Source organism: Eretmochelys imbricata, chromosome 10 (assembly GCF_965152235.1).
Source record: "Eretmochelys imbricata isolate rEreImb1 chromosome 10, rEreImb1.hap1, whole genome shotgun sequence".
NCBI lineage: Eukaryota > Metazoa > Chordata > Testudines > Cheloniidae > Eretmochelys > Eretmochelys imbricata.
Window position 1 is genome coordinate 15344565 of NC_135581.1, and position 121896 is coordinate 15466460.

General features: G+C 39.8%; 1 protein-coding gene across 2 annotated transcripts; it reads left to right on the forward strand.

Annotated features, from left to right (window-relative positions):
* Positions 1-57426: 57426 nt before the first annotated feature.
* On the forward strand, positions 57427-121685 carry BAIAP2L1 (BAR/IMD domain containing adaptor protein 2 like 1). 2 transcript variants are annotated; one of them, XM_077828994.1, is made up of 15 exons: positions 57427-57563; positions 66989-67064; positions 80391-80477; positions 101581-101642; positions 101739-101810; positions 102277-102414; positions 105528-105680; positions 106241-106434; positions 106866-106875; positions 107164-107281; positions 108955-109162; positions 109517-109594; positions 110307-110472; positions 120402-120442; positions 121551-121685. In XM_077828994.1, the coding sequence occupies exons 1-15, from the start codon at positions 57513-57515 to the stop codon at positions 121624-121626; spliced, it is 1530 nt and encodes a 509-aa protein (XP_077685120.1). In that variant the 5' UTR covers positions 57427-57512; the 3' UTR covers positions 121627-121685. The 2 variants fall into 2 exon arrangements, with proteins under 2 accessions (XP_077685120.1, XP_077685119.1); XM_077828993.1 differs by lacking the exon at positions 106866-106875 and having other exon boundaries at positions 106241-106408.
* Positions 121686-121896: the final 211 nt, after the last annotated feature.

A 121896-nucleotide genomic window follows, 5' to 3' on the forward strand; every position in this document is an offset into this window, starting at 1 on the left:
TCACTTAAATACTGCTTGCTTACAAAATCAGACATAAAAATAGAAAAATGTCTCATCGTACTATTACTAAAAAATTGCTTACTTTCTCTTTTTACCATAAAACTATAAAACAAATTGATTGGAATATAAATATTATACTTACATGTCACTGGGATACTTGAGCCTGTTTTTCACTTGTGAGCATTGTCTGAAGTCTGAGCCCCAGGCGGCGGGACTGATGCATGTAACTTAGCTTCACAGGGCTCCCTGTGGAGTGTGGACCTGAACAAATGCCCTGCTTGCCACCTCCTAATGCTTGTCGTGCACTCGCAATGCCCCTAAAAACATCCTGTGACACCCCCCCCCAGGGGCTGAAACCCCCAGTTTGAGAAACACTGATCTAGATGAGTTGAGTACCCCCTGGAAGACCTCTGCATAGCACCAGGAGTACGCATATCCCTGGTTGAGAACCACTGCTCTACACCACTTGTCTCTCCCACTGGAAGTTCAAGGAGAATGGCTATAAAAAAAGGAGGTAGGGACAAGTACCCTTATGCACTGCAATCTATAACTGCAGCAACAGCCCTATGGGATCACTGCTAGTTGGTATAAATTATTACAGTTTCTAATTTGCAGCAGGAGTCCATCCCAGTACAGACCAACCCTAGAATCAGAAACTGTAAGGGTGTTATAAAACCACCTTTGCATCCCCCTCAAATACAGCTGATGTTCTGACCCATTGCCTGTAAATATGTAGGAGGGAAGTTGCTAAAAGACTAATCAACTGTGACTTCAAAGTGCTGCATGGCCCAAGTTTTCAAAGGCTGGCACAATAATAGATGCCAAGTTTTCTGCAGCTCCATGTGTGATATTTCTCACCAGCAAGAAAAAGTAATTGATCTTCCTCCTCCTCAGGAGACTCCCTGCTCAGCAGTAGGGTGTGGCAAGGCCCCAGGAGCCTATTCTCCACACACCTCAAGGGCAAGGGGTTGTTGGGGGAATTAGGGCAGCTGAGTGTTTTGGTGGTAGCCAATGGGGACCAAGGAATGGAAGGGAGTCATTTGGCCCAATGGATGGAATCCACAAAGGGACTTAGGCACTGTGATGCTCAGCATTGCAACACCTAACTTGTAGGTGCCTAGAAAATCACAGGAACAATATTGAAATCCAAAGGTAGGGGCTTAGGCTCCCTCTACAATGAATGGGGAGAGAGAGGCATCTTAAAAGGCAGTCCACTAAAGCCAGCACACTAGGTGGCTCCTCCCCTAAGCAAGCCAATGGGAGTTGCCAATGTGCTAAGCCCCACTCCTTTCTCAGAGATAGGCATCTAGCTTCTATTCCTGCCTCCCTGGCAGAGGGGGGAAAGATTCTGAACACAGGTCTCCCACCTCTCAGAAGAATGCTCTAGCCACTGGCTATGGGATATTCTAACAAGGGGTTCCTTCAGCCTCTCCTCTTCAAGCTGTTACACTCTGGATGAATAAAGAAAGAGTGATTGGCCCAGAGAGAGAGCGAGCGAGCGCACAAATATGTATGACTCTGTAGCCCTGTGGTTTGGAACCTGAAGGGCAGAAGCTCCTGGGTCAAGTCCCTCTATCCCAGTCATTCTTTCATTATTTATTCACAGTGGAACAGGAGAGACAGAGAGCCTGCCACAGGGGACAGTGGTGTTCCAATAGGGGTTGCCCCCTCTTCTGCAGTCGTGACATCTAGTCGTAAGGATTCCCAAAGCTACCCTTTCCTTCAGGGCAGCAAGGCCTAACAGCAATGCCCAAGGCACTAGCACCTAGTGTCAGCAACCCCCAGGCAGAGGCACCTAGTATAAGCAGTGCAAGGCAGTAATGCCTAGCATCAACAGTCCACCATAGTGCCTAATCCCAATAGTCTCCAGCCATAGCACCCAGGTGTAGGGAGGGGAAGGGAACCCAGGCCCATCCTACTCCACCAGGTTCCAACCCAGGGCCTTAGGAAACCCATCACCCCCCTGGAGGAGGGTTTAAGTCTCTATGTCTCCCAAAACATCCCCTGGGTCACCTCCTACCCTTACGCATGCCTCAGGCATCTCCTCAGCTAGCAGTGGCTCAGTGTCCCCTTTGGTCAACTGGTTCTCTGCAGCGCAGTTAAGGTCCCCAGCCTCAGCAGCTTGGAATCTCAGCAGTCCTTCCACAGGACCCCACAGCACATATCTGGTCTCCTCCTCAGCCAGCCCAGACTGAGTTGAGCAGCTTCCTTTTATATACTCCCTCCACCAGGAGCATGTCCAGCAAGGGCAAAGGGGTGTGGCCTCTTGGGCCCAAAGTAGCTGGTTAACCCCTGCCTGACCAGTGCAGGGTTGGTACACCCCATCACAGAGCCCCACATTAGAATATTCCATAGCTCAGTGTTTAGAGCACTTTCCTGACAGGTGGGAGACCCTTCTTCATATTCCGTCTCCCCCTTTGCCTGGGAGTGGGGAAAAGAATCTGGGTCTCCCACATCCCATGTGAGTAATCTAACTACTGGGCTAAAAGTTATAAGGTGGGTGGCAGCAGCAGCACCTCCTCTTCCAGCCAGCTTTTGAATGCAGCCCGGATGGGTAGGTGCACCCAGAGAGTGCTCACTGGATCAGGCCCCTAGGGCAACTTAGGCAGGTGAACACCTGTCTTCACCTTGTTAATGAATTGCTCTGGGCTTAGGTGGGATATAGACATCTAGATGCCTAGAGTGAGGCAGCAGTGCGCATGCACGGAGGCAAAAACTTAGGCACCAAGTGAGTTTAGACACCTCAGGGTTCAGCAGGAGTTTTGTGAATCACAGTGTGGGATTTAGATGTCTAAAAACAGGATTTAGGCACCTAAATCTGGGTTTAGGTGCCTAAGTAGCTTTGTGGATTTCAGTAACAAATAGCTCAACTTGGCCGGCCAGCCACACCTATCAAACAGAGGGCTTTTGCAGAATGCCTTGAAGGTCACTAAATTCAGGCTATTTCAACACAAAGGGGGTAGAAGTTCCAAAGTGCTGTGGCCCTCACAGAAAACACCCTGAGTAGTCCGTTCTCTTTCATAATAATGGGAGATCCAGCTCAAGCACCTCTGCTGACCATAGCTATTTAAATATGTCATAAGGAGAGAGAGCTGGTCTATCAGGTAGACACACCCCAGCCAATGATGGATTTAGAGTTAGTGGGGTCCTGTGCTCAGCTTCAGTTCTGGGGCTGGGCCCCTCCTTGGGACCCAGCCAAGAAGAACATTCTCTCTTATCTCCCCCATCACCCCCCACCCTAGTTTTTCATTCTTTTTTTCTTCACCCTCCTCCTATAAGTAATAGGAAGTAAATGAAAATAAAGTGAGGTTGTTTTTGATTGTTTTTGTAGTCTAACTTATTTTTCCACAGACCACTTGAAAATCACTGAGGGTCTCGGTGGACCACTTAATGATCTTTCCAAATATTGTTTGTACCGTTAGCTAACTATTGTAAAGCACTTTGGATAAGAGCACTTTATAAAAAAGAATACGTTAAAAAACATTGGGGTGCGGGGTCTGGCCACAACTTAGGGTGCAGGAGGGGGCTCAAGGCTGGTGATACAAGGTCTGGGAGGAAATCAAGGTGCAGGAACAGGCCGGGGGTTGGGGTGCAGGGTCTGGCCAGGAGTTAGGGTGCAGGAGGGGACTCGGGGCTGGGGCAGGGGGTTGGGGTGTGGAGTGCTAACCTGGGGCAGCTCCTGTTTGGTGCGAGGGGTGCAGGTGGGAATGTGGGGTGTGTGCACAAGAGTCAGGGAGGGCATGGGGCTGAGGGTCTGGGGGGGGCTGGGTGTGTGGGGGGGTGCAGGAGTCAGGGAGGGCAGGAGGTTGGGAGTGTGTGAGAGGGGTGCAGGAGTTATGGCTGGGGCTATGTGAGGGGGGTGCAGGAGTCAGGGAGGGCAGGCGGCTGAGGGGGACTGAGGGGGCGCAGGGTCTGGCTGGGGGTTGGGGTGCACTTACCTGGGGCAGCTCCCATTTGGTGCATAGTGGTGCAGGTGGGAAGGGGGGGTGCAAGAGCTCCCTTTTGGTGCTCAGGGTGGGGATGGGGATGTGGGGGGATGCAGGAGTCACGGCATGGAGTGTGGGGTGGTCTGGGTATGTGTGGGGGGTGCAGGAGTCAGGGTGGGCAGGCAGTGTGTGAGGAGGGTGCAGGAGTCAGGGCAGGGAGTTGGGGGTGTGGGCTGGGGTCGTGGGAGTGCTCCCAGCCCCTTGTCCTCAGCGGCTCATGGCAGAAGGTTGGGGGGGTACATGTAGGGGAAGTGCGGGGGCCCCGCCTTTGCTCCACCCTGCCCCCATTCCACCCCCTTCCCCAAGGCCCCACCCCCACCTCTTATCCGCCTCCTCCCCTGAGCGCACTGTGGCCCCACTCCTCCCCCTCCCTCACGGAGTGACCTGAGCACCGGCAAACACTTGGGGGAGGAGGTGGGGGAGGGGGGAGCTTGGCTGCCGGTAGGCAGGGAGCCTGCAGCAGGAGCCCCAGGAGCCAGCAGGACCAAGCTTCTGCCCCCGCAGCTGCCTGGCCCTGGGCCTCCTGTTGTTGGGGGGGCCCCGTGCCAGGGCACCCTGTGTTTTACTGTAAATCCACCTCTGACCCCAGGCCATTTAGCATTGTCTTATCTGTATATGTTCTTGCAGAAGACCAATATACTGTCTGTAGAATAAAGCTACCTGGGAAATCTCCAGAGGACTAGAAGAGTGTCAGCATTGTGCCAATATTTAAAAAAGGTAAATAGGATGACATGCGTAACTACAGGCCACCAAGCGTGACATTGATACCAAGCAAAATAATGGAATGGCTGATAAAGGATTATTAACAATAGGGTTAAGGGGTAAAAATATAATTAATATAAGCCAACAGGATTCCTGGACAATAGGTCTCGTCAAATGAACTTGATATTCTTTGACAAGGACACAAGTCTTGTAAAAAGTTAACTGTATTAATATAAAATTGGACTTGTGTGGTACTAAATCAAATGCTTTACACATTAAAAAACGACCTAAATCAACATGGCACATTTTAAATCCAGTAAAAGTTAGCTAACTGATAGATATTAAAACATAATCATTAATCATAGAATCATAGAATATCAGGGTTGGAAGGGACCTCAGGAGGTCATCTAGTCCAACCCCCTGCTCAAAGCAGGACCAATCCCCAATTAAATCATCCCAGCCAGGGCTTTGTCAAGCCTGACCTTAAAAACTTCTAAGGAAGGAGATTCCACCACCTCCCTAGGTAACGCATTCCAGTGTTTCACCACCCTCCTAGTGAAAAAGTTTTTCCTAATATCCAACCTAAACCTCCCCCACTGCAACTTGAGACCATTACTCCTTGTTCTGTCATCAGCTACCAGCGAGAACAGTCTAGAGCCATCCTCTTTGGCACCCCCTTTCAGGTAGTTGAAAGCAGCTATCAAATCCCCCCTCATTCTTCTCTTCCGCAGACTAAACAATCCCAGTTCTCTCAGCCTCTCCTCATAACTCATGTGTTCCAGTCCCCTAATCATTTTTGTTGCCCTCCGCTGGACTCTTTCCAATTTTTCCACATCCTTCTTGTAGTGTGGGCTGGACACAGTACTCCAGATGAGGCCTCACCAGTGTCGAATTGAGGGGGACGATCACATCCCTCGATCTGCTGGCAATGCTCCTACTTATACATCCCAAAATGCCATTGGCCTTCTTGGCAACAAGGGCACACTGTTGAATCATATCCAGCTTCTCATCCACTGTAACCCCTAGGTCCTTTTCTGCAGAACTGCTGCCTAGCCATTCGGTCCCTAGTCTGTAGCGGTGCATGGGATTCTTCTGTCCTAAGTGCAGGACTCTGCACTTGTCCTTGTTGAACCTCATCAGATTTCTTTTGGCCCAATCCTCCAATTTGTCTAGGTCCCTCTGTATCCTATCCCTACCCTCCAGCGTATCTACCTCTCCTCCCAGTTTAGTGTCATCTGCAAACTTGCTGAGGGTGCAATCCACACCATCCTCCAGATCTTTTATGAAGATATTGAACAAAACCGGCCCCAGGACCGACCCTTGGGGCACTCCACTTGATACCGGCTGCCAACTAGACATGGAGCCATTGATCACTACCCGTTGAGCCCGACAATCTAGCCAGCTTTCTATCCACCTTATAGTCCATTCATCCAGCCCATACTTCTTTAACTTGCTGGCAAGAATACTGTGGGAGACAGTGTCAAAAGCTTTGCTAAAGTCAAGCAACACCACGTCCACTGCTTTCCCTTCATCCACAGAACCAGTTAGCTCGTCACAGAAGGCAATTAGATTAGTCAGGCATGACTTGCTCTTGGTGAATCCATGTTGACTGTTCCTGATCACTTTCCTCTCCTCTCAGTGCTTCAGAATTGATTCCTTGAGGACCTGCTCCATGATTTTTCCAGGGACTGAGGTGAGGCTGACTGGCCTGTAGTTCCCAGGATCCTCCTTCTTCCCTTTCTTAAAGATGGGCACTACATTAGCCTTTTTCCAGTCGTCCGGGACTTTCCCCGATCGCCATGAGTTTTCAAAGATAATGACCAATGGCTCTGCAATCACATCCACCAACTCCTTTAGCACTCTCGGATGCAGCGCATCTGGCCCCATGGACTTGTGCACGTCCAGCTTTTCTAAATAGTCCCGAACCACTTCTTTCTCCACAGAGAGCTGGTCACCTCCTCCCCATGCTGTGCTGCCCAGTGCAGTAGTCCGGGAGCTGACCTTGTTCGTGAAGACAGAGGCAAAAAAAGCATTGAGTACATTAGCTTTTTCCACATCCTCGGTCACTAGGTTGCCTCCCTCATTTAGTAAGGGGCCCACACTTTCCTTGGCTTTCTTCTTGTTGCTAACATACCTGAAGAAACCCTTCTTGTTACTCTTAACATCTCTTGCTAGCTGCAACTCCAGGTGTGATTTGGCCTTCCTGATTTCACTCCTGCATGCCCGAGCAATATCTTTATACTCATCCCTGGTCATTTGTCCAATCTTCCACTTCTTGTAAGCTTCTTTTTTGTATTTAAGATCAGCAAGGATTTCACTGTTAAGCCAAGCTGGTCGCCTGCCATATTTACTATTCTTTCTACACATCGGGATGGTTTGTCCCTGTAACCTCAATAAGGATTCTTGAAAATACAGCCAGCTCTCCTGGATCCTTTCCCCCTCAAGTTATTCTCCCAGGGGATCTTGCCCATCAGTTCCCTGAGGAAGTCAAAGTCTGCTTTTCTGAAGTCCAGGGTCCGTATTCTGCTGCTTTCCTTTCTTCCTTGTGTCAGGATCCTGAACTCGACCATCTCATGGTCACTGTCTCCCAGGTTCCCATCCACTTTTGCTTCCCCTACTAATTCTTCCTGGTTTGTGAGCAGCAGGTCAAGAAGAGCTCTGCCTCTAGTTGGTTCCTCCAGCACTTGCACCAGGAAATTTTCCCCTACATTTTCCAAAAACTTCCTGGATTGTCTGTGCACTGCTGTATTGCTCTCCCAGCAGATATCAGGGTAATTGAAGTCTCCCATGAGAACGAGGGCGTGAGATCTAGTAACTTCTGCGAGTTGCCGGAAGAAAGCCTCGTCCACCTCATCCCGCTGGTCCGGTGGTCTACAGTAGACTCCCACCACGACATCACCCTTGTTGCTCACACTTCTAAACTTAATCCAGAGACTCTCAGGTTTTTCTGCAGTTTCATACTTGAGCTCTGAGCAGTCATACTGTTCTTACATACAGTGCAACTCCCCCACCTTTTCTGCCCTGCCTGTCCTTCCTGAACAGCTTATATCCATCCATGACAGTACTCCAGTCATGTGAGTTATCCCACCAAGTCTCTGTTATTCCAATCACATCACAATTCCTTGACTTTGCCAGGACTTTCAGTTCTCCCTGCTTGTTTCCCAGGCTTCGTGCATTTGTGTATAGGCACTTGAGATAACCCACTGATTAATGGGGGACTAGTGGTGTTGTTTATGATAGGATCCTGAAAAGATCAGTTCTCAGCCTTACAATGAGAGACTAAAAGTTCAGTCTACTTAGCTCATTGAAGAAAAACATTGAGTCAACCTGATCATGGTCTATCACCACCAACGCAAGAAGATATCTATCAGATCCCTAGATCTTTAATCTAGTAGAAATGAGCATAACAAGATCCAGTACCTAGAAGCTGAAAGATGCAAATTGTTAATAATGAGGGTGATTAATCATTGGAACAGATCATCAAAGCATGTGGCAAATTTTCCAGCATTCAGTCTTTAAATCAAGATCAAATGTCTTTCTAAAAAGTAACACTCAACCACTACTTCAACCACAAGTTATTGGGCTTACTACAGGATTTACTTGGTAGAACCTATGGCCTGGATTCTGCAGGCAGTCAGACTAGATGCTCATAATCAAAAATTTTACTGGCCTTAAAATTTACAAATTACAAAAAGTTCTACAGAAAAATCAAATTCTTTTTTCCCCCCACTGCTAATCTTACAATATTTTTGCATCAATAATAATGATACTGCTGTCAGTGCAGACACATTGTAAATTAGATAGTCTTTCTATCTGAATGTTTTTATACCTCCAACTTGGACATATGAAGAATATCAAAAAAACTTTACTACCCAGCTGCATACCTTTAAAACAATACCCTATGTAAATGAAAGCTTCTTCACTTTAATCAATTATGGTACTACAATGATCCTGCAAACATTTATTAATAACTTCATCTGCATCTAAAGAAGCAGTTTCCAACAACTCTCCAACAAAATTAAAAACCTTTAATAATGGACACTTGTAGGAACTAAGTCGATTTCAGCTTAATTAATTGTATTAAATTTTCCTGCAAGAATGTGTGTTGGACTGAGCTCATATATCAACTTATATGTAAACATTTCTGTTGGCCTTGTTGTCCAGATGGCTTCTTATATCATACAAATAAAAACTGTTTTAATTATCATAATGAAAAGCTACAGTGAGTCAAAGGATAAAGAAGAATAATGTTATTCATTAAACCCGTCCTGCTTAATTAGTTAATGTTTATACAGAGCTTTGAATAAGTAAAGCACAATATAAGTGCTAAATAGTATTATTATTAACCATTCTTCAGACTATCAAAAAGGACAATCTTGTTGAATTTGTATAAGCATGAAGCGAATGAGATGGTGTCATTTTCTGACTCAGACCCCAAGTAATTAGAAAGAAACAAAGACATGGAAACCAAGCAATTGCCATTTGCAAATGTAAATCCTGGGCTAGCTTGAAGGGTTAACAAAAATACCATTGAGTCATCCCTGAAGATGCAGGGTTGGGAGCATCCCCCACTCATCACACCTCATCAAGTCAACTCTCTGCTTTTATCCACATTTCATACTAGCATCTCTTTGGAATAGTGCTTCACAACAACTCTGTGTCACTACTTTCTTTCCTGGCCACCGGATATAATGTATGAAAGCCATGTAGTGAAGGAAGATTTGAAGGAAGGGTTAGGGAGATTTCTCAGACTGAAGTGGAGTCTCCCCTTCTCAGAATTCTGCTAATCCAGCCTTGACAGAAATGATTTATCACAAGGGCTCATAAAAATACTTCTGAAGAACAAATATTTGTCTTTGGAATGGAGATGTCTGATATTTTCAAAACATTTCCCCCTCTCTTCACCTCCTAACCAACTGCATACCACCCTCTCCTTTCTTATTCGAAATTGTAAAAACTGAACACTCGTATATGTAGTCCTGAATGGTATATCAAATATGAATATTTTCCACAAAGTACACAAACTTTGTTTGCCAAGCAGTGTGGCCTTCTCTCTCAGTTATGTTTATGAGATTGAAGTGTTCTCCAACTGGTTTTTGAACGTTATAATTCTTGACATCTGATTTGTGTCCATTTATTCTTTTATGTAGAGACTGTCCAGTTTGGCCAATGTACATGGCAGAGGGGCATTGCTGGCACATGATGGCATATATCACATTGGTAGATGTGCAGGTGAACGAGCCTCTGATAGTGTGGCTGATCTGATTAGGAACTATGATGGTGTCCCCTGAATAGATATGTGGACACAGTTGGCAACAGGCTTTGTTGCAAGGATAGGTTCCTGGGTTAGTGGTTCTGTTGTGTGGTGTGTGGTTGCTGGTGAGTATTTGCTTCAGGTTGCGGGGCTGTCTGTAAGCAAGGACTGGCCTGTCTCCCAAGATCTGTGAGAGTAATGGGTCGTCCTTCAGGATACGTTGTAGATCCTTGATGATGCATTGGAGAGGTTTTAGTTGGGGGCTGAAGGTGATGGCTAGTGGCGTTCTGTTATTTTCTTTGTTGGGCCTGTCCTGTAGTAGGTAACTTCTGGGTACTTTTCTGGCTCTGTCAATCTGTTTCTTCACTTCAGCAGGTGAGTACTGTAGTTGTAAGAACGCTTGATAGAGATCTTGTAGGTGTTTGTCTCTGTCTGAGGGGTTGGAGCAAATGCGGTTGTATCGTAGAGCTTGGCTGTAGACAATGGATCATGTGGTGTGGTCTGGATGAAAGCTGGAGGCATGTAGGTAGGAATAGCGGTCAGTAGGTTTCCGGTATAGGTGTTTATGTGACCATCGCTTATTAACACCGTAGTGTCCAGGAAGTGGATCTCTTGTGTGGACTGGTCCAGGCTGAGGTTGATGGTGGGATGGAAATTGTTGAAATCATGGTGGAATTCCTCAAGGCTTCTTTTCCATGGGTCCAGATGATGAAGATGTCATCAATATAGCTCAAGTAGAGTAGGGGCATTAGGGGACAAGAGCTGAGGAAACGTTGTTCTAAGTCAGCCATAAAAATGTTGGCATACTGTGGGGCCATGTGGGTACCCATGGCAGTACCACTGATTTGAAGGTATACATTGTCGCCAAATGTGAAATAGTTATGGGTGAGGACAAAGTCACAAAGTTCAGCCACCAGGTTTGCCGTGACATTATTTTAGATAGTTTAGTGTCCTTTTTCTTTTGTAGAGAAGCAAAGTGTGTGTTGTAAATGGCTTGTCCACACAACAGAACCACTAACCCAGAAACCTATCCTTGCAACAAAGCCCGTTGCCAACTGTGTCCACATATCTATTCAGGAGACACAATCATAGGGCCTAATCAGATCAGCCACACTATCAGAGGCTCATTCACCTGCACATCTACCAATGTGATATATGCCATCATGTGCCAGCAATGCCCCTCTGCCATGTACATTGGCCAAACTGGACAGTCTCTACGTAAAAGAAAAAATGGACACAAATCAGATGTCAAGAACTATAATGTTCAAAAACCAGTCTGAGAACACTTCAATCTCTTTGGTCACTCGATTACAGACCTAAAAGTGGCAATTCTTCAACAAAAAGACTTCAAAAACAGACTCCAACGAGAGACTGCTGAATTGGAATTAATTTGCAAACTGGATACAATTAACTTAGGCTTGAATAAAGACTGGGAGTGGATGGGTCATTACACAAAGTAAAGCTATTTCCCCATGTTTATTTCCCCCCTTCCCCCCGCTGTTCCTCAGATGTTCTTGTTAACTGCTGTAAATGGCCCACCTTGATTATCACTACAAAAGTCCCCCCCTCTCCCGCTCTCCTGCTGGTAATAGCTCACCTTACCTGATCACTCTCGTTACAGTGTGTATGGTAACACCCATTGTTTCATGTTCTCTGTGTATATAAATCTCCGCACTGTATTTTCCACTGAATGCATCCGATGAAGTGAGCTGTAGCTCACGAAAACTTATGCTCAAATAAATTTATTAGTCTCTAAGGTGCCAAAAGTCCTCCTTTTCTTTTTGTGGATACAGACTAACACGGCTGCTACTCTGAAACAAAGTCCCAAGGAATCACGTTCTGTGGGCACTCTCAGACAAGGACAGGTTATACGATTTTATGTTTGATAGAAAAGAACAAGGGTGCAGCTTTATTAAAACAAGCACATTGCATGGTTAGGAAGTCCTGGCAGCAAAGAGACTAAAAACATAAAGCATTGCATGAGAGCCCTGCCCTTGCCTCCTTGAAGGAAGAGAAGAGATGCTTCTGCCTCGAATAAATGCAACTCATCTTCATGAATCCCTTTAGGACTGGCCAATAACAGTCAGCCCTACAACAAGATCAGTCTTCATTAGCTGACTAAGGTCAGTTGAAGTCCTCCAGGCAGCTCTGGTAAAGCCTGTTGGCTTGTGAAGGGCCAAGTAGACCAACAGCACAATTTAATGCTACTTAGTTCTTTTGCTGCACTAATGTGCTTTATAGAAAAGGGTATTGTTATCCTCACATGTATATAGGAAAACTGAGGCACAGAGAAGTGACATGGCTTGCCCCAGATCTCACAGCAGAGACTAGAACCCAGGGCATCTGTTTGTCAGCTCAGTGCCCTCTCCAATGGATCACATTGCCTTCCAACATGTATAATAAAGTAACAACAAAGTGGATGGTGCTGTTCCATTATTCTGAACAGAGAATTTGTTAGTGTAATAGTTTTTATTATTAGAAGTTGTATAGAATTGGCAAGAGGTTTAATAATCCAGTGTATACAGTGAAATTACTGTACCTTATTCTTTACGTTGGTTACTGGTACTTCCTTCAATATTACAAAATGTTGCTCATTTACATACTACTCATTTCTCATTGTATGTATGTTCCTTCATTAACACAACATAACTTACTTCTGCAGAGCATCAAAATAAAATCAAAACCAAGAAATGTAGCTAATAAAAAGTCTCTGACAATTCAGCAAAAATTGAGCATTAAGAATTGATAGTAAAATTAATATAGAATAATTTTGTTCTGTAACAACAAAACTCTAATAACATTTTCTGCTTTCAAAAAATCAAATAATTAGAATGTGTTCAATTGATGATTTTGATGAATAAGGCAAAAATTAACAAATGAAAATATTAGTCTCTTGAATCAAAAACCAATCTATAGCACAATACAATATTAATCTCATGAAGAGACACTAAATTATACATTTTATTATCATGCACAAATCTATACTCCCATTTCCTCTCACACCCACATAAGATAAAGCAAGAGTAAATCTCCCTCTCTCTGCGCAGGGAGTTTCATAACAGTGTATTAAAGAGGTGATCATTTTACTCATACATTTTATAGTAATGTTTTCTTAACAACCAAAAGCACTTTCATTTAATATTAATGAGACAGATGTTTTGGCTGAGAGTAACAATGAAATTATCCAGCTTTTACGTTTTGCATTTACAGTACATGAGTTTTAATGATTTATAGGATTGCCAGTTCACTACAGCTGCAAGTGGTCAGTATTTTCTGGTTTTCAGAGTTGTGCTACTGTAGATCATTATGGGTATTAAGAGCCTTCAGAATGGAAACTGATCTTCCTGCACATACCTGCTATGCTGAACTACTTTTCCTTGCCCTTTATGTTTGTAAATTAATGGGATTCAGAAGTGAAGTAATCCCCTTTAATTCAAAACAGCGAAAACATGATGAAACATCATCCTAACTCTCAGGATTGAAATACCTAGACTGTGTAGGAAAAAAGTTCTCATTCCCATGGGGTCATTTTAGTCATTAAATCTTATTATGTGGATTAAAATACGTTATTGCAAAAAATAATTCTGTTTATAGGAATGACACATTTTCCACATTTTTCTCTACCTGTCCCTTTAAATCCACCATTTGGTGATAGTTGTGCTTTATAATAAGAGTACTAGCACTGAAAAATTCAAATCCACCACCATCTATTTGATACTTGCCCAAACTACCACTGATTATCAATGAGATACAAGCACACAAACAAAAGGTAAGGCACTCGTTGAATAAAGTGAATGTAATCTGAGTAGAAACCCAGAAATCAAGTTACTGACAGCAATTTCTTTAGAAACAAATGACTCAAACTGAACTTATAAATATGTGAAACAATCATATATAAACATGTTAAATCTGAACAAGAGAGAGGAAAAGAAATCTTGACAGTAAAATGGCTGCTTTTGTCAAAACACAAAGACTGAAAGCAAAAGAATGAGAATTCTTTACAGTTCTGGAAATTTTATAATATAATAGATGCTTTTCAATTGTGAGCATTTGTAATGTCCTTCCATAACACTAAAAGGACTTAGTAAGTGTTCTTCTTTCGATAACACTGGTATTAAGTTCACCAACTGCACAGTAACTAGAATGTAACGAATAGAAAATAACTGCATTATGGTTATACATGTCATTTGAAAGACTCACATTACAGTTTTTTACAAGAGCTAACATTTCCATGCAGGAGAGAAGAATTTAATGAATTGCAAAGCCATGTACTTGCAGTAAGTAACAGTACACCTTGGAGAATATTCTCATCTTGTTGCCTAGAAGGTTTGCATACAAAACAGTACTCATCTAAATGAGAATATACCTCTGCTTTTTCAAGCCAAAATTACAATTCACGGGGACTGAGTCTTCAATTTAAGTTGAGCTTCATGCACCATAGCTAGGGGAAGAGGCAATGTGTCAAAGGTGACCTTCCCCCTGTCCCAGTCTAACTCAAGCGCAACACAGAACAGCTTTAGGGATGCTCTAAATTGTGCTGACTGATAACCCCCAGGAGTTGAGGATCACCCAAGCACAGTAGCACTCCTGCCAAGTCCTCTTCAATACCCTTCTCTTGGCATGACTCTCTTTGCTGCTTCTATATTGCCTGAGGATTCCCTCTATCAGGGGAATCCCCAACCAGCTAGTTAAGCTAGCTTTCTACTAGCTTTGAACTACCAAAGTGTCTCAAAGCAGGCAGATAAGGAGAAGGGACAAAGATATGTCTCATACTATTTTATATGTAAGAAGCCAAATTCTGATCTCAGTTTCACTGGTGAAAGTTCAGAGAAACTCCATTGAAGTTAGGGCCTTAGGTCAGGGAACACGTCTTTGCTGTTCTGCACAACACGGAGCATTGCTGGTACTTAAATAAACCAACAGTAATAACATCACCCTGATGCATGGAATCCTCAGCTGTTATAAATCCATTGAAGTCAACTGAGTTATGCTGATTCACACTAGCTAAGGATTTGCCCCTATACCTTTATGTAATGAAAAGTCTCCCATTGATATTGATGGGACATTGATCAGACTCCATATGAACAAACAAAATATGCAGATTTATAAACAGCAAACAATTTTCCTTTCGGGCACATACTGTCTATTTATGTATGCTGCGTGGTGTCAAGACCACATAAGAAGCTAAACAAATAATAGCACTAATTGTTTTGTAAAATAATGCAAAAAATAAATGAATTTCTTAGAATGAGAAAAATCTCACAATCAAACTTGATTCCTATTTATTGTGCCAATAGAATCTGCATTTACAGTAGATAATAAATCCAAATCTAATATGAAGTTGTGAGAGTTGTATGAAAAAAGACAAGTGAAGAGAAACTTTGTAAGGAATATATGTGCCATATCTGAAAAGATCACACAAAGATTTTTGTTATAAGGATGATTCTTTGCAAGTGATCAGCAGGAACATGATGCAGAGCAAAATATATATGTTAAAGGCACTGAAAACTTGAGCATGCACCAGTATTGCCAACTTCAAGAGATCAAAAAAATAATGAGCTGGGCCCACAAAAGTCATGAGATTGACCCCCAAATCATGACTTTTAAAAAAGATTTTGTATTGTGTTTTTTAAGTCACTTTTTTAAGTTTTTCTCTCCATTTTTGGACTTTCCCTGCACATCCTCTCCACTGCTCCTTTTCTGGGATGGGCGTGGCAGGACCTTGAGGCCTCGAGCAGGGGGCCTTTGGGCCTAGTCCATTCCATCACACATATGAAATTAGCAACTGCAGGGATCACCGTATGTAAGGGAACTGAATCATCAAACTGGGGAGCTAGCCAATACACACAGAGAAATGGAAAGGCTAGACATTACAAATATGGGACTAAATGAGACATTCTGGAGAGGTCAAAATAACTTTGTCATAAGTCTTCCAAGCAGCAAAGAATACAGAGTTGTCAGTGGAGGTGGATATCAAAGTAGGAAAGGAATGGCAATTATAGCAGATAGATTCACTTGTTTGATCCTTCCAGCTACAGTTCTATCATCTGAACATGTAGCGACAATAGTGATAAAAGGACATCTAAAAGATATAATGATTATTCAAGTGTATGCCCCAACACTTGCAGATTATGATGAGGATCTCAAAAAATTCTATGAAAACATTGGAGAAGCAATGAAAATCAGTAGTGGAAAGAAAGATAGAGTCATAATTCTTATGGGAGACTGGAATGCAAAAGTAGGAAAGGAAAGAATATCTGTGGCAGTTGGCCCATTTGACCAGTGAAAGAAACAGAGGAGAAAGATTCACAGAGTATTTCAAGAGCCATGACTTCATTATCTGCAATACTTCTTCTGAACAAAAAGAAAATGCAATGCATACATGGGAGTAACCAGGAGGGATGTATAAAAACCAAATTTATTTTATCATGATCAACTGTAGGTACAGAAATACTGTTAAGAAGGTTAAGGCTACACCAAGTGTAGATTGTGGACCAAATCATAGATTGGTATTGATGAAACTAAGTATCAAACTGAAAAAGTTACAGAAAGCCAAACACTGTCTGGGATGGAACCTTGAAGCTCTCAGGAATCATGAGATACAAAGCCACTATCAAGACAAAGTGTTGCAGATCACTAATGGAAACAAAGACCAAGTAACTTGGGAACATCTGAAAGATGCTCTCAAAGAAGCTGCAGATAAACATGTAAGGAAGAAGTTATTAGCTAAGAAAAACCCATGGATAACAGATGAAATCATTGTTCTGATGGCCGAAAGAAGGAAAGTAAAAGCACTAAGATGGATCACAGTAAAAGAGAAATACCGAAGACGAAATAAAATTATAGAGAATAAATGCAGATTAGCAAAGTCTGAATGTCTGAATGAGAAATGCAAAGAAACTGAACAACTGGATAAAGAGAACAAACTAAGTGAGAACTATCAAAAGATAGGAGCCTTTAATTACAGAATAAAGGTGATCAGTACGACTCTAAAGGACAAAAATGGACAATATTTGACAGACCCTAAAGACATGAACAAGAGATGGTGAGAATATATCAAGGAACTATATGGTGATATAGGCCTGAAAAATCTCAACTAGAGCTCAGTCAAGTAAGCATGCCAATAATGGTTGAAATCATGGCAGCAATAAAAGAATTCTGAATGAAAAAGTACTAGGCGGTGATGGAATATTGGCTGAATTGTTAAAAAGTATCGGAGATGAAGGCTTGAAAGCCCTATCAGTGATAATGAAGAATATGTTTGAGTAAGGAGAATTGCCACAAGATTTTACAACCTCACTCTGTATCCAAATCCCAGAAAAAAAACGCTATAGGTTGTAAAGCAGGGGTGGGCAAACTACAGCCCAGGGGCTGCATCTGGCCCTCCAGACATTTTAATCCAGCCCTCGAACTCCCGCCAGGGAGCGGGTTGGGGGCTTGCCTTGTCCGCACAACTTCTGGAAGCAACGGCATGTCCCCACTCCATCTCCTACATACAGGGGCAGCCAGGGGGCTCCGCACACTGCCCCCACCCCAAGCGACAGAGCAGCACGCACTGCCTGGCCGCGCCTCCGCATAGGAGCAGGAGGGGAGACATGCTGGTGGTTCTGGGAGCTGATTTAAAGTAAGCACCACCTGGAGCCTGCACCCCTGACCCCCCTCCCATGCCTCAACCCCTGCCGCAGCCCTGATTCCCCTCCTGTCCTCCAAACCCCTCGGTCCCAGCCTGAAGCTCCCTCCTGCACCCCCAACCCCTGATCCCCAGCCCCACCCGAGAGCCCACACCCCCAGCCAGAGCCCTCACCCCCTCCCACACCCCAACCCCCAATTTTGTGAGCATTCATGCCCCACCATACAATTTCCATACCAAGATGTGGCCCTCGGGCCAAAAAGTTTGCCCACCCCTGTTGTAAAGACTACAGAACAAATCAGCCTAATATCACATGCCTGTAAGATACTTTTGCAAGTAGTTCAAAACTGAAAACAAGAAAAGATTGATAAGGAAATAAGCAAATAACAAAACAGCTTCAAATGTGGAAAGGGCACAATGAACACCATTATGAACTTGAAGTTCATATAAGAAAAATCATATGGGGAAAAAACACTATATACTTGTGTTTCACTGACTTCCAAAAAGCATTTGACACAATCTACCACTACAAATTGCTCAATATATTCAGATTTGTAGGGGTTGATGGATATGAACTGTGATGAAACAATTATACTGGAATCAGAAGACTATTATATTTGGTATAACATCACCAACTTATTCAACATTTATAGTGAGTGTTTGATTAAAATTAATTGAAGAACAGAAGAAGGTATAAAGATGAATGAAAAATAGGTGAACAACATTTGCTCTGCAGATGACGCAATGCTGTTGGCTGCTTCAGAAGAAGATCTGATGAAGTTAGTGTAGATTGTACATGAATATAGCAAAGAACATGGTCTAGAGTTGAATGTGAACAAGACAAAAACTATGGTGGTATGTAAGAATCCTGGGAAAATGTGCAAGATTGACAGCTGTACAGCAAGTGAGAAATTATTGCTACTTAGAATGCATCATTACATAAAATCGAAGATCCAACTTTGAAGTCAGCACCAGAATACTAAGTGTGAAAGAGGCATTCTGGAAGAATAAACATCTGATGAGAAGGGGTATAAATCTGCAGACTAAATTCCAACTCTTAAAAATTTATGTTTGATCTGTGTTAATTTACAGCTGTGAAACATGGACATTCAAACAATTGATAATAAAGAAACTACAATCCTTCAGATCAGGGCTTAAATTCTCTCACAGTATTTCCTGGAGCCTTGGGGTTTGGGGCTTCTGCCCCGCGGGTTTGAAAATATTTACCGGAGCTCCGCTCTGGACACTTCCGCCTGCATTTAAGCCTTGCTTCAAATTATGGTGTTATTGAAGAATTCTGAAAATGTCCTGGATAGTCTGTGTAAACAACTAAAAAGTATTGGTTATTACTGGAAATAAGCAAATGCTAGTTAGAGATCTTATGAAAAGAAAGATTCAATTTGCAGGGAACATTTTAAGAGGTTCAGAGGGCAATGCACATTTATGATCATTGGAAAGGAAAGTTGATAGAAGAACACGAGACAAAAAAAGAATATTGTGGATGGACAATATGGTATCCTGGGTGGATCAAAAGGACTATTCCTCCACAAAGAGATTAGCAGAGGTTTGTACAGAATGGGCTACCATGGTTGCAAACCTACAGTAATGTAAGATGACACTTAAGAAGCAGAAGAAGTAGTCCAAAGATGACTGTATGAATTCTTCCATTATCTCATGGGAAGTAGCTCTCCCAAACAGGATATGTAAGGAAAGGCATTTGTTAAGCTTGATATGTATTACATGCAAAAAACTACATTCAAAGAACACTACTAAGGTTAAGTCAAGCACTCAAAAACTAGGAATTGCTGGGATTAAGGTTGCCGGCACAACCTTAGTTCAGGCCCCTTGTCTATATGCATTATGATCCAGTCTTTAGCTACATGATCATATACTATTTTTTCCATAATACCCCTGGCTCATTTAATGAACAGGATGGATGGTGCTCAGCTAATGAGCAGCTATTCAATATTTTGTTTTTTCCTTATTGTTCAGTTCATGGCTCTGTGCCTTGTTTACATTACCCTATTCAACCCCAGCTCGGAAGACAGAATTATTATTTTCCTCCTGGGCTTTTTCTGTGGTGCTCATCAATATTGTATCTGAATTCTTCACAAATATTACATAATTTATTTTCAAAACGCTCCTGCAAGGTCAGCTGTTGGTATTATTATCCCCATTTTATAGATGGGGAGCTGAGGCCCAGAGATTAAGATCAAAAGAATCCACTAATTTTGGGTGCCCAATTTGAGACGCCTAGGACCTGATTTTTCAGAGTACTTACCATTATATAGTACTTTATATGTTCAAAGCACAGCTCCCAACCACTCCATCACCTGTGGTGACTAGAGGAAAAGACAGTCTTATAGTTTAGGCAGTGGAATGTCACCTTGGAAACTGGATTCTATCCCTGCCTGGGCCACAGAGTTTCAATGTGATGCTAGGGGTTGCTTAAACCAAATTTTCACGGGTGGCTGCTAACTGTGTGTTCCTCATTTTCTGGGTGCCCAAAATGAGATCCTTGGATCTGATTTGTAGAAGTGCTGAGCACTCACAGCTGCAACTGAAGTCAGTGTGGCTGTGCTTTTAGCATATAAAGTGCTATATAATGCTACCTGCTATAATGCTGAAAAATCAGTCCTTAGGTGTCTCAAACTGGGCACCCAAAATTAGTGTATATTTTTTACATTAATGTCTATGTTCCTCAGTTCCCCCATCTGTAAAATGGGAATAATAATATCATTTTATCTCAGAAGGGTGCTATGAAAATAAATTCATTAATGTTTGTGAAGCACTCAAATGAGCTCAGTGAATGCCATATAAATTCCCATGAGGAAATTAATAATTCAGTCTTGAGAGCAGGGTTTAAATAGAGTGCAGTAAATTAGGCATGGAGTCATGCATTGAATGGTGAGGATAAAATGAAATATTGAATAGCTGCCCATTTAATAAGCAATGTCCATTTTGTGCACTGAATGGGACAGGAGTCCTGAGGAAAAAACTGCAGGTAATCATGTAATTAAAGACTGCCGTAATGCATATGCACGGGGGGGATGAACCAAAGATGAAAGGCAACCTTAATTCTGATGCTTCCTACATTTTCAGTGCTTGACTTTGCAACCTTAGTATTCTTTTCATTTTATTTTTTGTATTTAATATTATACAGAGAGAGAGAAAGAGAGATCCCTTTGCCTATGCCTGTGGTTCTCAAACTTTTGTGCTGGTGACCCCTTTCACACAGAAAGCCTCTGAGTGCAACACCCCCTTATAAATTAAAAACACTTTTTATATATTTAACACCATTATAAATGCTGGAGGCAAAGCAGGGTTTGGAGTGGAAACTGACAGCTCGCGACCCCCATGTAAGAACCTTGTGACCCCCAGTTTGAGAACCCCCAGCCTATGCAATTATGTGGAGGCCCAATGACTTCAGCAGAGCCCCCATAGCAACAGTGGTTCAACCACATGAATCCAGGATCAGGGCCACAAATGAAAAAGACAACTATCACCTACATCGCATTTTCTCCTTTTAAACATTGTGACACTTAGAGATTTTCACATCACACGAATTTGATGTGTGCGATTTGTTAAGCAGGTGGTCTGCACCTCATAAGTAGTATATTTGTAACTTGATGAAGCAGTTGCCGTAGTAAATATAGATTGTTTTGTACCAAACAGCATATAAAACAAATGTGCAGAACTATATGGAATCATAGAATATCAGGGTTGGAAGGGACCTCAGGAGGTCATCTAGTCCAACCCCCTGCTCAAAGCAGGACCAATCCCCAATTTTTGCCCCAAATCCCTAAATGGCCCCCTCAAGGATTGAGCTCGCAACCCTGGGTTTAGCAGGCCTATGCTCAAACCACTGAGCTATCCCTCTCCTCAGCATAGGTATAACTGTGGGTAGATTTTTACATACATTCATATACTTTCTTAGGCGTTCAGTCTGCTGTAGTTACATAGTAACTAAAAGGTAACATTACTGGAAGTTTTTATTTAAGCACAGAAAATGTTTGAGACTACAGGTTGGTTCCTTATCCAATGAAATCATTACCAAAATTTCCATTGACTCCAATGGGAGCAGGATCAGCCAGATGAAATTCTACTTGATGAGCCTACATGAATCTACATGAAACATTTGTTGCTGAATAGCAATGCTGTACAACAGTAAAGTGTATGGGGGGTGGGAGACAAAAGTGTGTCTCAGTTCTGATGCTAATAGATTGAAGAAAGATCAGTCAGTCACCATTATACTAGTACCTAATGCTGCTGATTCATGGAGTGGCAATGGTGAGTGGTCTCAGATAAAGCTATACAGCATATCCCTCATGGTTGGAAGACAAACAATTGACTAAATCCATTAGAAAGGAGAAAATGTTTAAAATAGTGGTTCCCTAGAATGGAAGTGATGAATAAACTGTTCAGTGTTAACTCCATGTCAACGGAATGCCATTTTGAGGCAGTTTTTCCTGAGTGTTTTTCTTTGTGATTATACATACCAGAATATGTTTCCATCAGAAGACTTAAAATATAAATTCAATCTTTGTCTACCCTACAAAACCAATAAAGCCTGTGAGATTTAGAAGGGGGGAAAAGCCTCTGATAATAGCAATTCTATTAATTCACCTAGGTGAGGAATTCCACTCGTAGGAATACGCTGAATAACTTAATGTATACTCAGTAATTCTCCTTTTCATTTTTCATATGCCTGTAATCTGAATTGAAATGCCTTATGAAATGTAAAGTTTTAACTTTAATCCTATCCTTATATATTAATTTTCAAGGAGTAAGAAAAACATTAATTTCTTACAATAAAATATAATTTAATAATAAAATATAAAATAAAATATAAATTCAATCTTTGTCTACCCTACAAAACCAATAAAGCCTGTGAGATTTAGAAGGGGGAAAAAGCCTCTGATAATAGCAATTCTATTAATTCACCTAGGTGAGGAATTCCACTCGTAGGAATACGCTGAATAACTTAATGTATACTCAGTAATTCTCCTTTTCATTTTTCATATGCCTGTAATCTGAATTGAAATGCCTTATGAAATGTAAAGTTTTAACTTTAATCCTATCCTTATATATTAATTTTCAAGGAGTAAGAAAAACATTAATTTCTTACAATAAAATATAATTTATATAAAATATAAATATAAATGTAAAAAAGACAACAGAAATAAACAAAATTAAATGTATAAACAGTTTTTCGCAGGTTTATTAAAAAAATGCAGATCAGGGCCACAAAGGGAAAAAAAGTATTAAAACCCGTGGAAAAAATATACATTTATTTTTGCTTATTTTACATCCTTTTCTATGTACATTTCAGTTGTATTTTCATTATAAGAGATATGGAATTATATTTTCATGTAATTAAAAACATCTTTGGGTTTGTTTTTTTAGTATTGCAAAAAAAACCTAGAAAGTAAATATGGAATTAGGGTGGAACCCTAAACTTTACATTTTATAAGGCTTCTCTACAGCCCTTCCTTCAACAGTGCAGTGGAACATCAGTAGTTCTACTTCATCCAGAACTTTCAGTGCTAATGAAGAGGCAAGCTGCATTTGGTCCCATCTGCATAAGTGTCAGTCTGAATGACCTGTTTAGGCATCTCATTTTGAAATTGGGCCCACAATAAGACTTAAAAGGCATTTATTGTTAATACCCCTTCCCCCATCACTTATTTTTAAAACATGAGTCATCTGAGGAAAATAAATATCTCTGTAGAAGTAATTCTTACCAGCAAATACATTCAGAGTTTTGTAAATGGTTCAGTGATATCTATGTCAGTTTGTTTTCCCAAAACTAGAGACATTACTGTAAAAGGCATCAAGAAGATTGCAAGTTATTTTTAAGCTGCTTAAGTTTTGTAAGCAGCCTATAGGCTGTAGTAACGGAAATTGTTTAAACTAGTTAGAAGGCTTCTGAGACACTTGGGAAAATTGGAAATAAAGACCTTTTCTGTCAACATTACCATTCACAGATAAGAAATACAGTATTCCAGTTTCTCCCACCAGTTAATTAGCAATTAATTGCAAATTAGTTAAGGGGGAGGCTATCATCTGCCACTAAATTTTCAGTGATATGTTTTAAAGAATTGAAACTAATAACAATACTTTTCCTGAAAAGCTGAAAATCCACATATTTACTAGGCCCAAAAAACCCAGGATTTACATAATACAGCCACCAGTAGACTCTGGGGAAGTTCAGATCTGATCATGTCCTGTGCCTATCTCCAGTTCTTTTATCTGTTCTGCAGGTCTTTAGAATTGAAGTCTAAACCCTTCATTTCTGTGCTATGATTATAAACAACATGGTGGAGTGTTCACAAGAAGAGCTGTGGAGTAGACCACAATTACTAGATATTTTTATCATTGCTGTGATATGTTCAATAAGCACCAAGTTCCATAGGGTTGCTTGCAGCTCATTGCCAGATGCAGTACACAGTGTCCTGTATTGGTGTGTTTTTGTGGAAACAGAAGGGATGATACCAGATTCTAAGAAAGTCTAAATAGAGTTTCCACACATATTTTATAGGAAGAGATTAGGGTAATCACTTGCATGGCAGTACTGAAAACATTATAGCTGGACTTTTTATGCTGCACTTCCTATTTGCTTCTGAGTTAGTTCAAGGTATTCATATTAATTTACAAAGCCTTGTTTAATCTAGGTGCTGGCTAACTTGGAAACGACTTCTCTCCTTCCTACTTTGATCAGCCAAAGCATGACTGTTACACTCCAAATTTCAGACGTTGGGATGCAGGGAATAGGGTCGTTTTAAAGAGAAGAACCTCAGCAGTGGCACATTTTCCACTTACTGGTTCTACCAGAGTCTGAATTTGTTGATTTTCAGGGTCTGGTGCTATCCCCCTCTCTTCACTAAGGTTTTTTCCCCTAAAGTAGGTTTGGATTGGAGGTTACATGATTCCAAAGGAATGTAGCTTGATGTGACTGAATCCTCTTCTTGTGTATGTTAGAAATTAGATTGAGGATCATCTGTTCTAACTCCCAACTGTTGTTAGCGTATTATGAAATGTTGACATGTTTTTTATTATTTAAATCTATCCACAGCTTTGGGGAACAGGTGTTTCATTTTTATAAATAAATAAAATGTAGAAGCAAGAAACACTTTTTATTTTCAGACAATTTCTTCTAAAAAGATGAAAAGCCCAAAACTTTTATTTAAAAAAAAAACAAAATACTAAGAAGCCCTTTTATCCCCTTTAAAAAATAAGTGATTTTTAAAGGGGAGTTAACAGCTGATTTATCTTATGCCTCCTACATTCATCTGTTTGCCTTGATCATTACATTTTAAGGAAAAGCTGTTCCACTGTTTAATTTGTGGGTTGTTGGTTTTTTTTAGGCTCACTAGCTTTGTCAATCCATTTTATCTGTAAATCTTTCCATAAGGCTTTGCACCTTTCATTAGTTTTATTGCTTCTGCTATTCTTATCTGTGAAGTCTGTGGCAGAACAATGATCCTGCTTGTCTCATTTAAATTGTTGTACCATATGCTAGTATTATAGCTCAAAATTACTTATAAAGCTTTGCCTTCAAGATAAAGTCTGTCATATGTGTATGTCTGTGGCAGCAACTGCAACATGAGCTTCTGTCCTGTTAGGCAGTTAGAAGTATTCAGCCATAACCAAAAGAGTTGGTATAACTGGTGGCTCGCTCACAGACAGCCCCGCAACCTGAAGCAAATACTCACCAGCAACTACACACCACACAACAAAATCACTAACCCAGGAACCAAACCCTGCAACAAACCCCGGTGCCAACTCTATCCGCTTATCTATTCATCATAGGACCTCACCATCATAGGACCTAACCACATCAGCCACACCATCAGGGGCTCGTTCACCTGCACATCTACCAATGTGATATATGCCATCACATGCCAGCAGTGCCCCTCTGCCATGTACATTCGCCAAACCAGACTGTCTCTATGCAAAAGAATAAATGGACACAAATCTGACATCAGGAATTATAACATTCAAAAACCAGTAGGAGAACACTTCAATCTCCCTGGACACTCAATAACAGACTTAAAAGTGGCAATTCTTCAACAAAAAAACTTCAAAAACAGACTTCTATGAGAAACTGCAGAACTGGAATTAATTTGCAAACTAGACGCCATCAAATTAGGCCTGAATAAAGACTGGGAGTGGTTGGGTCCCCAGCAGGAGAGTGAATTTGTGTGGGGGGGTGGAGGGTGAGAAAACCTGGATTTGTGCTGGAAATGGCCTAACCTGTTGCTCACTTTAGATAAGCTATTACCAGCAGGACAGTGGGGTGGGAGGAGGTATTGTTTCATATTCTCTGTGTATATATAAAGTCTGCTGCAGTTTCCACGGTATGCATCTGATGAAGTGAGCTGTAGCTCACGAAAGCTCATGCTCAAATAAATTGGTTAGTCTCTAAGGTGCCACAAGGACTCCTTTTCTTTATATGAACTAATTTCCCCCTGCTGATACTCACACCTTCTTGTCAACTGAAATGGGCCACTTTGTTTACATTGGCTCATCAGCACTACAAAAGAGATTTCCACTCCTTCTTGTCAACTGTTGAGAATAGCCCACTTCCACCTTAATTGAACTGGCTCGTTAGCACTGACCCTCCCCCCAATTGGTAAGGCAACTCTCATCTTTCCATATGCTGTGTATTTAAACCTCCCTACTGTATGTTCCACTCCATGCATCTGATGACGTGGGTTTTAGCCAACGAAAGCTTATGTCCAAATAAATTTGTTAGTCTCTAACGTGTGTGACAAAGTTCCTCCTCTATCTACCTTGGTGAGTCCTGTGCTTATTGGTGGATTTTGCTCACCTCAGAGATTCACAGTAGCCCTCAGTTTGGCCACCTTCGTGGCTCAGATCTGACGTTCACTCAGATAATCTCATCACTGGCCAGCATGGGGAAACAAAGAGTAAGAACAATCCCTGCAGTTTCTGCTGATCCACCATGTGGGTCGGGGAACAGCTCAGAGACCTTCCCCTCTGGTGGAACCTCCTGTGTTGGGTCCAGAGTGGAGAGGTTTGGGGGGAACCTGGGTCTGCCCTCTACCCCGGATTCCAGCCCAGGGCCCTGTGGACTGCATCTGTCTAGAGCGCCATCTGGAACAGCTGTGCGACAGCTACAATTCCCTGGGCTACTTCCCCACGGCCTCCTCCCAACACTTTCTTTGTCCTCACCACAGGACCTTCCTCCTGATGTCTGTTAACGCTTGTACTCCTCAGTCCTCCAGCAGCATATTCTCTCACTCCCAGCTCCTTACACACACACACACACCTCACTAACTGGAGTGATAGCCTTTTTAAACCAGGTGTCCTGATTAGCCTTAATTAATTCTAGCAGCTTCCCAATAGACTACAGGTGTCCTAATTAGCCTGCCTGCTTTAATTAGTTCTAGAAGGTTCCTGGGTGTTCTGGAATAGTCCCTGTTATCTTACCCAGGGAAAAGGGACCTGCTTAACCTGGAACTAATATATCTACCTTCGAACACTCTCTTGTAGCCATCTGGCCTGAGCCTGTCACAGGTGCCATAAGGACTCCTCGTTGTTTTTGCTGATGCAGACTAACATGGCTACCACTCTGAAACCCGGTGGCTCCTAATTATTTCCCTCCGGAATCTTTTGCAACTCCATCACTGCCCACAAATGATACAGTCTAATACATCAGGCAAATTGAACAACTGGTATAAAATACCCATTTTGCCCCACCCCCTCCTTTCTGGTGCCCCAGATTACCTCCATGAGAAATTATTGCTAATTCTGAGTTGTGGTAAAAGGAAATAATGCATGATTCATAAAAGACACTTGTTCTGAAAATGGAAGCAAATAAGTAGGGTGGCATGACCCATAGCAGCACTTCACTTCTGGAAATATCTTTTTAATGATACCTGGAACTAAGTTAAAGAAAAAAACAACTTTTAATAGCTTTTATATTTAGAAGGCAAAAGTGCCCTGGCATCATTGTGAAGAGCACTCTCTTTAAAAACACAGTTTATTGTATTGTTTCACAGATCTTGGTTCTGTCCTTGAAATAAGAAATACACAGTGTTAGCAACATGTATTTTATCTCAAACATGTCAGTGATTTTACTGTCTATGAGCATGTTAAAAAATGATTCTTTAACTAGAGAGGAAGGATGGTTTCATGGCAACAGCAAAGGACCAAGAGTTAGACTGTTTGGATTCACTTCCTGGCTCTGCCACAAACTTTCTATGTCATTAGGCAAGTCACTTCACTTCTGCACCTCAGCTTTTCCATCTGTAAAGCTGAAGTAACACAATATGTAACTACCTCACAGTAGTGCTATGAGGCTTTATTCATTAAGGTACTCTTCTGTAACTTTTACTCACACAGAGTAGCACTTACACATGTAGTCCCATAAACTCCAATGGGAAAACTCTGGTAAATAAATGCTACTCGGTGTAAGGTCTGCAAAATAGGGCCATATAAGTACTTCTATTCTAACGAAAGTTATAGCAGCTACATTTCACCTTTGGAGAAAACTGAACTAAGAGTGCAATATCTGATAGGTGAGTTTGGCATAAACTGAAATTGTCCTCAATATGTATTCTTAATTGCCTATCTTAAAAAGGGAAAACATTGCAACTAAATTGCCCATGTTATCTTAAGGCCTGGCAACATGAAGAGTAAGTTCCCTTTCTATCTTATATTCAACAACATACTTTCAGTTCCTTTATTCTGGGCCTGGAGTTTCCAACATTTGGAAAACCTCAAGCTTAAAATAAAATATGTAACGTATAATAAGCACTCAAGACAGTCAGGACAGAAAAAGCACTTTTATTAACTGCATAAGCATTCAGCTCAGCCAGATACTGCTCAGACTTTTGGAAACATCACACTGGGCATGCTCAGAGGCTTAACAGAGATCTTAGCATAGTCACTCCCATACTAACATAACATCTCCTCTTCAGCTCAGTCAGTCCCATGCTTGTAACTTGATACCTACACCCTTATTCTTATAGTGTTCTGGCAAGTTTTTTTTAAGCGGGAAATAAACATTGCACAAGGTTAAGAAGTATGTGGAAAAAAGAATGGCACGAGTATGTGCTTCTAAACAGCAGCCAAAGAATATGCTTACTGAGTTGGCAACTTGACTTGATATAAGACACCCTGGAATTAGTTTGGATACAAACTGAGCTCCATTTCCCAGCCAATCACAGAAAAATAAGTTATGTAGTATGAAAGAGACTCCTTTTCTGCCTGTTCTGTATTGCTGTAATGGCTTGGCGTCAGGATAATCCATGCCATGTCTTACCACAACATTATCTTGTCTTCATTTAAAAGAAAAGGAAAGAGCAACATATGACTTTTGGGCTTTTTTTGGTAAATGTGTAATCCTTCTGACAGGTGTTGTCAGCAGCAACAGGGGCTGGGTTCAAATATCTCGGTGTTCCTCTTAAAATTAACAAACACTACTGGCTCAAGCCCCCACCCAGAAACCTGGAAAAAACAAAATACCTTCCCTGGGCACCTTTAATAGGCAATATTTCCCACTCACAAGCACTGACTCTCTGTATTAAACAAGGGGAAACTTTACTGGGGGACAACAGAACATAGTATCAGCTTGGGAAAACATAATAAATCAACAATATAGATACACAAACAATAAGTACAATTTCCACCCCAATGGTATCTTCGGCAGCAGTCCTTTAACTTAGTTCCCAGTCCACTAGCATGAACCTCTGAGAGACAAATGTCCCTGTAACTTGTCATTTCCCACCTTTGCTATTCCCCACTCACGGATTGATGTCAGTGGTTAGTGCAGTCCCAGAGTCCAGGAATACAGTCAGACCGGCCTGCCTCCAGCCCTTTGGGGAAGTGCTGCTGGTCTAGTCCTAAGGTGCCACCACCTAACCCTACTTTACTAATTTCAGTTTTCTTGGTGATGGGTATAAAGGCTCAACTCTGCTGTTGCCATTTGTAGCTTCAGTGAAGAGCCACCTCAGCTTCTGTGGACTGCAATGTGCAGGAGGTCAGACCAGATCATGATGGTCCCTTCTGGCCTTAAAGCCTACGAATCTATAAGTGCTGCTTTCACCACAAAGTCTCCTCTACACAAGGTTTACAGTGGTGGGTGAATCAATGGCATATCTGACTCCTGTGCCGAGTGCTTGCTACAAGGTAGGAACCTCCTCCTCCCTCATCCCTTCCCAATTCTGTCCCACTATACCACCAGTTCAGAGTTTTGCTTTAGTTCTGGTGGCTCCCCAAATGTTACCTGAAAGATTTCTGGGTAGAATGTTTATGCAGAGGAATCCCTCCCTGTAGCTGTTCTTTCCTCATTCATGAACAGGTGGTGGCAGAGAGCTTCTTTCCCTTTGAAACTTCTACCTGTCTGGAGTTCTAGGTAAACAGCTTATGAAGATGGTGTTGATTGCTCTTTCCCCTGTTCACCAACAGATGGTAGTAGCAAGCCCCCTACCCTCTAAAGCAGTGATACTGAGACCTCAGTGGTTCAGAAGCCAAATTAGTGATCAACATTCTTCAAAAGAGCCACAGTAGTGTGAATGTCAGTGGAAATATTTAGTTTTATATATTTAGTTAAATTACTTGCCCAGCAAATAAGTTAATAACTTAATGTAAGTTGATAACTTAGTTGGTTAATAACATAGTAAAATCATCCTGATTGGTTAATACTCACACAGTGTTTTAATATCATGTTCTGCAAAGAGCCACAGGACACACATTAAAGAGTCACTTGCAGCTTGAGAGCCACAGTCTTGAGTGTCACTGTTCCAAAGCTTCACGCCACAGGGCTTACATGTGTTTTCTGATATGAACACATTCCTTTCCTGCATAATCTGCTGTTTTGGCAAAGATCGCCTTTGGAGTTCATAAACAAAATCCAGATAATACTGCTTTTCTTCTGATTCCTGCCACAAGGGACATGAAGAGTTGGCATGAGAAGGTACAACTGGTGTAGTGTAGTGCAAAACATTGGGCATTAAGTGAGCAGTGTGCTCTCCTGTCTGACAGTGTTCCAGAACAAAAGACCCATCTTTATTTCTTTTCTACTTTCTCTTCTTATGCACTGTAGTATAATCTATTTATATGACATCCATATAATTGTTGAAATAAACCAACCTAATTAGGGTATTACCCTACAGTGTGTTTTCCCACAAAACTGGCTCCTTACATCTTAACTAAGGTGTGGACAAATTGTAAATTGTATAGGAGAAGGACAATTATATACAGAGAGTGTTTAATAATCCCCACTATTTGTATATAATCAGATATTTGAGTCTTCCATTTTAAGGCCCATCAGTATCTTGGGGGGGGAGGGGGCTCAGTTTTGTTATTCTTCATGCACATTCAGACCAAATATATCCTGTTGTTTCAAAAGAAGGAAGATCTTGTGCACTAAGTAAAACATCAGACAAATGAAATCCATAAAAAGAAATTCTCAAAGAATATATTGAGTGTTCCACAACAAATTTACAAATAAAATGTATGGTACAAATCACACAAAGACTCTTTTAAAAAATGTTTTGTAGGTCTACAGATGAGCCTGAATCAGACCTAGATCCAAACTTTGCCATTTGTGCCAGTCTCTAAAATAAGGCAAACCCAAATACCAACTTCGCACATCATCCAGTGTAGTAGTTTAGATTCAGGTAAGATTCCAGAACTGAAATTCAGTACTCAACCCTATCTTTGTTTTCTTATTTATGCTTTTCTGTGCGTCTCAGTGAAAGAATGTGTTGTGTCCATGAGTGAAGTTCTTACTGATATACAGTTAAATTAAAGAAATGATTTTGCCAAATCCTATGACCCTGTGCTTGGATCTCAAGTTTCCCAAAGATATCCTCCCATTTCTGTCTCCCAAGCAACCAATTAATAATTCTTCTCCACAAGCAGCTGTGCAAGGGGACAGAGAAGATCAGCTGAAGTTAACCTTTGTTTCCAGGGGAGCAGATAATACTCATGCACCCTGCCTCAAAGGGTATTGCACATTGTACACTAACCGGTATTTAAGCTTGACCTGGAAATATGTGAACAAAAATCTGACATGTGGTATGTATAGTTTTGAACATTAACTTTTTAAAAATAATTAAAAGTAATACTACATCTCATATTTTTAATACAAATCTCACAATATTTTATGGTTTTCTTAATGCTCCACCTCCAAGAGTTTTGGAATTACATGAGAATCAAACCTTTTTTTTCTTTAAGTTTGCCTTCATGGTTGCAATGAAAAGCTTGAAAATGTGATCACTTGTAATCTAAAGGCTAAAAAGACAGAGAGTAAATTAAAAGAACCGCACATAATTTTTCTTTTCATCCCATGATTTTGGAAGAACCGACTCTTGATTTTCAAACACTTGAGGCTGGTCATACTATACCTAGTACTTATTAGTAGTGATTTTAAGATGAAAAGCGCTATGGTACGCACTATATATTAGCACAATAACCATCACATGAGATGGTAAAACTGAGTTAGAAGTTAAATTGCTTGCCCAAGGCCAAAAGTGAGTTGGAATTAAAGAGTTCCTAAATTTGAAAAATGGTTACTTACCTATATAGTAACTGTTGTTCTAGGTGGCCCATGAACCCTTGTTCTCCTCATGCTCCCAGATGGGGGAACACAAGGTCATGTGTTGGGGGGGCGGGGGGTTAGCTCAGGTACTGGAGGCACTGCCTGGCGGTATACTCTGGGTTATGCTGCCCAGTGGCAAGGGTCTTTGGCTGCCTCGCCCAGCATCGAGAGCCGACGGCTAAATCACCCATTGCTGTATTGCCCAATGACGAGAGTCAATGGCCGTCTTTCCCAGCGGCTAACATCAATGGCCAGAGGTAGGGGAACCCCTTCTCCGCTGGGTTCCAACCCATGGCCCAATGAAACAATAATTCAAAATGTGCAGCCTACGGAGGTGGGCGCCCCATGCCTGCTCCCTGCGCCACTTCCACCCCAGCTTCTGTTCCTCTGTTGGTGTCACAGTTTTACTTCTGGGCTGTCCTGGAGACCTCTCTGTTCGTGCAAAGGGTCTTCCTCTCACAGTCACATCTCACTGTCCTTGACTTGTGCAACTGAAAGGCCTGGGATGGTTTGACAGCGAGACCTGGGCCATGACACATGGTGCCTTAGCGGCTTCTCAGCAGGAGCCTGCTCCATCCACCCTGACTGAGCTAAGCTGCTCCTTTTTGAGCTCAGCCTCCACTGTGAGCATGCCTAGTAGGGTTGGCTGGGCACACAGTTGCTCCTTAACCTTTCTTCACCAGTATGGGGTTTGTATACCCCATCACGGCATGTCTGCCACCTCCCTCTCTGTTCCTTCAGACTGCTGTATGTAATGTCTGAAGTAGCAGGGAAGGTGGGAGAGTCATGGAATGTGTATGTGCACAAGACATCTGGAAGAAAAAACAGTAAAGGTACAGCTAAGTCCTGCTTTTTTCTCCTTTGTGATTGTGTACATATACATTCCACTGCAAGTGACTCATCAGCAGTTTCCTTATTGATAGAGGGACTTCAGATCATCTGAAGGCATTGTAAAGGCTCACCTGAAAACTCAAAAACAGCAGGGATGCATGCGCTGCCCAGTGGTACTGCTGGTAAAAGTCTTCAACTTGAGTGTGTTGGGAACACATAGACCTGCTGTGGAAAAGATACATACGCAATCACTCAAAGGAGAATATTTTTTTAAAAATTCCTCACCTCTACACAACATTTAATAACAAAAGTTATCTCTAAATTTTTATGAATTCCTCTCTGTAATTGTGATCATTGTGATTTTGTATTGGTAATTTTTCTCCAGTCTATCACCTCTTCTTTCAGTGCAGCCACACCAACGGTCTTTCCTCTTTTATGCCTCTGTTTTTTGTATCTTAGTACTTAATAGTATCATTATTATTTTTCCTCACTTTGTCTGCTGTCCTGTGTCATCTATTGATGAATCAGGTCAGCAAGAGGGAAATGAATTTGCCATGGGCATTGATGGTGTGAATCCTTTTACGCCATCTTCCTTCTCTGCTGACAAATTGAAAAGCATTTTTTCCTTTGGAGTTCTGGGATTCAAGGATTTTACCCAAAAAAACAGCTTCTAAAAATCACACAGGAGTAATTCAGTGGTGGCTGCATTGTGTATAATTGTCTCACACTCAAAGATTTTTTTTAAATTATCTGGATAGCCCAAAGCCTGCTGAAATTACTGCAGGATAAACACTATTCAATCCTAAATGTGACTGCCCTTATAGTTATTATTTTGTAGTAACTCTATAGTACTCATCCCTATAGTATTTATATTTTATATTAGCAGGTTAGATTTATTGAAAATAAGAGGAAGACATGAATAGGGGTCATCAGGCCAAGAATGGCAAAGCTTTAAGTTTTTAAGCTTATGGGCTGTTTTCATATAAATAAATGGCAGGTAGAACACAACAATAGAGAAGTCCTATATCCCAGCAACTGCAAATGAGAAATCAAAGGGAATACATAAACAACTGTATGACTTTTTTTTTAACTAGCTTATATCATTTCATTATTTATGTTTGTCTGTGGTAGATTTTCAAATTCTTCAACTCTCCTCCATATTTAAGGATATTTTAAAACTTAGATCTATCCAAGTAACATTTAAATAATATTTCACCATATACTGTTTTGATTCATTCATGAACTCCTGCATATACTACTGGGAATTCTGCATGCAGTTTGAGGGTAGAAAATAACCTAGTCTAATTTATCTACTAGTTCATTTAAGCAAAAAAAAAAAATTAGTTCACAAAATGTCTTAAGTTGTAAATACCTACAGGTATAATGTATGAGTAAACATAAATCTACATTATATATAGATCTGTTTATAGTATGTTTGTAAAAAGCTAATATAATTCCATAGAAAAGAATTATGAATGTATTTTAAACTGCATTCTTGGACCTGTTTCTCAGAGGAGCTTTGCTATGTACTAGGAGAGTGCTCACACAAGACATAGGGTCAAATGTACAATTATACTAAGTTTGGAAAACATTCTTAGTGCAAATGAAAATAAGACCCTCCAACTAGTATTTTAGTAGATTCATGATATCACCCGCTATAAGTGAAGTTACATCAGGATTTTCGTTACGACACACAGCTTTCTGAAATTGTCAACCCATATTCTGCCAACCATTTTCAGCAGATTCCCTTTGGCCCCTTTGGCCTCTGCTTACATATGGTTGAACAATATGGCTCTTCATCATTTGGACTGAAATTTTCCATGCTTGATTTCAGTCTAGAGGTGAGTTTTTTAAACATTCACTGATACCTATTCAGTTGGTTTTGAATTATGTAAAATGAAGAATGAATGCTTTCCCATTACAAAGTACATTTGTAAAATGTTTTCTGCTCATTCAACTTTACAATTTGAAACTTTAAAGCTGGCAAATTTTTACAAGGCCCTTTCCTTGTTGGCAAAGAATAAAAAATATCTATGTCAGAAGTATTTATTGTCTTATTTTTGTGAATGCATGAAAGTAACTTTTCCTGAGGTTGGGAGCTCTGAAACGTTAGTATCGTACCCAGTTAGTATGATTGCTAATGCCCACAAAGAACTTTTTCAATGCAGAAACATTTTTGTAGAGAAAAAAATTTTTGATTCAGAAACAAAATGTGTACTGAAGCTTTATCTTTGAGGTAGTCAGTTTCCTGCATAACTTTAAGAGTTCTGAATGGACTTACAATGAGCTTTGTACATCTGCTCACACAACCTTAATATCTCTGGATTTTCTCTGCTTTTTTCCCCCTTGAAAAAAAAGTTACATTAGCATACAAAAATTATTTTTACACAGTTGTAAATTTACAAATATAGGCCCTAATCCTGCAAACTACTCCTTGTGGGTGGACCTTTGTGACTGCATTGGGTGGCATTGTTCCAGTGGGGTTCTCTCATTGGGAAAAGCCTGCATGATCACAACTGTGAATGCTCAAAAGTCAGTAAATGTAAAAAAATTAGACTGAACATGCAATTCGACAGTAACTTTTCCCCTTTGTGCTTATGCTTTATCACAGTCTTTAATTACATGATCACAGTACTATTTCTCAAATAATCCAATATAGTATCATGCAATTTTCCCTAGAACTAATTCAGAATCCAGCATGTACAAGTGATTTACATTTTCATTACCATGCACTTGTCTAACCTGAAGTTAATCTGACATTTTATTATCTAGTTCTATTACCCTCTCCTAGAGTTCCTCATAGTCGTTCCTAATTATGCCTAACCTAAATAATTTTGTGTCATGAAAAAATGTTGACGTCCTGCTATTCACCCCCTTCCAGATAGTTAACATAATGACATATCAGTCACAGTACAGAACTCTGAGTCACCCGACTCTTGACCTCTTTCTAAACGGAGAATTAGTCCTCTCTACTTCCAAAATCTTAATCAACTGTGAATCCATGACAGAAGTCTCACACTGACTCAGTGGCTACCTAGTTTCCTAATAGCTTTATATGGGGAACTTTATCAAAAGGTTTTTGAAAGTTTAAGTAAATTATACCAACCAGTTCCCCTTTATCCTCTAGTCTGTTAAACCTCTTAACAATTCTTAGAGGTTAAACAGACATGATTTACCTTTAGAGAAGCCATGCTGATTTGTCCGTCATTATTATACATATAGGTGCCTTTTTGTTATCTCTTATGGTTTTCTCAACTATTTTCCTGGTACTGAACAAAGGCTCACTGTTCTATAATTCCTGGGATCACATTATTATCTTTTTAAAAGATGACTACAAAGTTCTCCCCCCTTCAGCCCTTTGGTACAGTAGCAATTTTAATGATAAAATATATTTTTTGCTAGTTCAAGTACTTTGATAGCTCATTTCTTTAAAACTCCCCAAAAACACCAACTGCTTTTGGGGATTTATTGCAATTTAATTTCTTCACTTAGTTTCTCACTTCTTTTGTCTCAATCTCACTACCTGAAGAGTAACCCTCCGTGTAACTATTATTCTCTCTAGAGAAAGCAGATTGGGAAAGGGGGCATTTAACTCTTCTGCCATCGCTTTATCTTCTTTGATTGTGGACTTCCAACTCTCCTAAAGGTCTTCTGCTTCTTATGTGCATACAAAGATAATTTGTTAACAAATTGCTCTTAACTTCTTGTTAGCTCTCCTAATTTCCATTGGATATTTTATCAAAGTTTACAATCCATTCAGTTAGAAGTGCTTGGGCTGGATTTCCATTTTTTTAAAGGTACTTTTTGGTGTGAATAAGCTCTTCTACCATGCCATTTACCTTAATCTTTCCGACGTTTTGTTTCGGGGTGTTGGGGACACTGGGGCATGGCCACTAGGTAACTCGCGGGGATGGAAGACCACGAGTATCGATGAAGCCCCCTCGCACTAGGCCCAGGTATCCTTGGCCCCCCCCTCCTGCCTGGAGGCACACGCAGCAGCTCTGCGTACTAGGCCCCAGTGTCCTTAGCAGTTATGCTAAGAATCTGCAACAATATGTTGCAGAGTCAGACTGCCTGAAACTAAGCAAGGCCGAACAGGGCAGATATGGAAGAAAAATGCTGAATAAAGCAGCTTTATGTATGGTTTAACAAATGATACAGAGAACAAGGGAACGAGCTGGGAACTGGATTGGCTGGCTATATGGATACTTAGGGCAGCTTGCTATTGGATAAGTATGCTGGGAAAAAGGATGTATAAAAAAGCCTGTGTAACTTCCTGCTCTGCGTACAGGATTTGAGATTCTATTCTCCCTGTACCTTTTTGCAGCTGCAAATAAACTTTTCTGCTTCTCCACCCCGTTGTGATTATTGGGTGTAGCACTCCGGGTAGCGAACCAACTGCAGCTGTTGTTTAGCCTCTCGGCACTGGGTGCTGGCAACAGCAGTATGTATGCTTTCCAGTAAGGTAATAATCTCCATGATGCTTCCATAGGCCCAGATTGTGCCCCTGAAATCTGTGTCTTTCCACACACTGGTTTGCCCTGCCCTACATGAAAAGGGAGATCAGCTTCCTCTGTAGATTTTCTCCTGCTGTGGATCCCACAGATGGCCCTCTACAGCTCTCAGATCAGTACCAGGAGATGGGGTGGATACTGGACAGGCTATGGAGAAAAAGTGTTTGGGCAGAGATCAGGATTAGACTGAAGGGAGTACACATTGGCCCCCTCTAGCCCTGTTGAGAGCTGATTCCCTGGAATGGATAAGTCAGCCTATAGCTATATATTATTATCTTTACCAGTGAGTCCTCTGTCCCCTCCATTGTCCCAGCCACTGAATCAGAACTGCCAGGGAACTGGAAGGGAAGGGAGAGTGCCAGAGGCAATATGGAGGCATACAACTTATGCACAGGTGGCTGTGGGGTCTCATGAATCCCTGGTAATCTGCCAGGTTTTAGGGTGAGCCCTGTGGCCTTTTTCAGGAGGGAGAAGACCCCCTTAGTGCTCTATCCTCTTAGTGCAGAAGTCTCTGTGATAGGATCTTCATGAGGATTATTTCACCCCTCTTGATGGTTTAATGGGGGCAGGGAGTATGATCTAGGCCATTGTTTCTCAGATGTGGCCACTATGGCCTCATGCAGCCACCGTGGGGTTTCCTGCAACCACAACAGTCTCCTGAGCAGAGATGGGGGAGGGGCAAAGCAGCGGCTCCTCCCTGCAGAACTCAGGGGCTCTGGGGCAGGTTTAACCCCATTCCCCCAGTTTGGCCTTGGGGCTCTGGTGGCAGACTCCGGGCTTCAGCCCCCCACCCCCACCCCGGCTCCAGCCGTGGGGCTCTGGGCTTCAGCGATGCCAGCTTTACCCGGTGCTGTAATCAAGAGGCAAGGAGTGGGGTAAGCCTGGGGTGCGAGGCTATGGAAGGGAGCTCAGGACAATGAGGGGGGGAAGCAGCAGGGCCCAGGAGGCAGCGGGGACCAGGAGGACCAACATACAACTGTACATTATTTTTATTATTGAGTCTGCAAAAAAAACTTATATAAATAAATTACAGTGATTTGGATGTGCATATTTATTTGTTTTTCCTAAAGTTAATTAAGTATTTTAGGAAAATTTGTTAGAGCAGCCACCAGCAAGAGTTGGTGGCCGCACTCTGAGGCCACGAAAAATTTTGTTGTGAGAACCCCTAGGCCACGCATTTTAAGTTCTTACTTTTTTCCCTTCAAGTTGCCGCCAACTAAAATATCTATTTAAAATGTGTCTTTTAGTGCTTATGTAAGAAAATATGGACTGTCAACAATTCTGTTTCTTTAGTAAACTTAGAATTAATCAAAAAAAGGGAAACACTGTTCTGAAAATTTTCAACCATTTCATACCAGCTCTAAGTAAATAAAATTAGTGACTAAACTCTCCTTCTCTCTCTACCTGCAATAAGCCAAGAACCACAAATGTAATTCTGTACAAATTGTGATTCATGCTTGTCAAAACAAGTGTTACATGCAGTGTAGGAGAATGATATGTGTGTCTTAGGGTACCACACTGGCTAACGAGTAGAACCCACAAAGACCTATTCATGTGCTCAGCTTTACACATGGTGAGTAGCTCCAATGAAATAGAATGGATAAGTAGGGAATTAACTCCCTGCATATTGGTTGTGGGGAAGTCAGTAGGACTACTCACGGTGCAGAAAGTTAAGAACATGCATAGGTGTTGTCAGTGTCAGATCCTAAATGTGTTATGTCCCCCTCTAGTGGCTGATCTATATAACAGGTAATATCGCTCTCTGAATGGAGTAACTCCTTTAAGTTTCTGTTTTTGATGCTGAATGTTATAAATTCAGTCTCTGATGACAACCCATGGTGGGGTTGTTATATAAGCAACCAAAAAACTATAAGGCAAAGACACATATTTCAATTAATCAATTCCCTGCCACTGCAGTCTTCGGTGACCCTAAGTCCTTCCTTTTATCTGTCTGTGGCACATAATAGTTTTGTCTCTCTCAAATAAATCATTCATTTAGATATTTCATCTGACATGGGACTAAATTCTTCTTTTAGCCTACGCATGAAGGTCAACGGAGCTACAGATTTTATTTTTTTTATTATTATTATTTTTTTTGGTACAGCTACCATCTACTGACTGCAGAGGAAACTCCTTTATAAAGCTTCCGGATTCAGATCATACCATTATCTAATAATTGTACACAGGTGGGGGCTCTTTCACTCAATCAGGAGGCCTAGAAAAGTATCCAAATAGGTCTTTATGTTCATGTGTGGGAAAAAGACTGGATTAGTAGTGAGTTAACTACCTACACGCTGGTTGTGGTGCAGAACCTTTGCATCTTATCAAAGGAAGAATATACATTTCAGAATTTATAAAAAATAATGAACCATTAAATCATCTCTTCTGTACATAGGTAGCACATTTTAAAACATGTTTACTGAAGCTTCCAATAGCTATGGTGATACAAAATACCATTTTCCTAGACAAAATATGCCCCACAGAATAGGTAATATTCTTTCATGATGTGGCACAGATGCCTACACTCTGGTCAACAATAATGAAAATCATTAACCCAGCAAAAACCCATAAACATTACAGGAGCCTGTTTAGAAAGTGATTCATCCGGATATCAGGTTGACAGATGCTATATAAGCTATCTAGTATTATGTAATTAGAATATGTAAAAAAGAGAACTTGTATAGTTCTGCTCTGTGCTAAAGGTTATATTCTTAAATTCCTGATATCCAGTAACGGGAGCTGGATAAAATATTCACACTGAACTTCAGACCCACTTAAACTGAGTGTAGGGTTCTTCATGGTTGAGTAGATTTCTGAAGTTCAGCCCATTCTAGAGGAAGACTGGTAAAGCTGGCCTGAGGTTGTTCGCTCAGTTCAAAGCCAGCTTCCCTTGTGTCATCCAAGGTTGGAGGGGGTGCTTGGCCTTAATGTGAGGAAGGAGAGGTTTTCCATTGTCTTTCAAGCCTTTAAATCTCCAAGGGTGTGCTCATTTCCATTCCACCCCACCAACTTGTAGGTTCAGTTTGTAAACCCCTTCCCAAATCTAGCCCTGCTTAATCTAGCCCTGCTTAATTCACACAACCAGAGTAATAATAATACATATTCACACAGGTTGCTGCTTATAGAATAAAAAAAGTGCAATGATGAGAGCAAGAAGAAGACCTGAAGAAGCAGAGCAAGAAAATAATCATACAAATAAACATTTACAGTGGAAATAAACATATTGTACATATTCTTGTTACTATCTACTGCACACTTCATTTATTCTTAGGGTGACCAGACAGCAAATGTGAAAAATCGGGACGGGGGTGGGGGGTAATAGGAGTTTATATAAGAAAAAGACCCCAAAACTGGGACTGTCCCTATAAAATCGGGACATCTGGTCACCCTATTTATTCTTTATTTTTCTTGTGCTGCTTACACTTTGAATTGCTGCCTCTCATTGTTGGTCTGAACTTTGCATTTTGTCCCAAATCCTGCAAATGTATATGTATGTGCTTAAATTTACTACCTTAAATAGTCGGTAGTAAAGCTGAATGTGTATGTAAGTGTTTTCAGGATCTGAGCGTGACAGAACATACCCCTGTAGTCACACCCTGCACACTACTGTAATAATCTTTGTACAAAGTATGCCTTGTAAAGTATCTTTTGAAAACTCATAATTTGATGATCAGTATCTCCCTGATAAAGATTCCACTGTATGGTGTTATTAACACATGTTCGAAACTGAGGTTGGCAAACAGGTCTGTCCTAAACAAAGGAATATGTGCTCTGCTTAATTTGCATTTAAGCAGTAAACAGAGTCATCAAGCAGGAAGAGGAGACAAAGGAAGCTCAAAGAGGTGAGAAAACAGAAGCAGATAGATAACTTCTACATAGATAACTTCCACATAGATAACAGATGTCATATAAACTTGTACTATCCAGGAAAGGGCTGGGCAATACAGGACATTTATTTCTGGGGAGAAAATCTAAGAGTGGGAGTATATTGGGATCAACCTACAGTATAACCAAAGCTGGTAAGAGCCAAGGTATGGCTGGCTGGCTGCTGCACACACACAGACATAGCTGGGAGTGAGTGACTTGCATGCTAGAAGTTGTTTGTGAGCAGTCTGGTTGGAGGCTATAGCAGCAAAGCATTGTAAAGGCTACCCTTTATAATTAGGGCAGAGGTGACACAGCTGATCATTAGTCTGGATTGTACTTTGCCCATACTTTAAGTAGCCATCTGTGTCCTTGTATTTGCGCTGACTTTATAGCTACCCTCAACTGACTACTGCACTGAATTCACACTATGCTCCATCCATCTAATACTGGAATACAACCATAGCAATAAAAAGACTATGTCTGCAAGAATAAATAACTAAACAAAATATGTTAGTAGTCTTGGAATATTTTTTCCAGATTAAAGAAATACTTGTTTTAGAAATTTCAAAGATCTTATTACATTTTTCCCCTGTAAAAAAAAGAGGAAACAAAAACTATACTTAAATAATGTGAAGAGTAGGAGATAATGTAGTCTAGAGCTTGACACTCTACCACACTCTATCACTCTGCCTGATTTTGCATAAGTTCTGTGCAGGTATTCTCCTGAACACGTCCTGAGGAGCATTACATTAAGTATGTGCATAAGTCAAAGCGCCTCACAGTTAGATGGAGTGTAATCTGTCTATTGTTTTCATCTTGGGAAAGGGCTGGGAAATCATTCCTTTCGCCACTTTTTATTATTACAACATGAAATAGTTTATATGAAAATATTACCAACCTACAACAAGTATTGAAATACATTTTTCAATTTATGTTCAAATTATATCCATTGTTATTTCCTTTATTATACACTTAAAAATAAAGATTATCTTTTCTGGGTGCCAAAAGGTCCATTTATTTTACTTCTAGGTTAAATCAAAGGATTTCCTCTTTCTGAAGGAAAAGATATCCTTCATATAGGCCTTTATCTTTTATATTTTAGATCAATGTTGGCATATCAATTTTCTTCAGTACTAAAGCTACATTTGCACAATTCACCATGACCACAAATGTTAATTAACATTAGATTTCTCTAACCTAAAGCCCATTGTTTGCGTCAAGGTGAGAAATTTTTTGGGTGGGAAATGGACAGAATGACGCAAAAGCTACTTTAAAGATGAAAAAAGCTTATTAGTTTCTCACACTTTGTGTGGATCTGCTAAACTGATTCTAGCTTTGAAACTGAAGGAGTGTAGAATCTGTTCAAAATCTCTATTATATAGAGAACTGGTATAAGAGGAAGTGTGAATCAACAATGTGCTGTAGCTTAATCTATTTATCATTTTCCTCTTTGAGACAAAGCATAAAAATCCAGCTTGTCAGAATAGATATAAACATTATGTTAACTCGGTCACATTTTTAAATTTTTCTCTGACTCCCACCACCACAGTATATGAATGCCTCCTAACAATTAGAAAGATATAACAATCTCTCTCCCTTCCTTCCCAGTTAGCAGTAGTAAGATACATGATTTGTGTGTATTTTATGTTTTGGTTGGTTGTGTTCATAAAGGAAAGTTAATTCAAAGAGATAAGTTTTGCATTTAGGTCCTGATCCAGCCCTCGGTCTCCCTGCTTTTGTGGACAGTGTTGCAATTCCAGTTGGACACAGCTGTCACCATAGATTTTGATCATAGTTGGTGATCTCTCAGTCATGGCCAGTTCCAGGGAGAACTTTGAATATTAGGACAATGAGGACCCCAGAATCCTTTGACTTATTCTATTATAAATAGAAAAAATGTATTTATTTAAATAATATTAAGGTTGTGACTCAGATTCAAACTGATGCTTCAAAAACCATCTTCAGTACAAAGTTGTAGGCTTAAGAAAGGAGTCCCAGTTTTCTCTTTGAATTTCTTGGCATCAGAATAATCTTTTACTCTTATGTAGCACCTCTTATTAGAGGATATCAAAGCACTTCACATTTAATAATTAATGAACCTCGCAGCACCCAGCCAACTACGTAATAAATATTACTGTACCCATTTTTACATGGTTAAATTTAGGCACAGAGAGGTTAAGGAGCATATTTTCAAAATGTCACCATTAGGTTTTTGAGAAGTGGGAGGAAGGGACACAAAGAGGCATATGGGTCTGAAGAGGTGGGTACCACATAGGGTGACCAGATGTACCATTTTTATAGGGGCAGTCCTGTTTTTGGAGACTTTTTCTTATCTAGGCTCCTATTACCCCCCACCCCCTGTCCCGTTTTTTCACAGTTGCTATCTGGTCACCCCAGTACCACAATGCCATATGCCTCTGGGGCTTAGGTCTTTTGGCATCTTTTGGCATCTCATTCTCAAGCCGGTTCCTTCTGTTAGAGCAGGGGTTCTCAAACTTCATTGCATCGTGACCACCTTCTAACAATAAAAATTACTACATGACCCCAGGAGCGGGGACCGAAGCCTGAGCCTGCCAGAATCCCACCACCTTGGGGGGAGGGAGGGACAAAGCCAAAGCCCAAGCCCAAGAGATTCAGCCCCAGGCAGGGGGTCTGTAACCTGAGCCCTGTCAGCCTGGGCTGAAGCCCAAGGGCTTCGGCTTTGGTCCCCAGCAGTGGGCCTTTGGCCCAAGACCCCAGCAAGTCTAATGCCAGCCCTGGCGACCCCATTAAAATGAAGCCATGCCCCACTTTGGGGTCCCAACCCACAGTTTGAGAATCACTGTGTTAGAGGAAAGAAAAACAGTTTTCAGTCCCACAATAGCTGTCATATTCACATAGAATAGGAAAAGTGTATGAATTGCTTCACAACTGCTTGTACTTGGCTATTAGCTCATCTCCTTCTTTGCCAACAAGTGTACTTATGCTAGGTTGTCATAGCTACATCTTTCAATAAGTTTTTGCTCTGATACCTGGTCAGCCAATAATTTAAAGATCCTATCCTACTGCAGACACCTTATAAAAAGGCAGTACAATTTCTACAGAAAGGTGTGCATGCCACAACAGTGCTACTTCACTGACCAGGGTAATTATTAGTAATTTTATAAGGATAACACCTTCTCTCAACTACAGGGGCATGTTCAGAAACCTAGTGGACGTTGCAGCATCCCAGACAGTAGCATTAATACTGCATTGGTATCTTCTCTTCAGTGCAATTGCTCTTAATGGCAATGAAAATCAGAGCAGCCTGACTAAGAGGATTCTGAATCCTTATTTTGGGCTGATGAAAATTACGTTGTCATATATAGCTGCATCAAATGGAATATTTAAGCATTTTAACTTGGGCATTTTATGCTTTAGTGATTCATTTAATTATTTTCTCTAGAGTGCACGTATTTTATTCTCATGTTGATGCATGTGGAACTAGTTATATGAATAATCTGCAGGCATCAAAATGAGACTAGTACCATAAGAGCCTGACTTAAATAAATAAAAACAAGAGACAGCAGTGGGAAAGATGCCACCTCAGGCTTATTTCACCCCATTGTATGTATCATAGGTGTGTTAAGCATTGTGGAGACCTAACTGCCCTATTCTGCTGTTCATGCAGCTTGAAACGCACATTTTCACACAATTTAAGAAAAGTAAGAGCTACACAATGATGTGCTCTATTTTTGAATCTGGATTATCATGTATAATTGAATTTGAGTTATTCAGGTCATGTTACATTTCTGCAAGGTCACTGCAATCCCAGAAAAGAGGTGAAAATGATTTTGGAGGAGTCACAAGTTTTAGGAGGTGTTAATTTTGCAGAGGGAGGGTGCCCTCCAGTAGGTTGATCAAAAGAAACTCTCTACATTGGGGACATTACATTTTCACTCCCTCTGTTGGTCTTCTCACCAAGGGGAAGCCCTGGACCTTCATTTTTATATTCAGTGGATAAATATGGTAACACTTTGTTCCATTTACAGCATTCTCTGTTTTGAGTGTTGCTTTATTCTGTGAATGTTTTAGACAGAGTACCCACAATTTGTAGTTGGCTCTGTTAGTAAAATAATGTGAGAAGAGATGACTCTGAAACCAAAAATTTCACATCCAAACAACCCTGAACTCTGGGAAAATTCAGATCCAAATTCAAACCTGAATTTAGCAGCTCAGGCCCAACTCTTTCCTATAAGATGCTTTTTTACTTTTAGTTGCTAGGTAGCACTATAATAGTAATGATGTGAGCAGGGAACAATTCCTATGACTTTATGTCAGGTTTCAGAGTAGCAGCCGTGTTAGTCTGTATTCGCAAAAAGAACAGGAGTACTTGTGGCACCTTAGAGACTAACAAATTTATTTGAGCATAAGCTTTTGTGAGCTACAGCTCACTTCATCGGATGCGTGCCTGAATGCATCCAATGAAGTGAGCTGTAGCTCACAAAAGCTTATGCTCAAATAAATTTGTTAGTCTCTAAGGTGCCACAAGTACTCCTGTTCTTTTTAAGACTTTATGTATGATCTAAGCTGGAAAAATATGTACCTTGTTTGATGCTAATGGAAAATGACTTTACAGAAACATCCCATCTATCCACACAGTATACTCAACTGACTGATGTTCAGTAGGTAATGAAAATGTGGAATGTTCCATACCTGCCTGTTGACATTTCAGAATGAGTGGAGGCGAACATATATGTCAATTGATGTTCTCTGAATACTGTTCCATTAGTGTAGCAGAGAGTTCTGGATACTTGTTTTCCCTTAAAATAGCTTTTGATGTTATTGAAAGCTCAAGACAAATTAAAAGAATAAGGCACTCACTGAGTTTCCCTTGAATGTACAGAACAGCCCTGACTTTCATGTATAATGATATTTAAGCGAAAATCCACCATTATGGATGCTATGTTCTACCCCAGTTGTGGTGGATGATATGAATCTTATACAGTACATGTAAAAGAGTTTCAGTATTTATAGTATCATCCAGAAGATCCACATATAGGGTCTATTCCAAAGCCCATTGCAGTCTTCCTATTCACTTCAGTGAGCTTTGGGGATCAGAGCCCTAGTAAACTGCATGGAAGTCAACATACCTCCTGCAGTTGGATCCAAAAGCTGGATTTGAACATAGAGTTCCAGGGTGTCTAGTTATTTTGAATAGCCCTCTAAGCCATCCCTTTAACTGAAATGGTAGTATAGATCATTGTCTCTATATGGACAACACGGGAAAACAGTAAGTTGGGTCTCCTCAAAACACAGAGGGACAATTTCATCCACGATGTAACTCTCACGATTTCAGGTAAGTTATGCAAGGGAAGAATTCAGCTCCTAGGATTTACAGAAGTAATCTTCATTCTCTTCTGATAGGCTTGACCACAGTATCCTTCAGAGAGCTGATCAGTTTCAAAGGGAAAAGCAAAAAACATGGTGCACTAGGCCCAAATTTTTTTAGTAATGCTCCTGTAAATCCAAGGGAACTCAAAGTGACTTGAGTGGAATTGTTCCTGATTAGCACTGATGTAACTGAGAGCAGAATTAGCCCTAACACTTTGTGTTTCTTACTCTCCAACATTTTGTGTTAAGAGAGAAATAACAGGAACAAAAGATAAATATGGGACCTGGCTATCTGCTGTCCTCTGAAGACTGAAGCAAAACAAGTTTCAGTGTATTGTTTGCAGGGTGTAGAAACCTGTTCCATTGCTTTCCACATGCAGAAGGAGATCATAACATTTTCAGTAAGTAGCTTCACTGGGTATTGTGTAATGCAACAAGAACCTGGCTAGTAGAGCTCAACAACAAAATATGTTCTCAGAAAAAGCCTTTTGGGGTGTTCTGTCTGGGGCTTACCAAGGGTCCATCTGCTGTTTCTAAAACATTTCTGAATAAATCAGAAGCAAGTGGTAGCATCTGATCAGGATTTAAGGAATACGAAAAGAAAAAATGTACAGATCGTGTGGGATCATTGTGTACTCCATAGTCAAATTTGAGCCAGTTCTTATTTAAGTAGCCTTATTGTTTGATATAGTAGGTAAAAATCAGGTGAAGTTTTGACAGGGACTTCTCATAGACACTCAGAAAAGCCACGTTCATCTTGAGGGAGCACAGGATGGAAGTTATCCACCCAGATCCTGGTACCACTAAAACCCAGGGACAACCTTGCTCAGGAACACCTTTCCATGACTACAGTGTGCAGTCCTGGGGGGCCTGTGGAGTGGGTCACGTAATTACAGACTATCATAACATATATGGCCAAGGGAGACAAAGTAAAGTTGTATGATTGACCTTCATTCTGGCATTTGCTAACTTTTGGGTGCTTGTCTTTCCAACTTAAATGGTCTTTTTAAAGTAATACTTATTCACATCACAGGAGGGGGTGTTGTGATGATTAATTAGTTCATGTTTGAAAAGTGATAGTTAATGGTTAATATACAGAATAAGTCCTATTAAAAATTAAGGGTTAAATTCTGCCCTCGGTTATTGCCACTGACTTCAATGAGGTTGCAAGGATGTAGCAGTGGGCAGAGTGTAGCCTAAAAGTTCACCAAGAGCTAAAGCATTCACTTTTTTCACGGGGCCAAATCCTGTATCTTGATGAACATGTGTAGCCCCAGTTAAGGCAATGGGAACTGTTGCCTGAACATTGATGGCAAAATTTGGTCCAGAGTATTTTAACACTAAACACACTTGCAGAGTAGATGTTAAATCTATCTAGTCACTGGAATTCATACCTTGTACTGGTAGATATTTATCAGAACTCATTTTATATTTCCCTTTTGAAACACACATGTAACTCCCATAAATGTTAATGGGAGTAAGGTGAGTAAGTTAGGAGATTTATCAAAGTTGCTAAATGTACATTTAGGTTTAAAAATTTAGTGGGCACTGCCCAAACAAAATACCTATCATAATATAATATGTTCAGTCTAACCAGTGTTCATATATTATATTCTGTGTTATGAGATGTAATTTGTTTAGGCAGTGCCTGGGATAGCCTGGTGGGCTCCAGAGGGACCTGGATGCTCCACAGCATGCTCCACAGCCATTCCTGCTACTTTGTTCAGCCCCTTCTCTTGGCACAGAGGAGAGGTTCTTAGAAGAGCTGGAGCTGCAGCATCTCCCTGTAGGCTGTGGCCAAACCCTCTGGGTAACCACATCCTGTTGAGTTGGCCCCACTACCGAGGGGTTTGCATGCCCAAGGCACCTTGGGATCCCTCTTACTAAAGGCCGCAAAGCACTGGGCCCCAGTATTGGTCCTGAGCAGGCTTCACTTAGCTGTGCTGTCTGTGGAGCTGAAGCTCCCATGTCCCTACTCCAGGGTTCCTCTGGCTGGGGACACCGGTGCCAGTGTAGCTGTTTGAAGTGTGTGCACATCAGCATCCTATGTTCTGCCTGCATGTTTTCGGATGAGGGTAGTCCTTGCTTTTATCTCTTCACATGGCTTTTCTGAATGAACTTTAAAACTCAAACTTCTGTCCACCGAAGTACTTCGGATAGGGCTTATTTCAGACCCATTGATTGCAAAAAGTGACATTGAATGGTTCCTTGGAGGCTTTGTTATTGAAGTGAAACCAAGGTGATACATTTACTGTGAAATGTATTTGATAACGCCCCCCCCCCAAAAAAAAAAAAAAAAGATTTTACAGGATTTGCTACTTTTATAAGTAGAAAATGCTAAAACAAATACCTTGATATTCATTGTTTATTTGATACCACTTTAAAATAAGAGTTAAGATTAATAGAGCCCAAATGTATGTGGAGTCCTTTGAAGATAACTACAAGGTACTGTCTTTTCAGTGAGTATGTGTACAGTGCTTAGAATAATAGGGGAATCAATCCCTAATTGGAGCCTATAACATACTACATTTCAAAACAATTAATAAATTAATAATAATATCTCTAATTTAATAGCCAAACAGTTAGAAGTAGTAAGAGCAGCATAATGTGTATCCTACCTTTATCTGTAATACTCTACATTTTCCTTCAGGCAACAACAGTTAATCCCTTTGGAACAAAGAACATGTTGTTGGATAGATAATCCTCCATCTGATAGATTACAAAAGGGAAAAATGAATACATACTTACTCTAAATAGTATATTATTGGCATAGCCTATACGGCAGCATTCACAATGTCAATAGACTAGAAGTCTGGAAGGTCAAGTCCCTAACCAGAACTTGGACTTGCTTTCCAAGATTGACCTCCAGGGGAAAGTTAAAAATCCCAAGGCACTTTTTAGACACAAGTGATAACATCAGCATCCTAACAAGGTTTCCTCTCTCAAGGAAAAAAGTCCAAGGCTGTGTGTGAACAACATAATGGCTGCTCCATTTGCTTACTACAAGTATCTACCTTCTTATTTTGTAAAGCACTTTGAACATTATATAAAAATCGTATTTGGTTCTGTTATGTATAGCATGCTTGCCATCTAGTGGTTACAGCTGATAAAATAAAGGAAGCAAAAATCTATCCATCTATTGATAAGAAATCAGTGCTTGTATAAGGTATTGGTTTAACACTTCTGGAAAAGTAAGACTTTCAGTTACCAGCAGATCTGCTCAGGATCTGCAGTGCTAGTGGCAGCAGCCACCAGTTTGGCCTGTCAACGTTCCTCAATCCTGGGCAAGTTAAATAACTTGAAGTGTCTTGTGCAAGTGTAACAAATATCTCTTAGAGAAAAACTCACACTCAATGTTCAGGATAACACATTTCCAATCTGAAAAAAAAGATGATATAATGGAGAAATCAGTAGGTTACCATTCCTCTTTATATTGCCATAGTAATTTGCTATGGAAGACCACTAAGATATCAACAACACAGGTATCCAAAAACTGACTAAAAATATACCAAAGAGTCTTACCTAAACAAAAATGTAGCTTTCTAGGCTACAAAGTCATGACAGCATGTCCCCATTTAAAGGGTATGTGGGAAGAAGAAGCACTATTACCTGTGATTATAAAAAGCATTCTGCAGCTGCTTGAAATTTTCCTTTTCCCAAGAAGCCAATGAGACTACCTATATGCTTGAAGTTAAGCCTGTGTTTAAATGCTTTACTGGATCAGGGCCATGTTGCTCAACACCTTGCAGGCTTGAGCTGTAGGTCACAGTTAGACTGCCCCATGTTCCACTCACCATGAAAATCCCACTCATGGGAATGACATCAGGGGACGTATGGGGGCTAATTTTGCCCACATCTGTATCAGTTTAAAAATGGAGTAACTCCTCTGAACTAAGGTATAAAACTAATGTGAGAGTAGAATAAGACTCATTATGCTCAGTCAGTCCTACAAAAAGTGTATTTACTTTGTTCATTTAACAGCAGTTTGAACATAGTCAGTTTCATTGTTTCCCTGTACAGCCAGTAGAGGAGAAACTATCTGAAAAGATTCTTGTAAGCGTCAACAGAGGAGGAGAAAACCTTTTAAAGCTTTTCTTAAAATTCAAAATATAATGTTCAAAAGGGTGGAAAGAGAACTTTTTTTTTAAACTAGTCAATATTTAAAACAATGAGGTTGACAGAGTCCCTTTACATTCTAGATTGGAAAATGTTATTCTGATTGTAGACTTTGAATATCACTTCATATTACAAATTAAAGTGCTGTGTACATTTTTTCTTAATTAAGCTAATGCCTGCTAATGACCATAGGGAATGAAATAAGCCACAGCTGGCTCTACCATGCATATGCCACTACTGCTTAACAGCAATTTGTGTAATCACTAACAGTTGTATTTATCTGTGTAAAACACATGTTGAAGATTTAATGATGAGTGGAAATGAATAGATCACAATATGCTTAAATAGTTTTTAAAGGTATATTTGTTTGTCAATGACGTAGGGCATTTTCAGAAAACATAAGTATTAAATTCAATTAATTTTTAGGAATTCCATTATACATTTTATTTTTTCCTTAATAGGATACATTTTATTTTTTTCAATAGACATGAATTCTAAGACTTCCCCCTTTCACTTAAAAACCGTGACAAGCTGACAAATTCACAACAAAGCTTTCACAATTGCTGCTCAAGCTATACCTGTTCTTTGGATACAGTATTTCAGTAGCAAGTCTGTTCAAATTTACAGTTTCCATGGGAATTCTCTAAATGTATTTAAAATAATAAAAAGAGGGATTGGGCTTGTGAGCGGAGTGAATATCCCAGTTCATTTTGGTTCAGTCCTTTGGTCCCAATTCTACAGTTGGATCTGTGTGTGTGTCCTCTTTGCCCACACTGAACCAACCAGAGATTCTGGACCATACTTTGCATTCATCAAATATTAGGCACATTATGGAGGAGACTTCATTCAAACAAAATAAAATAATGTCTCTGAGATATCTTTCAGATAATGTAATTTAAAAAGAGGCTGAAGGTACAAGATTGAAATGAAGTGTTCTTTTGGTTAGTGATGCCACCTGTCCTCATCTCTAGAGTAGACAGGCACCTGCATTAGACATTGTTAGATTTTTAAGACAGTGAGGTGTAGCTTCTTTCCTTCTAATACCTCTGATGTTATAACTGTATAGTAAAAACATATTGTAAGTATATTCATGACATAACACAAAGATTCTGAATACTGCATTTCAGCAAAACAAATTTTTCAAAAAGTCTTCTGATTGTGGATGTCATCTTTTTCTGTTTCTAGGTGACACCTTGGGCCTGAGTTTCAAAATGGCTTAATTCCCCTAACTCAAAGTCAATAGGAGTCATGTGTACTCCAAACATCTAAAAATTAGACCCAAGATGTGTGTGGAGTTGCTAGATCAAAAACTGTAGCACCCAAAATCAGAGACCACTTTTGAAAAATGTTCCCTAAATCAGTGGCTCTCAACCTTTCTAGACAACTGTACCCCTTTCAGGAGTCTGATTTGTCTTGCTTAACCTCACTTAAAAACTACTTCCTTACAAAATCAGACATAAAAATACAGAAGTGTCACAGCACACTCTTACTGAAAAATTGCTTACTTTCTCATTTTTACCACATGTAATTATAAAATAAATCAATTGGAATATAAATATTGTATTTACATTTCACTGTATATAGAGCAGTATAACTATAGAGCAGTATAAACAAGTCATTGTGTGACATTTTAGTTTGTACTGACTTTCCTAGTGCTTTTTATATAGCCTCTTGTAAAACTAAGCAACTATCTACATGAGTTGGCATACCCCCCAGAAGACCTCTGCGTACTCCCAGGGGTATGTGTACTCCAGGTTGAGAACCACAACCCTAAATAAACAAAGATATGGGACAGAATGTTCAAAACAGTATGATGGATTTTGATATTTGTATATAGGCAACAGAGTACAAAGCAAAATGTAGACATTAAGAGCTTGAATCTGCAAGGCAATGAGCATTCTGCTTGATTTGGCAAAAACACTTAAGCACATGCCTAATTTTAAGTCCCATGGGACTACTCAGGTGCTTAAATTTAAGAGCATGCTTAAGTAACTTGCTGAAGGAGACTTATTTCACCAATTCTGATCTCACCCACTCAAGTTAAAATCAGGAGTAACCCAATTAGTCAATGGAGTTACAATGATGTAAAACCAGTATGAGATCAAAGACTCTATATCTCTATACAGAAGTTTGTACTATAATGAAACTTTGCTGTCAAGTTCAGCTGATACTGTTATTTCTATCAGGAGCCTTCCATGTGAATGTGGGACTTTCTGACCCAGCAATGTTCGGGAATTTGCAAATATGCAATTAGACCATACTTCCACATTTCAAGTACGGGTTTTTATGTTGTTTGCTAAAACACAATTATGGTAAACTAAATCTGAACAATACTACCATTTATTATGCAGGGCAGTAGATATTTAAAAATCTCAAATAACAGAACAAGAGGTATATTGTAACCTTTTCCAAATGCTGCACGTACAAATAATGTTAACTAGATTTGAAGTAGTAATATTCACCACCATGAAAAACAAAATTCCATAAAAGAAACAGAAAATATTTTTCCACATTTGCCATTTTTATTTGAATATCTAATGTCAAAATGTACACACCTTTTTTTCCCAATAAAAGGTAACATTTCAACATATTGATTCTGTAAATTACTATGCCTTCGACAAAGATTCCAAGACATTGGAGGAAACATTTTGTGTTTCTATCTTTGAAGTATAAGTCAGACTTGCAAAATTTAACTTTCAGTATATTTTATATTTTTATCTGTTTCAACTGTTTATTTTCATTCTTTCATTATGTTGTATAATTATTTGATGGATGAATACCAACATTGTTTTCCCCAATTAAAGGATTCTCCCTTGCCATCTACAATTCCCTTTGTGGCATTCCTTATCTTTAAAATGTTTTTGATCCTTTTTGACCTGTTCACCCTGCAATTTGATTTGCTAATACATTTAAGTCTTTAGTTACCTCCTTCTGTACATTTCTGAAATATTTAATAAAGAAAATACGTAAAATTTTGCACCTTCTCTTACTATAAATTCAAGTGCAAAAATATGTTATCTGAAGACTGGAGAAGCTAAAAATAGAGTACTGTCCATGTTGACGGAAGAAAATGAGAAAGATGGTCTTCAATAAAACCTTGAAAAAATTTACAACTTTTTAAAATGCAAAGGGATCTTTTAGAAGTACGCATATAAACATCTGAAGTTTGGGTGCAGCTCCCCAAAACTATCCCTTTATTCTCTGTGACATGCAGAGACATTTTTATCAGTGGACAACAATGCAACCTACTGATGAATGTTGAGGGTAAGCACAACAAGGACCACAAGAGAAGCCTTTCCAGAATTGATTGCTCTGGTCCTAGATAGCAATGCCTTCATCCTCCAGTGAATTTACTGAGGTCGTGCTGAGAATCATAAAATTTTAAAATCCCATACTGAATGTAAACATATATAAATAAATTAATGTTATTATTCTAATACTTCCAATCTAAATCCCTCCTACAGGGTTTTGTGGGGAGGGGGGGGTTGAACATAGTATTCTATACTTCATGCCTTAAGTTGTTGTGTAATGTGGCTGTATGTTATTGCTGTCTATCACCCTAAGGGTACATCTACACTGCAGCCCCAGCTGTGATTTGCAGCTAGATGTACTTTCGCTAGCTGTAATCTGCTACCTCGCTAAAAATAGACATTAGTTTGGGCTTCAACAAGGGCTTCAGAAGTCTGCTTGCTTGATCCCCCCTGGTATTTGCTCACTTGTGCAACCAATGCTGAAGCCCACACCTGCCCATCCTCACTTCTATTTTTAGCAAGCTGGCTAGATTACAGCTAGTATGGGTATATCTATATGACTTGAAAATCATATCTGCTGCTGGAATGTAGATGTAACCTAAAAGTGGTTGCACTTGAGTGGTACGTGAAACAAACCCTGCGAGCCAGATTCTCATTTGCACAAAAGGTTTCAAGTCCCCGTTACACTGCCAGAGTGGTATAAAGGGGCCTTAAGTGTAAATGAGAATCAGGACCTATGTGTACAGCTAATTTATATACCAGGGCTCTCTCCTGCTATGATGCTAATTAGGTACAGACTCACATTGACTGTAGAGAGCTTCCTGGAGCTCCCCAGTGTACCAGGATAGTGGAATCACTGGTACACACTTTTAGGGGATACAGCATATTTCCTCCCACGTACATACCAGTTCCAATGGCTGATGCAATATAAGGAAAGGGAACCATGATCTCTTCTCCGTCTCCTTTGCAGTGACTTGCACCCCCTGGCTGCTGTGTCAGGATGCAAGATGAGGGGTTTCTCTGCACCCTTTCATCCATGCACCTGCTTTGAACACCCCTGGAGCAGTTAGGCAGAATGTGGTTCTCCAGTTGCAAAGTATTTTGAAATCCAGCAGGCTGAAAGATGCTATAAAAAGGTATAGAAATAAATGGTCTGATTCTTCACCCTTATTCACACAGATTCACATAAATTAAAGGTTACTTTACTTGAACGTCTTGAATGTACTGCTTGTACCACTCAGTGTGAGTAAAGGTTGCAGAATTGGACCCAAAATTATTAAGAACAGTTAACAGGACAGTATTGTAAACTGTATGTTACAGAAATGCTATCAATACAATAAATTCCAGAGGCTTGAGAAGACTTTGCTTGGAAGGGTGGGAAATGCCCCATAAACCTTCCTCTGTTCCTGCCATGTTAGTTGTAGTCATGATGCTCTCACAGCTCACTCTTTCCCAGCAGGAAGAATTAAAGAATTAAAGGCATAAACACCTTGAGAACAATTTGTTTTACAACTCCTGAAAGCTAACAGTCTCCTCCCACATCAGAGTCCATTTGTCTTTCTGTTCTAAGTCCAAGTCTTGTTGTTTGCCTCTTGTGATCTCACCACAGCAACAAGGTGGCATGAAAAACTAGGAGACAATACCAGATGGGGAAGCCCAACATTTAAAGAGAGAGGTGTGTGTGTTTGTGTGGGGGGGAATTAACAAGTTTTCCTTAATTAAAACAAGCTGTTAAGCTTGAAGACAAACTCTTTCTAATTGAGAATATCATTTTCAGAAAGTCATTTGTAGGAAGAGAGGCTCGTAATGGGACTGAGTCTGCAGTCTAGACTATAGAAGGGTCAGAGCAAGTTTCAGGGACATGAAAATCACTCTTGAGACCAATGAGCCCCACCACCCCCAATTCATATGACCTCTAATATGCAAGAATCCTGAATACAAGTAGAACTGAGGAGTCTGCCATTGTGTTAATGTAATGATAAGAAGAAGGAAAAAGAGAACAATAGTGTCAGCTTTTCCACTGGTGTAAATTGGCATATCTTGTTTGACTTCAGTGGAGCTATGCTGATTGGAACCAGCTGACCAGAAATTCTAGAAATAGGAGTATTAAGTTATTCAGTCCAATTTCTTGCCAATGCTGCCTTGTTCCCTATTGTACATTTACTACAGTTTCATATAGTCTAGTTTTAAATGTCCAAGGTTATGGGGTTTATGTCACTTCTCTTTTGAGACAGTTTATATTGCTCTATCAGGAAGATTTTCCTGGTACTGCCCTAATCTTAATTTCATCTCAAACCTGCCAATTACTTTTTATGAGTCTAATATTCTTCTCCATCCTTGATGTTTACACACTGCAAATATTTGTAGACTGTTCTAAACCTTCTTCCCTCAAGTTAGCCCTCAAGAATAACCTCAGGGTGGAGAGTGAAGCTTAACTGTTTAAAGAAGAAATGTGCCTAAAGTGGATGCCAGTGTCTTAATCCCATTCACTAGGCAGAAAGCTTCCGCAATGAACCCCCAACCCTCTCACCCCTTTCTGTTTTGAAAAAGCTCCCTTTATTGCTGCCACTCCAGAGCCCTTTTCCTTAGCTATAGGTGGAGGAGGGTATCATGTACCATTGCAGTCTTTGCACAGCCCTAAACTTAACTCCGGTCTCAGGGACGTGCGGGGCGTGGTCCTGCTGGACTGGGTAAGGTACTGGACAGGGACTCAGGAGATCTGGGTTTGATGCCCAGCCTGAGTGACTATGAGCCAGCAACTCACTCTCGTTGTGCCTCAGTACCACGGGCAGGGGCTATAACCCTTCCCTACCGCCCAAGTGCTGTGAGGATAAGCCCATTAACCTTCCTGAGGTGCTCAATTACTGCAGCGACGCGGGTGAGTGGCCCTGCCGTGTCGTGTCCCCCCGAGGGGAGCTCGCCTGGCAGAGTTGTTCGTAGCCCTTCGCTGGCGTGGTGCCCGTCGTGCCCTGGGGCGACTTTCCCTTGTCTCACGGCACCATACAGCAGCTCAAAGCTCGCCCAGCACGAGGGGATAGGCTGCGGCTCAGGTGAGAGCGCGGAGCCGCCCACCCTACCCAACCCACCGCCGCTCCCGGAAGGCCCCGCCCCGCCAGCGGGCCCTGCCGCGTCAGACGGCCCCACCTCGCTGGCTCCGCCCCGGGAGCGCTGCCGGGCTGGGCTGGCTGGTTCTGCAAGTTTGACAGTTTGGGCGAAGGTGGCAGCGGAGCTGTCTCTGGCGGGACTTTTCTGGGGCGGCGGCCGGGCGGAGAGCGCTGCCCCCCCGGCCCGAGTGAGGGGCAGCGGAGCAGCTCCCTGAGGAGAAAGTTTTTCCCGCCGGCCCCCTCGGCCTCTCTGCCGGATTCTCCGGGGCCGCAGCCGTCCCCTTCCCCTTCTCTCCTGCCTGAGGCGCTGCCGCCGCGTCCGGGGGCACGATGTCTCGGGATCCCGGTGAGGTGAACAAGCTGACAGAGAGCACCTACAAGGTGAGTAGGGCCGGGCCGGGCCGCGGCGAAAGGGGGCGCTCAGGGAGTCAGCGACATAACCCAGTCCAAGGGGCAGTCCCCTCCCAGGGCAGCTGGGGCACCATCCCCTGCCTGGGCGCACAAGTACTCCCCTCCCTCAGGGGAGAGAGCAGCTGGGGCATCCCTGCCTGGGCACACACGTACTCCCCTCCCTCAGGGGAGAGAGCAGCTGGGGCATCCCTGCCTGGGCGCACACGTACTCCCCTCCCTCAGGGGAGAGGACAGCTGGCATAGTAAAGGTCACCCTTCAGAAACACATCAGTATAAAACTGACTGGTTCTCTATCAGGGGTACACTTACCCCTGGGGGTACGTAGAAGTCTTCCAGGGGGTACATCCACTCATCTAGATATTTGCCTAGCTTTACAACAGGCTACATAAAAAGCACTAGCAGAGTCAGTACAAACTAAAATTGCATACAGACAATGATGGGTTTATGGTGCTCTATATACTATACACTGAAATGTGAGTACAATATTTATATTCCAATCAATGTATTTTATAATTCTATGATAAAAATGACAAAGTAAGCAATTTTTCAATAAGAGTGTGCTGTGACACTTTTGTATTTTTATGTCTGGTTTTGTAAGCAAGTAGTTTTTAAGTGAAGTGAAACTTAGGGATACACAAGACAAATCAGACTCCTGAAAGGGGTACAGTAGTCTGGAAAGGTTGAAAGCCACTGATGTACAGCATACTTGCATTATTCTTCCTTTCTAAACAATATAGGAGAACTCAGCATACCCAGGATAATGATTATAGTCCTTTCGTATGCTACTCCCAAACTGTCAGGATCTTTTACCTTGATCAGGCTGCTACTAAGCAAGTTTTTTCCATGAGATGTTTACACATGCCACAATACACATGTTTACACATGCCACAAAAAGAAGAGTGTGGGGGGGAGGGAGGGAGTTTAAATAAAACAAAAAATTTCAAAAAACTTTTATAGTAACACTAAGGATATTTGTTTGACTCCTTGTAGTTTCACATGGAGAACAGTATAGCATTAATTAAAATATTTTGTGCCATAAGTGTTCACTTTTTTCAGCTAAGCTTATGACTCTTGCACTGTTTTGGGTTTTGCTTTTGTTATTAAATCTATGAAAACATTATGGTTGTGGGGTATACATACCCCAATATGACTACTGTTAACCCAGTTTATGGCAAGTGTGTTTATATGTATGCTTATACACATAACACTGTATTGCAATATGATCCACAATGCCTTAAAGCTCTTTTGCCGTAAAGAGTTTAAGATTTATTTTTTCTTTAGCAGAATCAATAACTTTAAGTGACCAGTAATTCATATAGCTCATTTTGATAATAGGGTATTTTACTGCTGGTGTTTTATGAATAGTGATTCTCACTCTGGGCTGAAGCCTAAAAATGTTTAAGCACTTGAGTAAAGTTATTGGCATGGGCCCCAGTCTGGCAATCGGATTCACACAGGTCCACACATGCGGTGATCCTGAGCCCCAGCCAGGCTACAAATCAGCAGAGGAGTCAGTCTTTGTGGATCTAATTTCATAAATGGGGCCATGCTTAATTGTAGGTCTGGATGCTGATTAGTTATGTATAAATTCATGTATGGGGTGTGAAATTTTTCTTTAAAAATTTTTTAAAATTTTACTTACATCATAAGTATATGCTAAAGCTTGTAATAAATCAACATCTGTAAGATACAAAATCCATTTTGTGAAAATGTGTACACACAACCATAAATGAGCCTCATGCAGAAGTATATGAACTATGAGTGACAGTCCAACTCTTAATTTTTAAAAAAAAATCACACATACCTGTGTATTGCTAGTTGCAGAACGTTTTATTTCTCTACATTAGCTGTACATACTTATTTTGAAACTCTCTTCTCCAAACTCAGCAACTACCTATATTAAAAGTCTCTATACTTAGAATTTCTGCATGTGTCTTTATTTAAACACACTGAATTTAATCATACTGAGTCAAATCCTGTAATCCTTACTCAGGAAAAACTCTTTAAAATCAGAATTTTGGCTGAGAGATGAGTGCAGTATTTGGCCCATAATCTTAGTTTTGCATACTATATTTTACCAGACAAAGTGCTCAGACTTGCAAAAAACACTTGTTAATCAAGTTACATGTGTGCATTTGCAGCTTTGAGCCCAAATGAAGGATTTCTAGGTTTCATACAAGATAATATATAATAATAATAATAAGACATTGTCAAGGTATGTTTTCATAAAACAGTTTTAAAAATTGACTGTTTATAATCCCTCAAACTGTTTCTGTAAGGTTATTTCCCCCCCCCCCCCCGGCTCCCCTGCCGCATTTGTTTTGTTACTCTCACACTTCAGGCTGATCCTACAACCTTTTATTCTTGCAATTAGTCCAGTTGTGTTGGAATCATGTTGTGTTTTCTGTTTGATCACTAGGGGCAGGAGTGCTGGAACATTTGTATAGTGGGGGTGCTGGGAGCCATTGAACTAAACTGTAAACTCTTTTTATGAGGGAAACCGCTTCAAGTCAGACAGGGGGTACTACCGGACCCCCCAGCACCCCTAGTTCCAGCACCTGTGACTAGAGGGCTTAAAAATACCAAATTTGGGCAAAATTACCATTGACTTTATTGGAAGGAAGATCAGGTTCTTTGTGTATAAATAAAAGCTCTCTCCTCTACACTCTATCTTGTCCTGTCTCTTACATAATCTCTAATGTTTGTGATATCACAGTTACCAATATGGGCCCTAAATCAGCAAACCCTTTACTCACACAAGTATGCCTATTGCTAATAGGATAATTTTCTTGAGTAAGTTTGCAGGAGGAAGCTCTGAAAGTTAATTATAATGTTACAAATGCTGGATTGTGACAGGATTACAGGAACTGAGGAATGGTAGGACATAGGGCTAGCAGGACCAGTTATCGGCTTTCATCCTTAAAAAAAAATCCTAGCTTGAAGGGGAACTGAAAGAGATTGGAAAAGAAAAGGAAAATTAAAGGTTCTCTTGCTTGTCTGTTTCCCACCTTGCCTCCCTTGTCGTGCATTAATAGTACTATCCATGCTATTGGATGCCCTTTAAATACATATTTATTCACTCTGTTTGAAGTTCTTACACATATTTACCCAAATAATCAGATTGGCTAAAAGAGGAGTTGACAAGGTAGACTGTAAATTCATGTTTCTTTGGGGTATTATTTGTGTGTTAATTTAGCAATATAAAAAGAAAAAGTGAACACCCCAAAACTAATCAATATTGTTATTACACCGCCACCCTAAAGCCACAAATCAACAAAAGCAAAGAATTTCAAAGTTAAGATTGACACTTAATCTTGCCCTCTTATTCTTTACATATTACATAGCTTTTGAGTATATGATACACTGGCACATGCAGGATGAAACTTGAGGGTGTGGAAGTTCGTGATTTAAAGGCAGTCACAACCTTCCTCAGAGCACACAACCCTAATAATTTACTGGAATGATGTTGTACCTATGAATCAGGAGGCTCTGCAGTGAGAGTAGATACTGTGTGACCCCAGGTAGACTGCTAGGCCATTCACTTGTTGGAAGGCCACTACAGTCAATGTGACTTCATGCTAGCAGCAATATAGAGAAAAGCTGCCCGTGAATCATCTGATTGCATACTATGCAAAATGATAACCAAGAAAGCATTGAATTAGAAAGTTATAATTCCATTTCTATGTTCTTGTGACTGCACAAGACACTCACGATGTGCTCTTGTGGCTTACGAGGTTTCCAGAACTCTTGATGGGGTGATAGTTCCTATAGTTCAATGGTGTTTATTATTAAGCCTTGATTTAAAACTGTATATAACTGTCCTAAACGCTATAGCAATAATTCTAATTCTTAGGCAGTTTTTAAAATATCCTGTTTACTTAGGGAAGTGTTAGGTTCTTCTGATAATGTATGGAATTACTAAATAATACTTTCTTGTAGACAGTCATGGTTTGTCATGTAAATATGTAATTATATATGCATAGTTAAGAATCTTGACAATAGTTACTTTAAATTCCTTTAAAAGAAAAAAGGACCAGTGACTAGATTATGGACTGCCTGCCATATTCATTTTAAAAACAAATTAAAATCAATTTAAGAACCTTAAATGTGTTTCATCAAAACAATTGTCTTGTACTACTGAAACCTAAAGTAAATTTGTTTTAAAAATGTGTTTAAAAAGGTAAAAGACACTCCCAGGTTGAGATCTGGAGTGCCAAGAGCCAAATTCCACCTAAATGTAAAATATGTATCTGTACTGACCACAATGGAGTTGTGCCTACTTAATGCTTCATTTGGACCTAGATTTCATCCTGGGTCACATGTTCATAACCTCCTGAAAAATAATTTATATTTGAAACATACTGATGGACAATCGCTTTAATGTGTTTCTCCTTTAAATGGTAAATGTTTGGCAAACTGACAATCAATCATAAGATCTCACCTGGTTTGAATAAACATTTGGATCTTAATTTTTTCACTTTGTTAATTTTGTTTTACACCACTGCAATTCTGTTAATTAGAGTGGAATTATACCAGTATAAAATGGGTTTAGGACTTGATTCTGTACCCATTGACATCAGTGGTAAAGCTCCCAATGGAACAGGTTGAGACTCTTAATGAAGATGAGAACAGGCCTAATTTTATTTGTTTTAGAGATGTAGTATGATCACGCAAAAAAAAAAAATGTTTTGAGCCCAGTACTCTATGATTTGTTTTATGTATGTTTATATATGACTCCTATTTGAGTCAATTAAAGAAATCTCAAGGGGATTTCCAAACATAAAATTGTTATATTAAAGGATTCTTCTAAATGTAATTTGCAGTTATTTTAAATATGAAATAGCACATGTAATCAGCCCAATATAAATATTTAATAACTACTAAGGTATGGCTCAGTCTTGCTATGACTGAATATCTAACACTGTAATAATGTGAATAGTAAGGTTTACTAAATATACAGCATGTGTGTTTGTGTATAATCTATCGATTTTTTTGTTGGTTAAAGTGTCAGCAGGATGTAAACCTGAAGCTACAGGGACTCTGGGTATTGTTTAGCTGTGTTGATACCTGCTGAGCTATTGTTTTGAATAGGTGCATTACAAAATAAAAAGCAAAGCTGAGCATTTACAGGAAAGAACTCCCACAATGGGTCTCATTTGTTTTGAAGGTTAAAACTGTTTATAATAGTAGCAGGAATTGAGGAGTGAGTGAGTGAGTGTTTTATATTACAGAGAGAGAGAACACGTGTGGAAATGCAAGGTTAGTTCCCTTTTAATTCTGGAGAGTCCTAAGCACATTCAACTCCCATTAACTTCAATAGGAGTTGAAGGCGCCCAGCAGTGGACTCTATTACAACTCCATATAATTGTTTCATGAATGACCACAATATATTTCTCTCAAACTCTTTCATGGCAGGTCGTTTTGCCTTTTTGCTGTACTTTGCATAAAAAGATGTTTCCTGATGGCTGTTTTGAATAGGTGTTTCCTCTTAATTTCCATTCATCGTAAAGCTCAGAGAGCTGTATGAGATGGTTATATGCCTGTTGTTCTCTTCTATATGGTTATATGCCTGTTGTTCTCTTCTAGTTAAGTATTTTTATGAATAGATAAGAGGCATTGTGGTACCAGAGCATAGGGCACTAGACTAGCACGTAGGAGACTAGGGCCTGGTCTACGCTGGGGGTGGGGATTGATCTAAGATACGCAACTTCAGCTATGAGAATAGCATAGTTGAAGTAGATGTATCTTAGATAGACTTAGAATCACTTACTTTGCGTCCTTGCAGCACAGGATTGACAGCCACGGCTCCCCCGTCGACTCCGCTTCCGCCTCTTGTAGTGGTGGAGTTCCGGAGTCGACGGCAGAGCGATCGGGGATCGATTTATCGCGTCTACGCTAGATGAGATAAATCAGTCCCCAATAGATTGAGCACTACCCGCCGATCCAGCAGACGTGGCCTACATGGGTTTTTTCACTTCATTTGTTTCCTTTCCCATCCTTTGTGCATGTTGCACGCTAACTGGCCCATGGAGCAAGCACTAAAAGATCTATAGTGCACATTAAGGTAGTACTGTTTGCATGTTAAATGCAGTCCCATTTCATTGGGGGATTTTTAGTGCATGCCAGAGGGTCCACATAAGCCAGTTAGTGTGTGATGCGGTGGTGCACATTAGAATTTACACTCCCGCTGGTGCCAACAAAGGCCACATCGAGACTACAAACATATTGATATAAATACGTTGCTCAGGAGTGTGAAAAATCCACACCCCGAGCGATGTAGTTATACTGACCTAACTCCTGGTCTAGACAGCACTGTGTCGACAGGAGAGCTTCTCCCGTCGACATAGCTACTGCCTCTCACGGAGGTTGGTTAACTGTAGTAACAGGAGAAGTGCTCCTGACAGCATAGTAGTGTCTTCACTAAAGCACTACAGTGGCACAGAATATCTTGGGCTGAAGGAAAATGCTGCTGTTCTCCTTCCACTTTTAGAAAAAGGAAAACAGAAGTGATGGTTGTACTTGAAACCAATTTTAACTCATTCTTCACTTTATAAATTGACTAGGTTTCATTGTTGATTGATGCTTTGTAAAAAAGGCTTCTTTTTTTTCTTTATGTTGTGTGAATAGCCTTAAGATGACAATCTGGGGGTTTTTTTCCCCACATATTTTACATTTTAAAATGTTCTTATCACATTCTCTTGGTCCATGCATATACTAAATAGACATACGTTTGCTAGTATATTACCAGTACAGCACACAAAAGATTAAGACTTTTTCATTGCCATCTGGTCTTTCTGTTAAACAGAAGGTGTTTATTTTGAACACCTTGATTTTCAAAGTAAATCTATTTGAATAACATCTAAAAAGATGCCAGTGCTTCAGGTCAAACTCCTTTATTCAATTACTATGCAAGTTCTCAAATATGTAATGATCCTTGTTTGTTTCTGGTGGTTTGTAATGTAGCACTGTGGGATTTGTAGATTTACTTTGCAGATTTCAGAGTTCATTAGAAGGTCTTTTTTTCTAGGTTCTCTCAGAACCCGTAATACTTATTTTTGTAAAAGCCTCTATTATTTTTGTATTTGATGTACCATATACGGAAATATGTCAGAAAATGGAAAGGTTGATTATATACAGAAAAGAATGGACTTGCAGAACAGATTTCAGTAACATATGTATAAATTGAAGTTAAAACAATTAATAGAATTTGTTGCCAGTATAAGATTCCCCCCCCCCCCCGGCCCCTGCTTCCAGCTTCTGGGTTTCCTATACAAGCCATCACAGAACAAAAAATCTGAAAAAGATGGGAGATTTTACATTGAAACTGCTTACATTTTAAAACTGTTCAATTTAAATTTGATAGTGCAGAACTAATACAATATAATTTTATATTTCTCTCCATTTCATTTTCCTTCACCTTTGATATTTGAATTCTAGCATTGCTTTGGCATAATAAGTGCTTGTAGAGTGCTTGAGGTAATTTGAAATTATAAACATTGCAAAATCTCAGTGATTCACAAAATAATTTAGCACTATATATATATATATATATATATATATATATATATTCCAAATAAAAGTATATATTGTGAAGATTAATTGCTCAGTATTTGTGGATATCAAGAGAAAAATCCTTTAAAAGGGGAATTGTATTTAATATACAAGGGGAAAACAGTCATAATATTGAAGCTACTTAGCTTAAAATGACCAGTAATATGATAAATGTAGCCAGTCCTGTGTTGTTTGCTCAGGCATAGTCCTGTTTACATCAGTGGAAGTTTAGCAAGAGTAAGGAATGCAAGATCAACCCACTCCTCTTTTTGCTTCTTTACCTTTTCTTTTTAAACATAAATGGGGTAATTATCTGAATTACAGCTAAACCACAACCACATAAATCCATAAGACTATCGTTCAAGCAACCTACCAAGTAGCTAAACACCGTACCCAACTTTTTCAAAAGTAATTAGTAATATTGCATGCATTTTATTACCCAATTTGAGACACTTTTAAAAGGGCCAGATTTTCCAAGGATGGATGTTCTGAAAATCAGGCCTCTTCAAGGTGTCTCAGCTCTTGAAACTGAAAAATCAGTGGCCACTTTTGAATATCTTGGTCTGAAGGAAAATGCTGCTGTCTCCTTCCACTTTTCGACAGAGGGGAGGCATTTCTAAAATTTGGAGTGTTTAAAACTGGATCTCAATGGATGGTTACTTTTTCTAAATTGAACCAATGCAGCTATTTTCCTGAATTGTGAATGACAGTTTCACAATCTCTGCCACTTCACCTGTTATAGAATTTGGTGGTTATGAAGGCAGACATGTAATGTGATTTTTGGATTTCTAGTCTTAGTTGCTCCAGCCAAGATAATTGTAACAATATTCAAAAGCAGCTGTAGTGGGAGTTTTTTTGTTTCATTTTGCATTGAAGGAAGCCAGTAATTCTCATTTTACTTTTCGGTGGAAGTACTAACGCTCAAATTGGGTTGACACCATACAATATATTGAGCTTTCAAATTGAATGTGTCAACTGGTCTTTCAAAATACCATGCTGCAACACACGCACGCACGCACAAAAAACAACCTTTCAGCAGGCCCATCACTATATTGTTATTGATTGGAAGGTGTTAAGTCATCCAAGTCACTTGTCTAGTCAGAAAACTCAAAAGTATTTTTTGTTTTTGAAGGAATATCCAAATTCTGAATAGTAGCCAGTATTTTTTCCTTGTCTTAAAATATTTAGGTAGTAGTGGAGAAAAGGGATTTCCCTTCTCTCCTATTTCTCCCTCTCTCCCTCATTAAAGAAGGATCTGTGTAAACTTTAGTCTTGAATATATGAGCACTCTTACCAAGGTTAGAGAAAAGGTCAGATTCTTCTCTGTTTTAAGTGAGCACAAATACATTGAAATTGGAAGTGTTACACTGCTTAGTCCAGAGGTTAATTTTGCACCGATATCCTAATCTAACATCCACAGTAGCAGATTTTCAATATCTGCCTTGCACCTGAAATTAAAATCTGGACCTGTATGTCTACATTGCAATTAAAAACCCACAACTGGCCTGCATCAGCTGTCTTGGGCTCACAGGGCCAGGGCGGTTGTTTCATTGCAGTGTAGCTGTTCAGGCTCTGGCTAACGCCCAAACTCTGCAACGCTCTTCTCTCTCAGGGTCCCAGAGTTTGGACTCCAGCCCAAGCCTGAATGTCTACACTGCAGTTGAATAGCCCCTAGCCCAAGTCCCACAAGCTCAATTCAGCTGACATGGGCCAGCCACAGGTTTTTATTTGCAATGTGGACAAGTGCTGGCTTATACTGTGGTGACTCAAATCAGCTTTTCTGTGTACTTATTGCCAGCACTGAGTTTTCTTTGTTATAATATGGCTTTTTTTCTGATCATCAGAATGTTATGGAACAGTTCAATCCTGGGCTACGGAATGTAATAAACCTGGGGAAAAATTATGAAAAAGCTGTTAATGGTAAGTCTTGCTCATTTTTAAATTCAATTATAAATTTAATAACTTTTTATTTAAATTTATATGATATTTCAAGATATTAGAAACTATATATAAGCCTAAATTCAATTTTGCATGTTAAAATAATAATTTCTATTAATTTTAGGTTTTGTATTTTTCTTTAAATCAGTGAAAATAAGATTTAGGCTGCAGTGTTTGCATCCCAAACATTTTACCATAGTACTACTGCATGAAAAATAAAGTGAAACAGACTAATCAATTTTCATTATCCAGGCTTAGTGGAAATGTAAAAATAATATCAAGGTTAAAAAAATTAGATGTTTTTTGATATTTTAAGTGTCTTTAGAAATACATGGAAAAACGACCTGTTCCTGCCAACTCTTATTCACATAAGTATTCATTTCCCATGCAAATAGCCCCATGAGTTCAGTGGAACTACTTGCATGAGTAAGGTTTGCAGGATTGGACTAGATTTTAAAAAATTAGACAGTGTCACTTTTAAAATCAGTTAAAATTGAAATAAGTGAATTAGTGTCCTCGGACCCTATCTCAAACTTTTTCTCAAGTGACATATATCCATTGACTTTAGTGGAACTATGTGTATAAGAATTGGTTTACAAGAGTGTTCTCTTGACCCTGCGAATTTGCTTAGAGGGACCCTTTGTGGTTTGCTCCACTTCTTTTACGTGGACCTATGGAACAATTTGATACCATATTAGAGAGCTGTGGACTCCCTCTATAATATGACCTGATTCAAGAGGCTGAAGGTGTCTATTGCTTGTCCTTTTCATTTGTCACAGTGCTAGACTTCATGAACATGTCAACTAATGCTTTATGTCGGTTATGCAGTTTCTTGAATAAAGGCTGTACCATATATGACAACAATATTTAAACATTTTGAAAAGGTTTTCGTACTTGCTATTTTGATTCATTGTGTACTGCTCACTAACACTTTGAAAATGCAGCTCAAACTCTTACTGCTGCCAAATTCTACCAGTATCCATTTTAACAAAATATCTGTTTGTAACAGTGGTATAAAATGTACCTGGTTTGTACAGCAGAACTGGAGAAGTACATTGCTGTTATGTACTGTGTACCAGGAAATGTGTTCTTAAGAGCAGATTGATGTACCAGGTCTTGTATGTATCCTCAATTTAATTTGAATGAATGTTTAATCACAACAGCTGATGAGCAACTAGCACATTATGGGAGCCAACAATAGAGATCTGATAATTGTTGTTTTATGTAAGCTATAAATGGTTTAAATGGAGCTGTAACAAGGAGTAAATATTCTGTTCCTACGCAGTAAAATGTATCATGACTTCTCACATAAATCAGAATTAAACGGACAAAGAGTAAAACTTTAAATCGACACACAATGTTTCATTAACGTTTTTGTGGGCACTGTGGGGTTACATAAGTCTCCCTTTCTTTTCTGAATTACAAGTTACCAGTCATTAAACAGGTGAAGAGATTATATAGTATGTTTTCCTCATTAAAAACAACCCAGCTGTACAAGCACAGAAAAACCTTACTTTTAAAAAGGAACATTAAATAATTTAGATCGCCTGTATTGCGATATAATTTAACAAAAGGCAAACTCCTGTTCACATACTCAGTCTGCTCCAAATCATTCAATCATATCTGGAGAAAGTGGTGGAGAAATTTTAAGTTATTGCTCGAAAACAGAATTGTGGCTTCCAGTCTGAGAATATTGGATTTAGATCAAGCACCATACTGATCTCTTGGACTTCTGTATCCTGTAGTCCAGTCAGTGAGGCTAATTTGGCAGCATCTATTCAGAAAGTTTGAATACTAAACCCTGTGAAAGATGGCCTAGAAAGGAGTGAGAGACTGCAGGGACCTGGACCACAGTGAGAAGTTTCTCATTTTCATGCAAGAAGCAGGAAGCTTTTGCCTCAGGGCTACTTCTGTAGCCCATGCCTTCAGGATGCTTGATGATCCAGTGCCTCACTAGTCCATGTGGTGAAAAGAAGTTGAATCTATAGCTGGTCAGAGCTTAGCACAGCTTGTAATGTGTCCAGTTGACTCAAATCTAGCCCTCAGGATAGTTTTGCTTTCATGGAAAGCCATAAATAAAGAGATTGGTAATGGGGCAAGAAAATTGGCTCAGACCCAGACTGTGAAAAGTACTGATCAATTCCATCAAGAGTTGGAAAGTAATGGGCATTACCTATCAAAAAATTAAGTTGTAGTGTAGGGGAGTGAGACCAGGAACTGAAGGGGATCCTGTAACCCCTTCAGGGCTTGGCTCAAGGACAACTAGCCAATGTAAGGACAACTTGATGTACTATGGGATAGGCAATGACCTCACTTTTAGCTAGGGTGCCATCCCTCCAGGATTGTCCTGGAGTATCCAGGAATTAAAGATTAATTAAATGTGATGTGATGAAACTTCCAGGAATACGTCCAACCAAAATTAGCAACCGTACCTTTTGGCAGTAAAATTATGATTGGCTGGCTGGCTCACTGCCCTGTGTCTTCTCCCTGGTGTCCCCAACAACAGTATTCTGAGGTCAAAGGAGATGGCCTGCTTGGATCGTACTTGGGGGATGAAAAGCTTACTACAACAAAAAGATAAAAGGAAGACGACTTTCTGTCTCCTTCAAAAACAAACTGCTCCTCAAACCATGTGCATCATTTCCACTTGTAAGAATATCTGACCAATTCTTGCCATTTCTTCTTAACCTCATGACATAAAAGTCTGATCCAGAAGCCCTGAAGGTGCAGCGAAATCAGATTTGTATGTTATAAACTACTTCTACATGTGTAAGCAGTTGTTCACTGCTAGCCCTTCTCCAGTCTGAATCTTGCTGCTTCAGTGTTCAATCCGTCAAAACTGGCCCTACCATTTAAATCAAATGCACATAGTAACATGGAAATCATTAACAGGAAATAATTGAAACCACTGTGACTTTATTATTATGCTTAATGTTTCCTGAAAAACCTGAACTCAGTTGTGTTGTTTCCAGCCAATATGCAATAAAAGTAATCAAAACATTGTCTTAAAATCAGGACAGTTAAAACTTTGTCACATCTTCTCAGAGAACAGGAGTTCTTTCTTGTACATTAGGTCAGTCCTTGTGTCTTACAGCAATGAAAGTTTTCCAGCTTCGCCTTTTAAATTTCTATAATGCCTGTTGCCTAACAAATGTGATCATGTCAAACATGCAGGATGCAGTTTGTTTTGGAGTTGTGAATTCACTGACCAAGAAAAGGTGAGAAATGTTAATTGACAGAATTTACTAAATATCAATAACAGCCCTCTAGCTGAATTGAAATGGTTTGAGTCCAGCTTTAGTGCACCGTAAGTACTGCAAACCTGGAAGAATTTATAGTATATGCTCACTTTCAGGTTGCTGTTGCATCCTGATATGCTTTGTCTTGGGAATCTACATTTTCCATAGCAAGTTGCAAAGGAGAGGAGTTTTCAAGGAGCTTGCCTTGTTTAGACTAGCAAATGAAGGGTCAGAGGGGATATGATTGCTCTTTATAAATACATAATAGGGGTAAAAATCAAGATAGGAGAAGACCTAATTAAGCTAAAGGACAATGACGGCACAAGAACACATGTAAAAACCAGCCATGAATAAATTTAGACCGGAAATTGGAAGAAAGATTTTAACTATCAGAGAAGTGAGGTTCTTGAACAGGCTTCTAATAGGACTGGTTTGGCAAACAAACTGATTAGTTTTAAAATGAAGCATGATAAGTTTGTGAACAGAATTATGTGATGGAGTTGCCTGCAATAGCAGGGGACTGGATTTGGGACTGGTAGGGACCTCCTGGCTCATCATATTCCTGTGTAGGAGAATTTACATATGAAGAAAGAAAGAGTCATTGTGGCATCTAGAGTCAATAATGGGACAATATTGTAATCACATAGATGTTCAAACAGGCCATCACTTGACACATTCTTCCATAGGATACCGTAGATTTGTAGAGTTTCCTGTTTTTAAAAAGGACCTAATTAGCAGCCAATAGCTGTTGGGTAACCTGTATGATATGAGTTGATAGTCTCAGTCTAGTTTCAAGTGAACCTTAGTTCTGACTAATTTCTGTGTGTTCATGAGTAAAATAAGATCTAAACACATATAGATATAGGTATTTTTTTGGAGACTGAAACTAATTCTTTATTTGACAAAATCCTTGATTGACAAATTGTACGCAGACAATACTTCATACAAATCTTCCTCAGATCTGTCCAAGGAAGTGGAAATATTAACTTGAAATGTTGGTAGATATTATGCTGTATGGCTAATTCAGGCATCTTACTTATTGGAGATAAGCTATTACCAGCAGGACAGTGGGGTGGGAGGAGGTATTGTTTCATATTCTCTGTGTATATATAAAGTCTGCTGCAGTTTCCACGGTATGCATCTGATGAAGTGAGCTGTAGCTCACGAAAGCTCATGCTCAAATAAATTGGTTAGTCTCTAAGGTGCCACAAGTACTCCTTTTCTTTTTGTCTCAGAAGTGTTAGTGTCACCAGTTGAAAATAAAGATGATAATGCCAAATCTGACTATCTAGCATTCCAACTCTAAGTAGCATAAATCTCCTTAACCTGAAAGATTAAGTTCTTGAAAGATTTTTCAAGTCCTATAATTTAAAGACTCCAGAATGCCTTACCAGTTAAAATGAAAAACATCAGTGGCATTATAGTTCTGGAACTATATTTGGTAACCTAATTATTATTCTGGCCATAGAGAATCCTTCAGACATTTTCTAAATGCTTAGTGACATTATATGAGCTGGAAGTATGTGATGATTGCAGGTTAATATTTGTAATATATTAATCTCTATGAGTACCAGTCCATGTGCTACAGAAAAATTAAGAGTAAAATATAAAGGTCTAGCAGATTGTTGTGACAGTCTGCACCCTTATGTTCATCCTTTCTACAAGAGGATGATAAATTTTGTACAAAGTATGCCTGCGGGGTATCATTTGAAAACGCAGTCTGCTGAACACCATTGTCCTGGTAAAATGTGACAACATTGTACGTAAAGTTATAAGATTCTAATGTATGATATTGCTGAGATATGTTCCATGTCTAGAAAAGCAGGCACAAACCAGTTCCTTAGAGACAATAGGCAAACTGATGCCTTGGCATAATCAGCATAACCAAATGGAATGTTAGCATAATCAAATGGACCGGCACCTGGTTAAGTGGACACACTGGCAGGAAGAAGGATGTGAGCAAGAAATTTACAGCTTGGCAATGGAACAGCTGGAAGTTCCCATCTCCCCAGATCTGCTGAACCCCAGCTGGAGACGATTATCAAAGAGGAGAAAAAGATATAAAAAATGAGGAACAGGGGCCCCAAATCACCTCTCACCTTCCTTTCTCTCTGCCCACGACATCCACAATGCCTGAAGGACAAGGAAAGGAGCCCTGGACTGGGGGATGGGTTGTGGCTGGAAAGCATCCCACCAGGAAGTCTGCAAATGAACATAGGTTGAGAGAGACTTTTGCTTTGAATTCATTTAACTTGTCAAGTATTGGTTTGTGTTTTACCTTTATTTCTTTGTACCCAATTTGGACTTTTATGTTTCATTACTTGTAATCACTTAATCTTTCTGTAGTTAAACTTTTTATTTAAACTAGTGTGTGTTTGCATTGAAGTGTTTGGGAAACTTAATTTGAGATAAGATTTATGGATAACGTTTTCTGTAAACGAAATGACGGACTTTATATGAGCTTGTATTGTTCAGAAGGAAAGAGCTGGACAGTACAAGATACACATTTCTGGGGGAAGTCTGGGATTGGGAATTTGCTGGTGTCACTCTGCAGTATAATTCAAGGGTGGCTGGCTGGCTGAAGCACTCTTGCAGCATACCTGGGGGTAGTTCACATGTTGGAGGCTGTGTGAGCAGGCTAGGAGTGGTTGCTCTCACAGTGAAACAGTGTAAAAGGCACCCCAGGTTGGAGAACTGAGGGGACACAGCTGTCCAACATTCCAGATTGTATCCTGGGGAATGGCACAACTACACTTGTCATTAATATTGGTAGTCAGTACTGTTGGAAGTTAAGGGTGCCATTGTATTGCCTGTTAATAGAACAATAACATTGATGTGATTTCATAATAGTCCATATGTAAAACAATGGTTTTCCGTGAAAATCCTACTTAGAGAACTGGTTGAAGAAAGTCCTCTGAGCACAAATTACAAGAGATTATTTGATGGTGTTTCATTATTTGTGTATTAAAAATGTGCAGAATTGTATCTATGGAACCTCCCTTCAAATGAGTAAAATGTTTAGGATGGATGGTTTGGTTCATTCAGCTACTCTTGATAAACACATTATTAGTTGGATGCTTCAGACGTACTGACTAGCAGTGAAATGGTAAACATTTTCCACTGGTAGTTTGTAATTCATGCTCACTTATCATAGGGCAATTACAGACCTCTCTTGGCACTGATTTAAATTATATGGGATTAGTTCTTTTAAGAAGAGTGCCTTGCTTTTACTGTCATCTGTTTTTTGGGAATCAACAGTATTGATTGTGCTATTCTGTCACAGCAATTTAGGTGTCTGGAATAATTCACATAATAACTTTCTGTTTAAGGTAACTGCGTTTTATTCTCCATTCCTAAATAGCAACTCTGGGTAGCCAGGTTTAGTTACAGGGAGGTTCTGTGAGGATAAGAGGGAGAAGTAATCTTTCCATGTGCCTGGTCACGCTTGTGATGCCACTTCACAGGGCATCACTGGCTGTTGAAAACACACAGCAGCAGATCTATCAGCCTTTCCCCAACACTGGCGCTCCAGGATTATAGCTTTCTTGTAGATTTCCCTAAAGCTTTCACAGCACATCTTCACTACATCTGGGAACTTCTGCAGCCATGGAGAGGGAGATGTTGGGGGGGGGGGGCAGAATTTGTTCCTAGAAGACCAGTTGTGTCATCTTCAAAGTATTGCACCACATTGTGAGTTGTCAGTAAGAAAAGCTATTATTGGTCACCTTGTTTACTGATTTAATTCATGCTGATCTTTTGTTTCCCTATGAATTTTATGTATTTCCAGCTGATACAGTGTTTGATTTTTTTGATAGGTGATGGTTAAACTTTTCTGTCGAACCTTAGGGTATGTCTACACTACGGAATAAGGTCGAATTTATAGAAGTCGGTTTTTTAGAAATCGGTTTTATATATTCGAGTGTGTGTGTCCCTACAGAAAATGCTTGAAGTGCATTAACTCGGCGGAGTGCTTCCACAGTACCGAGGCTAGAGTCGACTTCTGGAGCGTTGCACTGTGGATAGCTATCCCACAGTTCCCGCAGTCTCCGCTGCCCATTGGAATTCTGGGTTGAGATCCCAATGCCTGATGGGGCTAAAACATTGTCGCGGGTGGTTCTGAGTACATATCGTCAGGCCCCCCTTCCCTCCCTCCCTCCGTGAAAGCAAGGGCAGACAATCGTTTCGCACCTTTTTTCCTGAGTTACCTGTGCAGACGCCATACCACGGCAAGCATGGAGCCCGCTCAGGTAACCGTCACCATATGTCTCCTGGGTGCTGGCAGACGCAGTACGGCATTGCTACACAGTAGCAGCAACCCATTGCCTTCTGGCAGCAGACAGTGCAGTACGACTGGTAGCCGTTCTCATCGTGTCCGAGGTGCTCCTGGCCACGTCGGCTGGGAGCGCCTGGGCAGACATGGGCGCAGGGACTAAATTTGGAGTGACTTGACCAGGTCATTCTCTTTAGTCCTGCAGTCAGTCCTATTGAACCGTCTTATGGTGAGCAGGCAGGTGATACGGATTGCTAGCAGTTGTACTGTACCATCTTCTGCTGGGCAGGCAAGAGATGAGGATGGCTAGCAGTCGTATTGTACCATCTTCTGCCGAGCAGCCATGAGATGTGGATGGCATGCAGTCCTTCTGCACCGTCTGCTGCCAGCCAAAGTTGTAAAAGATAGATGGAGTGGATCAAAACAAGAAATAGACCAGATTTGTTTTGTACTCATTTGCTTCCCCCCCTCTCCTGTCTAGGGGACTCATTCCTCTAGGTCACACTGCAGTCACTCACAGAGAAGGTGCAGCGAGGTAAATCTAGCCATGTATCAATCAGAGGCCAGGCTAACCTCCTTGTTCCAATAAGAACAATAACTTGGGTGCACCATTTCTTATTGGAACCCTCCGTGAAGTCCTGCCTGAAATACTCCTTGATGTAAAGTCACCCCCTTTGTTGATTTTAGCTCCCTGAAGCCAACCCTGTAAGCCGTGTCATCAGTTGCCCCTCCCTCCGTCAGAGCAACGGCAGACAATCGTTCTGCACCTTTTTTCTGTGCGGATGCCATACCAAGGCAAGCATGGAGGCCGCTCAGCTCACTTTGCCAATTAGGAGCACATTAAACACCACACGCATTATCCAGCAGTATATGCGGCACCAGAACCTGACAGAGCAATACCAGGCGAGGAGGCGACGTCAGCACGGTCACGTGAGTGATCAGGACATGGACACAGATTTCTCTGAAAGCATGGGCTCTGCCAATGCATGCATCATGGTGCTAATGGGGCAGGTTCATGCTGTGGAATGCCGATTCTGGGCTTGGAAACAAGCACAGACTGGTGGGACCACATAGTGTTGCGGGTCTGGGATGATTCCCAGTGGCTGTGAAACTTTTGCATGTGTAAGGTCACTTTCATGGAACTTTGACTTGCTTTCCCCTGCCCTGAGGCGCATGAATACCAAGATGAGAGCAGCCCTCACAGTTGAGAAGCGAGTGGCGATAGCCCTGTGGAAGCTTGCAACACCAGACAGCTACTGGTCAGTTGGGAATCAATTTGGAGTGGGCAAATCTACTGTTGGGGCTGCTGTGATGCAAGTAGCCCACGCAATCAAAGATCTGCTGATATCAAGGGTAGTGACCCTGGGAAATGTGCAGGTCATAGTGGATGGCTTTGCTGCAATGGGATTCCCTAACTGTGGTGGGGCCATAGACGGAACCCATATCCTTATCTTGGCACTGGAGCACCAAGCCGCCGAGTACATAAACCGCAAAGGGTACTTTTCGATAGTGCTGCAAGCTCTGGTGGATCACAAGGGATGTTTCACCAACATCAACACGGGATGGCCGGGAAAGGTACATGACACTTGCATCTTCAGGAACTCTGGTCTGTTTCAAAAGCTGAAGGAAGGGACTTTCTTCCCAGACCAAAAAATAACTGTTGGGGATGTTGAAATGCCTATATGTATCCTTGGGGACCCAGCCTACCCCTTAATGCCATAGCTCATGAAGCTGTACACAGGCAGCCTGGACAGTAGGCAGGAGCTGTTCAACTACAGGTTGAGCAGAATAGTGGTAGAATGTGCATTTGGACGTTTAAAGGCATGCTGGCGCAGTTTACTGACTCACTTAGACCTCAGTGAAACCAATATTCCCACTGTTATTACTGCTTGCTGTGTGCTCCACAATATCTGTGAGAGTAAGGGGGAAGACGTTTATGGCGGGGTGGGAGGTTGAGGCAAATCGCCTGGCTGCTGGTTACATGCAGCCAGACACCAGGGCGGTTAGAAGAGCACGGTACGCATCGGAGAAGCTTTGAAAACCAGTTTCATGACTGGCCAGGCTACAGTGTGAAAGTTCTGTTTGTTTCTCCTTGATGAAACCCCCCGCCCTTTGGTTCACTCTACTTCCCTGTAAGCTAACCACCTGCCCCTCCTCCCTTCGATCACCGCTTGCAGAGGCAATAAAGTCATTGTTGCTTCACATTCATGCATTCTTTATTCATTCATCACTCAAATAGGGGGATGACTACCAAGGTAGCCCAGGAGGGGTGGTGGAGGAGGGAAGGAAAATGCCACACAGCACTTTAAATGTTTACAACTTTAAAATTTATTGAATGCCAGCCTTCTGTTTTTTGGGCAATCCTCTGTGGCGGAGTGGCTGGTTGGCCAGAGGCCCCCCCACAGTGTTCTTGGGCATCTGGGTGTGGAGGCTATGGAACTTGGGGAGGAGGGTGGTTGATTACACAGGGGCTGTAGTGGCAGTCTGTGCTCCAGCTGCCTTTGCTGCAGCTCAGCCATACACTGGAGCATACTGGTTTGGTCCTCCAGCAGCCTCAGCATTGAATCCTGCCTCCTCTCATCACGCTGCTGCCACATTTGAGCTTCAGCCCTGTCTTCAGCCCGCCACTTACTCTCTTCAGCCCGCCACCTCTCCTCCCGGTCATTTTGTGCTTTCCTGCACTCTGACATTATTTGCATCCACGCATTTGTCTGTGCTCTGTCAGTGTGGGAGGACAGCATGAGCTCGGAGAACATTTCATCTCGAGTGCGTTTTTTTTTTTTTTCTTTCTAAGCTTCACTAGCCTCTGGGAAGGAGAAGATCCTGTGATCATTGAAACACATGCAGCTGGTGGAGAAAAAAAAAGGGACAGCGGTATTTAAAAAGACATTTTATAAAACAGTGGCTACACTCTTTCAGGGTAAACCTTGCTGTTAACATTACATACATAGCACATGTGCTTTTGTTACAAGGTTGCATTTTACCTCCCCCCACCGCGTGGCTACCCCCTCAACCCTCCCTGTGGCTAACAGCGGGGAACATTTCTGTTTAGCCACAGGCAAACAGCCCAGCAGGAATGGGCTCCTCTGAGTGTCCCCTGAAGAAAAGCACTCTATTTCAACCAGGTGACCATGAATTATATCTCACTCTCCTGAGGATAACACAGAGATAAAGAACGGATGTTGTTTGAATGCCAGCAAACATACACTGCAATGCTTTGTTGTACAATGATTCCCGAGTACGTGTTACTGGCCTGGAGTGGTAAAGTGTCCTACCATGAAGGACGCAATAAGGCTGCCCTCCCCAGAAACCTTTTGCAAAGGCTTTGGGAGTACATCCAGGAGAGCTGCGAATGCCAGGGCAAAGTAATCCTTTCACATGCTTGCTTTTAAACCATGTATAGTATTTTAAAAGGCACACTCACCAGAGGTCCCTTCTCTGCCTGCTGGGTCCAGGAGGTACTGGCTCCAGGTCCAGGGTGAGAAACAGTTCCTGGCTGTCGGGAAAACCGGTTTCTCTGCTTGCTTCCTGTGAGCTATCTTCATCCCCAAAACCTGCTTCTGTATTGCCTCCATCTCCATTGAAGGAGTCAAACAACATGGCTGGGGTAGTGGTGGCTGAACCCCCTAAAATGGCATGCAGCTCATCATAGAAGCGGCATGTTTGGGGCTCTGACCCAGAGCAGCCGTTCGCCTCTCTGGTTTTCTGGTAGGCTTGCCTCAGCTCCTTAAGTTTCACACGGCACTGCTTCGGGTCCCTGTTATGGCCTTTGTCCTTCATGCCCTGGGAGATTTTGACAAAGGTTTTGGCATTTCGAAAACTGGAACGGAGTTCTGATAGCATGGATTCCTCTCCCCATACAGTGATCAGATCCCGTACCTCCCGTTCGGTCCATGCTGGAGCTCTTTTGTGATTCTGGGACTCCATCATGGTCACCTCTGCTGATGAGCTCTGCATGGTCACCTGCAGCTTGCCACGCTGGCCAAACAGGAAATGAGATTCAAAAATTCACAGTTCTTTTCCTGTCTACCTGGCCAGTGCATCTGAGTTGAGATGCTGTCCAGAGCGGTCACAATGGAGCACTCTAGGATAGCTCCGGGAGGCCAATACCGTCGAATTGTGTCCACAGTACCCCAAATTCAAGCCGGCAAGGCCGATTTAAGCTCTAATCCACTTGTCAGGGGTGGAGTAAGGAAATCGATGTTAAGAGCCCTTTAAGTCGAAATAAAGGGCTTCATCATGTGGACGGGTGCAGGTTTACATCGATTTAATGCTGCTAAATTCGACCTAAAGTCCTAGTGTAGACCAGGGCTTAGAAGGGACAGGTATATCTGAATCTACGTAGCTGCTCTTCACTTAAGAAATGAAGAGAAGGCCTTTTTCTCCCTTTTGATACAATTTTTGGAAGTCTAAAAATTGAGGAGTTACAGAAAGATGTTTTCAAATTAGCTCATTCCAGTCTCTCTCTCACTTGATAGGGTTGTCTAGTGAAGCTTTTTTTGTTTTTAAATTTTACATAGAACTGGAAAGGCCAAATATAGTTATGTACTGGGAATTTGCCACACTCACTCACCTTTTAGCCAAACGTATCCTATTAAAGTAGAATGGCACAACAAAGACAGTCTATGGCAATCTTTAGTATGTTGTAAACAATATCTAGTATAAAGTGTGGATATAGACTCTTTTCCTGCTTGATTCATAGAATGCCCATGACAAGAGATTTTCATTCTTGAACTTCTATCCTTTTAAAAATCTACTTTGTGGCCAGTATGCCAGAATCAAAGACTTGAGAGGGGTTTACCATGATCTTAATATGCAAGAGTTTAATACAGAAATGGGGGGGGGGAATATTTACTCTATACTAAACTCACATCCACAAGAGTATTTCAAATTGTGGTCAGAGAACTTGCTGATCATGAGTTGCTGGTGGTTCTTATTTCTAGCTGTTAAAAAAATCACATTAAACATCTGAAAGTACTGTCTGTGGACTGGAGTTTGCTTCTATAGGATCTTTCACCCCACTCAATTTCATTTTGTGCTTCTTTAAAAGTACTTTACCTGGAATATCACAGGCCTTCTCCCATGTAGTTTCAAGTATTTTGTTATAGCTTTTGACCTCTAAAACTACTTACTCATTAGGAGTTGCAAGGGAGTGGTTAAAAATTATCTTCGCTCTTGATATTTGTCATATTTTCAAACCTTTATAATTCTTTCCTAGCCTGAAGTTCAAGAGCCCCATAACTGCTTTTAAATGCAGGTTTTCTGTGTGGTAACATGCTTTGCTATTTACCGAGTGATGAGGCCAGTCAGCTGCAATGCTCCATACTCATAAGACTTTAAAATCCATTTCAGTTCAAGTTGAATAATCCAGTCAATGGAGTATAATTTTTCCATGTGTCCATTAATATTAATAAGAACTAAGAGGGCATATGAATCTAAAGAAAGACAGAAAGGACCTGTGTTTTTTGGTTGTACAGGTATGTTATGTCATTTAAAAACATATGCTTTCTGGGAATTCTATATCCTATTAATAGATGTGAGTCATTTACTATTACTGGGGGCTGATCCCGCCTCTGTTGAAGTCAGAATTTTTCCATTGATGTCAACAGGCGCTGGACTGGACTTGGAGAATACCCTAGAATAATTCCCAAAAGTTAGAAAGCCAAGTTTGTGCAACCTGTTTGAACCCCAGGCAGGCACTGTGAAAATATCCACCCTTTCCTGGTGGATGGTAATTCATAATTTACTCAATTTTTTAAATGCCACACAAGCTGAGTACTCTTGTTGTTTTCCCTATAGCTATGATAGTGGCTGGAAGAGCATATTATGATGGTGTTGCAAAGATTGGAGAAATAGCAACTGCATCTCCAGTTTCTAAAGAATTGGGTAAGTAAAACTGTATATCACATTTCATTAAATTACAGCTTAGGATACTTTTCCTTCCCAGCTGGGGGCTCACTGAACTAATTAGATTTTAACAGTTAGGCACTGGAAGGAGCTGCTGGGATGAGGGAGCTTGTAGAAGCCTCTTACTGAAGGGAGAGTTGGGGTGACTGCTCTGCCTAGAATCCTTCACCTTGATACTGCTAAATTACCCCTCTCAGAGACTTATCAGATGGGCTCACAAAAATACTTCTGAAGAGCAAAATGTATCTTTGGAATGCACTAGATCAGGGGTTCTCAAACTTCATTGCGCTGCAACCCCCTTCTGACAACAAAAATTACTACACAACCCCATGGGGGGGACCAAAGCCTGAACTATCCTAAGCCCCACTGCTCGGGGTGGGGGTGCCAAAGCCTGAGCCCCACTGCTTCAGGTGGAGTCAAAGCTGAAGCCAAAGGGCTTCAGCCCCAGGCAGGGGGGCCTGTAACAGGAGCTTTATCCCTTGGCCCTGGACCCCAGCAAGTTAAGCCAGCCTTGGTGACCCTATTAAGATGGAGTCACGACCCACAGTTTGAAAACTGCTGCACTAGATTGTACCAGTGTCAGGTAGTTTCAGTCCTAGGAAAAATGCCCATCCACCTCAGTGTCTTCACACAGTCCCATTTCAAATTTCACAAGCTGAACACTTTTCTGTGTTGCTAAATTCAGTACAACTCTTTGAAGGAAGTACACTTAAATTTTTTTGCCAACTCATGTTGCCTCCCTCCTTGGTTATGAGTTTAAATGGGAAAACAAAAAACTACCTTCTCTAGTTCTTCACTCTTGCTTTTTGCAGGCACATACACCCCTGAAAGAGTTGACATCAGGCTAACCAGGAAGACTTTTGTAGGACCCTCTGATTTTTATTACAGAGGACTGAACAAATCCCAGAATTTTACTATATTGTGATACATGAATTCCCTATGAGTCACCTGATTATTCACCCAAACATTGTTGAAGATTTCAATGTTCCTCCCAAGTCTGTTTCTAGGCTAGGTCATGCTATTATCTGACTCTATATCTTATAGAGGAGCAACTTAAAAAAAGTTCAGAAGCAGGAGGAAATGAATTAGGGATGATGGACAAAGATTACCAGTAAGGAAAAATTAAATTTAAAAAAAAAAAAAGAGGAAATCCCCAAGAGTATTCACTTATTTTATAAGGGAAATCAAGACTAACTAAAGGGTTAGCCACAATACGTTAATCTTATTGTATATGATGGGTAGAAGGAAGGGTCTACATAAACTTGAGACTTGTATTTAAATTTTAGATGTACTATTTTTTTACTTAGTACCTTAGCAAAATGATATTTGTTTAAAGAGGTGTTAAATTTTAAACTCCAAAGATAAGATGATGTTTTTATAAATGTCACATAGTTCTTCCTGGTCTTGTGTACCTATAGTTGTGCATAAATGTATTTTTCAAAGTTTGTAGTACTCTGTTACATAGCAATGGGAAAAAAATTTCATATTAGATATGAATGTTGGATTTTGGATAACAAGATTGGGGGGTGTGTTAGCACATGATACATTAAGAACAAGATTTGATAGTCATCTGAGCAACATATATTTGAAAATCTAAACCCTACTTTAAGCTTTCTTCCATAATCTTATATAGGTATTAACAATATTCTTTTTGAAGTTCAGCCTTTGAAAGAGACCTAAAACTCCAGGAAATATTAAAATCTGTGGTAGTATAATTACTTTTACATTATTATAAGTTTCATAAGATTCCTGCCATTTGAGCTAAAATTCCAAACACCCTATCAGTGTTCTCCTTGTTCTGCTAGCAGTGAAGTCATAATACTAATTCTACGAATACATCACCACAAATATTTCCATGACAACTGTTTGTTTTCAACAAAGGATTATGACTTCATTGCAGAATCAAGCCAGAGAAGGTGTGTGGTAAGAGAGAAGCACTATGATACCTCAATAGCCTTTAAGCAATACAGAAAACTAGTGACAGAATTGGTCTGTTTTTTTAAACTATGCTGTAATAAGAGTCTCCTTCTCTAAAGTTCTGTATATAGAAGACAAACAGGGAACTCATAGCTCTGTCTCCTGTGATTTTACTTGTTAGTACAAGGATCCAACTGGTGAGAGGAACTGAATTTTTTTGTAATATTTCTATGGTCTAAGATGGTAAGAGTTAAGCTGTTCTTGAGAAGTGAATGTTGGTTTCTTTGTGTTTGCTCATATTTTCTTGATTTGTTCTGAAGCCACCATTGTGTGACTCTTCACATTGTATGTTCAAACTGAGGGAGTGGCAGAACAGCAAACAGTAAAAAGCAAACAGTTCCTGATATAGTAGTTTTCTTTTATTTGCTTTGTAAGTAAGTCTAGTTGTTATAGTTTCTGTGCTATAGTACAAAACCACAAGAATTTAAAAATGCTATTAATTGTGTAAAAAAGGCATATAAAAAGACAGTAGCTAATAAAAAAAACTTAGTTATGCCTTTGCTAACTTTATTCCTTTTAAAGAACTGATTAGAAGGTACAGAAAGTGTGCCTCTACAGAACTTCAAATGGCTTTTCCTCCTTTTAAAAATATCATTGCTAGGTATTCTAGGGCTAACTACAAAATTTATTTGCAGTCCTTTCTTTAGTGGAGGAGAGTCTACAAAAGATCTGAGTTTTGAGCGCTCCTTATTGACACTGAAATTATGTTAATCGTTGGACTAATAGCCTATTCCCCCAAGTAATTATGAAACGTGTGTATTGGAAGTAGGGTTTAAGAAGTTCATTCTGACAGTCACCATATTCAAACCCCGAACACTGCACACAAACACTTTATAGTTGGTATACAACATCATCTTTATTTTCATTGAGAAGATAGAAGTCAAACTGGAAAAAATTCAAGTCTGATAAAGTACATGTTGTAGAATACAAAAGGTCAGAACACTGGAAGAAGTACTGTAATACTTTCAGGAAGTCTGAAAAAAATAGTTTTCACATTATTAAAAAGCCCTATAAACAACACTGAACCCTTTCAGAGACAAAGTAGTATACTTTTTTTAAGCGGGTCTCAGGTGATGTGGTATCTTAGCCTTTAACTGTGACACATTCTTCAATAATTGCAAATATGAGAACATGTATAAAAAAGTGAGGTCAAATTCTGCTGTAATCTACCCTTTTGTAAAAAAGTGTTGTGCAATTCCACAATTCTAGTAGCTACTCTGGGCTTACACTGATGTAATACAGAGAAGAACCAGGCCTCTTGTGAGCTTCCTCACAGATTTGCCAATACACTCTATTCTTGACCTGCAGGACCTCTACCATACAACTTTTGTTGTCTTCCACGGGCAAGGAAAGCCAATTGTGACTAATTGTGTTGTGGTTTGGTAACATGCATGTCTGTTTGTGAACTGGTTTCTCAGAATTTGTTTCGCTTGATTAGAGGTGAACTGGTGTGGTTTATTAAACAAATAAAGCTGTTCTAAAGGTGACCTGCAAAGGTAAAGGGAAAAATTCCAGTAACTTTATCAGCATGTGCTGGCTACATCCAAATGTCAGCCTGAGAGGTATTCAGCACATTTTACTTTCAAGTGTTAAAGGAAATACTGTAGGGCCTTCTCTGTCTTAGAGAATGGCAAAATTCCCACTTATTTCTGTTTGAGCTGGTCTTCAACATAAACAACATTTATCAAAATATGCCTCATTCACCACCAATAGATAGGATAAAAATAACTTTAGTCACTTCTAAAATTTTGGTTTTAGGTGCCTCTGTACAGAAGCCCAACTTGGCACCTTAAAGGGGCCAGATTTTCAGAGGGTAGGTGCTCAGGGCTTTCTAAACAAAAATATCAGAAACTTATAAAAGTGTCTTCAGTAGGGCACCCAAATATTGAAACACCCAAAATTAGTCACTACTAAAAATCTTGGCCAAAACTACTGAAATTTTGTATTTGAATGTAAAAGGATGTTTTTACGATCCCATGTCATAAAGAAACAGCCCTGGTCCTACTACAAACTCTTAGTAAATGGAAGTTTGCTTCCAGAGGGGGAGGAGGTGGTTTTGCTTTTCTTCTGTGGTTATGGCATCACCTAGCATCTAAAGGGATAGTAATGTCATCAGATGATGTAGGAATAAAATAGAATTCTAAACTCAAGCACTGGCAGATAAAGCCTTTCAGATAATGTTTTAAATGGTTATAAAATGGGCTTTTCTAGTTCTGCTATATCCATTTTAATATGGGGCAACCAGAACTGGATACTCTATTTTAGGTGTGGGTGGACCATGGATTTACATAATGGTATTATGATATTTGCTGTCTTAGTATCTGTCCCTTTTCCAATAGTTCCTGTTAACCTTTTTGACCACTACTGCACATTGAGCTGAAAAATGTTAGGCTCCCTGGAATGGTGCAGAAGACTGGACTTACAGTAAAGGGTATACAGTAAAGAAATTTAGTGACACTGAGAGTATAACCAAAACTACAGAAGATTTGGGGAAGAACAGAACAACTTAGGGGAGGACAAAATACACAGAGAAATGAGAACAAAAGACAGAATGTAAGTGAAATCAAACTTGGAGGTAGAAAACAGCTGTTTTCTTGAGATGAGAGAACAAAACGATACAGAATCTGGGGAAAAGCTGGACAGAAGGTAGAGAGGCTTCATACTGAATATCTTAGCACTTCTCAAGTCAATATGAAGCTCTCAGATTCATTTGCTTCAGAACAGTTGAAGTGAAACACCACAATAGTATGCACTGCCTTCTTACTTTACAGTTTAATTACCAAGGCCTTAAAGGTGATCAGTACGGACCAGATCCTGCAGTTTTTGCAAATTTAACCTGAATTTGTACCTATATCCAGTATACCTCGAGGTATACTGTAAGACGAAGAAAGGAACCAACTCTTGAAAGCAATGTTGAATTAAAAAAAAGTCACATGAACTCTTCAAATTGTGACTTTACAAGTACTTAGAGAAGCTTTGAGAATTGAAACCTGTATTTAAAAAAAAAAAAAAAAAAAAGACAGCAGCATTTGTTCATTCTGTTCCTGAAACATAACAGCTGTTTCTCTGACAGGTCTCTTGTTCAGACCATGAAATTATCCTTTACACAACTGTGCTGCATTTTAGTTTTTTAAAACCAAATACTTCAGTATTAAGCTTGGTATAGTAAATATTTGGGCTGGTCAATAAAGAATATTGCCTGGAATTGACAGTTTTATATAGTAATTTGTATTAGTGTTAAGTGTGTGGATATACTGAGGGACACATTTAATATTTTACTAAAAACAAACTCTTTGCATATCTTATATGTGCTAAAACTGTTTCCTGGGTGTAATTGTGCAAAGTACTATAAGAAGCAATGAATGATTCTGGAACTGTGTTATTAAATTATATACTTGTTTACACTTATGATTTAAATGAACATTCCTCAGACTCCTTGGCCTTCTACAATCTCCAAGTTGTAGTTCCCTCAGAGTTTGGCTGCTCGCACTAAGGGCCATAACCTTCCATTGTTACATGACTAGAACCCACATTGAGCCAATGAAAGTTTTGTATGAAAATTGATGAAAAGATATGGTGCTTTTATATTTAGAGTGAAGCTTAGTTTGATTCAAGTGAGTTTTTTAAAAAAATAGAACTGTTTGATCCTCTGGCTTATTATAACTATTGCAATAATTTTCAGTTGAAATAGAAGCAATAATATTTGTAGTAAGATAGTTTAAAAAAAGTGTGAGTTGGATACTTCTGTGAAATCCAGATTACAATCTTATCTTTTTTAAAAATCTCTTCTCAGATCTAACTAATCTGGGATGTTAAACAGCACTACAAGTGTTTATCATTAGCAAATGAAGATTGTGTGATTCTGATAGTTTCACTAATCTTTCAAAAGTGAATAGGATTGTATTTGCTAATATTGTAAATTCAAACTTTTATTGTAGTCTGTTGTGATGTCAGACATGAAAACGATACACTGAAAGGAATGTTCTTGAAAATCCAAATACATGTCAGTTCTAATAGGCTTTGTTCTGCCTCATCGCTTGTAGCGATCAGGAACTTTACTTACAAGGAATCTTGAGCATGTAGAGAAGCAATTCCTATCAAACAATTTTAGAAATAGTACAAACTAGAAAATAAGTTGTCAGGTTTTTTTTGTTTGTAAAAAAAAAACACACACACACTAAAGGGGGTATCCTTAGTTAAAACAAAGGATGAAGTTTATCCTTGAAAAATTCCCATTTTACACCTCTAATGGAGGGCATTAGCTTCTTGAAACATTTACCCAAAATGTTATCTTGCCATTATTTCCATCATACAGATGACTACTTTTTTCCTTTCCTGAGTAATAAGCAAGACAGTTACTTGAGCTCTAACCTAAAAAGCTGGAGAGCTAACTATCTCCACACCTACCAGAATACACTGCTTAGGTATCACTCATTAGTGAGAGAGCCAAGCAGAAAAAGAACAGTTTGCTTACACAATTTGGGCCAAATTCAGCCCTGGCTTAAGTAGGTGCTTCTTCATTGATTTTACTGGAGTTGTGCCTCATTAAGCCAGGGTATAATTAGACCCTTTGAACTGTAATCCTGTTTCACCTGCCTTAGAAAGCTAAACATGGAGTGCCCTTTTCTTTATTAGCTCATTGACTCTAAAGAAAAGCCTATAGGTTATCTGGCCTCATCTCCCTGCTAGCACAGGACTTCTCTTCTGTTGTATAATGACAGAAAGAAAAGGAAATGATGTCAAATGATGTCAAATGACAAGCATTTTACTATTTGAAATAAAATGAGTTGTGGACAGACAGGCAAATGAAGTGATGCCAACAAAAACTGAACCACTCTGGCACCTCAGTCAACTGAAATTTCTGGAAAAAAAAAATCAAAAAAGTCTACCTGCTGCTGTAGCATGAGTTACTATATAGGACCAGCTCTTTTTAAAAAAGGATTAGTAAAACAGAGATTAAGGAACACTCCTAACTCAAGTTAAATTTAAACTAGCCACTAACATTTTTCTTAATTAAAAAAAGATTAAGTATACAGGAAGCTATCTTGAAAACGAGATACAAAGTGGGTCTGAAAGAATAAGTTTTACTGTCAAAGTGTTTGAAATTGGAGTTTCAAAGTGGTTGTACAGCAAGTTTAAAATTTTTTTATTAAGTTAAACCAACTGTGTTTATACATTTGCACTCATCTTAAAGTCCAAAAATTGTGTCATTTTGTATTAAATTGTGACAAATAATTGTCAATAAATTCCCTATCGGTGACTCATTAATATGAGTCACCCAATATTTGTACTGTGTTCTCTGTTTTTTCAAAACAGAAACAGTGCTATGGATAATTATTTTCTTTAGAAAGAAAAATGTGTTGATATAAGTGGCATATTATGGAGAATGAATTACTGGGTTTTCGAGAGACTTTTATTCCTCTATGGTTATTTGGCTCAAATGTTGTCAGATTTTTGGCCAAACAATAGTGTGTGCGCGTGCAGGTGTAGGGAGAGAGAAAATACTTCATCCAGACAAGTATGTGTCCATACACCACCTACCAGTTAGATATCCCATCATCATCGCATGGCTGACCTCTGTTTCTGTAAGGATAAGCTCTTCATTTTGTACTTAAAACACTCTTGTCATGACTGATCTAGTTTCATACTGTATCAGCTTATAACTTCCAATCCACAGTAGATAATGCAAGGGGTGGGAGGAAGAGATGCAGGCTTCCTAGATCTTGTCTTCCAAACATGGAAGCACAGCCTGGTTTTTTCTCTTTTCCTTTTGAGGGTTCTACTTTACTTGGTCATTCAGAACGTAAAAACAATTTTTTTTTTTTTATAAATAGGGCTGTCAAGCAATTAAAAAATGAATCGTGTGATTAATCGCACCGTTAAACAATAGAATACCATTATTTAAAATTTTGGGATGTTTTCTAAATTTTCAAATATATTGATTTCAATTACAACACAGAACACAAAGTGTACAGTGCTCACTTTATATTTATTTTTGATTACAAATATTTGCTATAAAAATAGCATTTTTCAATTCAGCTCATACAAGTACTGTAATACAATCTCTTTATCACTGAAAGTTGAACTTACAAATGTAGAATTTATGTACAAGTAGTAACTCCATTCAAAAACAAAACGATGTAAAACTTTAGAGCCTACAAGTCCACTCAGTCCTACTTCTTGTTCAGTCAGTCCCTGAGACAAACAAGTTTGTTTACATTTGCAGGAGATAATGCTGCCCACTTATTGTTTACAATGTCACCTGAAACTGAGAACAGGTGTTCACATGGCACTGTTGTAGCCGATGTTGCAAGATATTTAGGTGCCAGATGTCTTAGATTCATATGTCCCTTCATGCTTCAACCACCATTCTAGAGGACATGCTTCCATGCAGATGATGCACGTTAAAAAATGTGTTAATTAAATTTGTGACTGAATTCCTTGGAAGAGAATAGCATGTCTCCTGCTGTTTTATCTGCATTCTGCTGTATATTTCATGTTATAGCAGTCTCAGATGATGACCCAGCACATGTTGTTCATTTTTAGAACACTTTCACTGCAGATTTGACAAAACGCAGAGAAGGTACCAATGTGAAATTTCTAAAGATAGCTACAGCACTCGACCAAAGGTTTAAGAATCTGAAGTGCCTTCTAAACTTAGAGGGATGAGGTGTGGAGCATGCTTTCAGAAGTCTTAAGACCAATACTCTGATGTGAAACCTACAGAACCCGAACCACCAAAAGAGAAAATCAACCTTTTGTTTTTGAGTGCAGTTATATAATAAAATCTACATTTGTAAGTTACACTTCCATGATAAAGAGATTGCATTACAGTATTGCATGAGGTGAATTGAAAAATACTATTTCTTTTGTTTCTCATTTTTATAGTGCAACTATTTGTAATAAAATATAAAGTGGGCATTGTACACTTTGTATTCTGTGTTGTAATTGAAATCAAAATATTTGAAAATGTAGAAAAACCTCCAAAAATATTCAATACATTTCAATTGGTGTTCTGTTTAACAGTGTGATTAAAACTGTGATTAATTTTTTAAAATCACGATTAATTTGAGTTAATCATGTGAGTTAACGGTGATTAATTGACAGCCCTAATAAATACACCAATTCTGGCAAAAAAGTAGTATAGGTATTTTTGCTTGGAGCCTTTTCCTTCCTCCTTTTTTATTTTGTATATAACAAATTGATGGAAGTTTGTGTAGCCGTAGGGGTTATGTGCAGAATTTTCAAACCTGGATCTTTAAATGTAAGCAAATAAGTCCATATTTAGTCACCTAATCATTGCCCTGAGTTTTAGAGATGCTGAGCACCTAGTGGGAGCTATACATATTCAGGAACTGTGGAAAAAAATCAGACAGATTGTATTTCAGCAACTAACCAGATTTATGTACTTAAATTAAATCCATGAACAGGGCTGAGAGAAAGTTATTTAAGATTAGCTGTCTAGAGGAGCTGAAGCTTTGCATTGCTCACATGAGGCATGTGCTTTGTAAGAACCTTAACAGGTCCCTACATTATATGCCACCGCAGAACTGGAATGTTTCTCTTTAGATAGAGGTAGCTGTGTACATTTCTGTCAACTAAAGGTAGCACACCCAAAAGGAGCCTGCAGATGGTGCCCATGTATATCCTCCGATGATGGCCCAAGGAGCCTACTGTTCAAATCCTAGCAGCCAATTTCTCAGATTTCAGAAGCTTTCTCCAAAATTGCTGCATAGATAGACTAGGAATGTTCCAACCAAATAATGACCAGAAAGCAAGAGAAATGCATGATCCCTCATTGCATACAATCATTGCTAGCAGGAAGAGATCACAAGTAATAGAATACAGCCAGTGAATAGTCAGCGAATCATACACTGCAGTTAGCACTGGAAGCTAGGAAATAGCGTCAGCCCTCATGTTCCATGCTAACATCCGCAGCGAAGCAGGACAAACCACCACTAATTTAAGCCTAAAGTACCCCTCTTCTTCCTTCAGATTATGTAATCCTTCCCTTCCTAAAACACAGAGCACAAGAAGTTCTGCAATATGGGCACCAAGTGATAGTGGGGAGGGCACTTCAAGGGGTGCACATGCTTAGAAGCTTCTGCTACTACAGCTGGTTCTTCTAAGGTTAGAGGAGAATTATGTTTGTTCTATACACAGCTGCATTGTTTTAACTTCAGTTTTAAAACTTCCATTATGAAACTTGAATTTTATAATGTTGGTAACTCCTACAGCCATGAGAAAAAAAAACAAAAAGCCAAGGGATAGACTGTGTCCTTCAAGACAGCCCACTGAGACCAACTCCAGGGACACTGATGTTAGGGAAGAGAGTATTAATAGCAGAGAACACAGAAAGAAATTGGCACTGCTACTCAATATGAGAAGGCATGTAATGGACTGCTAAAGATTTTATTCTATAATGTTAAACAGATAACTGGAAAAATGTGCTAGCTTGAACAACTTCTTAAGAGCCCCTACAATCCACACTCTAAAGTGGGCTTTCCTGGCCCCAGTGAGAGTGCTGTGGGGTAACGAGTAGCCTCACCGTATACTGTCCTTTGTTTAGTGTCAGGGTGGTTAATTTAAAGATATGCAGATTTCTTAGGCTGTACTAGTTAGCATATTCACCCCTTTCTGACTCATTTCTATACACACCACATCCAAGCACCTACTGTACATGCACTCATGTATGAACCCTGACTGTACAGACCACAGTACAATGCATCTGTAACCATATGTGTGAAAAGAAAAGGAGTACTTGTGGCACCTGAGACTGACCAATTTATTTGAGCATAAGCTTTCGTGAGCTACAGCGTAGCTCACGAAAGCTTATGCTCAAATAAATTGGTCAGTCTCTAAGGTGCCACAAGTACTCCTTTTCTTTTTGCAAATACAGACTAACACGGCTGTTACTCTGAAACCTGTCATATGTGTGACGACTCCTTGAAGGTAAAACAACAAAAAACCTCAACACACCTGCAATGGTGTATATTAATCTGATGCCTTGGGCATGATTTGTGGGTAACAGCAAAGACACTGAACGGGTGCTGTCTTGTAGTATGTCTGGCTGTGCTGGATAATCGTGTTATATAGGTTAGTCTTGTAGGCATCTTGTTTGATTGGCATGTAAACCATAGGAGCCAAACAAACCTTTGGTGCATTCCTTGCTTGCATATATGTACAACACACTGACTGGCGAGTGCCCAGGTCTAGTATATTTAGATGCAGGTTTTCACATTGTGGCTTCTGTTCCCTCTCGCAGCTCTTTGAACTGTGAGGCTTGTCCAAACGGGGTGTGGTCACATATTTAGATTGGGGTATTGAGTGTCATGTGCAGCGGGCCACTCCCACAGATCTGTACATATGTCCATTGTTGGCCACATCTGATAGTATGCGTTTCCTTCCAACATTATTCTGCTAATGCAGAAGGGAGTAAGTAACTAATTACATATACATATAGAATGACATTTGAGCTTTCATTATATTTGTGTGCTATTGAAGCTTCTCTTGCAGGGGAGAGTAATAGGGTAAAAATAGGAGACCTAGATGACACCAACTAGGGTGCCAGTTTTGGCTGGATGTATTCCTGGAGGTTTCATCACATTACATAATCTTTAATTAAAGGGTAATCTTTAATTCCTGGAGACTCCAGGACAATCCTGAAGGGTGGGCAACCCTAACACCAGCCCTGGAGAAGGTCACTGAATATACGTATGTGATTGTCCATATGTTTTATTAATAAAGAGATGACAATATTTTAAGGCCTATACAAGACACAAAATATAGACTGTTCTTGCCTGAGGAATATATGATCTAATCAAGAAATTGTGGATGTCGGCCATTACTAATGGAAGGCAACTTCTTTAGGACTCTACCAGTTGAGATTTTACAATATCATTTGTGTTTCATTAATTTCTTCATTTTAGAGTTAAGAGGTTTCTGACAATGCTGGGACTGAGAAACTGATAAGATATGCAGAGAGCTCCAATATTAAAAATTGGACCAGACCACCCAGAACAGAACTACATTATAGCTTATAGGTACCACTTCTGTTTTATTTTTTAAGCACCGGAAACCTTCAGTTCCAGCTATTAACTATGCTTTGCCTGTTCTAGTCTTCTTGCAAGAGTAAAGACCAACTCACATGTTTAGTATTCCTTTACTATCTGCCTAAAGAACAGCATGGCTTCATGCAGGCATGTTCAGACCTATAGTGGTGTTGTAACTTTATTTTCTATTTGTGCCTGATTTGTGTAATCATTACAGCCACAACAAGATTAGAACTCAGACATTGCTCAACAAAGCCATTACATATAATGTTTTCAGGGCCTTATAAAAGGTCAGTCTTTTATATACACATGTATTAATGTAAACTATTTCCTGTACACTTTAAAGACTGCTACAGGCATATTTTTGATCAAAGTTATTAGCAATGGTGTGACAGGTGGAAAACAAGTTTGCCATTTTTCATCCATTATTTATAGTGCACCTGCTTTGTTTGTTTGTTTTTTTTAACATTAAAATTAATGCAAACTTACCAATTGTTTAAAACAAGATGAAGTTTAACGTTCATTTACATCTGGTTGATTAACATTAGATAAAAAAATATTTTAGTGTAAAACTGATTTTTTTTTTTAAAAGACATACTGTGGAACCTAACATAGGCCTGGTCTTGCTGTTCTTGCTGCGTGGTTAGTCCATCAAGCAGTTTGTCTGAATAATGATTGAGAGATCAAACCATAGTGGCAAAAAGCTGAGTTAACAGAAAATTGACAGAAGGAAATAAAAACATTTCCTTTTCAGAATGTTGTACACATTGTTGTGTACACAATGTTGTACAGAATGTTGAATGTTAACAAGTATCTTTCACTGATATTTAAAAGTAGTAAGATTGGTTTGGGGACAGTGTTCTTAAATTGGATAAATGGAAAGTTTAGTAAAGTCTTCATTATAAATATTTTATTTCTCTTGCGAGTAGTTGTGTGGGAGTGACTATTTGTAAGCAGTTCATGATTATATTGTATGTAAAGCATATTAGTTAAGAACTTTCATTTTCTTTATTTAAACCACTTAGTAGGTCAGGCCTAATGAAGTTAGACAGAAAAATCCATAAAATGCACATTCAACCCTTTCTTCAGCATTGATTTTCATCTGTAACTTATGTAAAATATTCTGATTGATCTGTCATGTAGTACCAACTGAGTTTTATTAGTTACATGTAGCTGTATTAAGCCCCCTATAAGCTTCCCCAGGTGGTAAGTCATGAGCAACTCCTTGGGCCATTTAGAGTATGTCAACACAGCTGCTGGGAGTGAGTCTCGCAGCCCAGGTAGATGGACTTATGTTAGCAGATTTCAGGCTAGCGTGTTAGAAATAACTTTGCAGAGGTAGTTTCAATGTTCAGGCTCAGGCTGGAACTTGGACTCTGAACCCCACATTCCTCCCTATGCTTTACAGCCTGAGTCAGAACATCTACATTGTTATTTTTAGCATGCTAGTGTAACCCACACACTTCCTGGGTGTGGTGTTCTGTCACATCTAGTGGCACTGAGACCACATAAAGAAAGAGATTAATGAGTCTGCTCTACAACCTAAGGTAACAGCCAGTTGGCTTTTAGCTCATGCACTAGAGGCTCATGTACTAAGCTCCAGAGGTCCCAGATTCAATCCTGCCCACTGATGACCAGGGTCTGTCAGTGTTACACAAGCATAAACCCTGCAAACAAAAGCTTGTCAACTCAGGCTGCAGGACTTGCTCCCAGCAGCTGTGTAGTCATACTCTTAAATGTTGAGAGCATTGAAGTTACAAAGTCAAAGCACACAGAACTAAAGAAAAGCCAGAATTAAGGTTAGTTATGCAACTTTAATTCTGCCCTTTTAGGCAGATACATTAGGATACTCTGTCATTGTATACTGTTCCCCAGCCACCACCACATGGTCATCAGGGTTTGTACACAGGACCTTCAAATCTACAGCCACTTCCACTTGAACTATAGGAGTAACTGGTAGAAGAAGTAGGTTGTAGTCCCCTGTTGGGATCAGGCTTTAGAGTAGATGTATAGCCCACTGGTAAAGTGTGTGTCACAACAATTTGAGAGACAGCAGAAGAATTTGGGGTATCAGGAATCCTTGGCTGCATTCATAACTCTTAGAGCAATGTGTAATCTAATTCCTAGGAGTAGTGGTTAGAATCAGTATAGTCAATCAGACCTGTGTGGTATGAGTGAATTCACAGCAACTCCAGTGTTATTTGGCTGTGTGGCCACTCTTACTCAAGCTAGGCTACCTCAAGAGAAGTAACTAGAGTGTAGGTAAGTCAATTTTGCAGTGAAGACATTATCCTTAGTCTAGTCCCCTTCAGTCTTTTAAGGTAGGTCTACACTGCCATTAGACACTCCTGGCTGGCCTATGTCAGCTGCATCAGGCTTGCAGGGCTCAGGCTAAGGGGCTGTTTAATTGTGGTGTAGATGTTCAGGCTCTAGGACCCTGCGCAGTGGGAGGATCCCAGAGCTGAGGCTGGAGCTCAAGCCTGAATGTCTACATCTCAATTAAACAGCCTGTTAGCCCAAGCTTCATGAGCTTGACCCAAATGGCACAAGCCAGCTGTGGGTTGTTAATTGCAGTGTAGACCTACTCTTAGAGGTGTAGAAATTCCTCAAGACAGCAAAAATAATAAAAATTAAGAATTGTAAAAACAGTTGTACTTCTGTTTTTGTACAAGATATTGAGAGTTTGGTCAAATCAGGCATATGAAAAGGGGTGTATGTGTGCACAAAGAGATTACTACTCCCTTTTGCTAGAAGAATTTATTGGTGGGGGGAGGGGTTTAATGTGGAGGATCAGCCTTTTACTCATCTCAATCAAGAATGAAACTCTGTAGAAAGAGAAAAGAATAGCAGCAGGAGCTCGTCACCTCCAAATAACACTGGAGCCCTACCCACAAAATTAGTAACAGTAGCTGTTACAATTCTGCTTGACTTGCTGTTGAATACTATAGCTTTGTCTGGACATTGAGCCAATATGCTTAGTCCCAGGCAGCTTCCAGGGCCTTATGGATTTAAGAAGGTTGTGGATCTTGTCTTCTGAACCAAATTCAATGAGATTTCCAAATATTTTAAACATTTTAGATTTTTTTGTAATAAAATAATTACCTTACTAAAGCAACCCACAGCTGATTAAAATAATTCAAAAATCAGAGAGAGTGTATATGAAATTAAAAATGTCTGAATTTATCCCTAGTTCAAAGGAGATGAATTGTCTGAGTCTTAATAACTTGTTAAACAATTCAATTTAGAAATACTTATTTGAAACATGGTGGCTAATGTAACTTGAGAGCAAATTTTGAGAAAATTATTTGTGAACCAGCTCAATACAAAGCTCTTCTACAGTTAAAGGGATGCTTTCAGGATTTTGAGATTTATATTTTAAGCCAATAATTATTGCAGCATTCTTTAAAAAAGGAAGGCCACCTACTTGTATTATGTGTTCAACTGCAAACAAACCAGACAACCTATGCTACAATACAATAGGATTTTTATACCAGTTTGCATTGAATGAAAAGGATAGTAAGGCTTGTGTATTTGACTCCATTTTAATTTACTGTAATTTTGCCAACATTGAAGAGACTTAAAGGGCAATTCCTGAAAGTGCTTCAGCACATTATTAAGTTTACTTTGATAAAAATCAAACTTTGTTGATTATGAGAATGACACTGTAAGAGGGTCGGTCATTTCTAGAGTGCCCCCCTGCCTCAACCCCATGGCTCTGCAGAAACCTCCCTTCCTCTGCTCTCTTGGATTCATCAAGAACTCACAAAAAGCTTTCATAAGTCCAGTAAGTACTTTCCTTCTTGGGGTCTGATTTATTAAAGTTGAAAACAATTCAGACCATTCTCAGAGTCTCAAAATAATTCAAGCAGCCATTCCTAGACACTCCTACCTGGAATTCTTCCACCAGCCTTTGCCTACCTTTCCAACTCTCTGTGGTTCAAAGAGGTCACGGGGCAAACCTTGTCTTCAGGCGCTCTCTTGGTTTTTCAGGGTCTCTGCAAGAGCCTTGCTGCTCCCTGGAGCTTTCTTTGTACCAGTTTGCAACTAGGGTTAGCCTGGACTAGCCCCTCCTTCATAAGGGGTCACTCCTCTGTTCTAGCTCTCTGCCTGTCTTGCTTTTGATCATCCACAGCCTCAGGCCTCTCTTTTTCTAACTCCTAGAAGCCTGGTTTTGTCACATGACCATATGTCACATGATTAATTCATTTCCTCCACCTGTGGAGGCAAATAGGTTGGGGGGAGGGGGATGACAAGGGCCCATTTCCCCTTAAGGAGCCATCTCCCTTGTGACAGGCACCATTATAAACTAAACTATGGCCCTCATTCTGCAGTAGAGTCTGTTAACATGTACTTTATTGCTTCAGTGGGTTTCCCCTTGGGCATATGGGATTTAGGGTTGCCAATTTTGGTTGGAAGTATTTCTGGAGATTTCATCACAAAATATAATCTTTAAATAAAGCGAAAAAAACAAGGAGTCCTTGTGGCACCTTAGAGACTTAACAAATTATTTGGGCATAAGCTTTCGTGGGCTAGAACCCACTTCATCAGATGTATGAAGTAAAAGATACAGGAGCAGGTATAAATACATGGAAGGATGTGGGTTGCTTTACCAAGTGTTAGGTCAGTCTAACGAGATAAATCAATTAACAGCAGGATACCAAGGGAGGAGAAATAACTTTTGAAGTGGTAAGAGAGTGGTCCATTATAGACAGTTGACAAGAAGATGTGAGTAACAGTAGGGAGAAATTAGTATGAGGAAATGAAGTTTAGATTTTGTAATGACCCAACCACTCCCGGTCTTTATTCAGGCCTAATCTGATGGTATCTAGTTTGCAAATGAATTATAGTTGAGTCTATTATACTATTATATACTATATACTCTATACTGTACTAGTGTGTGTGCGTGTGGCTATACGAGTGTGTGGGATGTGAATACAGGGGTCCTTTTGGTCACACCATCTTCATGCAATAAATCTTTCCTTCGAAAGGGTGACAAACTTAACACAGTAATAGTAATAACTTAAATAGTAATAACATTTGTTTGTTTAGTTATATTTCTTTGATGCACCCTTTATCCTATCCACATTTTGGGGGACTAATGGCTTCAAAGGACTTTACTTTCAACTTTCTTTCACAATAAAATTCTTCCTCTTGGACAAAGAGTAATTTATAGAAGGGACTGATCCTAATATAAATGGGACCTAAAAATACTTGTTAACTTTGTTGTCTCCCATTGTAGCCTATGACTTAGATACAGCCTCTTCTTCACATGTCTAATGAAATAAAAATGGTGAAGTGCTTCATATTTAAGGCACTAGAACTACCATGGATGAAACAACAGGAGATGGATGAATGAAATAATTTAGGTACTTGAAGACCACTCCCAACATATTGGAAAATATGTGTTTCCAGAATGGTGTTTCCAGAACAATCTGCCTTTAATAGAAATAATACTTAAGTGTTCTCCTCAGCAAGTAACATATATAATGTGTTTATTAATTCTGGTGTAGGCATTGGACATTTTCAAAGCGTGTTCAAGTGGCTTACATAGTTTGCATAATATGAGTATTTGTTTATAGGTAGGCTCTTTAGTATTAAAAATGTTCCATTTTTGTCTTTCAGTCAAACTAATTCTCATATTAAGAACAATTAACATAAGCTAATATCATATACAAACTTTTAAATCAATATGTGTGACCACACCAGGGAATTGCATTTTAACTAAATCAGCTTGTTTAATGGTACAAAAACAGTGTGTAGACCAGCCCTAAAGAGGAGTGTGTTTATCCATAGGCTCTTAAGGTGAGGCTCCATTTGTCTCTTCTAAGAAAGTTTCTTTAAAGTGCAGGTCTACTCTGAAAACGAAGTACAAATGATTCAGGTTTTTTTTCTTTTTGTGCATAGAGTCATTTGTGCATAGAGTCATTTGCTTTACTGAAATAAATAAGTGTTTTTCATGCTAGCTTTGCAGAACCAACACAGCTAAGATTAAGTTAATGGGATTCTATTCCATTTTGTGTTTCATCAAGAGAATTGTTTACTGAGTTCCGATTCACTGCACTTCTGTAAACCCATGTGATGGGAATGGGATTGCACAGGTGTTACTAAGGGAATGAGATGGAAAGAGGCCAGCTTGATTCTCAAAAGCCGAGATGAGTTATCAGAAGTGATTGTACATCAAGCACATACGATTCACAAATTAGCACGGTAGTGCCATTCTGACTTGTCAATTTTCAGAGTACAACTACATTTGGTGGCTCGGTTCCCCCACCTATAAAATGGGGAAAAGATTGTTTCCTTTTTGTGAAACAGTTTGAAATACTCTGGTAAAAGGTACTGTTGTACGTTTTTTGAGGTAGGGATTATGTCTTCCTCTGTCTCCTGTAGAGCACTCGGCACATGCTCTGTAAATATAAAGGCTTTTAACTTTACCAATTTTCATCTGCAATACTAAGAAAATGGGGCAACTACATGTGAGCAGTTTGAGTCCATATTTTTTCCCCATGTAAATATCCATAAATCCTAAATTTTTAAAGGTATTGAGGTGCTGCTTTGCTCAAAGTCATCAAAAGTTACTTAGGCACTTAGGAACCTAATTCCCATTGACTTTCAAATTATTTTAATCGATATTGTTTTTAATCTAAAAGTATGCCAAATTCTTTTTAAAGTACCCTTTAAAAACACAGGGCCAAGTTCTGAAGTTAGTGGAAGTACTCCAGATTTATATCTGAGGTAGATTTTGGCCTATAATTTGGCCACGCATCTTCTTAGATCACAGTGCACTTACTATGGGTTTTTGCTCCAAATGTTGACTCAAAACATGAAACAGGAAATGAAATGGGTGAGCCAATACATATGAGTGATGCTGGATTACTGGAAGCAATGAGGGGATTCTAGCATGAAAACTGGTTTTATATCTGGAGTGAAGAATACAAGGATTTGCTTTGGTTGAATTTGCTTAAAAGAGGAAAAAATGTTATGCAACAGATGGTCACTAATCTTTAAAAATATTAATTTAAAAATGTACTCGTGTATTTTGTAACCAATACAAATATGAAGAAAATAAATTTGTAAACTAAACTAGTGCAAGCTTTTAAATTAACATGTAATTTTTAAAATATTTTTTATTTCAAGATAAATTTTGGCAAGATACATGTTGTAATAAGGGTGAAAAAATGTGTTTCTAACTAAGTATTCAGACCCTAAAACTGAGGGCTTACAGTCAGCCTGAATGCTGTTTCAGACAAGAAAAACAACATTCACATGTCAGGTTTTCCATTCTTGACACACCAGGTGAAAGGGTTCTTTTACTAAGCATTTACACTGTGGTGGGAGGGGAAACCCAGAGGATGGGAGTGTAAAAGGGTGATGAGAGAGTGAGCCAGCACCTAGTGTTGTTGGATAGCTGTCAGTACTTGGAGCTCCAAGGTCTACTGCATTAATCTTTACAACGCCACCAGCCATTAGCTGTGGCAGCAAATTCACATGCTGTCCGAGAGAGTGGAAGTAAGTTCTTAAAAGAAGTTAGCACAGGCAAGCTTAAATGCCCTTTAAAGTAAATGTACTGTCAGTTCTTTTTTTCCCCCACCCCTTTCATTTATATGTTTTCAAACATTTAGTTTTAGTTTTAAGTGTAACCTTAAATTTGAATTTCTTGGTTTTAAGTTTCTTTTAGCAATATTCTTTTAAAGTTATTGATAAATGTCTACAGGCTTTCTCCAGTTTAATCTAGTTTTTTGTTTGGGATTACCAGTCTAACATTTACAATATCTTTGTGATGATGGAGTTCTGTTAACAGGAATACTACAGGAGAGTGCATCCACTCCTGAAGTCCTAAAATAACAGGCTCACTTGCTCATGCCATCTACTTACCAGACAAGTGCTTTTATGCAACTGCACTGTATTTACTTTTTCTATTGCATATAAATAACCAGTTACTATAGCAACTCTCACTTCACATGGTATTTACCCCTGCATGCTGTATTAACTACAAACAGAGAATACCCAGAGAAACAATCACAGCATTCTGTCAGGTGGATGTAATGACCCAGAAAAACAGATACATGAAAATCCCCTTAACGATAGCCCAGCTCTCCCACCCACAAGATCTGGGCACAAAGGGGATCCTCCAACTGGGGATCTCTTTCCTTCCAGAAGGATTGGAGCTCAGCTATCTCCATAGCATTCTTCTCTCTCCTTTTTCCAAATCCCATGAAGCAATCCGTGCAGCGGATGGAGACTGGGTGGGATGGGGCAGACATGGGCAGTCCAAGAAATAGGGGGAGATGCACATCTTTCTCCCTGAAAAGATTGTACACCCCATATTTTACATTATTTAGCACCGGTTCCATTGTGCTCCGTGTGCGAGGTGCTTTACAAACCCAAAAGACATGGTTTCTACTTCAGCCTGATTTAAGACAGACGTAAATTGAGCATGGCAAACAATAAGGAAGGGAGGATAGGGATATGAACAATACATTCACACACTTACATAGGCTAGCTATGTCTGCAGCTTGATGGTTCCAGATCCCTTAAATGTAGTCTGGGGAGAAAGGTTTGTTTTGTTTTGGGGGTTGTTGTGGGAGGGGGTTGTTTGTATTTTTGTTCTCTTTTGAGAGGGATTGTTTTCTCTTGAATGCCTTTGTGGATTTTGCCCTGGTTGGCTGATTTCATGTAGTTACAGCAGTTATAGAAGTGGGTCTAAAGGAGGAAGGACGAAAGGACAGTGGCTTTGCTGACTAGTCCAAGGAGGGAGTTCCATGCATATAGGGCAGTAGGCAAGAAAACATGAAGACAGGTTCAGTGTTGCTTTCACATAGATAATTGATTGTTCAAGTCGTGTGTGTAAGCTGCTTGGTAAAACTGTGGCCAGATAAAATTATTTTGTTCAGGATAAGATTGCTATGATTAACAATTGCAAGAAGGTGCCCTGCTTAAATTCTTAGTTCACTTTATAATCTTAGTTATAAAAGTATCATCCCACGTCTACTGTGTGTTGACAACTTCAAACATCTGTAAAGAAACAAGAAAAAGGGGTGTTTGTTTATCCACAGGACATGTTCTTATAGAGATTTCAAGCACAAACAAGATACTTAATGACAGCCTAGAGGAAAGTGTAAGTATTTTTTTACTCTATCTAACCTTTTTGAAATAAAAAAACAGTTTTACTTTAATTTTAAATAACCCTATTATCACTTGCTTACTTTTAAAGTTCAAAAAATTTCATAAAGAGATTATATCTGAACTGGAGAAGAAAACAGAACTCGATGTAAAATATATGAATGTAAGTACACTGAATTAAATACCAGAAAAGATCATATATTTATTTGCATTGTTTGTAGCCATAGCAACTGTTTGTGCTTTTTTAAAATGATAATTTACAAAAGGAGCATACATAGAATTTGATCTTTAACTACTGAGGGACGTTTTCAACTTCTTTGGTTTATTTTATAAGTTATTTTGTAATGTACAACTATATATTAGAGAATATTATCTACATCCTAAATTTTAAAAAAAATTCTGTAACATTTTTCATTTATTTTAATTGTAAATGAAAAACCTGAGAGTGAATTAACAGTGGAATTTTGTTTTGAACTAGATTCTCCAACATGAAGAAAAATAGTTGATACATTTGTAGCTTTAATGTTAATCATCATAACAATACAGTGGATTTCTTAGCTGCCCGCATAAGTGCTCTGATAGTTGTATTGTTGCATGCACTGCAAGATACTTCAATGCTTTGATTGCAGGCAACTTTAAAGCGATACCAAACAGAACACAGAAGCAAGTTAGATTCATTGGAGAAATCTCAGGCTGAGCTGAAAAAAATCAAAAGGAAAAGTCAAGGTGGAAGAAACGCAATGAAATATGAGAATAAAGAATTTGAGGTTAGTGTACTCACTTCTCTTACTTATTGGCTTTTCTCTTCTATCCAGTTTAGGGAAACTGGTCAACAATAGAAAACTTACAGCTGTTAGTTCAAGTTTTCCTGAATCCACTTTAGTGCAAACTGACCTTGATTGCTAAGCCTGCAATATATTTAGTTATCATATAGCAGGGGTGGGCAAGCATTTTGGCCTGAGGGCCACATTGGGTTTCCGAAATTGTATGGAGGGCCGGTTGGTGCCTCCCCAAACAGCCAGGCCCGACCCCCACCCCCTATCCAACCCCCCCTGCTTCTCGCCCCCTGACGCCCCCCCCCCGGGACTCCTGCCCCATCCAACCCCCACTGTTCCCTGACCGCCCCCAGAACCCCCGCCCGTGACTGCCCCCTGTCGCCCCATCCAACAACTCCTCTCCTTCCTGACTGCCCCACCGGGACCCCTGCCCCCATTCAACCCCCCTGTTGCCCACTCTCTGACCGTCCCAACCCCTATCCACACCCCCACCCCCTGACCACCACCCCGAACTCCCCTGCCCTCTATTCAACTCCCTGCCCCCTTACTGCACTTCCTGGAGCACCGGTGACTGGCGGTGCTACAGCCACGCCGCCCAGAGCACCAGGACAGGTAGCTGTGCCGCCTGGCTGGAGCCAGGCACTCCACCGCACAGCACAGAGCACCAGGTCAGGCCGAGGCTCTGCAGCTGCACTGCCCGGCAAGAGCTCGCAGCCCCGCCGCCCAGAGCATTGCGCCGGCGGCACAGTGAACTGAGGCTGTGGGGGAGGGAGGAACAGCAGGGGAGGGACCGGCGACTAACCTCCCTGGCCAGGAGCTATGGGGCTAGGCAGGAGGGTCCCGTGGGCCGGATGTGGCCCATAGACCATAGTTTGCCCACCTCTGTCATATAGAATAATTCCTATATTAGTTATTTGGCAGCAGTTAGACAGAAGAACTTCAAAGCAGTGATTGTTGCTTTTGATTTTTCCCAAGTTATTTTGGGTTAAGGAGATTACTAGCATATGTAATAAAAACAAATGACATTGAGGTTTATGGTCCAATCCTATACTCCTTACATGGAGTCCCACTGATTGCATTACGCTTTTGTAGAATCAAGCCCTGGATTTTGTTTTTAACGTAGCTGCTTCTGTTTTTGTACTAGCAATTAATTATGGGTTGTAGTAATGGCATTTGGATTTCTGACTACTGGATTTATAATCAGCCTCAAATAGTAGGACATCTGAATACTATTACCTGTGGCCACAATTAATTGTGACTTATTATGTATTCCAGTACATACAAGGGTGAATTCTTCACTCTGCCAAAGCAAGTTCAGACACAGTGAGGGGCTGGGTGGGTGCGGGGAGGGTTGACAGAGGGCCAGTCACAGCTCCCTGATTCTGTTCCAGAAGCTGTGAAAGGCGACAGGATGGATCACTTGGTGATCACCTGTTCATTCCCTCTGGGGCATCTGGCATTGACCACTGTCAAAAGACAGGATACTGGGCTAAATGGACCGTTGATCTGATCCAGAATGGCCGTTCTTCTGTTTTGCCTGGCCTTGGCATAACATAAAGCTGCAGGGGGACAGCTTTAAGTGATGCTGTTGGCAGAAGACCATCTACCAGCAGAGAATCAGGACTAGTGGCGCCTCACTTCATCGCACACCCCTCCCCTTCCTTCCACTGACAAACTCCCTCTCTGCCATTCTATCTCCAACCCCCACCCCCTTTACACAAATTCCAATGGAGCAGGTGGTGTCAGCAAGTGGCAGAGTAGGTGCAGGAGGTTCCAGTATGCTACTGGGGGACATCGTGCTGCCTTCTTCGAGGGGAGATGTAAAACTTAGGACTGACTATTTGTGTTCATTAAAGATCACCTGATAATCTTTGTAAAAGATAAACTTTGTAACTCCTTTGTGTACCAAAACAGTTGCCTGTAGTAACAGTAGTGGGTGAAGTTAGACCTGTGTGTAGTTGGTCTATCAGTTGGAGTTTTTGAAGTGCTTTGGAAACCTTTATTCTGAAAGGTGTTATGCTAAACATAATATATTATCACTTAGTAGTACCTGCCCTAGGATCCTATAAAAAGCCTTTCCATTTTGATGCAAAATAAAAAATAGTAACATTGTTAAAGTAAACATGTAGATTGTGCTGTTGCTTCAAATAATGGTACAAATTTTAATGTAAATGTTTTGTATGTAAAAGATATACACAAATACTTGTTTATTTGCAGTTTTCTTTGCACTTCCTTACTTCAGTCTTCATTTCATGTTACTTATTCTTTTAATTTTTTTCTTTATCTCCTATTTTCAATGTTTTTTCTTTATAAAATAGTTGAAATTTTAGCCAAGTATATTGAACATAATGTTTAGCTACAGCTTCTAGTTATTTGTACAATAACCTACATTCAGTAGAGGAAGGATTGTCTTGTGGTTAAGGTACTAGACTGGGATTCAGAAGATCAAAGTTTAATTCCCGCCTCCAACATAGACTTCCTTGATTACCTTGGTCAGGTCTCAATCTGTCTGTGACTCAGTTCCCCAGCCATAAATTGAGGTAGTGATAGTTCCATACTTCACAGTGGTTTTATGAGGATAAGTTTGTTAATATTTGTGAAACACTGATGGACTATATTGATGGGAGCCCAAAGACAGGACCTGTGGGATTTAAAAAAAAAAAAAAAGTCAGATAATAGATAACATCTGAAGTTTAAAAAAAAAATACACAAATTGATTTGTTCTGCTCACTTTCTGCTACTCTGAAGTAATCTTATGACCTATTTCAGTTCTGTGTAGAGGCTAGAAGTTCTTTCCCTTTGCTACTGCACTGTATGGATTTTGGTTTTTTTGCCTTCTAATATGTGGAGGATTACTGGCAAACAGTCAATTTTGTCTACTTTGGTGGGCATAATAAGGATAAATAATTATCTGAAATGTAAAAGATGTTTAAAGCAAAAGTTTCATGTTCCTTTACATACAGGAATTTAGGTTACTAGATTTCTTAAAATAATTCCACAAAGGAACAAGATATGCTTAGATAAGTAGAGTTGTGTAAGAAAAGTCAAGCTCATGAGTAGCCTATACATAATTCATTATTAATTTATTAATTATTATTATTTAGTATTTGAAAACTGTGAGTTCTCGACAGAGTGATATTCAAAGATTTATTGCTGAAGGTTGCAGAGAAGCTCTACTTGAAGAAAAAAGAAGATTCTGTTTTCTGGTTGACAAGCACTGCAGTTTAACTCAGCACATGCACTTCTATCATAAACAGGTCAGTGTGGCTCGAAATCTAGGTAGCATGAATGCAAACAGTCATAGGGCCTAATCAGATGAGGTAAAACTCATAGAGCATAATGAGGTGAGACAAAACTCATTTCCTTAGTGTATGATGAGGTCCATAAATGACAAAGATAATATAAAATACATTATGTAGCTCATGAAAATTTTATTTATTTAATAGAAAAATGTTTTCAATGTAGTATTTTCGGTTAGTAATCCATTACCTCTTGTTGTAATAAATTATGACCAGAAACCAAATATTATTGAAAGATCTATGGATTGACAGAATAAATATTCCAATATCTCAGTCTTGAAGTAGGGCAGTTATTTCTATCACATAGCATTACTTTAAATTTGTATCTAAAGACTCCCTAACAAGAGTATTTATATTAGGCTAAGAGGCTATTTATATTAGGCTGAGACACGTACAACCCCATATACTTCAAATTAGTTTGCACTAATGTAATTAAAGGCAGAATGTGCCCCTTTACAATTCAAATGTTTTAACCAAAAAAGACATACATATTATGTAACTTTTTTTATTGGTTACAGTGTGCAGATTTACTTAACTCCAAGTTGCCTGGATGGCAGGAAATGTGTAGTGATGCCACAAAAGTGCCAGAAAAAGTTATGAATATGATAGAAGATATGAAGACGCCTGGTTCCACTCCAATCTCAGGAACTCCACAACCTTCACCAGTGACAGAGAGAAATAGTATGGTATGCATTGGTTACAAGTTCTCAAGGTTGGATTGATTTCCCTGATCTCTTCATGTACAAAAATATTTGGACTCAAAAGCCATAACAAACAACCAGAATTATGATTCTGGAATGAGTTACAAATTGGATCCTCAGTCCAGTAAATAGATGCATCAGGTAGATTCTTGTATCTTCACAAAGCCCCATTGACTCCAGTGAATTCTGGGTTGCCAGGAAAAAGAAGCCATAGGCTCTCATGTTCAGACCCCTATTTGTGGGGAAAATAATTTTTGGAAACACTTGAGTTCTCAACTAAATTGGTAGCATACAACGGTCATAATATACTTGGAACAGAGGACACCTATGTGTACTATAATTTACTTTGAGAGTATTTTTTCTGAATTAAAAAGAAACCTAAGTTTCTATTTTCAAATGATTGAAAAGATAATGGTGATTATATATCTGATGAAATATATAGCAACCAGAATGTAACTGAATGGAATACTTACGTTAGAAACTAGGCCCCAGTCCTTCAACTGGTTCTGTGGGGGAAGGTCCTTGCACCCATGTGGGTCCAGTGGTAGAGGACTCTTTCAAATTTATTTTTTTCCAATCAAAGAAGTTGGGCAGCTAAGGACCTTCCAAAATTTGAAGCTTGTATAATTTAAGAATATTTGGCTATTACCTTTTAGAATTCAGTGCTGCAAGTAATCTAAGAGGTCCCTGTCATTTTGTTACTATGATAACATTATCTTAATAAAACTGTGTGTCTGTAGGTTGGAAGAGTGCCCCCTGCTCCTACAGTTAGAGCATTTACTAGTCCTTTAGTTGACATGTTTAACGATCCACCAGCAGTTCCAAAGGTTCCTTCAGAAAGATTAAGTAATTCAGCAGGTGAGTTTTTACTTGTTGAAATGTTATTTTAATATAGAAAATGGGCTTCACTTTTGTTTTGCTACTGATATACAATAAATACAAATGACATACTGTGCTATCTAGCAAAAATTAGTGTTGCTGTCTTGCTGTCCAAAGTAGTCACTATACGATATATCTTTGGAGTTCCAGCAGGAAAATCCGAGGGGAAGGAAAAATTGTCTTTCCAAAATTTTAGTGATATTCTTGGTAAAAAGATATTGCAGTAGGTAGCTGTCTAATAAGAAAAATTAAAATACTGAAGGGGGAAGAATGTTTTGTGGTAAAAGCACAAGTCAAGAGATCTAGATTCTGTTGTACTCTCTAGAGCCATGTACAGATACAAAATTTGTATCCACATCTGATCCATGATCCACAAACATGGTCTGGATACAGATATCTGCAGATATAAAGTGGATATCCGCAGATTTGTAGGGCTCTATCAATCTCTGCCAATTACTTCCTGATTTATTGTGATCAAGACTCAAAGTGGGATTTTCAAAAGCACTTAATGTTTCACTTTAGTGGGAGTAGATTTAGGCTAACAGAGTCTTTGGAAATCCCACCTTTAACCTTCCTTTGCCTTAACTTCCCCAACTATAAAATGGTGAAAAATAGTAGTGCAGTGCTGTAAAACTCTTGAGATTCTCTGATGAAAGTGTTTTAATATCATCCTCATGAACTACAGTATTTGGTCAGTCACAGGACTGTCACTTTGCATTTTTGGCATATTGGTGTGCCATTTTGTAAAGCCAAATGAAAATTGCTAGCATTCTAATTTAGCTTGTTCTCTCTTAATCTGAGTGATTATTTCAGTGCATCCAAGTAGTAAAAATGAACAAATATTGCATTGTTTAAAAAGGGTTCCAAAAGTAGTTTTGAAAAACAAGTGTGAGGGGAAAATGGGTCTACTATTTCATTGTTTCTCACTGCTCAAATGGAAAGTCCCATTAAGATTTGGGAAATCCCATCAAGATTAGGATATGTTGTAGTGGTGTTAAAATATTACCTCCAGATTATATTCTGCTTGTTAGAAAAAAAACGTAGGGCAAGAGCTTAAGTTAAGGAATGCACAAAATTCTCCAAGATAATCAAAATAATACTTGGCTCTTCTGCTTTGGTCAAACACACACAAACCATTTATTATGTATGGTAGTTATGTCATTGACAAAGATTTGAGACATCCCTGTCATCACATTAATGGCCTGATTTTTCAGTGGTGTCAAACACCTGCATCTTTCACTGACTTCAACTGAAGCTGAGTTCTTGTTACATCTGAAAAGTCAGATTTTATAGGCCTTTAGTTTCTGAACACAGTTAAAATCTTCTGGAACCGGAAATGATAGCATGTAAGGTTTCTTATCAATGTATACTTTAGCTACATTCAGTCACTAGAGGAAACCAGTCATGGTCATTACATTCTGTACATGTTTTACATTTACTAATTTAGAGTTATTGCCTATACTTAGCAGAAGGAATATTGTGGTAATGTTAATTATTTGCAAATGGCAGTTGTGAAGATTTTACTGTAGCAGGACAATAGACAGTTTGGAAGTGCTGTTTGGTGGAAATTTTGGTGCTGCTGCTTTTCTCTTTTTAGGTACCTGTTTCACTCGGTTACCCTGTGGTTATTGTTATATTGATTTTTTTAACAGATAATTCAGACGATGCCAGTTTATCACATTCAACTTCTGTTGCCACAGGACTGAACATAATGAAAAGGCAGAAAGTAAAAACTATCTTTCCGCATACTGCTGGAACTAACAAGACATTACTTAGCTTTGCACAGGGAGATGTCATCACACTTCTTATAGCTGAAGAAAAGGATGGATGGCTTTATGGGGAACATGACTTTACTAAAGTGTAAGTCAGTCAATGTATTACCTGATTCCAGCATTAGAGGGACACATGCATTTTATTCTATTTTGTCTATTTAAATTGTCAAGTCGTTTTTTGCTTCCCTGCTCACTGTCATTGATTGGGAATTCTGAGAGAAGTGTTCAGCAACCAGGAAAGCGTTACTGTGGAGGCAAATTTGTCATACAAAAAGTAGTATATATACAAAATCCCCTGAAAACAATATCACCAAAAGCCACACATAAAAGCTAAGTCTTCATCCAGCCTTGTTGAGCCTGCTCTTCCGTACAGTGCCATCAATTTAAAAGTATAAATACTCAAGTAAATATATCAGGTTGTCCATTTTTTCCCTTTTTACAGGAAAGGATGGTTTCCATCATCATACACAAAGCTACTAGAAGAACCAAGTGATGAAACAGTACATGTTCCAGTGCGAAGGTAATATTATGGGGTTTGTTGAACTGCTTAAAGATCTTTAAACTTTACAGAAACACTTTGTCCTAGTGATGCACACAGCCAGTTACCTAGTCCTGCTCTGTTCCCAGAGGTGGAAGGGTGGGTGCTGCTTGTCGGCGACTGATGAAAGAGAGAGAAATCCTTCCAGAATGCACTCGGTGTAAATCCTCCTGTCTTCCCCACTCTCTCCTCCCTGGTGCACATGATGGGTTGGTCTACTCTGGTCACTTCCTGTTCTCCCCCTGGGCTCCACTCAGTTAAATCCATCTCCCTTTCTCCTCTCTCATAATCCAAATGCAGTAGGAACCATTAAATGAGTCTCTCCTGCTTTTTTCTGCTGGCTAGACAAAGACCCACCACATTCTGTTGAGGTGTTCAGTTTCTAATAAACTTTTTTTCTTCTTAAATTAATTTCTCCTAGAGTTTTATTGTTCAGTAATATGATCTATACTATACATATTTTCGAACATTATATGTTCTTTCTCATATGCCTTGATTACACACCATCTTCTTTCACCAAAGACCCATATCTATTAAAACACTTTAAGCGCAAGTAGTCCCACTGAAGTTAATGGAACGACTCGTGTATTAAAAACTAGGCACATGTTTTTATGTTCTTTGCTGGACTGGGGTCCAAACCAGTATCAGTTGTTGTTTTAATTAAGCTATTATGTGCTTTTTTTTTTCCTTTTAGTGCTGCACCAATCAGAAGTATCAGTTCTATAAATATAGCAGAGAAAGGTGGTGTTGTACTCCCCCCACCAGATTATCTGGGATCATTGCAAACAGGCACAACTTCAGATATGAGAGTAGATTCTTCCAAAGGTACTACTGTGGCCAGACCAGAAAGCACAACTCCTGTGAGTAAAATGGCACTACATTTAATCAATTATATGGGTCCAACTGTTCTTTTCCATCCTTATCATTTGTCTGGCCATCTGACTGAACTCCTCACAGGCTCAGTGTACTGTTTACTCTTGTTCACTCTTGAACACCATGTATGCATGTGCCTCATCAGCCAGCAAACCCTTTTTGTCCGGGCATGGTGTAGCAAGCACTCCTCCTTTAGCGCCCCCTGCGGACAGCCATTGCAGTCCCATGGTGGGGTACTTCTTGCAACTCAGCCCTCCAGCCAGATCACAGACATTTCCACGCCTTATGGGATAAACCAATCGTCCAACAAGTAATAGTCCATCAGCCTTACACTGGGCCTTCAGTCCAACTCTGGACTCACTAGCCCTGACCACTGGTATCCAGAAGTTTCAGTAGTCCTGACCTGTGCACCTTCTTCAGTAGGCTAGTAGTGGGGACAACAGTCCCACTCCCTCCCTCCCTCCCTCCTTCTCCCCTGGGTTCCAGTCCTGTGCCTTTTAATAAACAGTCACGGCCTGACTACACAGACCCCTTGCTCCATCCCTAGACCACTTCCTACCCTCTTTCCCTGTTGAGAGCCTTTGCCTTAGCTTCTTCCCAGGATTAAAGTGTATCAGCTTCTCCCTCTCCAAATCTCTTCCACAGGCTCACTGCAGAGCTTGTTAGAACTGTCTGTCATCCAACTGGTTCTGTTGCAGGAGAGTTTGCTCCACCCCCCTGACAGGGCAATCCCTATCCCAGCAGGAGTCTTCCTGCTCCCTGCAGGCCTCTTCACCAGTACCAAGAATCCTGGGCAGACTTCCTTCCTTTCACTTTCCTTCCCAAGAGCCTTGGACTCCCAGCAGCAGCCCTACCTTCCTTCACGGAGGCTCTGTCTGTCAGCAGTCCCACTCAGCTCCCTGACTCCAGCCAGGCTTCTCTTGTTGAGAAAGCCAGAGATCTGCCAGGTTCAGCTTTTTTAATTTCCCCCCACCCCACATGCACACTGCAGGTGTAGCCGGGTAAGGCTGATTGAGCCCACAGCTTACATTAACAACATCTGCCCCCATCACACACCCCTGGTGTCAAAGTCTCAGCAATTGCTCTCAACAAATTTTTTTTTTTTTTTTTTTTTTTTGCCAAACTGTCCCCACTGTAAGAATTATTTTTCCTGAAGTCTAATTTAAACCTTTTCCTTTGGAAGCTCAGGCTACTACTTATTAAACTACCTTTAACCACCTGAAGTAATTTTTACTTCTCACTGTTGTTATACAATACATCCTCTAATCTACATTTACAAGTTCATCTACTTTTCTCTAAAACAGACATACCCAGTTTCTCTTTGTCATGCATCCCTGTCATTTTATCGAATTGGTTACTCTTTATTTAGATTCTTGCTAATACAAAATAAGCATTTAATGTAAACAATTCTGTGTTGTTATTTCAGTTCAGAAAGTGGAGATGCTTCTTAGCATGTGTAAAAAGGATAGATAGATTAGACAGACAGACAGACCGACCCATTGTTTTTAATACATTCAAAAAATAACAATGTAATAAACGTTAAAAACTGACATCTTATTTTAATTGCTAATCAATAGCAGACAGGCCTAAAAATAACAATGCCAAAGTTAATGTGTGTCCTTGGAGGCCTGATCCAATGGCCACTGAAGTCAGTTGGAGGCTTTCTATTTAGTTCTGTTGACACTGGATCAAGCCTTTTTAGGAAACACCACTTTTTTTCCATTTCAGTCCTTGTCTTTCAGCTAACGTTAAGAAGGGAGAGGAATTGTTTAGGCACATACCTAGGAATAATATGATGATTTTTTGGAAGTGAAATTGAGGCTGAATGTTGAAAAATCTTCCCAGCACTGGAAGATATTAAACACTTGAATAAAATCTCAAGGAAGGTGATGGAAAACTCATCACTTACGCCATTTTAAAATTATAATAGTCCAAGCAATTGAGAGTAATGAGCCACATTCTGCCTTCAGAAAGATCTGTGCAACCCCATATAAGTAAATGGTATTGGGTCGGTATAACTGACAGCAGAATATAGCTCATAGTCTATAAAATAATGCTACACTGGCCAGGGGGAGTATTTAGACACACACATTAAGTCCCATACCCTGCAAACACGCACGACTGAAGGGACTGCATTTTTTACCTATTCATTTGTAAGCCTGGTAGTTTAGCCATTAAATCTGAATACAAACGATGCATGTTGATTGCTGTATACCTAACTCTGATAAATGATTTTGCGCAGATTGTTTCCAAAATTCCTGAAACAGAATACATGCTTTGGGGAGAAAAAATCTGCTTTAATATAACAGTCCATAAGGCAGTAGTTGAAACTCTGCTAAAACTGAGATGCTGTACCACAGTAAGATGCCAGACTTGATAAGTGTATAATTCCAGAGTGAGTTTCTTTACATTCCATATTGCATACCATTCTGTCACAAATGACTAACTAAACAGAATTCACATGTAGTTACTGCACCAGAAATAAACAAAAAACTAGTAGGACTGAATTAAATATTTTATAACTATAGTAAATTTAATTAGCACTTTAGGTGTCATGTTTGTGCTTGCTAAGTGATCTGTTGGCATATATAGTAGTAATGAGAATGCCCTTGTAAATCTCATACTGTGGCAATGTGAAATATGGAAGTCTTAGAACATCCTGCTGGGAAAGTGAAAAGCAGAAACTGAAAGTTTGTTACATCTTTTTGATTAATATTAAAATATTCAGTTAGTGATCAATAATATGTACATGATAGTACTTGAGAGCAGTGACTTTCAGGTGGCATCAGAAAACTATAATCTTTATCAAAGAGGTCTCTCTCTCTCTCTCTCCTTTTTTAATTAATCTGTTAATATAATTAGATATGTGCAAGTCCTTAGATATAATGGTGGTAGGCACCTTTTTAGATTGGACAAAATAGATTAGCCTATATATTTGTGTCTGCATATATATATTTGTGGTTCTCTGTCCACGTGTATCTCAAAAAGTGGAGAATGAGCAATATTTCTGGAGATTTATGAACTAGTAAATGCTAGTTTTAATAATGATTTAATAAACACTAAGTAAATGTTATAGTGTTATTTTGAAGATATGAACTCAGGCAAAAAGATTTAAATAAAACATGTTAACCAGTTATAAATACAAGTTATGATGACGTATCTGAAAGTTGGGTTATTTCCTTTAAAAATAAAATAAAGGAGGGAGCATTTACGTATGAAATAATGAAGTTTGACATGCCCAGAAGGGGAAAAATTTATCTGAATTCTCCTTGAGGAAGAAACAATATTTCTTTGAAGAATTAATTGTCATAACATGCTAATCCAAATTTTGATAATTTTTTTTTAAATAAAACACATGACCTACAGTATATGACTGATTCCTTTAAAGAATCTAAAGATTTGCCAGAAGTTCAGCTAGCTAGGTCTCCTGGAAATGTCCTCTCTTACTGCATATAGTTTCCAATGCAGTGAGCTTCCCTTTGATCCTCTGTTGTCTTGCTTTGGAGTTCCACAAGAATATCCATACATGCACAAGAAGAATTACTTGTAGTGACAAGCCAAAATATATATCACTTGCAGATGCAGAAACTCAAAGATTTACTACCAAATGAGAATGTTTGATAAATAATTCAATACTTCCCATGAAAAGTAAATGTCTGACTCTTGCAAAGGCTATGCTATGAGCTGGGGAGTGATTCCCCCGGTTGCGTATGCATTCTTGCACTAGCTCTCAGCGAGATAGCAGTATAGTCACGGTAGCAACAGCGGAGTCTTTGGTCTAAAATAGTGCTTTTTTTGAAAGTATGGATTTTTTTTTTAATTGCTGTTAAAGGGCTAACTGATTATTGCCAGTACATGGTGGCATTTGCTGCTGGTTTTGTTTTTCTGATGTGGTTTGTGTTTTATGTATCAAAGATGCCTAGAGCTTGGAATAAGCACCTTTTTATGGTATTTAGGGATTTATAAAGGGAAAAATTTAAAACAAATGGTGCCTCATTACAGTACACATACTGAAACTGATCTTGACATTAAAATACTGGCCTATGATATGCAATTAATAAAAGGGAATTTTAAAGCCTATATATAAAATATTTTAAAATGTGATATATATCCACTTGTGCATGACTCTCCTACCTATGTATTTATTGATTTTCAAATGTTAATTTGTTATGTGGGTATAAAATAGGGGACAGATCCTGGTCTATCCACCAGAACTACAACCTTAAATAGAAAACAGTAATTGAACATATTATCTGTTTGCTTATATGTCACTTCTCACAAGGCATTTAAGTGTAATCTTAATGTTTACATTTCAAAAATATTTTCAGACTGGGAAACAGAATTAGTTATTTAAAAAAAAAAATCCAAATATTACTTCTCCTTTCTCCTGGCTTACATATTCCTTTAGGGCTGAACATTGCTTTTTTGGGGGTGCATGACCATTCCTTCAATGCAGGAGTGATGGTGGTGCTACAGCACCCCCCAGGCTTGAAGTGGTTTCCATCATCTACAGGGTTTAGTTTTCTTCAGTGGCTTTCAGTACTCCCACTATCAATTGTTCCAATGCCACTGCTTCAACGAGCATAACAACAATTTATACACTTGAGCATGGCTACAGCTCCGAACATTGTACATGTAAATGTTCTTCCAATAGCCATAGTGCATTTGTTGTTAAACTCTGTAGACAGTTATGCTATTTCTTTGTTTGCTTTTGGATTTATTATTAGATGTGGTAAACAGCTGTTGTTGCCAGTGGTGCAAGTAAAATCCATTTCTTACTGGTATGGGGTGGGGTCACCAACTAAGGAGGGCGTGTGACCTCCGCACGTGACCCTCTGTGTGACTCACCGGCCCACCCCCAGCCCAGGGCCCCCATGCTTTCCCCGTCCCCTCCCCATGATCCATCCCATGTTACCTGTCCTCCTGCTGCACTGGGGCAGGGCTCTCCCAGGAACCACAGCGGGGAAAGGAGCAGAACCCCTAACCCCACCCCCTGCCCTTCCACGGAGCTGTGTCTCCATCTGTGTACTACAGGCTCAGCAGCAGCCCCGCCAGAGGATAGTGCTGGGGAGGCGAGGCTGGGGGCGGGCGGTATAGCCGCCGGAGCAGTGCCGGGCTGCCACTGCTGCCCCTCCCAGCGGGGAAAGGAGCAGAACTCCCAGCCCTGTCCCCCAGCCCTCTTCTCCAGCGGGGCTGCTGCTGTGTCTTTCCAGTACTCCATACCAGCTATAAACAGCTTGCTGGTACGGTGTACCAGAGCATACCGGCATACTTGCACTGCTGGTTGTTGCTGACCTGCCAGACGTTTTCTTTATTTGGAACAGAAGATGTGACTAGCTGCTATATATTTCAAGGAGGAAAAGTCATTCATAAATTCTATGGCCCATACATACTTGACGCCTTCTTACTAAAAGAGTACATCCAGATTGTTCATTGAGTGCTCTGAGCAAACCATTTTCTAAGCTACGTTTGAAGCCAAACTTCAATAAGTGGTTTTACTTACTTACAATGATAAGTAATTAGTTCTGTTGCATAGAACTGTATGACCTCACTACCATGCAGGGTTTCTAGGGTAACTTGCTCCCGTGAGAATAAAACTTCTTACACTCCATAAAATCGATTTCCAAAAAAATAAGATTTATATTCTAGCTTTGGGTGAATTTGTAAATCAACTACAGTAGAACCTCAGAATTATGAATTGATCAATCAACACATACCTCATTTGGAACTGGAAATATGCAATCAGGAAGCACCAGAGACCCAAAAAAAAGCAAATATGGTACAGTACTGTGTTAAAAAAAATATTGGGAAAGTTTTAAAGAAAGATTTGACAAAGTATCTAGGAACTTCCAAAATGATGATGTGAACAAAGCATCGACATTATGAAACATTTGCAGTTTTCATTTTTGGATAAAGAATAAATGAGCCTTAACAATTATATAATGTCAGAATTATATATTGGTTCATTTATTCTGTGGCTAACTGGTGAGTCCTACTAGATCAACGTGTCCTTTGACGATAATCACGTTTGCAATAGTTTAAAAGATTTATTAGCCCAGGGGAAGTTGCTAAGCAAGCAGTACAGTGAGTTCTTTGCCATGACAGGGAAAGAGGTGACTTACTGTAGTTCTGTTAAATTATTGCATCAGTAAAGTTGTCTCAGCAGCATTGTGCTGTGTAGTTTTTCATATGGTTAATTTACCTCTGGTGACTTTTAGAGACCATTCATTTTAGGTGATTTTTTTAAAAAAATTAATAAACATAATGATAGTGTCCCCTGTGCTGTCATTGCATGGAAAAAACCCAGAGGAAGAGCAAAATCACCTGTAAAATTCTGGTATGTTCCCCTTGGGTAGTTAGAGCTGCATGCTCCCCTCAGAGGAAAAGATGGGTTTATAGCCTCTTAGAAAGGAGAGAGGGGCACTACAGGCAAGCTCTGTAGATACTAAATGTACATAGGGAAAAGTGAGTTCCACAGTTCCTGAGGATGTGATCTTCATCACTTCTGTCTGGGGTGCCCCTAAGGCCTGGCAGCAACATTTCTGCAATGCCCACTTGCTGTCCCCAACCTTTTCTACTCCAGAAGGGATAGAGTTGTAGAGAGAAATCACCGCCACTTACATTAGAAGGGAAGCCAGCTGTGGAGAGTCATGCCTGCTCTATACCCCTTGCCTACTCCAACTCCTTCCCTTAAAAGAACCCACAAAACCTCAGACCAAGTGGAGCTCACACTGAGGAGCTTGCACATATTCAGGGGAAAGGAGAGCACTTACTGCCTGTCCCTCCCACTTCTGTGGCAGTTTTTTTTTTTAACCCCTTTCCCTGTGAAGCCATAGAAACTGGCTCCATGTAACACCAGGCTGATCTAGAATGTTCCGCAATATTCAGTTAGTGTTCAAATGGAACAATATACAACGGTATGCAATTTATACTGAAGCACAGTTTAACTCATTGAAGTATTTTGACTTACAAAGAGTGGATAGCTTAGTGGCTTAAGTATTGGGGTTTTGCTTCTGTGTTCTTGGTTGAAAGCTGAGGCAATGAAAGTTACTTTCACTTCATGAAAACTCTCACAGACCTTGGGAGGCAAGCCGGTGCTCGCTTACAGACAGCCCCCCAACCTGAAGCAACTACTCACCAGCAACTACACACCACACCACAGAAACACTAACCCAAGAACCAATCCCTATAACAAACCTGTTGCCTATTCTGTCTCCAAATCTACTCTAGTGACACCATCAGAGGACCCAACCACAAGCCACACCATCAGGGGCTCGTTCACCGAACATCTACTAATGTGATATATGCCTTCATGTGCCAGCAATGCCCCTCTGCCATGTATATTGTCCAAAACGGACAGTCTCTATGTAAAAGAATAAATGGACACAAATCAGACATCAGGAATGGTAACATACAAAAGCCAGTAGGAGAACACTTCCATCTCCCTTGACATTCTATAACAGATTTAAAAGTAGCCATACTTCAACCAAAAAAAAATTCAAAAACAGACTTCAAAGAGAAACTGCAGAGCTACAATTCATTTGCAAATTTAAGACCATTAATTTGGGCTTGAATAGGGACTGGGAGTGGCTAAGTGAGTGAGTACAACTACACTACAAAACTACAAAAGCAATTTTCCCTCTCGGTATTGACACCTCCTATTGAGTTATTGGGAATGGACCACATCCACCCTGACTGAATTTGCCTTGTCAGCACTGGTTCTCCAGTTGTAAGGTAACTCCCTTCTCTTCATGTGTCAGTATATTTATGCCTGCATCTGTAATTTTCACTGCATGCATCTGAAGAAGTGGGTTTTTTACCCACAAAAGCTTATGCCCAAATAAATCTGTTAGTCTTTAAGGTGCCACCAGACTTCTCATTGTTTTTGTGGATGCAGACTAACACAGCTACCCCTCTATTTCACTTCATGGGGCAGAAAGATTCCTTACAGAACAATTACATTTAAAAGGATTAGTATAGCAGTTCAGGTTTTAAAAATACTTCATTTTGATGGGAGGGGAGGCATGGCGTGTTTGTTTCATAACAAGCAACCCATGATTCAGGCTATGATACACCAAGGTATTTAAACACTTCAAGGGTGTAAGCAATCGCATTGACTTCAATGGGACTGCTCATGCACAGAAAGTTAGTTATATGCCTAAGTACCTTGCTGAATTGGGGCCTAAATGAGTATGGATCCCTAAATACCTTTTCACCCATACTGGTGAAATCAGAACCCATACATCTAGATTTAACTATGTTGATACAACTGTTTAAGGTTTTATAGACCCTTGTTTACCAAACCAATTTTCTTTCTAACTGTTGTATACTTAAAAAATTAAACACCTAGAATAGCCATGGAAAGGAAATGCTTAGTGTAAACCAAATGAGGACTGGTTGACAATCCTGTATTCCTATAATTTTATTCAAGTGTGTGTGTATATTCAAATATAAAACAGTAATTTTTCATATTAGTAATGGCAATTTTTCATCATCTTTGAACTGCTTTCGTTCTTCTGTTGACAACTGTTAAAAGCAACATGATTGTTTATTCTACAGTATAAATTTATTGAACTGATTTATGCATTGACTTATACAGTTGATTTAGTATAATTTTTCTCCCTAATAGGCAGTATAAAGGGGAACAAGTTTAATGGCCTCAAGAAAACATTGCAGATTTGTGTCTGAAATGTCACCGCTATGATAGCTTTCCTTATCTCAGCTGTAAAACTGACTATTGTAGTAACATTATGGCAGTGCAACACTGCCATCTTTTGGGTAATTATCTGAACTTCACAACTGAATATGGATTTCAGGAGGAAAAGTAATGTACAGTACCAGATCATTTTAGCCATACAGTAATATTTGTCTCATATTTAAATATGTGACCATGAATAGTAATGAAATGGTAAAGATATGGCTATTCCTTTTGTCTCACACTACTACAGATAGTAGAGAAAGCACAGATCCATGTAAAAATTACACTTTTGCACTGAAAAAAATATAATGGAAGGGTCTGATTTTGAACTCAATCCATTGTAACTCTGCAGTAGCTACACTGAAGTAAATGCAGATAGACTAGCGTGCAACCACTATAAAACAGATCAGAATCGGTGCCCTACTGTTTTTAATTTCAAACCTGCAGTTAAATTGGGTGATGTCTTTATGTTTTACATGATTTCACAATGTATCAAGCAGATATATTGATTACATCCTGTTTATAGAAATAACATTTAAAATATGCATTTGTATTCTTACAACTGAGCAGGTCCAGACCAGCCATTCATGCATTGGTGTCTTATTGAAATCACTAGCATTTTACAAATTGTGTGTTATGTTAATGACTGCTGCAAGTAATGAGGCTCATAAATTTAGAGGAATGAATTGTAATATGCTGCGATAGATAGATATAGCATCTTGGGATTCTTAACCTGTCAGATCAGTAGATTTCTCCCAACCTATTTTAGAATCTTCTTTTACTTGATTAATTGTTTTTGTTCCAATGTGTTTTTATAACTCCTGATTTGATCTATAATATGCAGGTAACCCGTGCAGACCTTACATTTGAAAACAATAGAAGGGTAATAGGGTGAAGATCTCTGCGGGTCTCCATCATGTATTTGACTTTTTTATTTAATGTTCTAAGTTTGATATTCAAGCATTGGTCTTACTGTTTTTTCTTCTCCGTACCCCTCTGCATTTGAACTGCTATTGTCCCTTCCTGTTGGCTGAGTATTTCATTGTGCAGCCAGATAATGTGGAATGGTGAATGTTGGGAATACTTAATTTGTTTAAATATAAAATTATTCTTGACTATCAAACAACTGCAAGCAGATAGCATATCTTTCTAAACAGTTTTCAGAATTGATGTGGTAAATTGTATAACACTGATAATAGCCTCTCTTTTCCTTTGCAGAAACCGGTTATAAATGGCATTATAAAACCACCTTTCCTAAGGTATGTTTTGTTCAGCTTATAATTTAATTAAATAAAACAAATGTTAAAATAACAGGCTAATGCAGTAATAGTTGGTCGTTATCTTAAAAGGAAAATAGATGTCCATTTTGCAGTTTCCCCTACTGGGCAGCAGTAAAATAGCATGGCACACATTACAAATCAGGCTTTCACTTAGGAGCAGGCTGATGATCCCTTCTGAGGGCAAGTCTACACTGCAATTAAAAACATTGTGGGGTCCTCCCACATAACAGGGTCCTCGAGCCCGGGCTCCAGCACAAGTCTGAACATCTGCACTGCAATTAAACAGCACCTTAGCACAAGCCTGCATCAGCTGGCACAGGCCAGCCACAGGTTTTTAATGGTAGTGTAGACATACCTTGAGAACCTTTGCAGTGTAGCCATATTACCCCCCCCCCCCCCCCCCGGGCACAGGGGGTTGGTCCTTCTGTGGGGAATTAGCCCCAGTGAAGCCAAGGGGATTTTTCCCCTTACATGAAAGGTAGCAGGGTCAAGCTCCTAGTTTGGGGTTAAACAGAGGAAACAAAAGATTGGAAAGAAAAAGCAATGAGAACATCACTCCTGCTTCAACCAGTTTTAAGAAAGTCCCAAATACAGAAAGTGAAAGCTTCTTGGGCTACACAGATGAAAAAGAGTTTGCTCCGTTAAGAGTCCTCAAATTGAACCCATAAAAATATTTTTCATTCTAGTTAAGTTAAAAATAATTGTAAAGTGTCTTGGAGTTGAAACACTCATTTTATTCTTCACGTAAGGGTCAGTGCAGAGAAGGAAATGTAAATTTTAGTCTTAAATTGTTGCACAATACCATTTTACTGCAGCATTTAATTCCTAGTGTGTTTTCTAAAAATTCAACCTTGGGGAAAAAATCCAAATAACTCCCTGAAACAAGTGCATGCATACGATAGCCTCCATTCAACCAAGTACTCAAGCATATACTTAAATCCATCCCTATTCAGTGAAACACATAAGCACAAGTACATACTTAAGTGTTTTACTGAATGGTAGCTTATGAGAGTTACTTTTTAGTCATGCTACCCATACACCTTGTCTTGCCCTCACACCTGTAGTAATTTCATATTTCTTTTCACAGCGGAGAAAATCCTTTTACCACTGTGAAACTCCGACCAACAGTAACAAATGACAGATCAGCACCAATAATTCGATGAATATATCATTCATGAAAATATTTTTACTCCCTGTAAACACTATGTTTAGCAATATGATTTACAAAGGCTGTTTATTTAAATGTAACTAGTGTACATTAGGAGAATATTGAAGTGGATTTCTGATTTTAAAACAATCCATCTGCATTCTCAATGAGATAATTGCTCTGGGTTAAAATGTTTGAGAACTTTGGCTTGATTTTACACTACATGCCTTTTTTAGGAAGAAAGTTGTGAAAGTCTGGGGGAAGTTTGACTACTGTAATTACCTGC

What these genes read in the sequence shown, in the direction of transcription:
- BAIAP2L1 (XM_077828994.1), top strand. Translation starts at nt 57,513, where the DNA reads ATGTCTCGGGATCCCGGTGAGGTGAACAAGCTGACAGAGAGCACCTAC. An exon ending in TCCAGTTTCTAAAGAATTGG is followed by an intron (nt 80,478 to 101,580) that starts GTAAGTAAAACT and finishes GTTTATCCACAG; the next exon opens with GACATGTTCTTATAGAGATT. An exon ending in ATAAAACCACCTTTCCTAAG is followed by an intron (nt 120,443 to 121,550) that starts GTATGTTTTGTT and finishes TTCTTTTCACAG; the next exon opens with CGGAGAAAATCCTTTTACCA.